General features: G+C 49.3%; 1 pseudogene; it reads right to left on the reverse strand.

Annotated features, from left to right (window-relative positions):
* Positions 1-15,987: 15,987 nt before the first annotated feature.
* Positions 15,988-76,187, reverse strand: LOC135885049 (zona pellucida sperm-binding protein 3-like; annotated as a pseudogene).
* Positions 76,188-112,099: the final 35,912 nt, after the last annotated feature.

Consider the following 112,099-nt stretch of genomic DNA (forward strand, 5'->3'; position numbering starts at 1 on the left):
CACGGCGTGTTTTGACTCGTCAGTTGGTCCCCACTGCGCCTGCCCCTATTCCTCCGCAGGGGGACTCTCTCCAGAGCGCAGAGGGGAACCTGCAGGACTCCAGATCGGAATCTCTGCAGAGGGATAAGGGGGAAATGGAAGGGCACACCTCGGGAGGAGTAATTACTAGGCAAAAGATCAAGCAAATGCAGCAGGATGCATATCCCTCCCCTGAGGATAGCCCAGAGGCTGCCTCCGCCAAACCTTTTGTGAGTAATAAAGGTGTAAGTAGAGAAATGCCTTTACAGGTGCACGACCAACCTTTTGTGGACAATAATGGCCAGTTACAACATACTAATATTGTGGAATATAAAGGATGGCTAGAATGGGACTTGAAAGAGTGGGGACGGTTGTCAGGGTCCTTTGGGGGAAATCCCCGAAAGATCACAGAACTTTTAGAAAGATTGTTTTCAAGTCATAATCCTACTTATACAGATGTAGATCAGTTGTTAAGTAGAGTTTTGACCGGAGAGGAACGTAGTAGATTGTGGATGGCAGAAAGGACATGGGGGGATAGCGATGCGGTTAATACCACTTGGATGGATAGGCGGGATCAAGCCGCTGGCTGGAATCCCCTAGACTGGAGTCAGCCAAGGCTGACTCAGCTGCGAACAGATCGAGAGCGATTGTTAGAGAGACTCAAAGAAATGGCTTGTCGCTCGCCTAATCAGGCTAAGTTCATGCAGATTCGGCAGGAATCTGATGAGCCACCCAGAAAGTTCTGGTCGAGGCTATTGGAGGGGGCCCGAATGTTCACTCAGATGGATCCTGAGAGAGAAGCAGACCACCCTACTCTTATTTCGTTTTTTGTGAATCAGTCAGTGCCCCCTGTAAGGGATTATTTCTTAAAGTTTCGCCCTGGTTGGGGAGGTGAGTCAGTCACTTCAGTGTTGGACGTAGCTGATTTTGCATGGGAGAAAGAAAGGGAAAGTAGTAAAAAGAAAGAGAAAAAGGAAGAATATAAGTTGATGGCTTTAGCTTTTCGCGGCGGTATTCGAGGCAGAGGCCGTGGCCGTGGCAGGGGATTTCAGGGTGCTCGGGGAAGAGGGTCCTGGCAACCCCAGCCACCAGGAAATTGTTTTCAGTGCGGACAGCCCGGTCACTTTAAACGTGAATGCCCCTGGGGACGCCCAGAGGGTCCGGTCGCATCCGCAGATACTTACACCAGGAACGAATACGCCCCTGCACCACCAGCCCAGCCCGTTCCTCAGGCCTGGATCAACTACGGGCAACAGCAGCAGCTGCAGCAAACTCAGCCTCCTCAATGACGGTACCCCGGGGGCGAAGGCAAACAATGTGATGGTCTTATTTCCTTAATGTCTTTAGCCGGCTCCTTCCTCACTTTCTCCCCTCCCAGCAAAGAGCCTCGTCTAACCCTTTCAGTCCAAGGACTGCCTGTCTCTTTCCTCATTGATACTGGAGCTACTTTCTCTCTTTTAAATCATGCCCCCTCTCCCTGGCTATCCTCTGAGGTTAAAACTGCAACTGGGGTGGAGGGCAACCCACAGTCTCTGGGACTCACTTTGCCTCTAAATGTTATTTATGCTGATAAATGTTTTTCTCACCGTTTTCTTTTTTCCCCAGCTTGTCCGATCCCTTTGATGGGCCGGGATTTACTCTGTAAGCTTGAGGCTACTTTAACCTGCACTCCTGAAGGGGTAGGATTATTGATGACAGTGTTAGAAGATTCGGCCCCAACTCAGGGTAATTGGGAACCCCCCCCCTCTCTCCCCTGACCTCACTGACTTGCCTTTAACCCTCTGGGGAATTTCTGACACTGATGTTGGCCTGCTCCTTTCGGCAGAGCCAGTAAGGATTCAAGTGAAGCCCTCCTTAACCCCCCCGTCAGTCCCTCAATACCCCCTGTCGCTGGAAGCCCGGAAGGGCATCCGCCCCATTATCGAGGAATTCATTGCACAAAAGCTAGTCCGCCCTCAGCGCACTCCCTGTAACACCCCTATACTGCCTGTCAAAAAGCCTCCTAAAAAGGACGAAGACCCTATTCGTTGGCGCTTTGTACAGGATCTACGGGTTGTTAATCAGTATGTGGTCCCTCTTCATGCAGTAGTTCCTGATCCAGCTACTATCATCAGCCAAATCCCCTGGGATGCTGAGTGGTTCACTGTTATTGACTTAAAATCAGCCTTTTTCAGCATTCCTGTGCACCCAGACTCTCAGTATCTCTTTGGTTTCACCTGGGAGGAACAAAGTTATGTCTGGCAACGACTTCCTCAAGGATACAGAGACAGCCCCACGATTTTCAGCCAATGCCTCCGCCACGACTTGAAAGGCTTCACCAGTCCGCAGGGATCCACGTTAGTCCTATACGTAGATAACATCCTATTAGGTAACCGCGAAAAAGCTGCCCTCCGCATCGATGGTAAGGCACTTTTATTATACCTACACACCAGAGGCCACAAGGTAGACCCTAACAAGATTCAGTGGGTCTCACAGAAGGTCCAATATCTGGGCTTCCTGTTAACCCCAGAGGGGAGACAAATGGACCCAGTCCGCATAAAGACTATCCAAAACTGCCCTCTGCCAAACACCAAGAAACAACTTCAAGGTTTCTTAGGATTAATTGGCCTCTGTCGCCCCTGGTTGCCGTCCTGCGGGAAGTTAAGCAAACCGCTCCACCGACTCACTGCTAACCTTGCTCCTGACCCTTTGCAGTGGTCCCCAGACACGATCCAAGCCTTTCAGTGTATAAGTGTATATATATCTCCTCAATATATGTTTCACTCTATATGCATCCGAAGAAGTGGGTTGTAGCCCACGAAAGCTTATGCTCTAATAAATTTGTTAGTCTCTAAGGTGCCATAAGTACTCCTGTTCTTTTTATAAAAATTAGCACAGCACGGGAAAGGGGGAGCGGGTTGCTGAGCTGTGCTCTGCTTCCAGATTGGCTTTGTAAATTTCATGGAATGTCAGAACAGATACTTTATTTACCGGCTAAAGGGGCCCTCTGCCTGTTATTTTAAGGGGAGCCAACAGCACTGTTCCCGGAGAGAATACAGCTGGGAGGAGTTCGACAGAAGCTAGGCTGGGGTTTTCAATGGAGTGAGGCACCCAACTCAATGGGATTTCAGCACCTAACCCCTATAGGCTGTTTGGAAAAACCCAGCCTGAAAGCCTCTTTTCCAGAGCCCAAGCCACACTTTAAAAACCAACAAAGAAACCCATCCCCATTCCTCAACTGTGAAAGCAGAGACAATTATTCAGTGTAAACGACAAGGGGCTTAAATTATGCATGGAGCTATTTGCATTGAAGTGCACCGTTTAGAAAAAGTCATTACAGTGGCTCCCACAATCCCGCGGCTGGCTGCATGCACACCATAGTGACGCCATGTAGCTCTCTACACACGGAGACAGATCTCTGTCGCTTCCCCCAGCTTCTATAATGAGAATGTTGACTAGCACGTCTCCTGAGACGTCCTTCCCCAAGAGGGCTCCCTCAAGCAATATCATGGTTGGGCGCTGCTCTCTCGCGCGCTCAGTGATTTTCCTTCTCCCTACAAGAAGAGTTACAGAAAGCAGCCTCAGCTACTGCCAGGTGGGCTGGCTTGTAGCCCAGTGCAGTAGATTTAACCCTTCCTTAGCTAGGTTAGTCTTGTAGATGATTGGAATCAAAATTGGATTGGGAAAACCATACCTATGGAATGCAGCTGTATGTTCTGTGCTCCCTCTACTGGCTGGTGCACATGGAGGATGACAGCCTACTACTGCCATTAGCTAATGGAGTTACTTCTTCAGCTCCCGTGATATACTGCAGTGTTGCTAATGATCTGTGGGTCAAACCCTGCTGATGACCTACAGGGGTTCCACTTGCTTCTGGAGGTGCTAGAAAGCACAGGAGAGTGGCTATCAGACTAAAGGAAACAGAGCCTGACTGAAATAGCCCATGCACTCTCCAGCCACTTCATTGTGTCCTTATTAAAGAGAGCCCCATGCCACACTTGACACTAATCGGAATGTGTGCATGGAGCAATAATAATTAAGACTGAGGGCAAGTTAGCATTGATGAGCAGCCCTGATGACTTCCTGGAATTAAAATACATTTCTGGTGCCCAAAGGGGTTTGAGGGATTCAATTTTGCAACTGGAGGGACATAGTATCACAGCTTGTAATCTAGGGACTCAGAACATAGGAAGAGTTGGAGCATCCTAGATCATTAGAAGAAATACAGCAAACTGTGTTTGATTGGAAAGGTTGTTTCCACAACATGTGCAACCACATTTCCAATCTGATCTGTGAACTTTACACTTTGATCTATGAAACAAATGAATGGTCAGACAGGATCCGACCGTGTGTCCATCTAGCCCATTATCCTGTCACTGACAATGGCCAGCAGCAGATGGCTCAGAGGACAGTGCAAGAAACCCATAGTGAAGTTATGGAGTAACCTGCCCAGGGGAAAGTTTCTTCCCACCCTATGGGAATTGGCTCCTGCTCTGAAGCAGGTGGGTTTTATGGCTATTCCATAACTCCTGAGGGTTTTGTTTTGTTTTTGTTTTTAAAAAAATTTCTTATGTAGCTCTGGAGGTTTGCTAGCCACATAAACATCCAATCTTTTTTTTTAAACTCCTGCTAAGCTCTCAGCCTCAGTGATGTCTTGTGATGAGTTCCACAGACTAATTGCAAAAAAGTATTTCCTTCTGTCAGCTGCTTTTCAGTTCCACTGAATGTCCTCTTGTTCTTGTATCAGCCTGAAAAGTTGCTCATGACAAGAATATGACATGGCTCGGGTTTGCTTTATGGTAAATGGTCAACATTTTAGTTGAATTTGCTTACTTTGGGCTGTTTTCAGCTTGTGATTTATGGTGTTCTCCAGCTGAGATGAGACAATCCAAATAACCTCACAGCTTCATCCATCTTGGGTGAGCTGTGAGTAGACTAATAATTTGGCCCTAACGCCCAGATTGACAAAAGTATTTAGGCACCTAACTCCAGAATTAGGCACCTAAATACCTTTGACTATCTGGGCCTAAGTGACTTAGCCCAGGTCATACAGTGAAGCTGTGGGATAACAAAGTAGAATCTTCCTTACTAAGGCCCTGATTCCAAAAGCCAGTCCTACTCATCAGAGCACTTAAGCTCATGCTTAAATCCCAACAACTTCAAAGAGACTAAAGAGTTTGCTTAAAGTTAAACACATGCTTAAGTGCTTTGATGAATCGGGACCTTTGACTGTAAACTCTTTCAGGCAAGGACCATTTCATAGAATCATAGAAGATTAGGGTTGGAAGAGATCTCAGGAGATCATCTAGTCCAACCCCCTGCTCAAAGCAGGACCAACCCCAACTAACTCATCCCAGCCAGGGCTTTGTCAAGCCAGGCCTTAAAAACCTCTAAGGATGGAAATTCCATCACTTCCCTAGGTAACCCGTTCTAGTGCTTCACCACCATCCTACTGAAATAGTTTTTCCTGATATCCAACCTAGACCTCCCACACTGCAACTTGAGACCATTGCTTCTTGTTCTGTCATCTGCCACCACTGAGAACAGCCGAGCTCCATCCTCTTTGGAACCCCCACTTCAGGTAGTTGAAGGTTGCTATCAAATCCCCCCCTCACTTTTCTCTTCTGCAGACTAAATAAGCCCAGTTCCCTCAGTCTCTCCTCATAAATCATTTGCCCCGGACCCTTAATAATTTTCGTTGCCCTCCACTGGACTCTCTTCAATTTGTCCACATCCTTTCTGTAGTGGGGGACCCAAAACTGGACGCAATACTCACTTCCCTCGATCTGCTGGCAATGCTCCTACTAATGCAGCCCAATATGCCATTAGCCTTCTTGACAACAAGGGCACACCGTTGACTCATATCCAGCTTCTCATCCACTGTAATCCCAGGTCCTTTTCTGCAGAACTGCTGCTTAGCCAGTCAGTCCCCAGCCTGTAGCAGTGCATGGGATTCTTCCTGTCCTTTAAATCGGCTTCGGTACCCAATGACTGGAAGTTAGCTAATGTAACGCCAATATTTAAAAAGGGCTCTAGGGGTGATCCCGGCAATTACAGACCGGTAAGTCTAACGTCGGTACCGGGCAAATTAGTTGAAACAATAGTAAAGAACAAAATTGTCAGACACATAGAAAAACATAAACTCTTGAGCAATAGTCAACATGGTTTCTGTAAAGGGAAATCGTGTCTTACTAATCTATTAGAGTTCTTTGAAGGGGTCAACAAACATGTGGACAAGGGGGATCCGGTGGACATAGTGTACTTAGATTTCCAGAAAGCCTTTGACAAGGTCCCTCACCAAAGGCTCTTACGTAAATTAAGCTGTCATGGGATAAAAGGGAAGGTCCTTTCATGGATTGAGAACTGGTTAAAGGACAGGGAACAAAGGGTAGGAATTAATGGTAAATTCTCAGAATGGAGAGGGGTAACTAGTGGTGTTCCCCAAGGGTCAGTCCTAGGACCTATCCTATTCAATTTATTCATAAATGATCTGGAGAAAGGGGTAAACAGTGAGGTGGCAAAGTTTGCAGATGATACTAAACTACTCAAGATAGTTAAGACCAAAGCAGATTGTGAAGAACTTCAAAAAGATCTCACAAAACTAAGTGATTGGGCAACAAAATGGCAAATGAAATTTAATGTGGATAAATGTAAAGTAATGCACATTGGAAAAAATAACCCCAACTATACATACAACATGATGGGGGCTAATTTAGCTACAACGAGTCAGGAAAAAGATCTTGGCGTCATCGTGGATAGTTCTCTAAAGATGTCCACGCAGTGTGCAGAGGCGGTCAAAAAAGCAAACAGGATGTTAGGAATCATTAAAAAGGGGATAGAGAATAAGACTGAGAATATATTATTGCCCTTATATAAATCCATGGTTCGCCCACATCTCGAATACTGTGTACAGATGTGGTCTCCTCACCTCAAAAAAGATATTCTAGCACTAGAAAAGGTTCAGAAAAGAGCAACTAAAATGATTAAGGGTTTAGAGAGGGTCCCATATGAGGAAAGATTAAAGAGGCTAGGACTCTTCAGTTTGGAAAAGAGAAGACTAAGGGGGGACATGATAGAGGTATATAAAATCATGAGTGATGTTGAGAAAGTGGATAAGGAAAAGTTATTTACTTATTCCCATAATACAAGAACTAGGGGTCACCAAAAGAAATTAATAGGCAGCAGGTTTAAAACAAATAAAAGGAAGTTCTTCTTCACGCAGCGCACAGTCAACTTGTGGAACTCCTTACCTGAGGAGGTTGTGAAGGCTAGGACTATAACAATGTTTAAAAGGGGACTGGATAAATTCATGGTGGCTAAGTCCATAAATGGCTATTAGCCAGGATGGGTAAGAATGGTGTCCCTAGCCTCTGTTCGTCAGAGGATGGAGATGGATGGCAGGAGAGAGATCACTTGATCATTGCCTGTTAGGTTCACTCCCTCTGGGGCACCTGGCATTGGCCACTGTCGGTAGACAGATACTGGGCTAGATGGACCTTTGGTCTGACCCAGTACGGCCTTTCTTATGTTCTTATGTTCTTATGTTAGGACTCTGCACTTGTTCTTGTTGAACCTCATCAGATTTATTTTGGCCCAATCCTCCAATTTGTCTAGGTCACTCTGGACCCTATCCCTACCCTCCAGCGTATCTACATCTCCCCCCAGCTTAGTGTCCTCCATTAACTTGCTGAGGGTGCAATTCATCCCATCATCCAGATCATTAATGAAGATGTTGAACAAAACCGGCCCCAAGACCAACCCCTGGGGCACTCCACTTGATACCAGCTGCCAACTAGACATCGAGTCATTGAGCACTACCCGTTGAGCCCGACGATCTAGCCAGCTTTCTATCCACCTTATAGTCCATTCATCCAATCCATACTTTTTTAACTTGCTGGCAAGAATACTGTGGGAGACCGTATCAAAAGCTTTGCTAACGTCAAGATATATCACGTCCACTGCTTTCCCCATATCCACAGAGCCAGTTATCTCATCATAGAAGGCAATCAGGTTAGTCAGGCATGACTTGCCCTTGGTGAATCCATGTTGACTGTTCCTGATCACCTTCCTCTCCTCCAAGTGCTTCAAAATGGATTCCTTGAGGCCCTGCTCCATGATTTTTCCAGGGACTGAGGTGAGGCTGACCGGTCTGTAGTTCCCCAGATTCTCCTTCTTCCATTTTTTTTTAAAAGATGGGCACTATATTTGCCTTTTTCCAATCGTCCGGGACCTCCTCCAATTGCCACGAGTTTTCAAACATAATGGACAATGGCTCTGCAATCACATCAGCCAACTCCCTCAGCACCCTCAGATGCATTAGATCCAAACCCATGGACTTGTGCATTTGTTCATTCTGTGTCTGTACAGCACCTAGCACGCTGGAGCCCCATCTTGGTTGCACTTCTAAATGCTGCTGCAATACAGGCTAATAAGGACAACTGATCAAAATGTGGAATTTCCATCCCACACAAAATTCCCATATATTTATGGTTTTGTCCCAGTTCAAAACATTTAATTTCATTTTTTGGGGGGCCCCAAAATGAAACATTCATCTCTGCATGTGCCCAGGTGGTGATGGGGCCTCCTGAGAGTTGTAGTTCTGGTTCCCTCATGCCCCCATTCTCCTATCTGGGCCCAGCTTCCTGACTGGACTACCGTCCACCATGTCACCTCATGCGCATTGTAGGTCTGGCTCCCTCACACTCACCCTTCCTCCGCTATGGTCCTTGCTTCTCAGCTGGACTACATCTCCTGTCACAGTGCATCACTGGCATTTGTTTCAACACTAAGAAAGGGTCTCCCACACTCGCCTCTTATTGTGGTGTATTAATTCTCACTCACGTAAGGAAATGCACACACCCAAACCAACACCAAGGAAACAAAGCACATAGAAGAGTTTGGCTTCCTGTAGGCACGGGATGGGGAGTCCCCTTATCAATGCTGTGGCAGTCTCCCCTGCTAAGCAGTTGAATCAGACTCCTTCACAGGAAGTTACTGAAGACAAGGAGGCTTTAATTCAATGGTTTTGTTGCTGCTTTGATTGGAGGGAAATAAACAAATGCAGCTGAGCCTGAAAGCCCATGCACTCCCCACTGGCTCCCATCAGGCCTTCAAGGGGGTCAGCATGGAGACATGTTGGAAGACTGCTCTTCCTCTCCCTAGCAGTGCAGATGTTACCCACTGTTAGAGGGTGTTATATCCAGCACCATGCCTTGGGCCACAGAGGATGTGGCTCATTTGCAGCCACCAGCTACAGGAACTGATGCTTTGACTCAAGCTGCAGATATGCAGCCTTTTAGGTCCCTCGTTCAATCCCCAGTGTTGCCGAAGATAGGAGATTTCACACCAGCCTCCCTCTTGCCCTTGTGTTATCTACATGGTGGGGAGGAGAGGCTGGATGCTTTTTACCATTGGGAAGCCCCCTGTCTGTCTTGCTTCCTTGGGGAGCAAGGGGAGAGCTGTTCCCCCTTCTCCAATCCTGTTGGCATCTTCTGCAGCAGGACTCTAAACCTTTCTGTGGCATCTCACCAGCCCCAGGGAGATCAGCAGACAATCACTAAGGGTATGTCTACACTACGAGAGTAGTTCGATTTCACTTAAATCGAATATGTGGAATCGATATTACAAAGTCGAACGTGTGTGTCCACACTAAGGACAGTAATTCTACTTTGTGAGTCCACACTAATGGGGCAAGCGTCGACATTGGAAGCGGTGCACTGTGGGCAGCTATCCCACAGTTCCCGCAGTCCCCGCTGCCCATTGGAATTCTGGGTCGAGCCCCAAATGCCTTCTGGGTAAAAAAATGTGTCGAGGGTGCTTTTGGGTACCTGTCGTCATCCGTCCGTCACTCCCGCCCTCCCTCCCTCCCTGAAAGCGCCGGCGGGAAATCAGTTCGCGCACTTTTCTGATCAGTGACAGCGCGGACGCCACAGCAGTGCGAGCATGGATCCCGCTGTGACCATTGCTGCAGTTGTGGCCGTTCTCAACGCCTCGCAGCTTATCATACACCTTTCCCTGAGGCAGATGCAGAGAAATCAGGAGAGGAGGCTACGGCACCGCCGTGAGGGCCTGAAGTCGGAGAGTAGCACAGAGCTGTCAGAAACCACGAGACCCAGCGCCCAGGACATCACGGTGGCAATGGGTCTTGTGGATATTGTGGAACGGCGATTCTGGGCCCTGGAAACAAGCACGGACTGGTGGGACCGCATAGTGCTTCAGGTCTGGGATGAATCCCAGTGGCTGTGAAACTTTCGCATGCGGAAGGGGACTTTCCTCGAACTTTGTGAGTTGCTGTCCCCTGCCCTGAAGCGCAAGGACACCCGGATGCGAGCAGCCCTGACTGTCCAGAAGCGAGTGGCCATAGCCCTCTGGAAGCTTGCAACGCCGGACAGCTACTGGTCAGTCGCGAACCACTTTGGTGTGGGCAAATCTACCGTGGGGGTTGTTGTCATGCAAGTAGCCAAGGCAATCGTCAAGGTACTGCTCTCAAAGGTAGTGACCCTGGGAAACGCGGAGGTCATCATAGATGGCTTCGCCGCGATGGGATTCCCAAACTGCGGTGGGGCTATAGATGGGACTCACATCCCTATCCTGGGACCGGACCACCAGGCCAGCCAGTACATTAACAGAAAGGGCTACTTTTCAATGGTGCTGCAAGCACTGGTGGACCACAGGGGACGTTTTACAAACATCAACGGATGGCCGGGCAAGGTTCATGACGCTCGCGTGTTCAGGAACTCTGGTCTGTTTAGACGGCTGCAGGAAGGTATTTACTTCCCGGACCACAAAATAAGTCTTGGGGATGTGGAGATGCCTACAGTGATCCTCGGGGACCCAGCCTACCCGCTAATGCCCTGGCTCATGAAGCCCTATACTGGCGCCCTGGACTCAGAAAAAGAACTCTTCAACTACCGGCTGAGCAAGTGCAGAATGGTGGTGGAGTGTGCTTTTGGCCGTCTCAAGGGGAGATGGAGAAGCTTACTGACTCGCTGTGATCTCAGCGAAACCAATATCCCCATTGTTATAGCAGCTTGCTGTGTGCTCCACAATCTGTGTGAGAGCAAGGGGGAGACCTTTATGGCGGGGTGGGAGGTTAAGGCAAATAGCCTGGCTGCTGATTACGCCCAGCCAGACAGCCGGGCGATTAGAAGATCCCAGCGGGACGCTGTGCATCCGGGAGGCTTTGAAAGCTAGGTTCCAGACTGAGCAGGGTAACCAGTGACTGTTAAGTTTGTGGACACAGAAGCTGAACCTGCCCCCGTTTCTTTACCCAGTTAATGTTGACTATCCTTCCAAGTTACATACCCCCTTCACCACCTTCCCAAAAAATAAAATCTGTTCTGTTTTGTTAATGAACACCGTTGTCTTTATTACTGTTTTCGCGGGAATGTTTTAAACCGGGGTCGCAGACTGTGGCGGGGGGTGGGTTTAGTGTTCTGATGCAAATGATGCTTCTAAACTCCAGGAATGACAGGCTCCGCAGTGGTGGACTGGTTGTTTCAGCGGAGCCTGCCAGCACTCCTGGGCGGGACTGCGTGTATGTGTCGGCTATGTGACTTTCTGGCAGGGGGAGGAGGGTTACAGATCCCCTGCTGCGTGGCTCTGTGATCCAGGATAAGGACCGCGGCATAAGATCTCTAACTGCCCTCCCCCGCCACAAAGTCACAGATCAACACCCCCCCCTAGAACATGAAAACCACCTCCCAGACTGACCAGGGCAACTGGTGACTGCACTGTGTATGTGTCCTGATGCTGGGCCTGCCCCCGCCTCTGTACCCTGCTAAAGGTGACTGTCCTGTCCAATTACCAAGCACCTTCCCCCCCTTCAGACAGAGTCTCCTCCAAAAGAAAAACATGGAAACAGTAATTAACAGAAACGAATACTTTATTATGAACCACACATGCAACGGGGGGAGGGGGGAAACTTGGACGGGGGCTTGTGTGAGGTGGGTAGGAAAGGACTTTTCAAATTTTGGGGAATGAGAGCCTTCTAGTGCTAGAGCTGTCTGCAGGGGTTGACTGAAAGTTTTAACGGCCCTTGCCGCCCCTCCTTCTTTGGACTTTAGGTGAGGGGGGTGTGGGACTTGTTGGCGGGGGAGGGCGGTTAGAGATAGACTGCAGCGGGGCTCTGTCCTCCTGCCTCCGGTCCTGCAGAACATCCACAAGGCGCCGGAGCGTGTCCGTTTGCTCCCTCATTAGTCCAAGCAGTGTTTGAGTCGCCTGCTGGTCTTCCTGACGCCACCTCTCCTCCCGTTCCATGATTGCTCAGTGCATTTGGGACAAGTTCTCCCTCCACTGTGTCTGCTGGGCTGCCTGGGCTCTGGAGCAGTCCATTAGTTCTGAGAACATGTCCTCACGCGTCTTCTTCTTCCTCCGCCTAGCCTCTGGGAGTGTGATGCCAGGCTGGGTTGGGAGACAGTCGCAGATGTGTCTGTGGGAATGGGAAAAAGGGAGTGAATTCCTGAGACAGATAAATGAAGTTGTGAACAAAGAACATAGTCTTTCTCTGTGAACAAGACCATGCACTGCACCTCTCACATGCGCACTCAGGACAAGGTCGAATTTTCGGCCCTCGCCTTCAGTGCCTGGGGTCTTGCAGTTGCGATCTGAGAAGCGGGGCAGGACACCTGAACTTGTGTAGCAGGCAAACATGGTAAGCCGTAGACTTGTGGCTGCTTAAAACTTTAATAGTAGCACTGGGCTCCTTTCGCATTGAAAGCAATGCCAGTCTCTGCTGGCAGCAATCAGGGAAGCATGAGCTCTGCCGCTGTCCCACCCCCTCGCGGCTGTCCCAGGGAAAGATCCCTGTATGCTGCCCCTCTCCCGCCTCCACCGCGTGGCTGTAAAGCAGTCCCAATACTAACATTCCCCTCCCTAATTCAAAGCAGGGCGTCATGAGCGACATCACCCTGATGAGGATCTCGGAGAGCGACAGGGAACGGATGCTTAGGGAGAGCATGCAGAAACCAGGGCCGTATGCCGCCATGCTCTGCCGTGCAATGATCCCAGAGTACTTGATAGAGTCCTGGCGTGGAAACGTGTCGTACCATGGTGGACCTAATAAGATCGCCCTGCCAAGGAACCTGATGCACAGGCTTGAACATTACCTCCAGGAGAGCTACGTAGAGATCTCCCATGAGGATTTCGTGTCAATTCCCGGACATATAGACCGGATTTTGGTGTAGCTGTACTGGAAGGGACTACAGAGTGGAGCGTCTTGGGCAGCAAAATCATGAAAATCCGGACATTGTTAGATTTTTTTTAAATAGTTGGGACTAAATAGTTAAGCCCCTAAGGCAAAGAAATCATGAAAAACCAATTGTTGATATTATAAATATTCCAGTTCTGTTACAAATAAAAGTTTATATGTTTAAATGACTTAATGAAAAACCCATTGTTAATTTTATAAATATTCCAGTTCTGTTAAAAATAAATGTTTATATGTTTAAAGCACTTACTGCTTGATCCTTCCCCTGATTCTGTGTCCGGGGTAACGGATGGGGACGGTTGGTAGGGGATCTCGGTAAGGGTGATGAAGAGCTCCTGGCTGTCGGGGAAATCAGCGTTGCAAGCGCTGTCGACTGCCTCGTCCTCCTCATCTCCTTCCTCATCTTCCCCGTCCGCTAACATTTCCGACGAGGAACCGGCCACGGACAATATCCCATCCTCAGAGTCCACGGTCATTGGTGGGGTAGTGGTGGCGGCCGCACCTAGGATGGAATGCAGTGCCTCGTAGAAACGGGATGTGTGGGGCTGGGATCCGGAGCGTCCATTTGCCTCTTTGGTTTTTTGGTAGCCTTGTCTCAGCTCCTTGATTTTCACGCGGCACTGCGTTGCATCCCGGCTGTATCCTCTCTCTGCCATGGCTTTCGAGATCTTCTCGTAGATCTTTGCATTCCTTCTTTTGGAGCGCAACTCGGAAAGCACGGACTCATCGCCCCACACAGCGATGAGATCCAAGACTTCCCGATCAGTCCATGCTGGGGCCCTCTTTCTATTCTGGGATTGCACGGCCATCTCAGCTGGAGAGCTCTGCATCGTTGCCAGTGCTGCTGAGCTCGCCACGATGTCCAAACAGGAAATGAGATTCAAACTGCCCAGACAGGAAAAGGAATTCAAATTTTCCCGGGGCTTTTCCTGTGTGGCTGGTCAGAGCATCCGAGCTCGGACTGCTGTCCAGAGCGTCAACAGAGTGGTGCACTGTGGGATAGCTCCCGGAGCTATTAGCGTCGATTTCCATCCACACCTAGCCTAATTCGATATGGCCATTTCGAATTTAGCACTACTCCTCTCGTTGGGGAGGAGTACAGAAGTCGAATTTAAGAGAGCTCTATGTCGAACTAAATAGCTTCGTGGTGTGGACGGGTGCAGGGTTAATTCGATGTAACGGCGCTAAATTCGACATAAAAGCCTAGTGTAGACCAGGCCTAAGGTGACTTGTCCCTCCAGCTAAGCCCCCAGTTTCATAGCATCAACCATCAGGATGACCAGACCAGCACAGAAAAAGTGCAAGGTAAAGGAGACCAGAGGGGACAGAGTAGTACTTATCAGAGGGGTATATCAGTACTCCGTTTATCATCATCCACACCCATAGCCTTTCATCCCATTTCCAAATACATTTTCTTATTTTTAGGGCAGTCCCAATGTCCAAAGGAGGCAGCCTGTGCCCCACCCTTTCCAAACTCAGTACCTTTTTTCTACAATGATTGTCTCTCCTCCTGACCCTTTTTGGAACGGTTTTCCCCCTGGCACCACAGCTCCTTGGATACCTCACCTCCTCTGCATCTGGAATGAACTGGGTCTGGCTTATACAGCCCCCCCAGGCCCCGCTCACTCCCAGCAGCCTCTGAGAGGATTGGTTCATTGAAGCCAGCTAGCTGGGTTTTTTCTTCTCACTCTCACATGGTCCCAGGTCCTTTAAAACATCCGAGAGCTGAATGCCCCAGAATGTAAATTCCCTATTCTTGGGTCTCAGCCCCAGAGCATTTTAAAGGGTGAGTAACAAAGGGGGTAAAACTCAGGGCAGAGGTGAAATCCCCCACTCTCCTGGCCAGCCCTCCCACCACCAGCAGCAGGAGAGGGTCAGAGGACTGGCCAGCTATTCCCAGAAGATGTGGAAGAGGGTCAAAAGCCAAAAAGTATCTTTATTAGCCTTGACATTAGCAGAGCCCCACCTATGCACAGGGCCCCGTTGTTAGGTGCAGCACAGACGTGTAACAAGAGCTACAAAGAGCTTCCAGTCTAAATAGACAAGACAAAGGGTGGGAGTGGAAACACTTTGCAGAGCCAGGAACAGCACGCAGGTCTCCTGAGCCCCAATCTAGTGCCAGGGCCACTGACCCAGGCTGCTACACAATGTACAGCCCGTGCCAAGGGCAAGGCTGTGAGGTTTGTGTGTGTGCAGGGGTGCACACAGGTTGGAAGGACAAAGGCTGCGTGCACAGAAGGCCAGGCTGGTCACCCAGGTTTGGGGGGAAAGGGGTCGGTGCACCAAAGGCATAGAGAGATCAATTAATGAGGGTCTCTTTACCAGATCTGAATCCAGCCTGCACTGATTCCACTCAGCACTTTCCCACCCCGCAGTCGACATGAGGGGATTCTGCTGTCTCCTTGAGTCGTTCTTCCACTCCAGCCCAGGGTGTCCTGAGCAGAATCCAGACAAGGCTGTCAGGGCGGCCTAATCGGGAAAAAACCCTTGTCACCTGCAGATAAACTCCCCCCAACCTCCCCGTCCCCCTTCATTCTGCTCTCACAAAGCAAGACTGAGGGCTGGGGGGTGGAGGCAAAAGCATCAAAGAGCGAAAGGCACGGAAGTGTGGTTCTAATCTGCAGGGCCTAGCAGAGCCCGCTGGGTCTCACCAGCCAGTGCGGGGAAAGCAGGCAAAGCAGCCTTGTGTCTTTGTAACAGAAGAGGAAATTGAAGGTTTCATGTGGAAGGGACTCAGCACTCGAGGGGAGGAAGGAGATGCTTTATGTGCTCTTGTTTATTCCTCACTCTCTGCCATCTCTCAGCACGTACCTGTTCCGTGGTGAAATGACAGCTCCAGCCAGGCAGAGGCAGGTGTACCAGGCTCCAGGCCTCTTCTCACTGGGGACGTCTTGAATCATTTCTCCGATCCAGCCACTGATATGTGTCCCCTGGGCAGAAAGAGACAAAATACCGGTGCCGTCTTTAAAAGCTTCTGTTTTATAACCACAAAAATTGGTGCAGTGCAGAAAAAATAAAAGTAGTTGAGAAATAACAAGAGTTGAGGGCAGTGCAGCTACCTGCACCATGGGGAGCAGAGATGCCAGAAGTGCAGGGGCAGTGCCGCTACCTGCACCAGGGGGAGTTGAGACGTAACGCGTCGCCCTTCAACTCCAAGGGGGAGCCAAGGCGCCAGCAGTGCAGGGGCAGTGCAGCTACCTGTACCAGAGGGAGCTAAGACGCCAGCAGTGCGCCTCTGAAATGTCACATTCCTCTGGCTGTCCATAGATCAGTGAGTTTGCTCCACCTCTAGCAACTGAGCTCTGAAAGCCATGAGTGCCCCATAGCGTCGCCCCTCCATTCCTAGGAGCCTTCCTCAAGGGGCAAGGGAATCTGCCGGGCATTGCAGAGGACCAGGGTTGATAGTGGTGGGAAGGAGGGGGTAGAGTATAACCAGAGAACTCCATGTCCAAACCCCTTGATGGCTTGAGACTGCCACAAGCCAAGCGACCCAACCGCACTTCACTCCTGCAGCTAGAGACCACAACCCAGGCTGCTGGTTGGCGATCCCCACCCCAGGCCAGCACTCACTGTGGTTTGTGCCCAGCCCAGCTTGGCTGAAGATGGGGAGGGACTGTGCCAGACCTTGCCCAAGAGTTGGGGCAGGGAGTACCCTCTTTTGAGGGTGGGATATGCCATGGAATGTGTTTGTAGTGCCTAGGGATTGGGAGGTGTCCTTTTATATAGCTTGGGAGCCCTCTCCTGAGCCTGCATGTCTTGTATGATAGAAGCCACCAGACCCAAACCCAGCAGCACTGTACGTCTCTACCCAGGCCTTGTGTGTTTGTGGTCAGCTAGTGACCACAGTCATTAAGAGCGGGGCTGTTTCCTCATGCTGAGAATGCTGTGGAAAGAGCAAAGCCACACCAGAGCTCCAGGTCCTCAGAGAAAATCAGCACAAGAAAGAGCCATTTTTGTCAAAACATTCTTGCAGAATTCTAAGAGTTTTCATTGAAAACCAATTTTGGGGGTTCTGACCAGTCACTGTCATGTTTTGACAACTGACTGGCTTTTGGTTTTTCAATGAAACCCCTCAAAATGTTAACCAAAAAAGGGCCATTTTTCAGAAAAATGAGAAAAAATATATTCTGCCAGCCACAGTATCAAGAATAAAAATGGCTCTGACTAAAAGACCTTGAAAGGGTCACCGGAGGCCAGATCCCTGCAGGGGAATATCACAAGGTCTCTCTAGGCAGTAACTTTTATCCCAGTTACAAATGGGTCTTTTTACTGTTAGACCATCAGGACAACCCTAGCAAATCCAGGCAAATGGTGCATCCAGTCCAATATCTCTAATGGTCACCAGTCCTGGATCCTTCCATCATTCGCTGATGCCTCAGGCACTAAACACACTGAAAAAAATTAAAGAGAAATTTCAAGAGTTTGTGAAGAACTCCACCCACCTACATTCCCGGCTCACATCCCCCTCACTCCCCCACATGCTAACCCCCCCGCATTATCACCGCAGCACAGAGATGCACGCTCTGCTCTGGCGCAGACATTCAAAAACAAATGTCCCCTTTTTTTACAGCTGTTCCTTTCTTTCATTTACCATTTTTAAAAACATATTTATTAGAAATGAGGCGGCAGTTCAAAGCCCGGGGTTTGATTGAATTAGGTTACTCATCTCACTCCTTTGAAAAGCCGACAGCTGATGAAATATTTATTCTGTTTCCGGTATTCTCAGACTTTTTATCCCCCCCACAACATTTCAGAAACTGCAATCTAGCAAAGAAGTGGGTTTTTTCTCTTTAAAGAGTCATAAAAGCGGGAGGGGGGAATATTCTCTCCTACATTTGATTCCCCCACCTCACCCTGTAGCTGAATCCCAGAGCCCCTAGCACCAGCACCCTCCATGGGGGCTAAAGCCCGGCGCTCCAGCATTGCAGCTGGGCTGAAGCCAGGAGTGGAGCCATGGGGCTGAAGCCCAGAACCCAGAGCCCCGGCACCCCCACGGGTCTAAAGCCCAGAGCCCCTGTGCCCTCATGCCCCCGTGGGGCTAAACCCCCAAGCTCCCCCCCAAGCCCCAGCACCCCACATGGCAGAGGCCCCAAGCCCTCCTCCCTGGCCCAGAGCCCTGAGCCCCCCAAGAGCCGGAGGCTGAAGTCCAGAGCCCCAAACCTCCCTCCCAGACCCGGAGTTTTTATAGCATGTTGGTGGGGGCTCAGAAAGAAAAAGGTTGAGAACCCTGCTCTAGGCTACCTGTTGAAACACTGTTTACACATGGCACAAGGCAGAGGGAGCCACTTGCTGTGGTAGGAGCTCGTGTATCTCCTCTGGGGTGGCGGCAGGCGGATGTTCCTTGTTGAAGTGAAGCCCCTTTTACTTGCGAGCCAGTTCCGTGAACTCGCTGACTCAGAGCCCTCGCTGGAAGGTGGAGCTGCTTGTGGGTCTAGCACCGGAGGGCATCGCAGCTTGATCGGTCCCACCCCTACATCATTGCCCTACCCAGAATCCTGAGCTTGTCTCGTGATGAAGACCAAGTAGTCCTGTCTGGGGTATGAAGAGCCACAGCCACATACCCCAGCTCCACCCTTGGGTGGGAATGCATAAAGGGGCCTTCTATATAGCTGTGAAAGTGGAGGTTACAGGCCGGCCGTACATTGGAGGTAGCGGGTCTGAAGCTGAACTCACACCAGTGTACAGTCAGGAGCAATGGCACTGAAGCCAATGGGCCTGCTCCTGGTCCCCACTGTGGCTCCTTTGCTGTGTCTGAGAGGCACAGCGGGATCACAAATCTACCCTTCCCAACCTAGCACCAGGGACTGGAAGGGGAATGCTATGGGTGGGACAGTGCATGACCAGCACGCACTGTGCTCCAGCAATCCCCACCAGTGTGATGGCCACAAGGGCCTGTCACAAGCCAGTCCAGGCTAGAGTAGCTCTAGCTTGAGTCAGGAAACAAACTGGACCCTCTCCACTCCAAGATCCAGGAATTGCTAAAGTGTCTACTGGCTTCACCACCACCACCACCCACCTCCAGAACATAGCTCTGGGGCAGCTGAGGGTCTGAGCCAATGGGGTAACATGGAGTGAGAGCTTACACAGGCCCCGGGGCTGAAATACTTCAATGGGGACACAATTCCTCTTCTCAGGGCAGTAGAAAGGAATCCCAGTCAATCTGCAGAGCACAAGTCTCCTCATACCTGTCCCTGCTTGCACAGCAGCAGCTCAGGTGGTGGCTGCACAGCAAGCCGCCCTTCAGCTGTCCTTCCCCGGAGCATTGCCAAGGCACCAGCCCTCCATCGTCCAGCCCGATAACACTCGCTGTTGTCACAGCTGATGTGGAGGAGCTGGGCTGTGCATTCACTTTCGCATAACATTACTGCAGCTCCACAGGCTCCAGTTCATTTCCGATTTCACTGCAGTGGAGCAGTATTTACTATGCCAGCTCTCTCACACACATGCACACACACACACACACACATTGGCAATGGGACTGTGACACTCTGTACCTCGGGGGAACTCCCTGCACCCCCATGTTCATCCTTATAATATGATTGTGTAGTATCCAATGGAAAGTTTGTCATGTCAGGTGTCTTCGGAAGGCTCATGATGCACTGAACATTGTTGTTATAGTAATGTTATAGGTTGTAATTTCATGTATATAGTTGTGAGGCTGAAAATGTGTCCTCATGGCTTAAAACAAGCCCAGGCAAAACTCTCCAGGAGCACAGGGGCAGTTCACACCTCATCAGGGCATGTATGGGACAAACCCAACCCAGCCCAACCCAGCCCAGCCAGGAACAAAGGACGCTGGCCTAGGCAGCAACAAAGGATCTATTCGACTCTTGAGTGAGTCACCCCCCTTCCCTTGGTCCGTTTGGGACTACGATGAGGTAATGCTCACCTGACTCTGAAGGGGGTGGCAAAGAGGGAAGAAAGAACATGATAAAAGGGAGAGACATTTGCCATGCTCGCTCTCCTCTACCTCCATCTACAGATACCACCACCAAGTGACTGAAGCACTGATCAAAGGGGAGAGCCTGTCTGAAGGGCAACCAGCCAGCCTGTGGTGAGAAGCATTTAAGTTTGTAAGGGCACTGAAAGTGCTACGCTCAGCTTAGAATACGTTTTGCTTTTATTTCATTTGACCAAATCTGATGTGCTGTGCTTTGCTTATAATCACTTAAAATCTATCTTTATAGTTAATAAATCTGTTTGTTTATTCTACCTAAAGCAGTGCGTTTGGTTTGAAGCGTGTTAGAGACACCCCTTGGGATAACAAGCCTGGTACATATCAATTTCTTTGCTAAATTGACGAACTCAGATAAGCTTGCAGCGTCCAGCGGTCATAACTGGACACTGCAAGATGGAGGATCCTAGGGTTGTGTCTGGGACCAGAGATATTGACTAGTGTCATTCGGTTGCACAATCCAAGCAGTGGCTGGCCAAAAGTGCCCACTCACCTACCTGGGAGCAGCTTACATGCTAGAGGCTGTGCGTGAACAGCCCAGGAGTGGGCGTTCTCACAGCAGAGCAGGATAAGGCTGACTCCCAGAGTTGAGGATTGGAGTGACCTAGGAGATAACCAGTCCAGATAAACCAGGGGAACATCACAGGGACGTGCGAAACAACAGGGACAAGAGCCAAGCAGAGGTAGAGGGGATGGGCTGGGTTTCCACTGGGTTCAGCAAAAGCATTGCGTGTTTCCAGGAACATTGGATTCCCGACCTTCGAGCCTCGGCCCTGAATGAGTTTTTCATGGTTTCCCCTGAAAGAAAAGCTTTCTGCGTTTTGCCCCAAAATGTCCCGAAGGCCAGGGGAGTGTAAGACATGTGCGCTGAGCTGAGCCAAGTTGGTTATTAGTGGTCTGATGTAGCACTAACCCAGACCAGGCCCCCATTGTCCTAGACACCGTATATAGTAAGAGATAGTCCCTGCCCTCCAGAGCGCACAAGATGTGGGAGACAAAGTGTCATTATTTGTATTTTATAGATGGGAACTGAGGCCCAGAGTGATCAAGTAACTCAGAAGAAACCCACAGCAGATCTAGGACTAGAACCCAAGACTCCAGAATACCAGCTTTAGCCACACAACCCTCCGTCATCCTCTGAGAGGATCAATCATGCTGGCCATCATGCCTCCATGCTTGCACCTGTTTCCTCTCACAGGGCAATGCTGTTACATCCACTCTCACATCCTGCCCTTGCTTCCTTTGCCCAATGACAGGTAAAATCCATTCTGATACAATGCAGTTACCTGAAACTCAGGCCCAAATGCAAAGCAAACTGCCTGGGATTTTGGTAACAGATTAACCCTGGGGGACATCATAGGGGAACATGAAGCCACCAGACACATTGCCTGTCACAAAACAGAAGCACTCAGTGAGGTGGGGCAGAAGCCAGAAGAGTGAGGTACATGGGACTCCAGAGAAGAGAGCCACACAACTGAGGCCTAGCACTGATGTGGAGGGAGACAGAATGGATGAGAAAAGATCAGGCTCGTACAGAGCTGATCAAGAAATGGATTTTTTTTCCACCAAAAATTTCAACAAAAGCAACGTTTTTCTTTTCATCAAAAATTTCCTCCCCATTTTGGGAGTTTGCCAGCAAACCAAATGCCTCATTCACAGGGAGATGGCCAGATTTATTCCCTTTGGGCAACCAGACCATTTTCTGAGTTTGGGATTTTTGCTGCAAATCCCCGAAACTGTCCAAAATTAGCATTTCCTGCAGAAATTTCATTTGGATGAAAAGGCCATATTTTCACCAGAAGTTTAGGCCAGCTCTGCTCTTGTATAAGGGCAGATAGGGTGTTGTGAGAGGGCTGCACTCATGGTGACTGGCAGTGATATGGTTGGATACACAGAGTAAGGTGGGAAAAAGCCATAGAACTTAAGGCCAGAGGGACCCCTGCATTATCCAGTCTGACCGCTTGTGTAGTAGAGGCCACTAACCCCACCCAGCACCATCCCGAAACACAACAGCGGAAACGAGACCAAAGTATCACAGCCTCCAGGAGACTAAACTGTTGTGTCAGAGGCAGAGAAGAAGAGAACGAAAGTGTGCCAGTGCCTGCGGCCCCAGTAATGATGAGGAATTGACTGAGTGACGTGTCCGCAGATGCTCCTGGCAAGTGCCCCATACCTGGCGCTGCAGAGGAAGGTGACTTTGCTAGTGGAGGTAGGAATGGGTGTTGGGGAGTCACTGGCAAGGATGCAAGGATGGGAAGTTGGAGAAGGGAGAATACCAGGAAGAAGGGTCCAACAATGTTCCCTCTGGTGCTACAATCTCAAAGATTATTGACCCAGCTCTACGTGACCCTAACGGTGACCCGGCTCAGTGCTCCAGAAGAAGAGGAGACACTGCAAGGGTCCTTCCAAGGCAGCCCAGGAGAAAAACCTCCCCCACTCCGAGTTTACCCCTGTGGAGTCTCTCTCCCTTTATACCCCAACATTCTGTGAGGTCCTGAGCCGAAGCCCATTGAAGTCAATGGAGCGACTCCCTCCCATTTCCCTGGGCTTTGGGTCAGGCCCTTGGGTCCATGTTTTAATTCCCTCTGGGTGAGGTGGAGTCCACCAGTTCCTCCTGCGTGAAGACCCCTGCCCCAGCTGCCATGACAGCAAGAGGTTTTTACCTTGTCCCACCCCCCTTCTGCTAAACCTGGCACCAAAGTGTCTCTGAACAGGAAGCTGTCACTCCATCCACTCCATTTATCCCACAGCCTGATTGCTGAGCCCATGCAGGGCCAACGCCGCCAACACCACTTGAAAAATCAGGCCATTGCTCATGGAGCAGAAAGCCAAGCCTTACTTCTAGGAAGCTTCTCCACAGGGCTGCACTCCGCTGGAGTGAGGCTGCACACTGGAGAGCAGGATCCAGCCGGAATCTTTCGGGCTAGCAATAAAACTTGTGTCGTGATTATTTTTATTATTACCCCTGACTTGCCTCTGCTGGGGTTTTCTATTTGTTTTTTTAGCCACGCCATTAAAATCTCTTTAGGAAAGTGGCCGAGACCTGCTGCTGGAGTGCTTTCTGGGCAAGTGCTTCAATAAATCAAGAGAAGCAGCCCTAATGGCCCAACACAATTTGTTCCATACATACAAATGCTGCCCTTGGCTTCCTGCTTCCCGTGCAGCGGCAGGAGCTTTCTCTACTCAGCATTCACTCCCTGGCCTGCAACTGCAGAATGGAGAGATATTAAAAGGATTGTGCCCACCCAGCACTAAACTGAACCAGAGAGGAGCTTTCTGCGCAGACTGTGAGGAGCCCCTGGACTTCTTTGTGAGCAGAGCGGGCTGAACTGAGCCTGGTCGGACACCAGCACAGGGTCCATTGGAGCCAGAGGGGCTCCAGACAAGGGCTTGGATCTAATGACAGGACTGGGGTCCTAGCCCCCACTCTTTTTGTAAATTGTCCATGAACCTGATTTTCATCAAGGGCCGCAGCTGTTCTTCAGAGTTCCTTCAATGGGTTTGGAGGGATACTTTTCAGCCTATGGATTATTTGCTCTCTTTGACTCCTGTTGTTATCATTAGCTATTATTCCTGTTGTGGTCCCTCCCCAGGGGCCCAGTCCTGACTCAGGACCTCATGGTGTGAGGCGCTGTACAAAGACAGAGCAAAAGGACATTTCCCTGACATGCTTACAACCTAAGTAACTCTTCTCTATTCAGGATGTGTGATTGGCTGCCTACATCCCATGGAATTGCTTCTGCTCCCTGACTGAATGGCTGAAACATTTTCATCAGGAGAATAACAACGGACAAATAATGACGAGTGACATCGCACACTTTCAACCTGCCCACAATTACTACGCTGGGTTGATGCCTGGATCATGTCTCCCTCTAGGCCAGGGGTGGCCAACCTGTGGCTCTGGAGCTGCATGAGGCTCTTCAGAAGACAATATGTGGCTCCTGCTAGGAGCCAACTCTGGGGAAAAAATGGTGGTGCTCAGCAACCATCGGCAGCCCTATCAGCCCCCGTTCCCTCTCCCGTGCCGCCTGCCCACTGCAATCAGCTGTTTCGCAGCATTCAGGAGGCTCTCGGGGGGGAAGGGCAGAGGAGTGAGGATGTGGCGTGCAGCCCCCCTCCCTCTCCTAGTGCCTCCTGCCTGCCACGATCAGCTGTTTCGCGGAATTGAGGAGGCTCTTGGGGGGAGGGCGGAGGAGAGAAGACGCAGTGCACAGCCTCACCCCTCCGTCCCCCAGCGCCTCCTCCTCCCTCCCTGTGCCTCCCACCCCCCGGGATCAGCTGTTTTGCAACGTGCAAGAGGCTCGGGGGGGGAGGAGTGAGGACACGGCTCACTCGGGGGAGGGGCGGGAAGAGGCGGGGCAGAGATGCGGGTGGGGACATGGGGAAAGGGGTTGAGTGGGGTTCAGGGCCTGGGACAGAGCCAGTGGTCCAGCACCCCCTGGCCAGCACCAGTGTCTCCTTGAATAAAGCACACGCTGACTAGCTGGTGTGGAAATTTTTAATCAAAATTTTTCTTACACCATCTAACAATGGAAGGCAAGTGCAAACAGAAAAGAAAATACACAGATGAAAATTGAGGCTTCCGACAGGAGTGGGAGAGTAAGTACTTTTTCACTGAATGTAAATGGTAAGGTGTCAAGGCTGTATCCCCACTTTGAACTTTAGGGTACAAATGTAGGGGCCTGCATGAGGACTTCTAAGCTAACTACCAGCTTAGTTCTGGTCCGCTGCCACCATTCCCTACCCTGGGAAGCTTTTAGAAAACCTTTCACCAATTCCCTGGTGAATACAGATCCAAACTCCTTGGATCTTAAACAAGGAGAAATTGACCCTTCCCCCCTCCTTCCTTTCACCAACTCCTGGTGAATACAGATCCAAACCCCCTTGGATCTTAAAACAAGGAGAAATTGACCCTTCCCCCCTCCTTCCTTTCACCAACTCCTGGTGAAAACAGATCCAAACCCCCTTGGATCTTAAAACAAGGAGAAATCAATCAGGTTCTTAAAAAGAAGGCTTTTAATTAAAGAAAAAGGTAAAAATCATCTCTGTAAAATCAGTATGGAAAATAACTTTACAGGGTAATCAAACTTAAAGAGCTCAAAGGACCCCCCTCTGTCTTAGGTTCAAAGTATAGCAAACAAAGATAAACACTCTAGTAAAAGGTACATTTACAAGTTGAGAAAACAAAGTAAATCTAAGACGCCTTGCCTGGCTTTTACTTACAATTTTGAAAATAAGAGAGACTTGTTTAGAAAGATGGGGAGAACCTGGATTGATGTCTGGTCCCTCTCAGTCCCAAGAGCGAACCACCCCTTAAAACAAAGAGCACACACAAAAGCCTTTCCCCCCCCCCAAGATTTGAAAGTATCTTGTCCCCTTATTGGCCCTTTGGGTCAGGTGTCAGCCAGGTTACCTGAGCTTCTTAACCCTTTACAGGTAAAAGGATTTTGGAGTCTCTGGCCAGGAGGGATTTTAGTACTGTACACAGGAGAGCTGTTACCCTTCCCTTTATAGTTATGACATAAGGCCATGTGTCTTCTTTGCCAGACGTGTATCTCTCAGGTCAAATCTTCAAACTTGCAGCGTCATTTCGCTTCTAGCCATGCACATATGGATCAAGAATTCCCACAAGGTTCTGAACTCTGCACTTTAAAACTGAAAACTTTGAAAAAACAAACAGAAGTAGAAGCCCAGTTCTTCACCATATTTGCCAGCCGATCGCAGACTGTAACGTTAGCCCCCTGTTATGTGGCCTGGCACATAGCCCATATGAAAAAGCCCTACTCTGAAGGAGAGCCTATAAAAACATGCCTCACTGATCTGATTTCAATCCTGTCACCAGAGAATGAGAATCTACAGAAGAAAATTTCTGGCCTGCAGCTTTCACGCCACACAATAGAACACAGAATTCTGTTCCAACTTGAACAGTGACATCGAATCAGAACTGCACTTGCAACTTCAGCAATGTGAGTATTTGAGCATCACTTTGGATGAGTCATGCCATGCACAGGATAAACCTTATTATCGGTATTTGTCCGCACTATGTCTGACGTCTGTGTTGTAAGGGAAGAACTCCTCGATATCGTGTCACTAAAGGACAGAACTCGTGGATGAGACCTTTTCTTGCAGACATGCTGCTGCATTTGGATAAACTAAATGTGGACTTACAAGGAAAATTCCGGTTGCTGTCTGATCTAGTGCAAGGCGTATTTGAGTTCATGAACAAACTGCAGTTGTTTCACAAACAAATACTTGAGGGAGAGCTGACACACTTTCCCTCAATATCACAACTTCAAGACAGATCAAAAGAAGATGCAGCAGAACCCCTAAAACGGAGCACAACTAGGTATGTGAGCCTGATTAAAGATCTTAAGGACAGTTTTGAGGAAAGATTCCAAGATTTGCAGCAGAAAAGATCTCAAATCAGATTTCTGATTGACCCTTTTAGTGCTGAAGCCAATTGTCTGAAGTCCCCTTTAGTCACTGATGAAGCAACATCCCAGATGGAAATAATAGAACTTTTGGAAGATGACAGATTGAAATCTGTTCAGAAGACAGAGGGGACCCTTACTTTCTGGAAATCTGTACCAAAGGATAAATACCCCAACATCAGAGGTGCAGCCCTAAAATTAATCTTGATGTTTGCCTCGACCTATCTTTGTGAGTCCGTTTTCTCGACACTCAAACGTGAAATCCAAGCACCGATCCGTTTTGCCAGACAGCCACTTAAGAGAACTGCTGCGTGTGAGCACAACTGAACACAAACCAACTTCAAGGGAATTGTTGAAAGCAAAGATTGCCAGAAGTCCCACTAAGTAAAAGATTAAGTTGTTATTATCGTTAACTATACATTATAAATGTATAATAAATATACATTATCAACTTATATAATGATTATGTGTGCATATATATATATATATATATAGGTAAATTCTGGCTCCTTCTCAGGCTCAGGTTGGCCACCCCTGATATAATGGATTATATTTTCTGTCTTATTATCTATCCACTTCCTAATGGTTCCTAACATTCTGCTAGCTTTATTGACAGCCACTGCAGAAAGTTTGTTCTCTGCCTTAATCTCATTAACAAGAATCAGTTCCGGGGCAGAACTGCTGCCTGGGATCTGGACATTGGTTCTTGGGCTGCAAGCCCTGAAATAGGGGTTTTCAACAAAAATGACATTTTTCTTCAAAAACAAGTTTTGATGAAAAATTTCCAAGTAGCTCTAATGCTAATTGTCTGTGTCTTTGGCCTGATCCTCGGATCTGACTGCATTGCACTCAGTGCAAGCCCAAGGGTGGGGGCAGGGGTAGGGAAGAAGTGCTAAAGTGCCTTTTGCATTCCCTTCATTGGCAGAAGGCCAGTTTGGCCACTGGCACAACCTAGAGCAACCCCAAGGGAGCTGTTCTGGTTGTGGGCAATAGCTGGAATACACTGGTGCTCTGACCAGGCCCCCTGCACTTGAACCTGAGATGCGGGTTGCAAAAAGTTGACTATGCTGACACAATGCAGGCTGAGGAGTCCCCCAGTGCTAGGGAAATTAAGGAAATTAATGCCAGTTAAGCTGACGTTCTGGTCCCATGAAGGCAGCACAAACGGGCTATAGATCCGCTCCATCCTCTCCCTGTCTTTGTCCATTACAAACACCTGCCCCATCATTTAAAGCCAGGGAAGTTTCCCCTCCCTCCCCTCCTTCCACCAACCCAGCTAATGAGATCAGCCAATTTCAATGCAGCTAATGAGATTGGCCAATTCCAATCTAGCTAACAAGATCGGCCAATTTCAGACCTAGGAGGCCAGTGGTCCCTCTTGCTTAAGTGAACCCAGGTCCTTCAACTTCACAAGCACAACCCTCTCCCCCTAACTTCATGTGCTATACGGAACCGCAGGCTGTTTGAGTGACTGGAGCAAGCCAGACACTAAGCCCTAGACCCCCGAAGTGCCTATATCCCATGAATTTCAGTGGGGTTCATTAGCTACCTAAATATCTGTGACGAACTGGGCTCAAGCCAGCATGGTACATGTGGAGCATCCAGCACAGCCACACCTACACAGATGCTCTGTAAAATCAAGCTCTGCATGATTCGGATACCAATTAATTTTGATTATTATTAAAGACATATTTATTTAGGCTCAAACTCAGTCAGGGGCACATGCCAATGTATCCCCAAAGGCAGCAGACAAGCCCCAATTCAGCAGTACATCCCTGTCGAGCAAACCATTTAAGCACATGCTTAATCTTCCTTGATTTAAAATTAAGCACGTGCTCGAGCGCTTTGCAGAACTGGGGCTGAGAGTAGGATACAAGCCGCCCTGCTCGTCTGATGAATGTGCAGAAGAGCAGAATTCAGATCCCCCAGTGAAATTTTCAACGTTCTCTAAATCTGCCGGGCTGGGTGGGTCATAGTTGGGACCCAGTTTGAAAACGAGTGGTGTGAAAGCAACACCTTCTAGCTCATCCTCCGTGGCCTCGTTTTGCCCCCATGCTGCAGTTGTGTAAGGGAGAAGAAAACATCTCCCTTCCTGACCCTGCCAGCAAAGGAAGGAAAAAATGAAGAGATGGATTGCCTTGTATGCTAATAGCGATAAATATCATTGCCCCTCTGTTTGCTTGGCAATAATCCGATTCCCTTGTTGTGATAAACTACTCTGCCTTCAGCCTTGCAATTTATCCACTCAAGAATTGGATTATAGCCTCATAAAACAGAGGGCCAATGATATTATCACTTAATTAAACCTCATGCTTCAGGCAGGCGCTTGTTGCGGGTAGGGATCAGGAATGGATGTTTCCCCCACGTACACCAGGGCATAATTGGCTGGAGGCTTCATGGGGTTTTCTGATGAAATGTAATAACCACACTGAGTACTTGGGATGTGCTTGCATGAGGTGAGGAAAGCATGGCCTGGCCATTGAGTGCACAAGTTGTTTCGATGTCTCACTTGGTCCCTGCACGGTTTGAGCACATCTGGAGAAGACATCAGAGTGGTGGGATGGGCCCATGGTTAGGTCACAAGCTGGGGGATTTGGAGACCTGTGTTCCAGGCTCTGCTTTGCCACAAACTTCCTGTGGGCCCTCAGGCCAGTCACTGAGGCTCTGTCTATGCTGCAGTCACAGGGCCGTGAGTGCAGCTTAAGCAGATGTGTCCAAGCAAGGGATGCCACCTCTGAGGTACCAGATAAAAGGCTGTGTGGGATGAGCCAAAGCCCGTCAAACTGGCCAGCTGCCAGTGTTTCCTGAGCCTCTTTCATATTCCTGGGACAGCTACCTCAAAACAGACCCATCCTGAGAATACCTGCCCAGGGGGCAACCCTACCCTGAGCTAGCTGGGTGCCAGCCGCATCATGCTGGGTGACTACACGAGGGGCTAGCTGTGCTGAAGTGACTTCGCTGCTCCAGCAGCTGTGCTAGCTAGATTAAAGCTAAGCTTGGTGTGTGCACTGGAGCTAGACATCAGCGGAGTGTCTCTATTTCTCGACTCCCTGTCTGTACAATGGGGAGGATGGCACTGCCCGGTCTCCTGGTGGAGGGAAGAATAAACACATTAAAGACGGCGAGGTGCTCCAGCATTATGGTGATGGGACAGACGTGGCTCATAGCTAGATCTGCACAGTGGTGCTTGTCGTACGGGGATGTTTTTAGTATTTCCGCACATGCCAATATCTTCAGGCGCCGCTATCCCACAGCACTCAGCAACGCTGCAGCTTGCATGGGCGCTGGGGTCATTTTATCATGCCCGAGCACTGCTTTGTGGGAGGGCCTGAGGACTGGCTGATCTGCAAAGCTCGTGGCTTCCTGCTCATAGAATCAGAGAAATGTCAGACTGGAAGGGACCTCAATAGGTCATCTAGTCCAGGCCCCTGCGCTGAGGCAGGACTAAGTATTATCTAGATCAGCCCTGACAGGTGTTTGTCTAACCTGCTTTTAAAAACCTCCAGTGATGGAGGTTACAAGCTCCCCATGTAATTTGTTCCAGTGCTTAACTGCCCCTATCTTACGAAGTTTTTCCTAATGGCCAACCTAACTCTCTCTTGCTGTAATTTAAGCCCATTGCTCCTTGTCCTGTCCTCACTGGCTACAGCTATGCTGGCAAGTTTACATCTGTCACAAGCACCAGGGTAGCAGCCACCATCATAGCCGCGACAGGTGGGCTTTAACCAGGGACCTCCAGAACAAAAAGCACACTCTACTACAATGCAGGAGACAGCGCCCTGCCCAGGGCTGTGACAGACTCATAGCCATGGTGGATTGGCTTCAGAAGAGGACCTGTAACATACAGTCACCAGTGGGTCACACTAGCACTAATGGAGCTGCCCCACTGGGGAGTACGGGTCTTAACATTGCCAGTGTAGATGCATCTTTGAAGGGCTTGGAAAAGTCATTGTAGACAATGCCAGTTCAGCTGGACCTGAGCTGAAGACCTGCTCCCGTGTGCTACAACCAGCAGCAATAACCAACACCCTGAAATACCTGAGAACAACACAAACCCCAAACAATGGCCAGCCCTGGGCTGGGACTCAGTAGACCAGCGTTCTAGTCCTGGCTTGGCCACTGGCCTGTTAAGGGATCTTAGGAAAATCACAACCCCCTCTGTGTCTCAGTTTCCCTCTCTGTAAAATGGGGGTGATGACACTCATCTTCTTTGTAAAGTGCTCTGAGATGGATTGATGACAGGCACTATGTAACAACTGGGATTAGATCGAAGGCCCATGGATGCTGTCTGAGGTGGGCAAAAGGGCCTTAGTATAAATGAGAAGCAGGCCCCTAATCCACAGAACAACACTGACGCTAAGCGAAGAGACTGAATGAGGACTCCCCCTAGAGGACAGGGTGGAGGCACATGGGCTGACTGCACCCTGCCCTGGCATTGCCCATGTTGTCCCACTCCACGGCTAGAGAGAGAGAGACCTCAGTCCTCTAGCGCTCCATCTGTCCAGCACCTTCATAGAGAGCTGGATTCAGAGCAGGGGTTTTAAAAAATGTACTTGTCTGTATTATTAACCGATCCCATGCAACCATCACAATCCTTCAGCATCCTGTGGAGGGACAGCATCGCCCTAGCCAAGAGCTCAGCAGAGATGCCAACCAAAGCTCGCTGAGAATGAAGGGCTTCACCAAAGCTGGATTTATTACATTAATATTTGCTGGTAATGAAGTTAGATAGCACTTAGAGTTCCAATCAAATTAGGAAAGCTATAATGAACAAGAAGTGGTGCATTAATTCATTAGGAGAGAATTACACTAAATTATCTCAGCAAATAAGGCAAAACTTCAATTTACTAGCACTATTTTCTAACCGCTTCCACTCCTCCATTTCCATTTACGCTGCGGCGCACTTTTTATTACAGGCGATGGAATGAGGTGAATTAACTAAACTCCTTCGGGAATTCTTGCCTCTCGGATGCAAATCACTGCACAGAGCCAGCTGGTGGCCACTTTTCTTTTTTCAAGGGCATCTTATTTTTAAGAATCATTCACCACATCAACAATCATCAGAAATAGGCCCCAGCAATAGGCCTTTGCACTTCTGCTGCAGATCAATGTTGACAGAAATTGCAACCTGGGAGTTGAACTTTTCACCAAGCTTTTTGGGTGAGTTCCAATCCTAATCCATCTCTAGGCATATCTGATGATAGGACTAAACCACAAGAGTTAGATCCAAGTCTGGAACTAGATCAGAACTTCCTCAAAGTTCAGGGAGGAGGGTTCATATCTGAGGGTCTGATCTGACCTATTTATAAAGAAAAAAAGTCAGCTGCAACATGGGTCCCATCCATCCAGCTCCAAACCTTCTCAAAGTCTGGGAGCTCTCAGCTCTGAATGGTGGGTTGGACTTTCCCTTTCTCCATTGCCTTTCACTGCAAAGAATCCCAAAGCACTTTACAGGCTATCCACCTGCCACAGAACTGCAGTGAAACAGGACAGCTATGCTATGCCAATGACTTTACATACATTTAGGACAGGAAGTGAAGAGTAACCCAACTGAAATTGGTGTGGGCGGGGTTAAGTCCTAACTCACTCTCTCTAGTTCATTTTCCAAGTGCTTTATATGATGCTTATTATTGAGAGTTCACCATCTGTCAGCAATATAACATGCTCCCTTGCCATACTGGCAGAGGCACTAAGTGACTTGCCCAAGGTCACACAGAGATTCTGTGGCAAAGCAGGGAACTGAAGCCTGGTCTCCCAAGTCCTAGCCTAGTGCCCTAACCAGTGAGCCATTCTTCCTCCATGGGCCAGCTCTGGCCAGGATTATCTCACTAACTTATAAAAGTGTGGGTATCTTCTCCTAGAGCTAGGACATCCTTTCCCACGGATGTCTGACTGGAACCACTGCAGCTTCAACAATGCTCTTGTGACTGGATTGTATATCCTTCTTGGTCACTTGTCCAGAAGGTACATGACATGCAAACAGTCACTGGGTCCCGCCCAAGCGAGGGTGGAAGCCAGGTCTCAGCAGCAATCCATAAACATCTTACATGGCACAAGCACTAGAGGGCGATAATGACTTTTTCCCAGTGTGATTTACAAATAGTGAAAACAAACAAATTTCAGCCTAGGAGGCTGTTGACAAACTGTTGTTTTCAGCTATTCATGGCATGTCATTGATCACCTAAAGGCATATGGTATTACTTATATTTCCTGATTGGATATCTGGGACTTTTAAAACAGGAGACTATTGAGTTAAAGCAATGTAAATAACAGTTCGCTGGCAATTCCAAAAACACAAAAAAGTTTTGTTTCAGGTCAAACCAAAAACAAAATTTTCAGAATTTTCAGTGAATCAAAAAGTAAAAAAAAAAAAATTAATTTCCGCCTGAACAAAGCAATCTGTTTCAATTGTGAGAAGGATTATTTTTAAGTTTTTGCTTTTTAAAAATAAGATTGAAGGAAATTCAAAAGCAAAAAGTTGTTTCAACCTGAACAGTTGAAACATTTTGTTTTGAAAATGTCAAAACAAAATGTGAGAGACATATGGTAGGTGAGGTCATATCTTTCGTTTACTCGAAAGCTTGTCTCTCACCAACAGAAGTTGGTCCAATAAAAGATATAACCTCACCCACCTTGTCTCACTCATATCCTGGGACCAACATGGCTACCAACAACACTGCAAAAAACAAAATGTTTCAATTCTGCATTCCCCCCCCCACCCCCCCCAGATGAAGGATTCAGTGAAACTGACATGAATTTGTGACCATCTTGGTGTTGCTGAATCTGGATTTCTTGCCAAAAAATAGTTTTGACTGAAAACGTTCACCCAGCTCTAATATAGGTGATGTATTCTGGGACAGGCTTTCAAGCAAAACCTTTAAGCCTCTGACTGCCAGATGCTGGGGCCAGATAACAGGGGATGGATCACTCGATAAGTGCCCTGTTCTGTTCCTTCCTTCTGAAGTACCTGGCATTGGCCACTGTCAGAAGACAGGATACTGGGCTATGGACCATTGGTCTGACCCAGTATGGCCGTTCTTATGTTCAAACAAATGCTAGTGCTAAAATGTGAGCCAGTGCACGGATTCATGGAAAATGTCAGGCATACCTGGAAGTTGCTTGAATGCTCACAAGTAGGGCGCAGTTCACCCATTGGACAGAGAGCCAACACAAGGCCTAGGAACCTAACTCTTTTGGCTCTGTGTACAGGGGTGAATTTCAGCCACAACAAATGAGATGATCTCCAGGACCCACACTCACAAACATGCTTGAGGAGATCACGTGCTGTAATAATTCCACCAGCTCCAGCCCCAGGGTTTGAAAAGAATGTTTTGCTTTGCTAATAGCCAAAAAAAACCACTGTGTAGTAATTTGCTCAAACATGTGTAGCCACCATCTTAATAATTTACAGCTGTTGGAAATTATCACTAACACAGAGCTGCCAATTGGTACATGTTTAATACATAAACATGTGCATAAAAGTTTAATGTCCTCCTAGCCCGGTGCTCACTGCTGCTGCCTCATAGCATCTATAAAGGGCACAGTTCTGTCTACACAGCACCTTCACTGCAGCATAATCCTATTGAATTCAGTGGAGTTACGCCTTATTTGCACTGGCAGGGGGAAAACCAGGGCCTTAATTTGTAAGGACAGTGTTGCCAACCCCAAGTGTTCAAAAATCATGTCAGCCCCCCTCGGCCCCCAAATCATGAGATTGGCTTTAAAAATCATAAGGTTTTACAAATCACAAATTGTCGGTTCTTTTCATTTGCCTTTGTCTTTTCAAGACTTTAGCCCTCTGTAGTGGGGTGGTCACCCCGCTCCTGCCTGGAAGGGCTTGAAATCAGCCCTGGGAGAGGGCTGGGGCAGGAAAAGCGAGGCTGATTGGGGAAGCAGCCACAGCTGGGCCACGCCCCAATCAGACCTCAGCTGGCCCTATATAAGAGACTGGAAGCCAGGAGCTCAGCAAAACCTCTGCCTTCAGAGAGAGAGAGAGGGGCCTGGCTGCTGGGAAGCTCAGGGTGCCTAGAGTGAGGCAGGGCTGGGGAAAGGCTGGAGGGGCTGGGGAGCTCCGGGCTGGTGACTCCCCAGGCTGCAGGGCCTTGTCCAAGGCCCCATAGAGGCACTGGGTTGTAGAGAGAGGCAGCAGGTCCAGACCCAACCTTGCCTATGATGCATGGCTTTTACACTGCAGTCTGCCCCAGGGAGCGGGGGCTTGATGATGACTGGCAGTAGCCCAGACTGAGGCAAGGTGGGGATTAGAGGGTTAGGGGTTCCCCAGAGAGGGGAGACCCAGAGGCAGAGTGTGGGGGTATTGCCAGGGGGCGGCACCCCAGATAAAAGGGCACCGGGGGCCGGGAGGGACACGAGGCCGGCGGCAAGTGGGATACCGGCCTGCAGAGGGTGCTCCGGAGGCTGGATGAGCTAATTCCCAAGACTACCAGTGGGAGGTGCCGTAGGGGTGAGTCCCGCACGTTTACACCCTCATATTTCCAGGCTTCCTCCACAGCCATTTATATATAAATGAAAGCCAAGATTCTCATATAGTCATGTGATTCCAGGAGCTGGGGCTTTAAGAAAAAATACCACATATCATGACACCTGTGATAAATTTGTGAGAGTTGGGGTCACACCTGGTTCTGCACATGGCTTAATTTTGGGTAGGGTCGGGGGCTGGAGGCTGAACTCACATGAGAATCACTCCAGTAAAAACTCCATTGCCTGGACTGGGGTTACTCCTGGGATCAGCAGAATCAGGCCCTTGATCCTGAACTTTTCAGCTCAGGCCCATTGCTGATTTCTTCCAGTGCTTCTCCACCGTTGGCAAGGCCCAACAGTATGGAATTCATTTACAGCTGATAGCAGCTCATTTTCACAAGAATCTAGGCACAGCCTCCCTGTTTGAGGGCCTAGTGTGCACCATATTTTTGGGCCCATGCTTGATCTTTAGGAGCCAAGGTGAGTGCACGAAGCACCTGCTTGCAAATGAAGATAAGGAATCTAGGGGCTCCACCCAGAAGGTCCTGAGTGATTTGGCTCTGATCCAGCAAAGCGCTTAACTTAAAGCACCCGAGTTAAACACATGTGAGGCTTTCATGGGATAAGTGCTTTGCTGAATCAGGGTCAAAGTGAGGACCCTATGGAATCAGGGATTTACAGCATCACAGCACCATACACACTCCTATGGAGGCCAGGGGTAGACTCATAGAGTCAGAAGGGACCACAAGGGTCATCTGGTCTAACCCCTGACAAGATGCAGGATTGGTTGTGTCTGAACCATCCAAGACAGATGGCTGCCCAGCCTCCTTTTGAAACCCTCCAGCGAAGGAGCTTCCATGACCACCCTAGGCAGTCTGTTCCACTGTCCTACTGTGCTTACAGCTAGGAAGTTTTTCCTCAGATTTAATCTACATCTGCTAGGCTGTAGTTTGAACTTGCCTCTTGTCCTGCCCTCTGTGGTGAAAGAGAACAATTTTTCTCCACCTTTTTTAAGGCAGCCTGTCAAGTATTTGAAGACTGCTATCATATCCCCTCTTAATCTCCTCTTTTCCAAACTGAACATACCCGTTCCTTCAGGCTTTGCTCATATGGCTTGTGTTCCATCCCTCTGATCATCTTTGTCACTCTCCTTTGGATCCTTTCCAGTTTCTCTGCATCCTGTCTATACATTGGTGACCAAAGTTGGACACGATACTCCAGCTGAGGCCTAACCGGAGCTGAGTAGAGTAGCAAATTGCATTCGCTTTTTTTGTAACAGCATCGCATTGCTGACTCATGTTGAGGTTGTGATCCACCACAACTCCTAGATCCTTCTCAGCAGTGCTGATGCCGAGCCAGTTTCCCCCCATTCTGTATTTGTGCATTTGATTTTTCTTCCCTAAGTGTAGCACCTTCCATTTGTCTTTGCTGAATTACATTTTGTTGTCTATAGTCCAGTTCTCCAATTTATCAAGATCCCTCTGAATTTTAGCTCTATCCTCCACAGTGTTGGCAACCCCCACCCCAGCTTTGTGTTATCTGCAAACTTGATGAGTATGCTCTCTATACCCACATCTAGGGCATTAATAAAGATGTTAAACAACACCGGGCCCAGAATAGATCCCCGTGGAACCCCACTTGAGACCTCCCTCCAATCTGACATCATTCCATTAATAGTTACTCTTTGTTTGTGGTTGTTTAACCAATTATGTATCCATCAATTAATGGTAGTTCTATCAAGCCCACATTTCTCCAGTTTACTTATCAGAATATCATATGGGACTATGTCAAAAGCCTTGCTGAAGTTCTGGTATATTATGTCCACTGCATTCCCCCATCCACCAAACCAGTTACCCTGCCAGTTAACGGTAGTCTGCAGGGAATGGCTGGGAAGGGTTCAAAAGCCGCTGAGAATGTGACCCTGTTTGGGATTAATGAGCTTAGTCCCTGAGAGACGTACACGAGTCAGGTGCTTTTATTACCACTATTTATATTACAACCGGCCGTGAGGCCTCAGCTAAAATCCAGGCCCCATTGTACTCGGTGCTGTACATACACATAAGGCTCGATTCCCAAGTCCACTGAAAGCAATGGGAGGCCTCCCAGTGACTTCAGCTCAAACCACTAGTGCCAGCCTCTGCTGAGATCTCCACCTGGCAAGCTGGCTGGTATTGTCTCATTGGTTCTTTGTGCACCGCATCTGTCTGTACCCAGCTGTTGTCTCTGATCTCACACTGAGAGTGTCAGCTCCGTGGGGCAGGAACCATCTCTGTCCTGTGTTTGTACAGCACCTAGCACAGTGGGGTCTGGTCTGTGCCTGAGCTCCTGGGGCTACCGCAGTACAACTTACCCTCTCAAGCGACAAGCCAGAAAGGAGCTGCCCCCTTACACAGATGGGGAACTGAGTCTCAGGGGGCGTGAGTGACTGGCCAGGATCTGTGGCTGCTGCTGCCAGAACAGAAGCTAGCTGTCCTGCACCTTAGTCCAGTGCCTGAGCCCCAGGATCACCCTCTTGCCCTGCTTGCGGTGGAAGTTTGTCAGGGAACTTACAGAAAACAAAGGGTCACGTGACCTGCAAACATAACAGGCACCAACAGCTGCAATTGTTAGATTAATGGGTGTACATTAAACATGGCATAGTTGTAGCTACATCATGCCCTGCTTCACCTGGTGGGGAACTGTGCTGAAGCGCTGGCAGTTGCCACCCAAAGCAGCTGGGATCAAGCTGCTAAACCCAGAGCCAATATGTCTGGCTTGTTTACACACACACACACACACACACACACACACACACACACACGGATCAACACCACCTACTGCTAGGTCATCATATAGCAATGAACAGGCTAGTCTGTGGGTGCGCTTGCATATGCCTCTGCCCTGTGTGTCATATGCCTCATATTACTAACAGCTAGCAGAGATTCTCCTTCAGCTCAAGCAGAGGGGCCTGTGCTTTGGGAACTAGAGCTCTATTTCTGATGGCCCCATGACATTCTGAGTTACCATCGTAGGTACCACGATGACAACCAAGAAGTGCCGGGCTCAGGAGTTGAGCCTGCCCTTCCTGGCGCAGGGTGATGTCTGAGTTACTAATTGCTGCAGCAGAAGGCAGCCATGACTCCACAGCGGCCCCTTCACTTGGCATCATCATCTCTTGCTGAAGCTCAGAAGAAGTGAGATCCTGCTTTGCCCAGGCTGACACAGCCCCCTGAGTTGCCTCAGTCCTGAACCACCTGCAGCCCCTGGATCACTGCACCCTCCAGAGACCAGTAACAGCCGCAGCCCGTGGGTCACTGCACCCTCCAGAGAGCTGCCAGAGCCGCAGCCCGTGGGTCACTGCACCCTCCAGAGAGCTGCCAGAGCTGCAGCCCGTGGGTCACTGCACCCTCCAGAGAGCTGCCAGAGCCGCAGCCTGTGGGTCACTGCACCCTCAAGAGAGCCGCCAGAGCCACAGCACGTGAGTCACTACACCCTCCAGATATCAACGAGAAGTGCAGCCTGTGGGTCACTGCACCCTCCAGAGAGCAGCCAGAGCCGCAGCCCGTACGTCACTGAACGCTCCAGAGACCTGCGAGAGCCGCAGCCCATGGATCACTGCACTCTCCAGAAAGTTTAGAGAGCTGCAGCGCATGAGTCACTGCACCCTCCAGAGAGCTGCCAGAGACACAGCCCGACGGACACTGCACCCTCCAGAGAGCAGCCAGAGCTGCAGCCCGTGACTCACTGCACCCTCCAGAGATCAGCGAGACCCGCAACCCGTGGATCACTGCACCCTCCAGAGATCAGCGAGAACCACAGCTTGTTGTTCACCGCACCCTCCAGAGAACTGGGGGAGGGATAGCTCAGTGGTTTGAGCATTGGCCTGCTAAACCCAGGGTTGTGAGTTCAATCCTTGAGGGGGCCATTTAGGGAACTGGGGTAAAAATCTGTCTGGGGATTGGTCCTGCTTTGAGCAGGGGATTGGACTAGATGACCTCCTGAGGTCTCTTCCAACCCTGTGATTCTGTGATCAGTGAGAGCCGCAGCCAGTGGGTAATGGCACCCTGCTGAGAGCCGCAGCCTGGAGGTCACTGCACCCTTCAGAGAACTGCGAGAGCCACAGCTCGTGGGTCATGGCACCCTCCAGAATGCTGTGAGAGCTTCAGCCCATGAGTTACAGCACCACCTGGAGATCCGCAACCTGTGGGTCACTGCACCCTCCAGAGATCAGCAAGAACTGCACCTGCCAGAGATCAGTGAGAACCACAGCCCGTGGGTCACTGCACCCTTCAGAGATCCTTCACTGCATCCTCCGGACACCTGCGAGAGCGGCAGAAGCCAAAGGGTTATTTTACATCTTTATTCCATTCCAAGGATGGGTGGCAGTAATTAGCATACTACCGAGCAGAGCACAGCCTCCCTCCCACCTAGTCTAGCATTAGAAAGCTCATTTTTCAAGCAACCCCACGGAGAAGAGCATAAATATAAATATATCGATGAACAGTCAAGTTTGGAGCAAGCCCCAGGCGTGTTTCAGAGTGAAGCGAGTAAGAGAGCCACTTGCACTTCCCCAACTCACCCTCCTTGAGGCGCTCCAGAGCCCATGCAACCCCCATCCAGCAGCAACGGGATGCGGGCAGGGAGGTCAGGGGACCTGTCCTGGAGTACCTTTGGCTTTGGGATAAGCTGTTCTGCCCTCCTACCTGGGGGATAGACTGGAACATCAGCTCACCTCTCTGTAGCTCCTCCAGCCCCAAACCCCAAATTCCAGCCCCCTTCCCCTTTCCCCCGACAGGGACCCTGTTCCAGTCCTTGCTCATCTCATCCCCCCTCCCTGCCACAGGGACACTGGCTCATGTGCTGGGGGGATAAGAGAGGGGGAGACTCCCCAGCCAAGGGTGACCCAGTGTCCCTGTGGCGGGGAGGGGGGACGAGACGAGCAAGGACTGGAACAGGGTCCCTGTCAGGGGGGAAAGGGGAAGGGGGCTGGAATTTGTCATACCACCTCCCCCCCACCCCCCCACCCCCAAGACATTGGCACCACTGAGGAGAGGAACTCATACAAAGCTGTCATGGAATCTGCACAAAAGCAATCTAGTAAGCTCTGCTCTGAACCCCCCCCCCCCCCACAAAAAAAAAAAACCACACACACACACTAGTAATTGGCATGAGACTCGATCGGCCAAAGAAGGATGAAGGGCTGAGCCAGTCCCAGCAGGGCTCAGATCCGGGCTCCCAAGGGAAATGAGGTAAATCACTAATCATCCCCTTGTAGCACTGTATTCAGAGGTGCTGTATCCTGCCGGGCAGTGTCCCTGCCCCCCACACAGGGCCTGAGCAAGCTGCTGCCTGACCATTACTCCCAAAGTCTTTCCAGCAAGAGGCCAGGTATTGAGCCTGGTCTCTTACATGGAACCCAGCCCCTGCGTGCCACCAAGTCTCATGCATCTGTGCAGGGCAGTGCTCTGCTTTCCCAGGTCCTTGCCAGCTAGGAGAGGCCACAGGAGTGCTTTGCTGAAAGACACCGCTCCAGCACTTTCAACAGCAACAGACACAAGCCTGCAGCTGACATTGAACCATGGTGCCAGAAGCATGGCATCCACAACGCATGTCACGTGATTCCCTCCGCCTCCGCGCTAGTGCTGCGAATACCCCAGCAATTCACCCACTGAAACAACAGAACCCTCATAATCCTCTCAAGGGCTTTGAATAGCAGGGAATCATATTGGTCACCGCTGCAGTGCAGCCACCTCTGCACTGAACATGAAAACTGGTCAATGCCGCACAGCAACGCTACACAACAGGTTCAAAGAGCTGAAAGGAAGGCCAGCCCCATGGTTAAGGCAGTGATGTGTATCCCACGAGAGTTCGGTTCAGTTCCTGGATTTGCTACAGGCTCCCGGTGTGACCCTGGGCAGGTCCCTTAATCTATCTGGGCCCCATCTGTAAAATGGGGATAATACTTCCTACTCTATTTACATTGTATGTGTTGCAGAACAGGGACCACCTCTTGCTGTGTGCAGTGCAGGTGCTAATCTGAGCAGGGCTGTATAAGAGGAAGTGGGCATGCTGGCCTTTGAGTTGCAGTGGGTAGAGCTTTAGGTAATGGCAGGGACAGTTTCTTATCTCTATTGACTGTAGGCATCTAATTTTGATGTGTATGTGTCTATATTACCTCCTGGATGGCCCTGAGAGAACATGCCGGGCCTAGTCCTGTATAAATCGGAGAACACAGCCATGAAATGACACCTTGCCCCCCATGACCCGGCTAGCTGAATTCCACGCTAGGAATCAGATTATTATTCTGCACAAAATCACACACATCCATCCCTCTGAACCCGCCTCTCACCGAGAGCACTTGCAGGTCAGATGCCGTTACAGCAGCAAGCCCTGGGAACGTGAAAGGAACAGAACACGGTGGTTACTTAGAGCACAACCAGCGCCCAATTACTGACAACAGTCACCCTTGCTTCACAAGTGCCCATTTCTTTACAGTATCAGACGGGTAGCCGTGTTAGTCTGGATCTGTAAAAAGCAACAGAGAGTCCTGTGGCACCTTTAAGACTAACAGATGTATTGGAGCATAAGCTTTCGTGGGTGAATGCCCACTTCGTCGGATCCATCCAGGACTCTCTGTTGCTTTCTTTACAGTGCTTTTCCTCCCCCTAAAATGCGACGTCACACAGGGGAGGGAGATTATCCATCGAGATTTGGAGTTTTAAAAGAATCTAAGGGAGTCAGGTGCCCAAACCCCATTGATTTTCAATGGAAGTTGGGTGCCTAACTTTGAAAACGCCAGCCCCAATTCTTTTATAGCCACTATTGTCTGCCAAGGTGATTTGTGAATTCTGCACAGATCTTGTCCTAAAGCTACTATCTTCTGAGACCCTGTGCGGGCGTAGATCGGCATCGAGCCGGTAAAGGTCCCTTCAGCTCATTGAGTGCAGAACTTGCAATAGCAGGCTCAGGGCTGCCTGTTTGCTAGGAAGGTCAGGGAGAGAAATTAGTCCTCTGTCTTGGAAGAGTGAAAGAAAGAAGCACATTGCCACCTTCTGGGCTAAAGTCTCTCCCTGAAGTTCCCTCTTCACTTCCAGTGGGTACATCAACTCATCTAGATCAGTGTTTCTCCACCTGGGGAGGCGTGACCCCCAGAGGGGTCGCAGGATGGGTGGGGGTGGGGTCACAAGTGCAGGGCCGGTGTTATGGGGTGGCAAGCAGAGCAATTGCCAGGGCCCCATGCCACAGGGGGTCCAAGCTGTGTCATTTGCTTCAGCCCCAAGCAGCGGGGCTCAGGTCTCAGACTCCAGATGGGTACAGCAGTTGGGAAAGGCTGAGAAAGCCCTGACCTAGTCTGTTCTGTAGGACAGTGATTATGAAATAATAGCCTGAAACCTAGATCTAGGATAAGTTTACTGAAGCCAGAGGCAGTGCTCAAGCCTAAGGAGAGTAAATGAGACTTAACTTGATGAAAGCATAATCCACAAGTGTAATTACATTTGGGTCCAGACTTCTCACGCCGTCTCCCCTTGCCAGAACTGGCAGCTGGGAAAAGTTGATGCTGCGCACCTTGGGGATAACAACTTACACCCCACCAGCTGCGGGGTGACCATCCCCCCTTTCCAGCCCCCATGCATGGAGGTCAGGGATATCCTGCGAGGGCCTGGGGAGTGGCACTAGAGGATAAAGGGAAGGCCCAATCTGTAGGAGATAACCCTTCCAATCAGTTGCACAGGTCATTACTAGAAGCAGACATGATTTCTTTCCCCTCCCTTTGATCCTCTGCTTTGCAGAACTGACATTCCTGCCCCTGGGTTCAAACTCACCTTCCAAGTCCTGTTGCTTCACCCTTGTTAACGTCTATTCACACAAACAGGCCATGGAGACTAGCCCACACAAGAAAAGAGGGCTGAGGCTTAACTCCTCCCCACCAGGCTTGGGGCCTAACAGGAGGCTGCAGAACAGAATGGAAGAGACATCTGCCCTGCAAACCCGCTTCTTCCTTTCCCATGTCTGGCACCTTAGCGCTATGCTGCTGAACAGTCTTCACGCTGCATTTATCACCCACCTTGCCTGTTGCCATCACTGCTGCATCTGGGCAGACAGCAGCACCTGGCTGTATTGTTGGGGAGCAGCACGCCTACCTGTAGACCAGGCCAAGGGGTCAATTCTCAAACCCCAGCCGGGCAGTCTTGTCTTCTGATGCTGCCTGAAGAGGATTGCCATCTGGAGATGTTAACATGAGGGAAAGAGCAGGGGGTACCTGGGGGGTGTCCTGGCCAGGGTTCTGTCTCCGCAGGAGCTGTTGCTTAGCAAACAACATTTGTTGCTTTTGCTGCATGCCTGTGGGCACAGCCACCATCTCTGATGTCTTTAGAGCCCAGCCTAGTACAGGACAATGGAGCATCTGAAATGGGGTCAGTCCTGAAGGGGCTATCCCAGAGTTTGCCCCATGTCCACCGTTATTCTAGGCTCTTGACCACCAGAGACACAGCAGCACCTAACTCATGGCTTTGGCCAGCATCCTGAGGAGCATTTGATTAAATATCTAACATTGCTGGAGCCGTATTAAAGGTCCCTGACAGCTCATGGACACCACAAACACTTCATAAGCTTTAGGGACCTGCTCCTTCTTGAGCTCCTTCCCTTTGCTGCCCTCTGGTGGCATATGGCAGGATGAAACCTGGCCCTATGTGGGTATGGAGCCGGCTTAGGGAATGGCTGCAGTGGGGCAGGCTCTGGCAATCCCCAGCTGGCAGACAGTTCAGGGGACACATGCCAGCTGGCCCCCAGGCTGCTCTAAATTCCACCAAAGCCAAGGCTGGCACAGAACCAGGCAGAGAAGCAGGGAGCCATAAGCAGCTCCCCCGTCTTCAAAGAAGGGAGCGCTGGCCCAGCAGAATCGGTGTCTGTACAGGTCTAGGCGTTCTGCGCTACATCCATGCAAGGCGCTCAGCAATGGGAAGTCCACTGCGAGGAGACTGGGGTGCAGGAAAATGACCAAAACCCACCCTCTACTAGGTGACCCACAGGAAACGGAGCAGTCCAAAATTAGCCTTGCTGGCTGGGGAGGGGAGCATAGTTCAGTGGCCACAGCACCAGTCAGTGCATCCCTTGAGGGGACTCTGACAACCCAATGCCCAAGGGAGGGTGGTAGTGGAATCGCGGGCTCTGAATCTGCCCGACAATGGGCCTCCTTGAAATGCTGTCAGCCTCTTCGGAGAGATCGGGGACTGTAGGACGACTCCATTCCCCTCTCACCCCATGGTCAGGATTGAAGCACATTGGCATGGGGACACCGTAGAAAAGGTGGCATGGCCACTGCCCATGTTGTGTGACAGAGGGCATCAGCCTTCACAGCTGTCAGCTCAGCACTCCCCGCCCGCATGCAAGAAAAACCACTAGCACCAACCGGTTATGCCAGGCTCCCATGAACAAGCAGGTTAAAGAACTGAATCACTCCCGTGCAGTCTACTAGCTGATTGGACATGGTGGCTATCACTGGAGCTGGTTGGGAATTGATTGACGGGGGGGGGGGGGTGAGAAGGAATGTGTCAGAAAATGCTGATTTGGCCAAACAGACACTGCTGGCAGGAAAGGGTCGGCTTTGACAAATCTCCCACTTCGAAAGCTTTTGGAATTTTTTCCAAAGTACACCTCTACCCCAATATAACGCGACCCGATAGAACACGAATTCGGATATAACGCGGCGAAGCAGTGCTCGGGGGGGCGGGGCTGCGCACTCCAGCGGATCAAAGCAAGTTCGATATAACGCGGTAAGGTTTTGGCTCCCAAGGACAGCGTTGTATCGGGGTAGAGGTGTATTCCAAATGTCCCATTTTCACATTTCCTAAAGGACACTTGCAACTTTTTGTGTAGAAATTTTAGTTATTTATACTAACAGGAAAAAGGTTAAAACATTTTTTTAAAAGTCGACTGAACACAAACCATCCTGACTGCTTGGAGCTGAGGGTTTTTTCAGATTACCAGCTTGGGACAATTTTCAAGCTTTCAACTTTTTGTCCCAACTGGAGATGGGGAAAATATTCCATATTTGGAAAAGTCTTGCAGGCCAGGAAGACAGTTTCCTGCCCAGCTCTTGTTAGCATGGCCAGAGCTTCAAACGCCCAGATCCTCCAAGGTACTTTGGCACCTAACTCCCATTGATTTCAATGAGAGCTGGGCACCTAAATACCTTTGAGGATCTAGGCCTAATAAACTGGCCCCACCTCCAGTGGCAATCCATTTCACCGCGGTCTCACCCCTACACTGCAAAGTAGGTCGACTTTGTGTTGGTGTCAGCTGTGTCTTTCCCACAAGTCTTGTGCATGGGGCAGTGCATGGTTGTGCTTCCCTAGAACAAACATGGAAACCCAATAACAATCGAGAGTCACACTTTGCCTCCCAGAGTCCCCCTGTCCTGAGGAGGGACGTAGCCTGCACCAGCCCTAAACCTGACACATCAGGCATCCCCAATGGACGTGCACCAGCCAATGCACTGGGAGGATGGAGTCAAGTCTCCGCCCATTCCCTGCCCTTTCCCACCTACAGGAAGCAAGACAAATAGTTATGCCCCCTTAGTCCCCTGCACAGGATGGGCTGCAACCCAGTCCCTTACATACAATCATCCAAGGGAGTTATTTATTTTTTAGGAAGTCATTCCATGATAACTTACTGACAGGTCCTTCCAATTGTGTCAAGAGTTATTTTCTTTGAATTAATAATTCACTTGAAGGCTGGCTCCAACGCATCGCAAACGGTGCTATATAATGCTCTATGTACAGCAAGCCTGAGAGTATAACGTATACTTGGAGCCATTCTGAATCCCTCCAAATTGATAATTAGGAGCCAGAATAGGCTGCCGGAACAAAGTACCTATTCAGGTGCTGTGTGTGCAGGGAAAATTAATGATAATAAAATAAAGGCACTGTAATTAGAGACAGAGAGAGTGTGTGTGTACAGGATACGATGGTGTGATGGTTCCGTTGGCATGGGGATTGGGATGGTCGCATGCACTCTTGGGCGGGGAAGCCATGACTGAGTTACACCGGCAGTCCCCACTGAGTGCAAATAAAACATCTGCCCCACTCCTCACCATTGTGTAAGAGCACAGGACTAGGTCACCAAGTCCAGCCCCCTGCTATTACAGCTAACCCCATCACACAATCCCATTCATAAACTTAGCAAGCACCTTCTTAAAACCAGGTAGGTTGTTTGCCCCCCACTGCTCCTACTGGAGGTCTGTTCCAGATCCTCCCTCCCTCCCTCTGATGGTTAGAAACCTGCTTCTAATTTCCAGCATCATATTACTCATGGCCAGTTTCGAGCCATTGGTTTGTGGATGGTCACCTAGCTCTTGTCTAGCACGGTTCATCAGCAGATCTCCAACCTAGGTCTCATAGGATAGGCTCTCCAGTCCCCTGATAATCCTACAGCCCTTCTCTGCATATGATCTGGATACGCCTCATGTGGATGGTGCAGTAACTTTTATTTTGTTTTATGGAATTGTTTTGAGACACTTTTATTCCTGCAGCTTTAAAGCCAAGCAGGTGCTTTTGTTACCATGAGTCCAACTAGATGGGGGTGGAGGGAGCCACAAAAATGACCTAAAATAGCATCTCTAGGATTAAAATGTCATGATTTTAAGATCTGATATCTCAGGCCCTTCTAGGGGCAAAAGAACCCCTGTTTTGCCTGGGGATCTCCCCTGTCCCATGGTACAACTTCCTCATTTCTAGCTGTGCTGGACAACTCCACAGCCCCAACTGATTTCACCAGCTCCTGGGCCCATCCACCTGCATCTCCTGCATGCATGGAACTAAGGAAAATTCAACCACGGAAGATGCTATTTTTGTCCCTTCACGACACAAACCTGCTGTTGCCGAAGAGACCAGCCCCTTCCCATTTGGCTCAGCTTCGTCCCCCGAGGAGACCGAGAACTCCTGACCCCAAGGAAGCATTTGAATCTTTGAGTGAGGGCAGCCCCAGACTGTCCAGCCTGTCATTGTCACAGGTCGGGTGGTTCTGGGGTGCCATCGTGGAGTAAAAAAGCCATCGCCTCCTTTCCATGGATGATATAGGATCCCCAAACTCTGGGTTGCAACAGCTCAGCATGCAATGTCTGCCATTGCCTCCCCAGGTCCGATCCATCCTGCTGTCTCTTTCCTGTGCATAGCTTTCCTGCTATCAGTCCTACGCAGCCAGAGACACAGGCTGCTAAACATGCCCTTCACATTACCTGTCTGCTAGCCTGTCCCTGCTGGCAGTGCAATACCCACTGAGCCAAAGAACCTGACTTCCTGGTTCCCTGTATTCCACACACACACCCTGGTTATTTAACAGCACGTTGCTGTTGGCAATGAAAGACTAACTGTGACAAAGACAAATGTGTTGTGATTAAATGACTTATACTTCTTCAGGTGACTGCTGCCTAGTAGCATTTTCTCAGCACCAAGGGTCCAGGCCAGCCAAAGGGTGCTTGGCATGGTCCATTTGTTTCAAGAACACCCCCATGACTGGCAAGGCCCCGTGCATTTCTACGTGCTCCCCAGTCCAACAAAAGGTTCCATCGTAATCCATGCATCTCCTCTCCCCCTGCTGGCTTGTAAATCACGCGCCTGCATTCTCAACTTCTGGCTCATTAAACGCTCTTCTAGCTTGCATCTTTCTGGGATGTTTGCGCTTTAGGAGGCTTTTCGCCATCACCTCCTGTCATAACTATAAAGGGAAGGGTAACAGCTCTCCTGTGTACCGTACTAAAATCCCTCCTGGTCAGAGACTCCAAAATCCTTTTACTTGTAAAGGGTTAAGAAGCTCGGGTAACCTGGCTGACACCTGACCCAAAGGACCAATAAGGGGACAAGATACTTTCAAATCTTGGGGGGGGGGGGAAGGCTTGTGTGTGTGCTCTTTGTTTGAAGGGGTTGTTCGCTCTTGGGACTGAGAGGGACCAGACATCAATCCAGGTTCTCCCCATCTTTCTAAACAAGTCTCTCTTATTTCAAAATTGTAAGTAAAAGCCAGGCAAGGCGTCCTAGATTTACTTTGTTTTCTCAACTTGTAAATGTACCTTTTACTAGAGTGTTTATCTTTGTTTGCTATACTTTGAACCTAAGACAGAGGGGGGTCCTTTGAGCTCTTTAAGTATGATTACCCTGTAAAGTTATTTTCCATACTGATTTTACAGAGATGATTTTTACCTTTTTCTTTAATTAAAAGCCTTCTTTTTAAGAACCTGATTGATTTCTCCTTGTCTTAAGATCCAAGGGGGTTTGGATCTGTATTCACCAGGAGTTGGTGAAAGGAAGGAGGGGGGAAGGGTCAATTTCTCCTTGTTTAAGATCCAAGGAGTTTGGATCTGTATTCACCAGGGAATTGGTGAAAAGTTTCTAAAAGCTTCCCAGGGTAAGGAATGGTGGCAGCGGACCAGAACTAAGCTGGTAGTTAAGCTTAGAAGTCCTCATGCAGGCCCCTACATTTGTACCCTAAAGTTCAAAGTGGGGATACAGCCTTGACATGGTGGCACAGCGGTGGAGATCGTTTTAAACCCAAAAGCCAGTAAGAGATTTTTTTTTCCTTCTAGCTGCTTGGAAAGCAGAGCTGAAGGTAGATGCATATCTTATCTCTCCTTGCCTGAAGGCAGAGGTGTTAAGTTTTTTTTAACGAGGGCCTTTGTTAAGAGAAGGGTTCAAAGCGAGCAAACTTTGACTGGTAAAGGCAATTTACAAGCTGAATTGTTTTTTTTTCTTTTTACATCCTCGGGAGTAGCTTGTTAAAAAGTCTCTGTTAACTCAGCAGCAGCCAGAGCTAAGTACATCCCAGTTTCAGTCAACTGCAGAGGGGTGTGACCCAGCACAAGAAAACAGGAAAATGACTACCAAAGAAGTAGCTAACAAAATAGAACTGGCCAAACTAGAAGCAGAAGAAAATGAAAGAAAACATCAGAGACTGCTTCAAATTAAAAAACTTGAAACGGAGGCCCATGAAAGAGAAGAAAAAGCCAAAGAGGAGGCCCACAAGAGAGAGATGGAGCTGGAAAAAGCCAAAGAGGAGGCCCATGAAAGAGAAGAGAAAGCCAAAGAGGAGGCCCATGAAAGAGAAGAAAAAGCCAAAGAGGAGGCCCACAAGAAAGAGATGGAGCTGGAAAAAGCCAAAGAGGAGGCGAGAGAAAAAGAAAGGAAGCATGAACTGGAAGCAGCAAGGGCTAAGCAGGATGCATCAGACCATCCTAGCAACTCCTCTCCAGGTACCACTTCCCATCCCAGAAAATTCCCCACCTACAAGGCAGGCGATGATACTGAGGCCTTCTTAGAAAATTTTGAAAGGGTCTGCCTTGGATACAGCATCGCTGCAGACCAGTACATGGTAGAGCTGAGGCCGCAGCTCAGTGGACCCTTAGCAGAGGTGGCGGCTGAAATGCCTAAGGAACACATGAACAGTTATGAACTTTTTAAAAACAAGGCCAGACTCAGAATGGGGCTAACACTCGAGCATGCCCGTCGGCGGTTCAGAGCCCTAAGGTGGAAACCAGATGTGTCATTTACCCGGCATGCCTACCACATTGACAAAAATTGTGATGCCTGGGTATCAGGAGCAAATGTTAAATCTCTGGAAGATCTGCTTTCCCTAGTAAAAATGGAGCAGTTTTTAGAGGGTGTTCCTGAGGAAATAGAAAGGTACATCCTAGATAGGAAGCCCAAAACTGTAACCGAGGCGGGGGAGATTGGAGCCAAATGGGTGGAGGTGACAGAAAAGAAAAAAGCTAGTAGCAGTTGGAGCGAATATCAGAAGGGGCAAGCCGAAACAAAACCTTATCACCGGGGACAACCCAAGGCCCCACCCACATCCCAAGGGAAACCCCAGACGCCTTCTCACCCCACCACACCAGTCTCCACCAACCAACATCGCCCCGGTGATACCTTAGCAGGGCGATGTTTTAAATGTAATGAACTGGGGCATATAAAGGCTCACTGCCCCAAGAACCCCAACCGATTACAGTTCATTACACCCCAATCACACCAAAGATCCCCAGACCCAGATGCCTCTCTCATACCCTCGGAGCGAAGGGAAACCTTGAGAGTGGGCGGAAAGAAGGTTATCGCTTGGAGGGACACTGGGGCACAAGTGTCAACTATCCACCAATCCCTAGTGGACCCCAAACTCATCAACCCGGAGGCTACAGTGACAATTCAACCCTTTGTGTCACAGTCTGTAACCTTGCCTATAGCCAAGTTGCATGTCCAGTACAAGGGCTGGTCAGGAATGTGGACTTTTGCAGTCTATGACAATTATCCCATCCCCATGCTGCTGGGGGAAGACTTGGCCAACCATGTGAAGCTAGCCAAGAGGGTGGGAATAGTCACCCACAGCCAGGCTAAGCAAGCTTCCACCCCCATCCCTGTTCCTGAGCCATCCACCAGGGCCCCGTCTGTGTTACCAGAGACCCAAACAAAGGTGGTGGAACCGGATCCCCTGCCAACGACTGCAACAGCCGTAGTGGATCCAATCCCAGAGGCCCAGCCAAAGCCAGTCCCAGAACCGGAACTGGCAACGCAACCAGCACCAGAACCATTGCCAGCACTGAGTCCAGCGCTTGCAAGCCCGTCTACAACTCCAATGCCAGAGGGCACCAGCGAGTCTGAACTGGTGGAAGCAGCAGATAACCCTACCCAAGAGGCTCAGCCAGAGCCTGAAATACCACATAGTGCACCAGCGGACAGCGGTTCACAGTCAATGGAAACAGCCCCAGCACCTGCATCGCTTCCAGAGGGACCAAGCCCTAGTCCACAGTCCAAGGAGGATCTGATGTCTCCAGCATCAAGGGAACAGTTCCAGGCCGAGCAGGAAGCAGATGACAGCCTTCAGAAAGCTTGGGCGGCGGCACGGAGCACCCCACCGCCTCTCAGCTCTTCTAACCGATCCCGGTTTGTTGTAGAAAAAGGACTTTTATACAAGGAGACTCTTTCTGGTGGGCACCAGGAAGACTGGCATCCTCAAAGACAGTTGGTAGTTCCCACTAAGTATCGGGTAAAGCTCTTGAGCTTAGCCCATGATCATCCCAGTGGCCATTCTGGGGTGAACAGAACCAAAGACCGGTTGGGGAAGTCCTTCCACTGGGAGGGAATGGGCAAGGACGTTGCTAATTATGTCCGGTCTTGTGAGGTGTGCCAACGAGTGGGAAAGCCCCAAGACCAGGTCAAAGCCCCTCTCCAGCCACTCCCCATAATTGAGGTTCCATTTCAGTGAGTAGCTGTCAATATTCTGGGTCCTTTCCCAAAAAAGACACCCAGAGGAAAGCAGTACATACTGACTTTCATGGATTTTGCCTCCCGATGGCCGGAAGCAGTAGCTCTAAGCAACACCAGGGCTAAAAGTGTGTGCCAGGCATTAACAGACATTTTTGCCAGGGTAGGTTGGCCCTCCGATATCCTTATGTATTCGGGAACTAATTTCCAGGCAGGGACCATGAAATCCTTTGGGAAGCTCATGGGGTGAACCACTTGGTTGCCACCCCTTACCACCATCAAACAAATGTCCTGGTGGAGAAGTTTAATGGAACTTTGGGGGCCATGATACATAAATTCGTAAATGAACACTCCAACGATTGGGACCTAGTGTTGCAGCAGTTGCTCTTTGCCTACAGGGCTGTACCACATCCCAGTTTGGGCTTTTCACTATTTGAACTTGTGTATGGCTGCGAGGTTAAGGGGCCATTACAGTTGGTGAAGCAGCAATGGGAGGGGTTTACACCCTCTCCAGGAACTAACTTTCTGGACTTTGTAAACAACCTACAAAACACCCTCCGACACTCTGTAGCCCTTGCTAAAGAAAACCTAAAGGATGCTCAGGAAGAGCAAAAGGCCTGGTATGATAAACATTCCAGAGAACGGTCCTTCAAAGTAGGAGACCAAGTCATGGTCTTAAAGGCGCTCCAGGCCCATAAAATGGAAGCGTCGTGGGAAGGACCATTCACGGTCCAGGAGCGTCTAGGAGCTGTTAACTATCTCATAGCCTCCCCCACCTCCAACATAAAGCCTAAGGTATACCATGTTAATTCTCTTAAGCCCTTTTATTCCAGAGAATTAAACATTTGCCAGTTTACAGCCCAGGAAACAGATGACGCGGAGTGGCCTGCAGGTGTCTACTACGAAGGAAAAAGGAATGGTGGCGTGGAAGAGGTGAACCTCTCCACGACCCTGGGACGTCTGCAGCGACAGCAGATCAAGGAGCTGTGCACAAGCTTTGCACCGATTTTCTCAGCCACTCCAGGACGGACCGAACGGGCATACCACTCCATTGACACAGGTAATGCTCACCCAATTAGAACCCCACCCTACCGGGAGTCACCTCATGCCCAAGCTGCTATACAAAGGGAGATCCAGGACATGCTACAGATGGGTATAATCCGCCCCTCTAGCAGTGCATGGGCATCTCCAGTGGTTCTAGTTCCCAAACCAGATGGGGAAATACGCTTTTGCGTGGACTACCGTAAGCTAAATGCTGTAACTCGTCCTGACAACTATCCAATGCCACGCACAGATGAGCTATTAGAGAAATTGGGACATGCCCAATTCATCTCTACTTTAGACTTAACCAAGGGGTACTGGCAAGTACCACTAGATGAACCCGCTAAGGAAAGGTCCGCCTTCGTCACCCAGGCAGGGGTGTATGAATTCAATGTACTCCCTTTCGGGTTGCGAAATGCACCTGCCACCTTCCAAAGACTTGTAGATGGTCTCCTAGCGGGATTGGGAGAATCTGCAGTTGCCTACCTCGATGATGTGGCCATTTTTTCTGATTCATGGACAGAACACCTGGAGCACCTGGAAAAAGCCTTCGAGCGCATCCGGCAGGCAGGACTAACTGTTAAGGCTAAAAAGTGTCAAATAGGCCAAAACAGAGTGACGTAGCTGGGGCACCAGGTGGGTCAAGGAACTATAAATCCCCTACAGGCCAAAGTGGATGCTATCCAAAAGTGGCCGGTTCCAAAGTCAAAGAAACAGGTCCAATCCTTCTTAGGCTTGGCCGGGTATTATAGGCAATTTGTACCACACTACAGCCAAATCGCCGCCCCGCTGACAGACCTAACCAGAAAGAAACAGCCAAATGCAGTTCAGTGGACTGATGAGTGTCAAAAGGCCTTTAACCAGCTTAAGGCAACACTCATGTCTGACCCTGTGCTAAGGGCCCCAGACTTTGACAAACCGTTCCTAGTAACCACAGATGCGTCCGAGCGGGGCGTAGGAGCAGTTATAATGCAGGAAGGACCGGATCAAGAATTCCATCCTGTCGTGTTTCTCAGCAAGAAACTGTCTGAGAGGGAAAGCCACTGGTCAATCAGCGAAAAGGAATGCTACGCCATTGTGTACACGCTGGAAAAGCTACGCCCATATGTTTGGGGACGGCGTTTCCAACTACAAACAGACCATGCTGCGCTACAGTGGCTTCATACCGCCAAGGGAAATAACAAAAAACTTCTTCGGTGGAGTTTAGCTCTCCAAGATTTTGATTTTGAAATACAACACATTTCGGGAGCTTCTAACAAAGTGGCTGATGCACTCTCCCGGGAAAGTTTCCCAGAGTTAACTGATTAACAATTGTTCTTGTAATGAAACATATTGTTAGTTTTTATATAATCAGTAGTATGTCTAAAGGTACATGTGTCTTGTTAACTCTGTTTTCTCCTAGAACTCCAGGAAGAAATCACAGCCAGTGTGGAACCGAACGTCCAACACTATCTGTGATTTGGGGGGCATGTCATAACTATAAAGGGAAGGGTAACAGCTCTCCTGTGTACCGTACTAAAATCCCTCCTGGTCAGAGACTCCAAAATCCTTTTACCTGTAAAGGGTTAAGAAGCTCGGGTAACCTGGCTGACACCTGACCCAAAGGACCAATAAGGGGACAAGATACTTTCAAATCCTGGGGGGGGGAAAGGCTTGTGTGTGTGCTCTTTGTTTGAAGGGGTTGTTCGCTCTTGGGACTGAGAGGGACCAGACATCAATCCAGGTTCTCCCCATCTTTCTAAACAAGTCTCTCTTATTTCAAAATTGTAAGTAAAAGCCAGGCAAGGCGTCCTAGATTTACTTTGTTTTCTCAACTTGTAAATGTACCTTTTACTAGAGTGTTTATCTTTGTTTGCTATACTTTGAACCTAAGACAGAGGGGGGTCCTTTGAGCTCTTTAAGTTTGATTACCCTGTAAAGTTATTTTCCATACTGATTTTACAGAGATGATTTTTACCTTTTTCTTTAATTAAAAGCCTTCTTTTTAAGAACCTGATTGATTTCTCCTTGTCTTAAGATCCAAGGGGGTTTGGATCTGTATTCACCAGGAGTTGGTGAAAGGAAGGAGGGGGGAAGGGTCAATTTCTCCTTGTTTAAGATCCAAGGAGTTTGGATCTGTATTCACCAGGGAATTGGTGAAAAGTTTCTAAAAGCTTCCCAGGGTAGGGAATGGTGGCAGCAGACCAGAACTAAGCTGGTAGTTAAGCTTAGAAGTCCTCATGCAGGCCCCTATATTTGTACCCTAAAGTTCAAAGTGGGGATACAGCCTTGACACCTCCCTTGCCCTTCTCTGCATTCTCTGGCCCATGCTATGCAGGAGGTCAGGCTAGATGAGCTAATGGTCCTTTCAGGCCTTAAACATCTCTGAATCCATTGTTTCTCTTTCCTTTTTAACTCCCGCCTCTTCCTCTTTTCTGTGGTCGTCCCCTTCCCTTTCTTTCTCCTGCTTTCAAAAGCACAAGGAGTTCCCTTTATACCTGCCTTGACATTTTTTGATTTATCTCCCACATCTGTCTAGGGTACCAAACGATCCTCTTTAACACACACAAATGTTCTCCATCCCTCTCTCCTTTGTTAAAACAAGGCAGAGGCGCTTCTGCCAGCACAATTAATCACATTAAAAACCAATCTCTGGGCCTTGCATTAATCAAGTGAAGAATATGAGGCAGTAAGTTTAGCACACTCCGGTCATTGTCAGAGCTTTGCTCAGTGGCTAGAAGGCTGTACAATCAGGGTTTACCTCTCCCCGTGCTGAAGGTCTCCATTGGGCCTGGAATGGTCTCTTCCGTCAGACTTTTGGCACAGTCAGAAGTAAACATAATCCAGCATTTTGACATAAAAAGCCCTTCAGCCAAAGGGGACAGGAGGAAAACACACTGAATATTAAAAGCAAAGCCAGTGGCTATTAAACATCACTTCATACCTTGGCTGGTAAGCTAGAGTGAATCAGAAAAAGCAGCGAGAGCTTATTAGCTGCTAGTGTAATAATCTCATCTTCTGTTGGTCACAGGCCTGGAAAGAGGATCTTAGCACTGACGGTGCTAATAGCATCTGTTCCAAGCTCTCCAAAGCCTCCAATTTCTAGTCCTGCTCAGAACCCAAAATCAGGGTTCAACTAAACCAGAAGTCCCAGGTCACTGGCAGCCAAATTGCTTAGGCTGATTGCTGACAATGTCACACCACTAGCCAACTAGAAGGCAAGTGGCCCCATCTTTCAGTGCTGGCCATCACCCAGGCTATGAATTGGAGGGTTTCCACTGGCCATGGAGGATCCACCCATCTTGTCACAGCTGTTAAAAGCTTGATTCAGGAAGCCATTTCCAATGCATAACAACAACTTCATTGAAGTTACTGATTAACGAACAAGACAACAAACCCTGCTCTTATCTGCCAATAGTTGTCACTCATTATAAGCTGTTATAGCTTGGGTTAAACCTAGCTTAACCTGTCTTTCATTAAGTGTAAAAAGTAACTGAGATCTTTTGTGGAACCGGATAGCTGATACAGTAAAAGCCACCTCCCAAAGCACAAGCCCAAATCCAGGCTTGAGTAGAAACTGAACCATGTGACCCAAACAGATTTCCTGGGGGCTAATATACCAAATGCAGGGGCCTGGGCCTGAATTGGTGGAACTGTCCATGTGTGAGAGAGAGAAGCAGAAGAAACCCAAGCATACAGCTAAGAGAAAAAGCTAAGAGAGAGCTTTTAGGCCAAGTGCTGCCTAGAAAGGGGCTTGGAACTGTGAGCAAAACTGTCTCCAGTTGTCTGATTCCTCCTGTGTTCAAGGAAACAGGGCATTGTACAGTCCTTTGTAAATAAACAGGATTGCATCAAAGATATAGCTGACTCCATCATCAATTTATCTTACTAATGGAAACAACCAGCTAGACCTTGAAAACTGGCTAACTCTTGGGTGAAAAAGGGGTCAGTTACTAACAATGTTGCTAACTGCTATACTATATTCTGTATTAACTTATGGGACCACCACCATCCTGGCTGAAACCTGGGATTGAACCTGAACCCTTTACAGCTAAACCCATCAGTTCTCAAATTGAGAGCTGTAACAGATCCATAACCTCTAGGGATCAGGGTGAAGCCTGACATGCTCTGCCCAGTGGGTCATAATAGCACAGACCCCAACTGAAGCAGCATATCTGACACTGCATAGAAAATACAGCCTTATGATTAGGGCCCTACCAAATTCATGGTCCATTTTGGTCAATTTAACGGTCATATGATTTAAAAAATTGTAAATTTCATTATTTCAGCTATTTACACCTCAGATTTCATGGTGTTGTAATTGTAGGGATCCTGACCCAAAAAGGAGTTGGGGGGGCAGGCGTTGCGGTACTGCTACCCTTACTTCTGCACTGCTGCTGGCAGCGGTGCTGCCTTTAGAGCAGGGCAGCTGGAGTGTGGAGGCTGCTGGCTGGGAGCCCAGCTCTGAAGGCAGAGCCGCCACCAGCAGCAGCGCAGAAGTAAGGATATCATGATATGGTATTGCCACCCTTACTTCTGCGCTGCTGCCTGCAGCACTGGGCCCTCTGTCAGCAGCCACCACTCTCCGGCCACCCTTTTATGGCAGCAGTGCAGAAGTAAGAGTGGCAACACCATGACCCCCCTAAAATAACCTTGTGACCCCCCTGAATCTCCTTTTTGGGTCAGGACCCCCAATTTGAGAAATGCTGGTCTCCCCCATGAAATCTGGTCTTTTGTGTGCTTTTATCCGATACTATACAGATTTCACGGGGGGAGACCAGATTTCATAGTCTGTGACGCATTTTTCATGGCTGTGAATTTGGTAGGGCCCTACTTATGATTCATGCTAACTTGTGGCAGTGACCAGCTGATGAGCAGCTAGGATTCCTCCCCTTTGGGCTGAACATAAATATCCTATTTGAAAAACAATAGTATAGATCCCTAGTGGAGTGATGTGGCTGCTTATAAGGCGCAGCCTTATGATTCACGTCAACTTGTTCCGGAGAAAGAAAAGCACATGCTTAATTTTTGTAGCTCCTTGGGGAAATCATCAGCTTGTGCATAAAACATGAACAGTCTAATCCTTGAGCTAAAAAGATTTTAGCCCAGGAAGAGCATGTGGCTTCTACATTATTTCACCTGATTTATTTTTAATTTTTAGCCCAAATGCTTATTCTAAAAGAACATAACCTAGAATTATGGTTAAATAATAAATTTATTATGCTCTAATAAATTTGTTAGTCTCTAAGGTGCCACAAGTACTCCTGTTATTTTTGCGGATACAGACTAACACAGCTGCTACTCTGAAACATAACCTAGAATTGACAGTCTTATGAGCTCAGCACTAGGCCCTTAACATCCCATCCGGTTGCGGGGGTGTGGGGAGGGAGGAGCATTCCTGCCTTTGCTGTCGTTAGAAGGTGCTTTACCAGTGCAAATGAAGGATCAGTCCCAGAACAATAGCAATGCACCAGTTTTTGTAACAATACCACCATAAAATCAGCACCAGCCACCTGCCAATGGACTATGGACTAGATTGTGAATGTATTTCAAGATCACATTCTAAGGGTTAGAACATTATGGGCTGCATGTTCTCAAGAACAAAAAGGAACATTTTCCAGCAATCCATAGACCCATTTGGGCCATGTGATTGTCATTAGCACTCTTCAGAAAGCACCAGTAAAGGCTAATGCTACAGGGATACCTCATGCCTATTTACATTGTTCTTTGGGATGGCTGCACAGCTCTGGCTGCTTTATTCCACATCTAGCACCAGGCCTGAGACCAGGGCCGGCTCCAGGCACCAGCTTAACAAGCAGGTGCTTGGGGCGGCCAAGGGAGAGGGGCGGCACCTGCGGCAATTCGGGGGCGGCAGGTCCCTCACTCCCTCTAGGAGCGAAGGACCTGCCGCTGAACTGCCGCCGCCGATCGCGGCTTTTTTTTTTTTTTGCTTGGGGCGGCAGAAATGCTGGAGCCGGCCCTGCCTGAGACCTCTCCCTGATTCACCAGGTCAAGGAAGGACCCGGCACAAGCATCATGTCTCTGCAGGCAGGAGGCAAAACCAAGTGCATGTGCTTTAAGGACACTAAGCAAAACAGAAAGCTGGAACTGAGCAAGGAGCATTGGGAATTCGCTTTGGAGTGTGTGAATATAACCAGTGCTGGTCTGGACAAAGAGTTACACTTCTGACAGATCCCCTTCCTCTTACTGCTGTCTTTGCATTTCCCATGGGCATGCTGTCCCTACAACGTGTTGAACTCTATTACTATGCTATGCATCTATAGCACCAAGCGGAGAAAGGCCCTATTTATGGGAATACAGACGGCTGGGTCAGATTATCTTTGCCATTCAAGCATCTGAAGTACACAACACACCAGTGACACCTTCACCACTAACGTGCACTGGGGTGGATCTACTATACAAAAGTATATCCTATGATGGCAAGTTTTCAACTTAGCGTCACATGGGAGAACCGTTGTATAATTATAAGAGCATATGTCCTTTTAATACAGTCAAAGAAGTGTAGTCAAGATACCTATTATGGGATCTTTGAGCTATTATGCCATCACCTTTAAGCCCACAGAGGCTGGATCAGCTTCACATTAGGCACTGTGGAGTGGTGCATCTGAAGGACATCACCGGAATTTGGGTGGTTTGGGTTAGATCATGTCACTAAAGAGGAGGCCCACGGCTTGTTTGGCAAATCAAATGGCAAGGAATCTGCTGGGGTCATGGTCCAGGAACCGATGGCATTGCCTCCCTGAGGATTTTGATAGTCCTTTCAAAGACTTGTGAGCTGTGAAGGTTGCTCAAAGTGATCAAGCATCTGTGGATAATGATCGCCCAGCCTATCGGCAGTTGTATGCACCCTCCAGTTGCCATGACCTACCTGAACACCAAGTAAGCAACAACAGAGCTCAGCTAGGTCTCATGAGTCTGAAGTTTTTCTGAAGACATGTACAGCATCAAATCTGCCCACCCCGTCCAGTCACCAAGAGCTCAGCAGAAATAGACATTCAAGCAATTAAACAAGCCTTGGGTTCGTCACAAGGAGCATTTCTTCATGAAGATCAAGATAATTTATCACCATACCAAAATGCAACTAGAACTACAGCGCCACCCCCAGCGAATCGCATAGTCAGCAGGCAGCGTAAGCCCTGTTGCAGATTGCTGACATCACCATATATGGCATATATGACCCAGGCAGGACCACAAGCAGGGTTATAAACCAGGACAAGCAGCATAAACTTATGACTTTACTGCAGGGACTAATGACTGCTCAGTACAACAAAAATAACCCTACTCACAGGATCACTGGCTTGGAACTCTCTGCTTCATTTATCTGTATCACAAGAGTATACAGGAGGGGGTAAGGCAGGATGCACAGCCTAAACAGAAAAAAGGGGTGCTGCGTGGCTCCACCCCATAATACTCTGGGCTACCCAGGTAACCCTATCATGACCACTTTACAACAGCTCCTGCTGTAGCTATTGCTAAGACACAAGCAGCAAACACACAACATAGTACACATGGTGGGGAGATGTCTGTCAGGCACTGAAAATGCCTTCAGTGGCTGAATCAGACAAAGCTTTGAGCGTTTCATGCAGAGAACAGCTTGACGAGGCACTTCTGTGCCAGATCCCTCCATTATGGAGCCATCTCAGCAGAGGCTCATCCCAGGCCAACTGCTATTTCCATGACTACTCATTTCAGCAGAGGAGACCAGGCCAACAGCTGTTTCTAGACCAGTCCCTGATTTGCCATGATGTCTATCACACCAGGCACTGATGAAGAAAATCAAGCTCCCCGTCATCTTGCTGGCATTTGGCAAAATACAGACAACCATTTCAGCCTATAATTAGGAGAGCTGACATTCATGTCTGAGGGCAGAATAATCCCTGGGCTGAGCCACCATTTGAGGTTGCCTACCCTCATTTTCTAGTCAATACAGCATTAATGCAGTGAATATTATTGGTTTAGCAGGTAGCAATTCCTATTGTTAAGACTACAGGATGCAAGTGTTTCATGGGGAGAATAGCGTTAAGAAGAAGCTTTCTCCCATTCCAAAATGGGGGGACCTCTGGGGCTGGAGCCCTTGGACCCAGTGAATATCATGTTAGATAGGCCCTATTTCCAATGAGGTGAGTTCATGCAGGACATGGCAAGTCCAGGAACAGAGAGATGGGCAAGATAATTAACTAATACCTTTCCAAAGTCCTCACCTACCCCACTCTACCCACCCCCTCAGGTGTCACCTTCAGACTTAGCCCTTCTCCCAGGGAATGGGTGTCTCCATGCATTTAACATCTGAACTTTCAAATGCTTCTTTGTCTTGCATCTTTGAAGCTCTTAGCTTCAGACCCTGGACTAAGCTGGAGTTTCAATTCCTTCATGTTTCTTTGCTGATAGTAGTGTTATACCCATAACTGAAGGAACCAGGCATTTGAGTGGCATTTCCTGCTTAGCTCCCTTCCTTTCCTAACAGGCTAACGTTACCTTGTGCTGACCCTACCCCTACAAGTTTGTCTTTGAATTTAGTGACAAAACCATAAGTTACAGAAGGTGCCTTCAGTTACCACCACCCTAGGCTAAATAACTGGGGCAGAAGGCTCCCTTTGTCACCTCACACCACTTGGGTCATCCCTAAAACCTCATTCCAAGGCTGGTTTTGGACAGAAATGAAGTAGGAGTGCTGAGCTCAGCTGAGTTCCATGAGTAGATGCAGGAGTGGTCTAATTTTCCTTGTTGTGAGGCTCATGGGCTGAGACAGGAGCCACTTGTAAGTTGCCAAGACAAAGCCCCAAATTGCTCTCAACAGCAGCAGCCTTTTGACAGTGTTACCCAGTTGGGAGCCTTAGCTCATACTTTTAGCAATGAATGGCCCCGGTGTCCCAGTCATAGCCCCAGAGAAAGCTGCTACCTTAGCAACATACTGGAAGTGACATGTAAGCGGCTCCATCAAGCCAGCTGCACATGCTACTCTCTGACATTGTGACTGCATGAGAGCAGTACGGCTTCTGAAGTAACCATGCCCCTGCAGGGCCAGGTGCTGTCAGAGCAGCTTGTGAGGATGGGCGCAGGGAAAAGGAGAGATCAGTTCAGAGTATATTTGGGGAACTCACTTTATGGGAGCTGGGCTAGTCTCCCCCTCAGGGCCAAACCCTTATGGATAATGGAAGCCAGGTTAGATCTGCCCATTTTATCAATGCCAAAAATTAGCCTTATATTCACACCCCCATGCACTGGTCTCAGCCAATGGTACAAGGGTCCCATGACTTAGAAGCCTTTCCCCAGAAAGCCTCTTCCCCTCCCTAGAGGAGCCCAAGAAGATGTAAGGACTAGCTGGAGGACTCCTCACAGGGGGGTGCATGAGGACATTGCATGTAGTTTCCATACCTGAAAAGTGAAAAGGTCTGGGGACAGACTAGGCATCATTAGCCACCCCCAAAAAGAGACACTTAATTAGATCACAGCTAGAACCAGTTGCAGCAACCCAGCAATTTCTACACCGCACTCCCCACAGGGGGAGAATCAGCAGAACCATGACTGGAAGTGCCACCTAGTGCAGCATCCTCACTTCAGGTGGTGTGGGAGAGCCAATGGATTTCTGCAGCCCCCTCATCTGACCAAAAATATTCAGTCTTGATTTTCCACTGCCCCAGCACTACAGATGGCTGGTGGTATGAACAGTGTAAGTACATGGGGCTTTTCTTCCCCGAGCAGATTACAGTTGACACCATGAAGTGTCCCGTGTGATATTAACTGTCTTAGACAGCCTGCATCCTACCTGTGAAACTGCTGTGCTATCACCCAAGAGCACCAGCATCTCTTCACACCTCATGGGGACTAGGAGTCTAGGTCAATAGACAACTAAGGCCTGGTCTACACTATGAGTTTAATTAGAATTTAGCAGTGTTAAATCGAATTAACCCTGCACCCGTCCACATAACGAAGCCATTTATTTCAAAATAAAGGGCTCTTAAAATCTATTTCTGTACTCCTCCCCGACGAGCGGAGTAGCACCAAAATCGATATTGTCATTTCAAATTAGGGTTAGTGTGGCCGCAATTCGATGGTATTGGCCTCCGGGAGCTATCCCACAGTGCACCATTGTGACCGCTCTGGACAGCAATCTGAACTCGGATGCACTGGCCAGGTAGACAGGAAAAGCCCCGTGAACATTTGAATTTCATTTCCTGTTTGCCCAGCACAGGAGAGCACAGGTGACCACAGAGAGCTCATCAGCACAGGTAACCATGCAGGCCGATAATCGAAAAAGAGCACCAGCATGGACCGTACGGGAGGTACTGGATCTGATCGCTATATGGGGAGAGGATTCAGTGCTAGCAGAACTTCGTTCGAAAAGACGAAATGCCAAAACTTTTGAAAAAATCTCCAAGGGCATGATGGAGAGAGGCCACAATAGGGACTCAGAGCAGTGCTGCGTGAAAGTCAAGGAGCTCAGACAAGCCTATCAGAAAACAAAGGAGGCAAACGGTCGCTCCAGGTCAGCGCCACAGACATGCCGCTTCTACGCTGAGCTGCATGCAATTCTAGGGGGGGCCACCACCACTACCCCACCTCTGACCGTGGATTCCGAGGTGGGAGTAATCTCATCAGCCACACCTGAGGATTCTGCGGACAGGGAAGAGGAGGAGGAGGACGACGAGCTTGCGGAGAGCACACAGCACTCCGTTCTCCCCAACAGCCAGGATCTTTTTCTCAGCCTGACTGAAGTACCCTCCCAAGCCTCCCAAGCCAGTACCCAAGACCATGACCCCATGGAAGGGACCTCAGGTGAGTTTACCTTTTAAAATATAAAACATGGTTTAAAAGCAAGCGTTTTTTAATGATTAATTTGTCCTGAGGACTTGGGATGCATTCGCGGCCAGTACAGCTACTGGAAAAGTCTGTTAACGTGTCTGGGGATGGAGCGGAAATCCTCCAGGGACATCTCCATGAAGCTCTCCTGGAGGTACTCCAAAAGCCTTTGCAGAAGGTTTCTGGGCAGTGCAGCCTTATTCCGTCCTCCATGGTAGGACACTTGACCACGCCATGCTAGTAGCAAGTAATCTGGTATCATTGCATGACAAAGCCTGGCAGCGTATGGTCCCGGTGTTTGCTGGCATTCAAGCAACATCCGTTCTTTATCTCGCTGTGTAATCCTCAGGAGAGTGATATTGCTTATGGTAACCTGGTTGAAATACGGGAATTTAATTAAGGGGACAGAGGTGGCCCTTCCTACTGGGCTGTTTGCCTGTGGCTGAAAAGAAATCCTTCCCTGTAGTAAGCCAAGCGCGGGGTAGGGGAAGGATTGGCGCTAAGCTTTTCACATGTGGCTAGCAGGGATCTTCCCTGATACCAGCCACGCGGTGGGGGGAGGGATAAAGCGATCATCCCAGAGAATTTGATGGGGGGAAGGGGTTAGTTTGTTTTCTGCTGCTGAAGGTTAACAGGAAAACCGCAGCACTCAACAGGCTTTGCTTGGTATGTGGGAAAGGAGGACGCAGAAGCTGAAAGACAATGGCTTACCATGGCCGCATGCAACCCAAATTCTGTTGCCCGGACCTGCGTCTGTGATCTCTAGCAGCAAAGCCACGGGCACTCAATATTAAGAGGCAAAATGTGACTTTGCACAGAAATCACATGTGCTATGTAATGTGAATAGTGTTGTTCACCGGGAAAGAGTATAAGCATTGTTCTGTAAAATGTATCTTTTTAAAAAATTCTCTCCTTTTTTCCCTCCCTCCAGCAGCTGCAAATTTTTCAAGCCTCCCTCCTCCGTCCCGAAGGCTATCTCAGATAAGGTGTCGGAAAAAGAGGACGTGAGACGAGATGTTCGCGGAAATCATGGAATCCACCTGCAATGAAAGAGCTTATCTGAATGAGTGGAAGGACACAGTTTCAAAGTATAGGAAAGATGCCAGTGAACATGAGGACAGGAGGGACCAACGTGAGGACATGAGGGACCAACGTGAGGACAGAAGGGACCACCGTGAGGAGAGGAGAGACGCTCGAGATGAGAGATGGCGGCAGGAAGATCAGAGGAGGCAGGATGCAACGCTGGGGCTGCTGCGTGAGCAAACAGACATGCTCCAGCGTCTGGTGGAGCTTCAGGAACGGCAGCAGGTTCACAGACTGGCGCTACAGCCCCTGTATAACCCCCCTCCACCCTCACCATGTTCCATAGCCTCCTCACCCAGACGTGTAAGAACACGGGGGGGGGAGGCTCCGTGCATCCTCCCATTCCACCCCAGTGGACAGCCCAAGCAAAAGGCTGTCATTATTTTAACCTTTTTTTAGTGGCCTTTTCCTTCCCTCCGATCCTCCTCCCAAACCCCACCCGGGTTACCTTGTCAGTTCTCTCCCTCTTTTTATAATCAATTAATTAAGCATACATGATTTTTAAACGATAGTGACTTTATTTCCTTTGAAAGCAAGCTGTGATCGAAGGGGGAGGGTGGGTTGCCTACAGAGAATGAGTCAATAAAGGGGGTGGGTTTTCATCAAGGAGAAACAAACAGAACTTTCACACGGTAGCCTGGCCAGTCATGAAACTGGTTTTCAAAGCTTCTCTGATGCGCCACACTTCCTGGTGTGCTCCTCTAATCGCCCTGGTGTCTGGGTGCGCGTAATCAGCAGCCAGGCGATTTGCCTCAGCCTCCCACCCCGCCATAAACATCTCCCCCTTACTCTCACAGAGATTGTGGAGCACACAGCAAGCAGCAATAACAATGGGAATATTGGTTTGGCTGAGGTCTGAGCGAGTCAGTAAAGTGCACCAGCGACCTTTTAAATGGCCAAATGCACATTCCACCACCATTCTGCACTTGCTCAGCCTGTAGTTGAACAGCTCCTGACTCCTGTCCAGGCTGCCTGTGTATGGCTTCATGAGCCATGGCATTAAGGGGTAGGCTGGGTCCCCAAGGATAACTATAGGCATTTCAACATCCCCGACGGTTATTTTCTGGTCCGGGAAGTAAGTCCCTTGCTGCAGCCGTTTAAACAGAGTAGTGTTCCTGAAGACGCGAGCGTCATGAACCCTTCCCGACCAGCCCACGTTGATGTTGGTGAAACGTCCCCAGTGATCCACCAGTGCTTGCAGCACCATTGAAAAGTAACCCTTGCGGTTTATGTACTGGGTACCCTGGTGCTCCGGTGCCAAGATAGGGATATGGGTTCCATCTATCGCTCCACCACAGTTAGGGAATCGCATTGCAGCAAAGCCATCCACTATGGCCTGCACATTTCCCAGAGTCACTACCTTTCGTAGCAGCAGCTCAATGATTGCTTTGGCTACTTGCATGACAGCAGCCCCCACAGTAGATTTGCCCACTCCAAATTGATTCCCGACTGACCGGTAGCTGTCTGGTGTTGCAAGCTTCCACAGGGCTATCGCCACTCGATTCTCAACTGTGAGGGCTGCTCTCATCCTGGTATTCTGGCGCTTCAGGGCAGGGGAAAGCAAGTCACAAAGTTCCATGAAAGTGCCCTTACGCATGTGAAAGTTTCGCAGCCACTGGGAATCATCCCACACCTGCAACACTATGCGGTCCCACCAGTCTGTGCTTGTTTCCCGGGCCCAGAATCGGCGTTCCACGGATAAAACCTGCCCCATCAACAACATGATCTCCAAAGCACCGGGACCCGCGGTTTGAGAGAATTCTGTGTCCATGTCCATGTCCATGTCCTCATCGCTCTCGTCGCTGTGCTGCCGTTGCCGCCTCCTCCTCGCCTCATTTTTCTGGTCCTGGTTCAGCATAAACTGCACAATAATGCGCGAGATGTTTACAATGTTCATGACTGCTGTCTTGAGCTGAGCGGGCTCCATGCTTGCTGTGGTATGGCGTCTGCTGTGTTCACCCAGGAAAAAAGGCATGAAATGGTTGTCTGCCTTTTCTTTCATGGAGGGAGGGGTGAGGCTGTACCCAGAACCACCTGCGACAATGTTTTTTGCCCCATCAGGCACTGGGATCTCAACCCAGAATTCCAATGGGCGGGGGAGACTGCGGGAACTATGGGATAGCTATGGGATAACTACCCACAGTGCAATGCTCCGGAAATCGATGCTAGCCCCGGTACATGGACGCACACCGCCGAATTAATGTGCTTAGTGTGGCCGCATACATACGACTTTATACAATCTGTTTCCAAAATTCGAATTCTGTAAATTCGGATTAATCCCGTAGTGTAGACATACCCTGAGATTAAGATGGTATCACTGTCTGGAACCAGAACAGATATTAGCCATAGTAGGGAACAACAGTTGCAAACAGATGCAGCAATTCATTAACAGTATCCACGCTTCAGTTGTTTGCTTTCATTTGTAAGTACAAGCCATCCCTTCATTAGAATTTACTCTAAAGGGTGTGGCCTCTGTATTTAGGAAGGCTTGCATCAGAGAGTGTTGTACATGGCTGCCTGCAATACACACCTGCAGTGAGCCACCTGAACAACTGGATGCATAGGGAGCGGTTCTTGAGGCAATGGTGCTGCTAATAGTGCTGCTAATGGTGAGGAGAGCAGAGGGAACCCACATTGGGTCTTGAGGGCTGCTTTTGCTAGAGCAGAGCACAGCAGGGTGATCAGATGTCCCGATTTTATAGGGACAGTCCCGATTTTTGGGTCTTGTTCTTACATAGGCTCCTATTACCCCCCATCCCGTCCCGATTTTTCACACTTGCTGTCTGGTCACCCTAGAGCACAGCGCTGTTTCAGAAGAAGCTATGAGAGCAGGTAGCTTTTACGGGGGAACAGCAGGTGGCAGCAGGACTGCAAGCCTGAGTGCTCCAACAGGGCCACCTAGGGAGCCCCAGTCAGTGAGTGCTATTTCAGCCTCAGGTCACTGACCAGAAGGTCCCATTGCCCTGGCCATAGCTGTCTGGCAGGCACTGGTTTAGAACAGGGGTGGGCAAACTTTTTGGCCCGAGGGCCACATCTGGGTATGGAAATTGTATGGCGGGCCATGATTGCTCACGAAATTGGGGTTGGGGGTGCAGGACGGGGCGAGGGCTCTGGCTGGGGGTGCAGGCTCTGGGATGGGGCCAGAAATTAGGAGTTCAGAGTGCAGGAGGGGGCTCTGGGCTGGGGCAGAGGGTTGGGAGGGGGTGAGGGCTCCGGCTGGGGGTGCGGGCTCTGGGGTGGGGCAGGGGTTTGGAGTGCAGGGAGGCTGAGATTGATGGTTTTGGAGGGCGGGAGGGGGATCAGGACTGGGGCAGTGGGTTGGGGCCTGGGAGGGGGTCAGGGGTGTAGGCTCCAGGTGGCGTTTACCTCAAGCAGCATGTCCCCCCTCCAGCTCCGACGCAGAGGTGTGGACAGGCGACTCTGCATGCTGCCCCATCCGCAGGCGCTGCCCCTGCAGCTCCCCAATGGGAGCTGCGGGGGCAACGCTTGGGGTGGGGGCAGCATGCAGAGGTCCCTGGCTGCCCCTACGCGTAGGAGCCGGAAGGGGGACATGCCACTGCTTCTGGGAGCTGCGCGGAGCACCTCCCAACCCTGCTCTCCGGCTGGAGCATGGGAGCGGGGCAAGCCCCAGATCCCTTTCCCCAGCGGGAGCTCGAAGGCAAGATAAAATTGGCTGGTGGGCCGGATGTGGCCCACGAACCATAGTTTGCCCACCCCTGGTTTAGAATGAGGAGTTAGATAAGCACCCACCACAAAATAGCTTCGAAGGAGTGCTCGGAGGGACAGAATGGCTGCATGACAATAGCACCTGTGCACAAGCAGAGCTAGTTCTGTTGCGGGGAGAAAGTAAGAGGGACCCAACCATGTCTTTTGGAAGTTACTGTATACATTTAACTGTCATCTGGACATCCCAGCGAGACAGAAAGGACTAGTGTATTCACAGGGGGGAGGGATAGCTCAGTGATTTGAGCATTGGCCTGGGTTGTGAGTTCAATCCTTGAGGAGGCCATTTAGGGATCTGGGGCAAAAATCTGTCTGGGGATTGGTCCTGCTTTGAGCAGGGGGTTGGACTAGATGACCTCCTGAGGTCCCTTCCAACCCTGATATTCTATGATTCTATGTGCCCTGGTGCACAGCCAGAACCTTTCAGCCTTCAATCCCAGCAGCAGTTGTTTGCCTTGCAGCCAAGTTGCATTCACCAATTCTGTCCCTCCCTGACCCAGTGTCTGCAGTAAGGAGAGACACATTAGCCAGACTACAGTTGAGTTCTCTTTATTACAGAGCTGCTGTTACAGGACAGCTCAGGAAGTAGGACTGCTGCATTTTTTTTTTTTTACACAAGACAGAATCCCAGGGCAACTGAGGCCACAGCCAAGGCTGCTGCCACCACTGCTAGCCCTACCATCATGCTGGGCCCCTCTGCTGCACCTGTAGAGGAAAGAAGTTAGTTTAGAGCATGAGCCAGGAGCTTTCCACCCACTTCTCCTATCAGTTAATGGCCTCCATACCCTACAATGACATCTTCAGTGCTACCACTTGGCCTTCTGAGGGACCCCATGAGCCTTGAGCTGGGTCAAGGATGAACAATGGTCCGACTGCAACATCAGCCTCAGATCCTGTTACTGAAGAGCCATCTGGATACAGATGAGATGTGAATGAAGTTTAGTAAAACACTCAGGTCTGAGTGGAATCGTTTTATGGTTCGCATTTTCTTTAGGCCACTAGTCCTCAGCTCCTGGGAGATCAGGGTTAATAAGAGTTTCTTTTATAGATGGGGGGAAGGAGGTATGACTGCATGACTCACTCAGGGTCAGATGGGGGCCTGATCCTGACTTCTAGCCTCTCCCCAAGTCCCAGTCCTTCCTCTCAACCCTGGATTTGGGATGACAGCCCTTGACAATCTGAATGGTACCATCTCAACTGGAAGACATGGCCACCCCATTCAGTAAGCACAGTGCATTAGACAACTCACCATTCCTAGAAGGCATGTCTCTCTGGAAGCACCTTCCTGGCCAGCTGTCCAGAGAGTTCATGCTCCTGGTCTGTGCAAGTGGTCCACAGTTCCCAGTCTCACAGAAGCTTCAGATGTTTCTGGTGCCTTCCACTGGAGACCAGCTGGAACAGAGCATGAGCTACAGTGAGACTTGTTCTCTGGGTCCATTTCCCCCTTCTTTATGTTTTACCCCAGCTACTCACACATTGCCGGCTTTATTGAAGAAACAAGCCTTGTTCAAGGGATCTGGAGCTTGGTCAGCTGAGGTGACCTTCAAATGGCAGGTGATGTAGATCTGAAGAGGGAGTGAAAGCATGGGGATCATCCCAGAGGGTAGTTATAATAACCCTGTTTAGCCAGCATTACAGCTGTGCTAGTTGGTTTGGCCAGTGAACCAAAAACCTAAGTAAAAAAAAAAATTGGATTGGGTCAAACAAAGCATTTCACTTGACCCAGAGTGAGTTTCATTTGAAGTTTTTACTTTATAAAAACACGAAGATTTAAACAAAGTTGTTTTGAATAAAAGTTATTTTGAAAGTGTCAGAACCAAATGTTTTTATTTTATAGTTTTTGTTCACTGAATTGTTTGTCAATTTGCTGAATTGTTTGTTAGCCCAAGTTCTCGTTTTCAGCAAAGTAGTCTTGGCTGAAAAAAGTTTTGCCCTGCTCTGAGCAGATTAGCAGACTCAGGAGAGGGATAAAAGGCATCTCACCAAGTTGTTGGTGTCTCCTGCAAACCTGAACGCATCCACCTGAAATTCAGCGTGTCCTGCCTGGGCCTGGGGGATATGAAGGTTGAGATGGTGTCATCTGATCTCCCATCCAACAGGCAGCTAGACACAAGAGTCATGGTCAATGACGTGCTAACCAAGCATAGTCCCTTACCAGCTACGTCAGTAAATATCCTCTAGAATGGACACCCCAGCTCTTACCCATTGAAGTCAATGACAGCATAGCGGGGAGAGGAGTCCCTGTCTGGGCCCAGGGTGGCCACACAGCTGTCCACAAAGAGCCTCAAAGCCAAATGGTTCCCAGTGCTGACATCAGCTTGGATATGCATGACCTCTCCCAGCTGGAATCCATTGGAGGGTCTCTCCGCGCTCCAGTCATCTGCAAGGCAAGTTCACCATGAAGAGTTTCAAAGGTATTGGGTGCTTTATGATGCCCTGACTGTCCAAGGGACGGTGTAAATCAGCTAGGGAAGGGCCTAAACACTAAGACTGTGGGAAAGGAATTACTCTTCTTGGGAGAGAAGTACTTGCTGCAAGCACATCATTATCCTGCCATTCAGAAATACCCAAATCTTAGGAGATTTAGAGGGTGGCAGCTGCCGCAGCAGTCCATCCCTAGTGGAAGTGGTTGTGTATCCATGCTAGGCTGGGTACAGAAGTGGACAGCTAGCAGGACTAGCTATCAAAGTGAATAGAGCTTCCTTTTTTTAAGTAAATTTGCACCTATCATTCATCAGGTGCAAGGAGAAATCCAGCCTTTCCTTCGCAGACAGGGTAGAGCTGAAGGGAACCCATGTCGGCTTGATGGCTCTGCTACTCACATTGTCCTTCCTGGGAGAGAAGGAAATCTCAGATGCTGAACCTGCTCCCAGGACAGGGACTGGGCATGAACAATAGGGACAGAGCATCTCAGGCACTCACCTGGGATAGTGACACTCAATAGGGATCACAGCTGGACCGGTTCTTAGGATCGTTGGGTTGCTGGCAGGGGTGGGGCTGTAGGACAGGCTTGGGCTGTAGACCAGGTAATCTGGGGTCATCTGGGGAGAGGCAGACCGTGGTGAGATTAATACCATGTTAACAGGATGAAGCTGGCAAGACTGTAGAAGCCTTGCCATGTAGTTCAATAGAAGCAACATTCTTCTCCCTGCACCCACCCTCCCCATGGGCAGCACAGGAGACAGCCAAAGCTTGGCTCCATCACTGATTATTAGACTGTAGAGCTGGGTATTGGCCCTTCCCCTGTCAGCAGCACCAAGGCACAGAAGAAAGCTCTGTACTACAGGGACAGGGCAACTGCATTCTGGTCCACAAAAGCAGCGCCAGGAGAAGCCCCTTCTCAACCGTGCAGCCAAGCCCACCCCTTGGCAAAGGTTACTAGCTCCCAGCAGTGTGCAGATTAGGCATTGCAGCGCATGGGTTTCTCTCAGGGTGGCTTCACCCTTGGAGAGAGATTTCTTGTTAAATCTATTCAGCCAAATATGCCTTTGGCTATCAGCAGTGGCCTTTAATAAGATCAAGGCCCATCAAATTAAATATGGTTTATAAGCTGTCTCCAACCCCTAGAGCTGGCAGCAGGGCCTAGCCTCTTATCTGTCACAAGGCAGAGCACCCCAGGCCCCAAAGATACAGTCAGAATGGTACCTCCAGTTCTTGAAGGCTAAAGCCCTACACCATGCCTCACAGGGCTACAAGCACCAGACAGCAGCTGTGCTCTCAGCTCTGGAAGGACACTGGACACCCTAGCTGTAATGGGAGACAAGCTCTGGGTGCCACAGCTTCCCTACCATGTCTTGGAGTTACTTGACTAGCTCTTGAGAGTGACAGCTGTGAGAGAGGCAATTCAGTTGACTAAGGGGCCCTATTGGCCTCTCAGTGAGGTTTAGCAATCAAGCTTATCTACAGCCAAGGCAAGGCATGAAGCTATTTCCCTGCTGTATAGTTTGAAGAGTTACTCTATTGTAGAGTGTATAGATCAATACACCGTCTGGCTTCTGTGGGTGTTTCCTCCACCCAAACTTCTTTTGAACTAAGCAGGATTTGAAGCCAAGGGACTATAGGCAGGGCCGGCTCCAGGCACCAGCCGAGCAAGCTAGTGCTTGGGGCGGCAGCTTGTAGGAGGCGGCATTCCGCCCAATCCTAGGGCGGCACGGCCGCTTTTTTGTTGTTGTTGTTGTTGTTGTTCCGCTCCGGCCGCCCTGTAGGGGGCAGCGGGGTGGAGGACGGGAGCGCCCTGCAGCAAGCCCGGCAGGGCAGCCCGCGTCCTTCCCTCCCAGCCGACCGGAGTGGTGTGGAGCCCTCCCGGCAGGGGGCACGGCGGGAGGGGCCGCGTGGCAGCGCCCCGCTGAAGCCCTGGCCACCCCCCTTCTCTCTCTCCCCCCGCTCCCTCCCCCTCCCCCCGCTAGCCGGGGCACATCTGCAGGGCAGGGAATCCCCCTGCACCCTGGCTCCGGCGGCGCCACAGGTTTTTTTTTTTTTTTTTTTTTGCTTGGGGCAGCCAGAAAGCCAGAGTCAGCCCTGACTATAGGTGATCCCCAGGGCCAGCTGGAGAGTAGAGGTCTTAATTTTCACAGGATGGCTGGAGATGAAGGTGTCATTTTACAACCACTAATAGCATTCAAGGAGGCCTTGAGAACCACATTTGCAAGAACTCCGGGCCCATCAGTCCAGTTTGACCCAGGTGATGATACTTAAGAGCTGGTTGGGGGGAAAAAACTGACAGAACAGTTTTCCATCAAAACATGCAGTTTCACTGAAATCTTTTCATGGGAATGATTTAAACAAGAAGTTGGAGTGTTTTGTTTTGATTAATATTTTAATGCTGTGGAGTCAAAGTACATTGATGCAATAGGATAGAAATGAGGCATTTTGTTGGTTCCAGAGAAAGACATTTTCTGGAATTCTCGTTGTGGGAAATTTCCTTGAGTTCCAGCTTAGAACAGAGGTTGGAAGTTTCAGAGTTCCCCACAGAGTGGAAGTTGCAGTTCCTGACCACCTCCAGTGATACTTCCCAGGCACCACCCACTCTTCCATGTCCCAGGACTGTGGCAGTGGACAGATGCCATCATGACCTGTGTCTGAACACCTTGACAGAGCAGTTTAACACCAAGATGCATCACTAAAATGACTGCACTGGGAGTGCACTGGGATGTGTTGGGGCCCCATACTGCACGGGAGTCCCTCACTAAGCTGTACTCTTCCTGGGCAGAGGGTACCTCCCAGGTGTAGCCAGACAGATGTTCCTTGGAGCTGCTCCTTCAGCAGGCAAGGGACTCTTGGCAGCAGCTCTTGCCACTCTCCACCCCCGCTTATCCCCAGCTGGTTCCCACAGGTGGAGCAGCAGCTGCCTCTGCTGAGGCTCTTAGGCCAGTCTCAGACACCTAGACTTTTGAATTTTTGCACCACTGGACAGGGGCACTGGAACAATTTGTATAGTGTGGGGAGGAGGGGCTGAGAGCCATTGAACCAGCTAAACCCCCGCACCTCTAGTTCCAGCACCTATGGCCCTGGCCACAATTGGCCAGTGACACTAACAGAGACCAGACAAAATGGCAGCAGCTCAGAGGGACTAGCACAGCATCTACCAGCTGTTTGAGCCTCAGTAAGGCCAGACTTTGTGCAGAGCTCATCTCCTGTTCAGGTACCTAGAGGAAGGCCAGGTCCTCAGGAGCACTTAGCACCCAACATGCTACACTCGTGTGCAAGGTCTGGCCTGGTTAGGGGCATTGCTGTCTCTTGAGATCCTCAGCCCTGATTAGATGTAGGTAGAGCCTAGAAAACAAGACACATTTATCCATCTAACAAGTTTGCTATTGGGGGGACAAGTCTCAGCCTGTACTTCACTTGGGAGCGGAGATAATATACCTGCTTTAATACCGGAGCTGTGCCCCTGGTCACTTAAGCCACATGGTAATGGGTCCAATACCCCATTGCATAATTTAATTTACATGCAGGACTTCCAGCCAAGACAGGGTTGGCTCCATCACAGAGTGACAACTCAGGCTGAAGTGTGCTTTCCATGATAATTTGTATGACTAAGACTGTTTGCAGAGAGAGAATAACCAGCATTGTAAACAGTCCAAATGAAACACTACTGGGGGCTAGTTAATGTACTTGCAAATAATCTCTCCATTTGACCAGCTCTAATCGAAACCAAATTTAGGATGCTCCATTCCAGACGTACATCTCTGAGCTCTTGTCTGATGCTAAGAGGGGAAAGAGATTCTGTACCCATTTGGGGCATCTTACCTGCAAGGTTCTGCCACATTCATGGAGCCCAGCTGCAAAGGTCACCATGTTTTTGACAGTATTAAGGGATGTGTACCAGCAGGCAGCTGGGCCAAGGCTTAGGGCAGCAGCTTTAATCAGTTGCCCCATCCCAGATAGATCCCTGTGCACAGTTATCACCATCTGAGCTTCCTCACACTGCACTGTGACAGGCTGCAGCAGGGACACAGCCTTGAGCTGGGACACATCAACCCAAGACCAAGGGTAGGGCTAGGCAAGAGAGGGCACATGGGTTTGTCTGCGAGGGGGCTCAGCCCTGGGGGTGGGTCTCCAGATGGCTGAGTCACTCCTAGAGAAATCCCAGGGATTGTAACAGGCCACTCTACTGACCAGCCAGCACAAGAAAGCAAAGCCCAGGCTATTCCCCCATCCTGCCTGCCTGCAGCAAACCCAGCCTGAAGAGAAACTGCTACTTTGGGGCCCTTTATACCCTGACCTAAAGCCAGCTCCCAGCTGCCCGAGGTAAACCCTCCCCTAGACTGCAGGCAGCCGGGGCCCAATCACAGCCACTGCCCTGACCCTGGGGCAGGGAAATAATGAATGGGGATCCATGCCTCCTGGCAGTCAGGTCTAGAAGAGCTGCAGGTCTCCCCAGGGCTGGCCTTACCATGAGACGAACTGAGGCGGCCGCCTCAGGTGCCAGACTGTGGGGGGGTGCCACTAGGACCCAGAGTGTAGAAAATTGTGTCTGCTGCTGGTGCATATGTAGTCTCTCTGCTCTAGATGCACAGAGATGGTGGAGTGCTGTGCTGGAGGAAGGAGGGCACAAGAGACATAACAGGCAGGCAGGAGAAAAGGTGAGAGGGAATAACAGAAAGCAGCAGGAGCTGCAGGGAGAGAGAGGAGGAGGAGCCTCTTATGTACCTCTCTAGCACCCCCAGGAGCCTGGACTGATTAACACCTCCTCAGGCCAGGAGACGCTCTCTGTCTTTGAAACAGGTACCTGATTATAGAAGCCATAGATTGACTCAGTCAGTGCAGTGAGGGAGCATAGGCAGAGAGGAGTTATTAGAGGTGCCCAAAGACCGGTGCCACTGAACATCATCAGCATCAATTTATAAGGTGGCCGATTTAAAGGGGATGTTCTCACATGTCCTATCCTCATATCTGCTTGAAAATATCCTCCAGATTCTAAGGCTAAGGGTCTCAAAGCTGCCTAAGGGATTTGGACACTGCTGAATTAATGGTCTCAATGGCTAAGCAGGGTTAGTACATGAATGGGATTCCACCTACAGTAGGGGATATAGGAAGTAGTATAGATGAGTCAGCAGGAGGTACCTGTCACTTACTCAATGCTGAAACATGCCCCTGCCTGGTGCTAGGGGTGCCAGGCTGCTTGAGTCCCTGATCCTGCAACTAGTTCCGAGTGAGTGGATCCTAGGTGAGCATAGGAGTTTATCTGAATGGAGTTTGCTGCAGGATTGGGTCCAGGTCTGGTCACTAATAGAACATTCCAGTGACTATTAAGCAAGACCAATTAACCATTGGAAGAGAGTAAACAATTTCCCTTCACCTGGAGTCTTTACATTGGGACTGGATGTCTGTCTAAATGATAGACTGTAATTCAGCCACAAGTTGTTGGATATGATGCAAATCATTGGGTGAGATTTCATAGCCTGTTTTAAGCAGGGAGCCAGACTAGACAGAGGATCATCAAATAATTATTTAAGTGGAATGATGATCCAGTGGTTAAAGAAATAGTCTGAAACTTGACTGACCTAGGTTCAATTCCTAGCTCTGCTGCAGACTCTCTGCATAACATTTGGCAAGTCATTCACCTGCCCTGTGCCTCAGTTTCCCCATCTGTACAATGGGGATGATAGCACTGCCAGGCCTCACGGGGGCGTAGTGAGCATCTTTCTTGCCTCCATCATGTCCCACCAATCGGGGTCAGCAGCTCTTGTTCTTCGTCTCCAAGAGTTCTTGTCAAGAGCGTCTTCCCAACTGACACCAACCTTCTTCATGTCCTCCTACAGAGTCTCAAACACCTTCCTCATGGCCTTTGTTCCATGACTACTAGCATTTATATTCTCTGGCCAGCATGGCCCCCATCTCAGCATCTCACATGACACAGCCAACGCAGGTGATACTCCCTCAGCCTTTCCATGATGGAGGCTACTCTCAGCTTACCCAGTATCCACCTGGGCATTTTCACTTCAGCAGCGTACAGCGGGGTGCTGGAACAATTTGTATAGTGGGGGTGCGGAAAGCTATTGAACCAAACTGTGAACCCTGTCTATGAGGGAAACCACTTCAAGCCAGGGGGTGTAGCAGCACCCCCAGCACCCCTGTGTGCAATGGTTGTTCTTCGCTCTTCCTCATTGACCAGCATTCCAACCCGTATGCCATGGCTGATCTAATCATGATTTAGATACTTTGCTCTTTAGCTTATTTGGCATATTCTTATCACAGAGAATTCCCATCAACTCCCCTCCATGTACACCAAGAGCTCTTCATGCAACTCTCAACATTCACATCCACATTCCCACCATGACTCAAGTTGAAAGGATAAATACACTGAAGATTGTGAGGTGCTCAGATCCTATGGTAATAGGGGCTGTATAAGTACCTAGGATGGTACAATATTTCTTCTGGCCATCAATTCTATGAGCACTTATGCACCTGCTTATCATCAGTGATGATATTTTTAAGGCCAACACAAAAGCAATGTAGCATGTTCTCACGCTTCTTTTCCTGGCTAGCCTCCAGCCACAGTTAGGTTACAAATGCTGTACCCATTCCTGTACCCAGCGCTCCCACTGCATTCCAGGAAGACAGAACTGGGCCCATTATTCCCTGAGCTGTAGCAACCGGGATGGTGGCAAACAAAGACGTGAACAACAGGGGAGATCAGTGAGTGCTGGAGCCATGAGAAAGGCAGGAGAGGAAATGTCAGCAGGTCTGAGGGTATGTCTACACTGCAATTAAACACCTGTGGCTGGCCCGTGCCAGCTAACTCAGGCTTGCAGGGCTCAGGCTAACAATCTGTTTAATTGTGATGTAAACATTCAAGCCCAAGCTCTAAGACCCTGTGAGGTGGGAGAGTCCCAGAGCTCAGCCAGCAGCCCAAGCCCAAACGTCTACACTGCAATTAAACAGCCCCTTGGCCCAAGCCCCGCAAGCCCGAGTCAGCTGGCACAGGCTAACCGCAGGTGTCTAATTGCAGTGTAGACACACCAAGAGTCACCATTGATGATGCAGGCAAAAAAAAACCTTATTACACCTCCCTTCACCAGCGAGGGCCCCTAAGGCCTGGATGGTTTTGTACCTCCCATAGGATCTCTGCCAGCTAGAGGAGCAGCAGTACTTTAGAGCCGGGGAACCAGAGGAGACTGCTGAGGAGATGTGCCTCATGAATCCATTTCCCCATTGGCCCTGGCTCTGTCCCTTCCCATGCTGTGCCAGCTGCTTGGTGCAGTAGCTGGATCGCCACATCCCCATGGTGGTAGGGCAGCTTCCCCCATTGAAGCTTCACTCCCTAGTGGTCTTTCTGCCTTGGGTGCCTCTGTGATCCAGCAGAGACTGGTGTAAATCCAGGCCAAATCCAGCCCAGGGGAACATGGCAGGATCTGTATGGAGACCTAAGTGCCATTTTCTAGCATGACACAGGGCACCGCAGTCCAGCATGTCCTACATGCCCAACCTTTAACCACGCAATCCATTTGGCTCCACACGCTGGTAATCTGTCCGCATTAGATTTCATGGGTATCAGCTCCGGGTAATTGTATATTGGTAATGAAGGCATCATAACTTAGTTATTTGCATAGCAAGCAGAGGTACAAAAGCTGATCTTACCATAATAGCTTCAGATAAGTGAATGGCAGGCATAATCAAGAGATTAATTGGCCTTTGTGTGCTAATTTTATGTTAATTGGTACAGCTGCTTCTACATACAGTACAAAGAAAAATGGCTTTTCGGCACCGGGCTTGTAGAAAAAGGTTGTGGTCATGAGAAAACATTTGCTGAAGTGGCACACGCTGTACTCGTGTTGTCACTGTCATGTTTCCCTGTGCACAAAGAGCAAACTGATAACCCCTGTTCTACACACACAGTGGGTACAGGTAGGGGTATGATTTGTTACTGATATAGTTAGACCAGTACAACCCCTAGTGTGGCTGCAGTTACACTGGTATAAAGCAGGCTTATACTGGTGTAGCTGTGATGTTATTGAGATGAACTATGACCGTATAGATCATTGTTGCACCCAAGGTCCTATAGTGGCACCAAATCTTGTACAAAGGAGGTCACGTAAGGTGTCCATAAAAAGGTTATAATTTGCTGGTTATGATTATGCTGTCTGTAAGTGTGTATCATTTTTGTATTTGAAGTTATGAATATTGGCTATGTACTTGTTGTGACGGGTTGGATCACAGAAACCTCCTTGGGAGCTGCCACCCAATGTGCAAAGACTACCCCTGCTTCTGTTTTCCCTGCCAGCTCAGGACTCCAGCACCCTGTCTTGCTGAGCCAGACACTCCAGTCTGCTCTAACAAAGACTCAGGGTCTGAATCACTTGCCCCAAAGCTGCAAGTTTACCTGAAAACAGCGTACAGTAGTGTGCTTGTCTTTAGCACTCAGATGCCCAACTCCCAATGGGGTCTAAACCCAGATAAATCCGTTTTACCCTGCATAAAGCTTATGCAGAGTAAACTCATAAATTGTTCGCCCTCTATAACACTGATAAAGAGATATGCACAGTTGTTTGCTCCCCCAGGTATTAATACATACTCTGAGTAAATTACTAAATAAAAAGTGATTTTATTAAATACAGACCGTAGGATTTAAGTGGTTCAAAGTAGTAACAGACAGAACAAAGTAAGTCACAAGCAAAATAAAATAAAATGCGCAAATCTATGCCTAATCAAACTAAATACAGATAAGTTCCTCACCAGTTCCAGAATGCTCCCTTTTACAGGCTAATCTTCCTTTAGCCTGGGTCCAGCAATCTCTCACAACCCCTGTAGTCTCTGTCTTTTGTTTCAGTTTCTTTCAAGTATCCTGGGGGGGTGGAGAGGCTCCTTCTTTAGCCAGCTGAAGACAAAATGGAGGGGCCTGCCCCAGGTTTAAATAGACTCTCTCTTGTGGGTGGAGACCTCCCTCCTCCCTCCTATGCAAAGTCCAGCTCCAAGATGGAGTTCTGGAGTCACCTGGGCAAGTCACATGTCCCTGCATGACTCAGTCTTTACAGGCTGAAGCCATTGTCCACATGGTATCTTGCATGTCTCCAGGAAGACTTCTTATGTGGATTGGAGCATTCCAAGATGCATTGTTCCCCAAGTGTTTCCTGATCAGGTACTTAACCTGGCGAATTCCTTCCTAAAGAAGCTGACCAAACGCCTCCCAAAGCTTACTCAGAAACCAAGCAAGCATACAGCCCATATTCTTAACCTCAAGTAGAAAATGATATATATATGTACAAATAGGATGAATAGATATAGTAGACCATAACCTTTACGGAGATATGTTACCTGGCACAGGCAGCACAAAACATATTCCAGTTATGTCATACATACATTTATAAGCACCCCCTCCCCATAAAGCCTTATGGGGTACACCGTCACACTTGTATCTCAATGTGTTTGATTCTAAGTAGCATCAGTGACGCATTTCGTCAGCTTCTTGAGAAAGGACTATTCTGAGTAGGGCCCCATCAAGAAACTCTTAACTGACAACGGACATTGGGAGACTCCAATCCATACCTGAGGAGCCTTCCTGGGACGTTCAAGGTAGCATGTTAGCAATGGCTGCCGCCTGCAAACTGAGTCATGCATGGACATGTGACTTGCCCATGTGACTCCAAACTCCATCTTGCTGCTGTGATTTTCCACAGTAAGAATAAAGGGGTCCTTCCACATGGCAGAGGATATAAAGGGTCATGGAAACCCCTCCATTTTGTCTTCAATCCTGCTTCTTACCTCTGGAGGAACTTTGCTACAAACTGAAGCTCTGAAGAAAGGACTGAATGATGCATCCAAGCTGTGGATGTACTCCAGAGTCTTGATTTGAACTTGCAGTTTATTCCATCACTGCTACAAGCCTGAACCAAGAACTTTGCCATTCCTGTATGTAATTGATTCCATTTAACCAATTTTAGCTCTCATCTATATTTCTTTCTTTTTATGAATAAACCTTTAGATTTTAGATCAGGGTTTCTCAAACAGGGGTCGCCGCCAGGGCCGTCTCTAGTGTTTTTGCTGCCCCAAACAACAACAAAAAAAAAAAAAAAAAAAAAAAAAAAGCCGCAATTGGCGGTAGCTCTACCGCCGCAGCTTCATTCTACGGCGGCAATTCGGTGGCAGGTCCTTCGCTCTGAGAGGAAGTGACGGCCCCGCTGCTGAATTGCCGCCGAACAGTCGGACGTGCCGCCCCCCTCTTCATTGGCCGCCCCAGGCACCTGCTTGCTACGCTGGTGCCTGGAGCCGGCCCTGGTCGCTGCTTGTGTAGGGCAAGCCCCTGGCGGGCCGGGCCGGTTTGTTTACCAGCCCCGTCCGCAGCCAGGGGCTTTCCCTACACAAGCGGCAACCCCTGTTTGAGAAACCCTGTTTTAGATTTAAAGGATTGGCAACAGCGTGATTTGTGGGTAAGTTCTTCTGACTTGTATATTGACCTGAGTCTGGGGCTTGGTCCTTTGTGATCGGAAGAACCTCTTTTTCTTTTACTGGGGTAGTGATTTTCTTAACCATTTATCCCCATAAGGAGCAGTGCTGGTGGTGATACTGGGAAACTGGAGTGTCTAAAGAAATTGCTTGTATGACTTCTGGTTAGCCAGTGGGGTAAAACCGAAGTCCTCTCTGTTTGGCTGATTTGGTGTGCCTTAGTAATAAAGGACACCCAGCTTTAGGCTGTGATTGCCCTGCTCTAAGCAATTTGTCCTGAATTGATTCTCTCAGTAGTGTCCCCCCAAGAGCATGCTTTGTTACAGTAGCTCATTCCCCATCTCAGACAGGAATAAACTAGACTGATATAGGCATCTTTCTACCACTAAGGGAGGCTGTATAGCTTTAGAGTTAATTGGGTACAACTTTTGTGTGTACACAAGGCCTAAGAAACCAGCAAAACAAGGAAGAGAGCCCAGAGTGTGTGTAACTTGGTGTTCTGCCCTGAACTGACCACAAAATGGCCGCCTGGCTCTGCAGAGCACAGACTCCTTAGAGATTGGACACATGGGTATAATGGGTACATACTAGGCTAAAATAAAAGGCTCAATATACCATAGTTATCATCGTTACTGGCTGGAAGTGTGCATGCGACAAGGAAACTTGAAAACACAGAGACTCCAAACAACAATCTTCAAGGCAACAGGAATTAACTAGAGCCAGGTCTCAAGGATTCCAAAGAGCAAAGACATTGAGAAGGTCCATATCCTCTAGATAGTTGGGTGCCTACCTCTCATTGATTTCAATGGGAGTTAAATGCCTAAATACCTCTGATGATCTGGGCCAAGTAACTAACCCATGCAGGGTGGGATGTTTCACTGGCAAATGGGAGATGTGGCTGAAGCCTTTACTGCTTGGTGCCCAATACTTCCAGGTGCTGACTGCCTGCTGTGAAATGCTGAGTGCCCTTAGTTCCTGTGAACTTCAGAGGGAGTCAAGGCTGCTCAGCCCCTGGAAGGATTGGGCCCTTAGCTAGGAAAGAAGCTGGCAAATGCTCATCAATGAGCAAGACCTCTTCTGATGAAGGAAACCAACTACTTGTGAGTTAGGAATTCTATGTTTTGCTACAACTATCATGGCTGGCTACAAAGATGGACAGTACAGCATCGGGCAATAGTGTAGAAACAAGTAAGTTGCCAATAAACTTCCTGCACCGTTGCAAGTTCTTCCAGGTCTCATGCTCTTGTGTTCAAACGCATGGTAAATTCTGATACCGTGCACAACTGTGCTCGTATGATGTGCTTTCTTACAGAGGGCTTTGCCACCTGTGTTTGAGCTGTGTTCAGGACAGCCAGCTGGCAGATATTGCAATAACTTTTCTGTCTGCTCGCTGGATGTCCTGGATACAATTCAAACCATAGGGCGTCACAGCCACATTTAAGAAGATGCATCCAGTCCTTTTTATTGGCCAAGTTGTTGGTATCACCAATCCAGGAAGTCACCCCTAGGTTTGTTGAATTGGTTGAATCCATGTGGGAAGCAACTGAAAATACACCCCATCCTGTTTAGAGTGAAATGAGTTGGTAGGTCTCAGTCCAGTTCCCAATGTCCAGATCCTCAGCTGGGGTACATCAATACAGCTTCACTGAGGTCAATGCAGCCACGCTGATTTACTCCAGCTGAGGATCTGGCCCCAGATGTCCATGTCATGTTAAATTGCCATGATAATAGGCACTCATTGGCGATTGCTAGAGAGCCCCAGGACTAGACGGGCCTGGAGACTGAACTAACCTAGCACTTCTGGAAGAGTTCCTTCAAGGTCAGAGTTGACGCTTTATGAACCAGGAACACTGGGCTAGGTGGAAGGGAGGAGGAATGCACTGCTACTACCTGTCTGCACCTGATCGGTGAAAACATAAACGATGTCAGCCTCCAGGGCTGCGAGGCCCGCACCTTTCATTATTGATGTTACACTGGCACCCACATTGTACTAGGTGATGGCCAAACGCTCAGTGAGAGAGAGTCCCTGCCCCCAAATGCTTACAGTCTAGTGAGAGGGGGACGTAACTTTCCCAAGGTCACCCAGCGGGTCAGTAGCAATCAGACGCAGAACCCAGGGTTCTCAAGCTCCCATTAGCACTGTGCGGCAGCCAGCATTTCTGTTTGGCAGGAAATTCCACTCTTTTGACCTTTGTAGTCATGCCAAATTTGAATGAAAAGAAAGAATGTCAAAAAGTACTGCAAAGCAAAACATAAAAAAATGAGTCGTGGGTCAATCCAAATGTTTTGTTTTGATCAAATTGAACCGATTCGTTTCAATTTTGACTTCTTAAATTGTATGTAAGCAGAGTCAGGATGAGCTCTACCCTGACATCTGGTGGTGAATTATGGCGAGTGTGGAAAAGAACTCCAGGGGCTGATCTTGTTTGCATAGGCACACCCACTCGCCTGGCATGAAACAACAGCAACTGAAAGTGGTTACTTTGGCTGGTGTGGGATCCCCAGTTTCTCTGTTATTGGGGCAGGAAGAATAAAGTTTTGTTACCCTGATTCTGTGAATCAAGGCCAGTGGAACTGTTGTATGACAGAAGGACTGAGTGAGTCCTTCACCATTACCTAAGTAGCACTTGCTTGACAAGGGGCATGGGTTACAAAACCCAGTGAATTGAGAGAGGATGGGGATGGGGATGGGGATGGGGATGGGGATGGGGATTTGTACTTGATGGGATGGGATGGGCCCTGCCCTGCCCTGCCCCGCCCCGCCCCGCCACGCCACTTTTGAGGGTGTGAAACATCGATTGCACCACCTCCTCTCGCCACTGTTGCATGTTAGAGCTAACTTTGACTCCATTAGGAGTCTAGTTACAGGCTGCTGAGCTGCCTTTACTTTGGGCCAATGGTGCACCAGCACTGGGGCTCCCCTACTATGAGCTGAAATTACTAAGCACTGAAATCACAAAAGAGCTAAAGTTATTAGGAGCTGAAATCACAGAGTGCTGTGTTAAATAGTGGGGGAGCCTGAAGCTATATTGCTAAGTGGCTGGTGGAGCAAGTTTGTGGGGATGGCTGGAGGAGCAGAAAGCGGCGCAGAGCCTTGAGGGGATGGTTGGAGCAGCCCAAGGAACGGCGAGCGGAGCTGTTTGCGGGGATGGCTGAAGCGGCTCACAGGTCGGTGAGCAGAGTGGAGCAGCTCGTAGAGCAGAGCAGTTTGTGGGATGGCAGAAAGTGGACTGGCTCGTGGTGAAGGCTGCGGCAGAACCCCATGGAGAGACGGCCGGCAGGCCTCAGATCATGTAAGGTGCCCCTTAACACCCTGCATGCCCCCCTTTTACTCTGGGGCTGCACTGACCAGGGACAGAGACTTTGGGGGTTGTTGGACTTTTGGGACTTTGGGTGGTTGCTGGACCCAAGAGACTTTGGGGAGTGTTGGTGTTGGTGATTTTTGGGTTGCTGGATTCAAGAACCAAAGGGAAAGGACACAGCCCAATTTGCTGGGGTGGGTCTTTTGCTCTTGGTTTGTCTTATGAATCCTGTTTGTGGTGTTTTTTCCAATTTAATGCTGATGTCGTTTACCTCATGTTATTAAACATTTTCTGCTACACTCAGACTCCGTGCTTGCGAGAGGGGAAGTATTGCCTCTTAGAGGTGCCCAGGCGGTGGTATGTAATTGTCCCAGGTCACTGGGTGGGGGCTCGAGCCGGTTTTGCATTGCGTTATTGAAATGGAACCCCTAGATACAGAACCCGGCCCTTGTTGCTGCCAACTTAGATGGGCAGAAGGGTTACATGTATATTATAATTTGAAATAAAATAAGTTACAAATTGAAAAGTCATTTCACAATGAAAAATCAAAATGTTCTGTTCTGATTGGGCCAAAACAACCTTCTCAAAATGCTTCATTTTTTATTTGTTTTCCCAAAGCTGAATTTTGTCGAAATTGTCACATTCCCACACCGTTTTGATTTTGATGAATCACCATTTTCAGACGGGAAAACGTTCTGCTGGGAAATTTTCAACCAGCGCTAGTCCCATTCTGGTTCCGGATCCACTCAGCCATCCTGCCTCTCTAGGTAGCCCTGCTCACCAGCACTCATCTAAAACTGACTTCATACCATCGACTCAACTAATCTAAGCAGGAAACATGCCTGCTGCAGCAGAAAGCCCCATTCTTTAGAAGGAAAATCTGTCACATAAAATCACATCTTGGAGTTTCTTTTTGCTCCCCTCATTTCTGTCTCAGAACAGGGCACATCTTCAGAGCTCTCTGGGCCCTTCATGCATAATAAATATGCAGTACGAGAACTTCTCTTAAGTGCTTATCAGTCCACTGCTTCCCTGCCACACTGTAGCCTCAGCTACAGAGTGCAGTGTAAGCTCATCTCGGACAAATGAGGGCCACATCAAGGCAGTGTTAACAGAATGGAAAAACAGGGTGTAAAGAGCACAAGTTTGCTCACAGGGGTTTCTGAGTGCATGATAACACAACCAGTGGCATGTATCCCCAGCCAAGAGAGGCAATGGTGACTGTGTTTGCAATCCCTAGAGACACCACTGCCCCATGCCTTATCCTTTCTCTATGGTCTCTTTGTGCCCAGAAAGCCATCAGTAAAACATGAAAACTTCCCACACAGACTGTCCTGCTCCGAGTTAGATCTACATGTCCTGGAGTTGCTCCCTGACATTTTTAGTAACGATGAATAAGTTATGCAACAAGAAAAATCTTTTTGGTGGTGTGGCTTCTCTTTATTAATTCAGGGAGGGATATAGACATTCTAGGCACCCCAGCACATTGGCACAGCCTGCCTGGGGTAGCTCTGCCAGGTTACCCGGCTAAGACCTATGCTGAGTGAAAGATCTCGATGCATCCCATTTAGTTGTACTGATCAAACTCACAACAGTTAGATTGCAAAACTGGACACATTAGAGTCACGCAGACTCTCTTGTCCTCTAGACTGCATGCAGCTGAGTGCAAGGAGAGACATGGTGCTGCATTAGATCCTAGCACAGAACTTCATCATTAAAGCAAGGAGGGTGACCTCAGAGTACTGGTCATTGAAACCTGAAGTACCATTGTTGATACATATACTGGTTGTTGGGAACCACCAGGTTAGAGTGCGTAGGAGAATGTGTACTAGGAGTACAAACCTCATCACTGCTGTATATATTTTATAATGCTTATTAGTGAGCAAAGCCTCATACCTCAGTGCTAGAATGCAGGCAAGCATCTTTCCAGTCATTTTGCAAATAAGTTAACTAGGAGGCAGCAAACATCAATTTCTGGCAGTGCTGGGACTAGACCCCTGCTTTTTAATAGGGCAAATTAAGTCTCACCCACTTTGTCATATTGCTTTTCAGAATTAATGTACCAAATCTATATACTTGACTCTCCTGCCTGTAACCACTGCTCTAAGCACCTTCCCCTCCCATTGACAGGAACAGAATCAGGATTCTTTAGTTCCTAATTTTTTTATAGCTGCCTCGCAAATGGTTGTATAACTCACTGGCAAAGTCTATGCCAAGTCCCCTCTAGTGGCTGCTGCACATAAAAGAAAAAGGTTATGCAATTAAGAGGCAGAGATCTGTACTGGGGATCCGAAAACCTAGTGTTGAAACCCTGCTGATGTCTCATGTGACAAGTCCTTAGGGTTGTTTTTCCACTTTCTTATTAAAAGCCTGGTGTATTGACTTGGTACAGTGAGAAAAGACTCTTAACAAATGGTTTTATAGTTAAACGCTACAAACTGTCAATTATGACACAACTCATAGCAAACTCCAGGTGCTCTCTATGTCAGTGCACTGTCAAACACACATTTCTCTTGTTCCTAACACGCACTGGCAGGGTTGAAGCTTGAGAAGCATGATGGATATTTTTATCAATATTAAGTTGTGGGAGAGAAGGTTCCTGGGTGTAAGTGCTGCTGGGTCTTGACAGGGCTGAAGAGGATGAAATTTTGTGGGGAGGGGAGTGTGAAATCCCACACTGGTGCATTAGCAGCTTGTGATCAATAAGCAGCAAACCCCACTCACCATTTCACAGCTCTCTCATTGCTGCTAATGCAGGATTCATCACTGTAATTGCTGGTGTTTAATAGCAATAGAGGACCAGCCCTTTCTGTTTGTGAAGTGCTCTCATTATGTATCTCCTCTGGGGATGAATGAGAGCTGAGGGCAGCTCCCTTCTCCTTCCCGGCTGTGATCTGTCTTTTTCGGGGCTGACAGGAACTCAGACGTGGGCTGCACATGTGCTGGCGTCCCCAGCTGCCATCCACCAGGTCACTCTGTAGGACAGGGATGGAGGGAGCCATGGACCATGCTGTGTGGATGGTGGAAGAGCACCGCCTCTTCAGGCCTGGCACAAAGTCCACTGGGGGCTGGCAGTTCTCCCATCAGAGCCAGTTTCTCATGAGCCGCAGTCTGATGGGGCAATGGCCCCTTGGATGACTCCAGGTGAGTGATGGAGCACGGTGGGCAGGAGTGAGGTGTGTCCCAACAATCTGTGCCTTATTCTGCACTTTACCAAACAAAGTTCTGTGTCTCACTGGGAGCTTCACCGAAGGATATTGCAAAGGGGAAGGTCCCATCCCATGCTGAGTTGCAGCTAATGCTATCATTCAGTGGTCAGGAGAGACCTTGCACTGGACACCCGGTGGGGCTGCAGGTCATGACAGGGGTGCACTGTACTGTCAATATGGTATGAGGTCTAGGACTGGAGTAGAAGGTACGGCAGAGTTTGGAGGCAACAATTTTTCCTGCCTCTTCTCTGGCATCTTTGCCTGGTCTTTTCATCTGGCCTGAACATCCCCTAGGGTCCTGCTCCCCGCTGCGCTCTGCTGACATGTTCCCTGCATTGATGTCATAGCCCTCTCACCTGCATATGACAGAGACATGCACTGACATCTCTGAAGAGACTCCTAGTTCCCTCTCTGCAGCAGATCCATAGTTCCACTGCTCCTACCACTCAGCCAGAAAATTCTCAGTGAGCATGGCCCAAAAGAGTGCATCTCTGCTCATCACACAGTCCTTAAAGGCCCTGTTCTAAGGGGCACGTTCACCACCAGAGCCCCCCCTGGAGCCACGATGTCGCACTTCAGAGGTTCTCCCACTCTAGCACCATTTGTTGTCGGCCAGTTTGGTTCTTCAGCAGGCTGTATCTGTCATGTCCCAATCCTTCAGCCAACTCACCTTTCCAATTCAGTTCCCTTCTGGGAAAAGCCAAAAACCATCCGAACAAAACAGTTCTTCTGCCCCTCTTAGGCTACATTGACATTCCTGGACCTACACCTCCACTCCTGGGCCCTGCAGAGGCTGAGCATGGCCTCCCAGGGCTTTCCCATGGAGGTGCTTTTCCTCCTAGCTGGTTCCCACTGCCTCCCGTTGCCAGGAACTCTGGCAGCTTCTTCTAGGGACCTTCCTCCTTCCTACAGAGCCTATCTCAGGGCCCCCCACAGATGCCCACCTGCTGCCCAGGCTTCCCTTTCCCTGCAGGAGTGTCCCCCTCTCTGCAGCCCCCGCCATGACTTTCTCCTCCCAGCTCTGTTCTCTCAGGCCTTTTTCTGAGCCCCATACTGAGTCCAGAAGTCCCACCTAATTGTGGCAAAGATAGGGATAATTGATCAGGACTGGCTGGCCCAAGATCCTGTCAGGGTTCCCTCCCCACTCTGAATTCTGGGGTACAGATGTGGAAAAACGCACGAAAAACCCTCTAAGCTTATATTTTACCAGCTTAGGTTAAAAACTTCCCCAAGGCACAAATTCCTTTCCTTGTCCCTGGACGGTATTGCTGCCACCACCAAGTGATTCACACAAAATTCAGGAAAGGGTCACCTGGAGTCCCTATTCCCCCAAAATATCCCCCTAAACCCCTTCACCCCCTTTCCTGGGGAGGCTTGAGAATAATATACTAACCAATTGGTAACAATGAGAGCACAGAGCAAACCCTTTGGTTTTTAGGACACTGAAAATCAATCAGGTTCTTAAAAGAAGAATTTTATTTATAAAAAAAAAAGAGAGAGAGAGAATCACACCTGCAAAATCAGGATGGAAGGTAACTTTACAGGGAAATAAAAAGATTTAAAACACAGAGGATTCCCCTCTGACTCTGCTTCCCAGTTACAAAACAGGAATGAAACTATCTCTTAGCATAGGGAAAATTCACAAGCTAAAACAAAACATAATCTAATGCATTTCCTTGCCCTTACTTACAATTTTTGTAATCTTAACTGGATCATTTCAGGTATGTTTTCAGGAGATGTTTTACCTGCCTGGTCTCTTTGTTGTTCCCAGAGAGGGAACAACAAAGAGAGCACAAACAAAACCTCCCCGCCCCGCCCCGAGATTTGAAAGTATCTTCTTTCGTTATTGGTCCTTTTGGTCAGGTGCCAACCAGGTTTATTTGAGCTTCTTAACCACTTACAGGTAAAGAGATTCAGTACCTCTGGCAGGGAGGGATTTTATGTTACTGCATACATAAAGGTTGTTACCCTTCCCTTTATATTTATGACACACCCCGCCCCCAAATCACAGACAGTGCTGGACAGCCTGTTCCACACTGGCTGTGATTTCTTCCTGGAGCTTTAGGAGAAAACAGAGTTAATAAGACACATGCACCTCTAGACATACTACTGATTATATAAAAACTAACAATATTTTTCACAGTTTAAGGATGATTTTAACAAGTTGATTCTGGGAAACTTTCACGGGAGAGTGCATCAGCCACTTTGTTAGAAGCTCCCTAAATGTGTTGTATTTCAAAATCAAAATCTTGGAGAGCTAAACTCCACCAAAGAAGTTTTTTGTTATTTTCCTTAACGGTATGAAGCCACTTCAGTGCAGCATGGTCGATCTGCAGGTGGAAATGCCGTCCCCAAACGTATGGGCATAGCTTCTCCAGAGTGTACACAAGGAAAGGTTTGTCAACGTCTGGGGCCCTTAGCACAGGGTCAGACATGAGTGTCACTTTAAGCTGGTTAAAGGCCTTCTGACACTCTTCAATTCACTGAACTGCATTTGGCTGTTTTTTGGGGTTTTTTTTTGTCAGGTCTGTTAGTGGGACAGCGATTTGGCTGTAGTGCAGTGCAAATCACCTGTAATAACCGGCCAAGCCTGTAATACAAGCCTGTAATAACGGGTCACATGTTCCTTTTCCCCATCAGTAGATAGAAGAAAATGGGTGATCCAGACTCTCTGAGCTAATGCCACACCTCTCTCCCCCCACTCCTCCGGGTTTGGGTCAGATCAGCTGGGCATGCAGTGGAGCCCCTGAATCAGACAGGAAGCCAATGAAGAACTGTTTGGACCCTGGCCTTTCCCTGCAGAAGGCCATCCCCTCTGGCCATGTTTCTGGGCTCCTCTCTATAGCAGCATGGGTCCCTTTGGATCTGTTATTGCCCCTGCACCACCCACCTCCAAGTCTACTGTACCCCATCCTTCCTTGTGAAAAGCGATACTGGGAGCAGAGAGGAATCTGCCTCTGAATTCGCTGAGTGTGCAAACCTGGGCGGGAATCTCTGGAGAGCAGCTTTCTGACTCTCCCAGGCCAGGGTGGGCTCAGGAAGGGCAGATGTTCACTAGAAAGAAATAATGGTGAAAAATTATCCCAAAAATGCTGAAAGATGGAGAAAAGTTGTTCTCTTGTGCCACAGAGGGCAGGACAAGAGGCAATGGGTTCAAACTACAGCACAGCAGATTTAGATTAAATCTCAAGAAAAGCTTCCTAGCTGTAAGCACAGTAGGACAATGGAACAGATGCCAAGGGAGGTCGCAGAAGCTCCTTCACTGGAGGTTTTCAAAAGAAGACTGGGCAGCCATCTGTCTTGGAAGGTTTGGACACAACAAATCCTGCATCTTGGCAGGGGTTAGACTAGATAACCCTTGCGGTCCCTTCTGTCCCTATGGGTCTATAATACGTTTCCTCAAACAGTTTGTGTTTTGGCAAATGGGCGTTTTTCAATGAAAGAATGTTTCGTCTAAAAATTCGCAACCAGCTCCTCTTATTTCTTCTGCACCTGCTATTAATGGCTGAAAGAAAGAACATTCAGCATTGTATATTTATAGGTCACCTTTCCATCCCCTATTATGTCACAGACACAGAGATCACGTCACCTGCCAGTGACAGACAGCCACCTCTGGGGTGGGGGAAAGGCAGCAGATGTTTAGCAGTGTGCAATAATGTTAAACAAGTGAGGAGGAAGACTATGTCCAATCAAAACTGCAGGGGGACGTCAGGGATACTGGATGGTGTTACCCAATGCTGAATTTGCTGTGACAGTGGGCCTAATGCCCATAGTTCTGGTGGAAACTGTCAGGGGATCTTTAATGATGAATTCCCGAGACTGTATCTCAGCCAGCAGTCCAGGGATCATAGTCACACGAGCATTAATCCATAACAACTGAGAGCAGGATGTGCACAAACCCAACCCCGCCCTACACAGAGCTGGGTTATCAGTCTGAGAGGCTGGGAGAAGAGCGCCCCCTGTTGAACCACTTCCTACATCCCGCTAGGTTTTTTCCGCTGGGCTCCCATCATGGTACTGGCCAGGCCCACCCCCCTGCTTGCTTAGCTGGTGGGATCACTGGCTGGCTGTACATGAGGCATCGGTGATGCCCAGATCAGAGGGGCCAGCGTTTGCAAGGAGTGTCACACAATCCCTGACCTCTGGAGACACTTGGGACACTGGAGACACTCTGTTTTCTTGCCCTGACTGAAAGAGATAGCGTCCCTTCCTGGCTTATTTCCAGCAGAGTCCCTGCCCACAGCCACTGCAGCTGCGCCGTTGAGAGCAATGAAACCGGCTGCACCTGGGCAAGTGCTCCACCTGACAAAGAGATCTGGGAGGCACAGAGGAGAGGGGAGGCCCCTTGAAGGGCAGGGCAGGATGAGGTTCCTGGTGCCCATGATAGCCGGGAAGTGGGGATAGGGATGGGTGAGTTGGGGTGAAGCTGGTGGGTCCATGGCTACCATTCACTTCTCTCAAGAGGGGTGTGGGGGAAGTGGCTCTACTGCCACTCCCTGCCCTGAGGCCAAGGGTTCCTTCCCACCCCATGACCCCTGCAGCTCTCCCCAGCCTGCTGCGCAGGCCCTGGTTCTACTGGAGCTTTTACCTTTCTGTCACTCAGGCAGTACTGGAAGCAGAACTGTGCCCATGGGAATGGGCATCTTTCTGGGAAGGGGATAGCTGTCCCAGCAGCTGTGGGCTCTCTCTGTCCCCAGCCCAATCTACCCACTAGTTTGAATCCAGGCCCTTATTCCAGAGCAGGGGTGGGCAAACTACGGCCCACGGGCTGGATCCAGCCCCTCAGGCCTTTGAATCCAGCCCGCGGGATTGCCCCCTTGGCGCCGCTCTCAGAAGCAGCCCCCGGGCGGGGGGGCAGAGGGCTCCGTGTGTTGCCCTTGCCTCCAGGCACCGCCCCCCGCAGCTCCCATTGGCCGGGAATGGGGAACCGCAGCCAATGGGAGCTTCAGGGGAGGTACCTGGAGGCACGGCAAGGGCAGCGCACGCAGAGCCTTCTGCCCCCCCTCCCCCAGGGGCCGCAGCGCTTCCGGGAGCGGCGCGGGGCCAGGGATAGGGCAGGCAGGCAGGGAGGTAAGCGGCACCGGACCGGAGCCCGAACCCCTCCTGCACCCCACCCCCCAACTCCCTGCCCTAAGCCCCCTCGTACACCCTGCACCACAACCCCCTGCCCTGAGCTCCCTGCTGCACCCTGCATCCCTGTGCACCCCAACCCCTGCCCACAGTCCACACCCCTGCCCTGAGCCCCCTCCTGCACTCTGCACCCCTCCTGCACCCAAACCCCCTTCCCTGAGCCCCCCATACACCCTGCACCCTTCCTCTGTCCCAAGCCCTTGCCCTGAGCCCCTTCCTGCACACCGTACCCCCTCCCAGACCCCACACTCCCTCTCACCCCCCAACCCCCTGCCCTGGCCCTGCATACAATTTCCCCACCCAGATGTGGCCCTTGGCCCAAAAAGTTTGCCCACCCCTGTTCCAGAGGCTAATCAGCAGCCAGACTGATTGTCAACCTGTGATGGCAGCACACACCTGGCTAGCAGGCGCTAGGCCATGCCTCACTCCATCCCAGAGCTGGGGACAGCCTGGTGCAATTATGCCAAGATCTCCTGTCCCCAGGGACTTGCGGGAAAGAGATGGGAACTGATCTGGGCTCATTACCCTACATCTCCTGCCTTGACCAGGCCTTTAAAAGAGGGAATGCTGTGGAAACTCCAGGGAAAGGTGTCCTGTTGGAGGCAAGCACAAGCAGCATGGGTGCCAGCAAACCTCGCTTTTCCTGCCTCTCTGAGCCTGACAATTCATGCTAATTGGTGGCTCTGGGCTGTGGATGCCTGATTTGGTAACCAATAAAGTCATACCAAGGCAGTCTGTTCAAACCCGCTGCTTGGAACTGGACTAACCCCACCACATCTGGACTATTAAACAGCTATCAGATATTAATAACTTTGGGTTGCTACCAGCCAGGGTGGACTTAAGCCAGTGACCTGCATGTACAAAGATCCTGGAGGCCCCCTTTATTCCATTTCCTGAGTCCCCCCCATTCTCCCTTTACCCCAGCCCCCCATCCATTGTGATCCCCTGCACTGCACAACTAGAATTATTCACAAAGCAACAGGAAGCAGAGCAGACAATCATAGTCTCACACAGAAGCTGCCCACCTGTCTGCCTCACCCCCTGAGCCAAGGGCGGGGAACAGCAGTGAGGGCGTTCTGCTGGCTCGATTCCCTCGCCCGTGGAATTGCACCTGGGTGGTAAATTATATTAATGGCACTTCAGGGCCCTCTTTAAAAATGGGGGAGGTGCACCACAGCTTGAGTCAGGCCGTATATCAAGCCCCACAAATGAAATAACCATCCATTCCCTCTTTAATATGACTTTGATACCTGCAGGCTTTAACTTGTCTCACTTTCAGAAATATTTTTCTATTAAAATGCAGCCTGGCTTTGTGCCCAGGAAGGATGGCTAAAAATAATACTCTCCCAGCCACAGTATCGGCAGGTAATTGAGAATTGTCCCGTCTCTCCAATGGCTGTCCTACCGCAGTCCCCGCCCCCCTTCCTTTCCTCACTCTCCCCACCTTGACAAGTCAGAGCGCCAGTCTGAGCTCACGGGTGAAGTGTGCCTGGCTCTGCAGTCTCCTGAGCTGGGATTTACAAGCCTCTGTCTCGCGGCTGGCTGTGTCAGACAGATTCTCCAACGGGGCACACACATAGGTCACGCTGCCGTTATGTTTATGTCAATAATGTCGGGACATGGTTTTGCTGCAGCAGCATGTCATAACACAGCTTAGCACACTGTCACTGTGCAGTATGTTACGTTGGTTACACAGGCTCTGCAGTAATGTCAGGGCAAGGGGTGCTGGCAGGACTCGGGCTGGCCTCTTCAAAATCAGGGTGTTCTACTCAGGATCTTACACTGCTCCCATCTCCATGGTATCTGAGCACCTCCAGAATAACCAAGTGGCTAGTCTGGGACTACTAGGACAGGTGGCATTGCTAGGAAATCAGCCTGGGGAGTTTGCCTCATGCCCTAGCGCTGGATGAATAACTGATTTTTCAGCTCAGAGGCAGATTTAAAAAAATGAGTCAGCTCAAACCAAATTTGGAATTTTTGGTAACTTGAAAGAAGACCATTGCTGGGTCTGTTCCAGAGCAGGGATTTGAACCACTATCGCTTCTGCCTCCAAACTAAGTGCCTTAACCACTCAGCTAAAGGTTATTTTTTAGGGAAAACACTGGGGTCAGCAGTGGCAGCAGCTCCATCTCCTCCTCCAGCTGTTTCATGAATGGACAAAATTATTCATGTAAAATTCACCCATAGTTTCAACGGAAACTGCTTTTTGTTGTTGTTGTTGAATAAACTATTTGTCCACAAATTTCCCCCCAGCTCTGCTCATGACATGTTAGATGTTTCAACCAGTAGGTGATTTTCTTTTCACTGCTGTACAGTGTTGTTCTGGTTCTTGTGCCCTCCACTGTTTGTGATATCTACAGCAAATGAGCTATTTTTCCCTTGGGGGATGTTCATGGATTGAGAAATGCTGCATTCGTTAGGACTCGGATATTCAATAGAGCTGTCTAAACAGCAAAATTGTGCCAGGCTCTGACTCAAACTGAGAAAATATCCAACAGCCCCAGTGTATCAGCTCCACAAATCTCCACCATTTGGTAATGTGCAAGGACTTTGTTCCCCGCCCTCTATATGGCCATGAATTCCATGAGCTGGAATTCCATGATAGCACAATGGAGAAGCCTTTGTCAATTAAACACTGGCAAAGCCACAATATCTCCTTGCACTGGCTCTCCATGGTGAGGTGCTAGCGAGCCCAGTGGCTAGGGCCCAAGGCAGGGACTCAGGGGACCTGGATTCTACTCCCAGCTCTGCCACTGACCTGCTGTGTAACCTGGGCCAGGTCACGCCACCAAAGCAGAGAATCACATTAAGTCACGTGATGAGTTTCCTCCAGTCTCAGAAAGGGGATGAAAGCCCAGCAGTGGGAGCAACCACTCTGGCAATCAGCACTTAGCAGAGCTGAGAGAGACTTTGGTTCCCAGGGAGAGGGCAGATCCTCATTGACTTGCAGAGAGGTCCTAGCTAAAACAGAAACAGGAGGAGGTAGCAAGAGTCTCCTAGAGCGCAGTGACTGGGAGAGAGGCTGGGTGTGATTGGAGTAGAGAGCCCAGCCTGAGCTGCCTGTAATAAAATCTCCCTTAGGCATGAAAATACAACCTCCCTTTGGGAACTGGGTCTAGATGATGCTGGTCTAGTTATTAAAATAAAGAGATGTTACCAGGCCAGGATCTTGTGCCTGCCTTGGCCACAGGGATTTTCTCTCTGTACCTGATGCTGGCTGATGGATGAGCGATGGAAGGCAAGCAAGAGGCTTATCTGGAAGGTGGGTTGAGGATGATCCTCCTCACGGTCCTTATCTGCAGACTCAGCATGTGCTAAGGAGCATGGTGCTGGAGTTACAGGATGTGTGCGCTGAGCCTGAAATGCTCCCTGGGCTCAGCTGCCCTTGGGAAGCTGGAGCACAGGAGCACTCAAGGCTTCCTGCAGAATCAATATACACATTTTCCTGTCCTCCCACGCATGAATCCATATCTCCCCATTCACATCCAGAGCCGGGAACTAACCACTTGCCAGTGTCAGCCTTGCCATAGGCTGGAGCTGAGCAAACTTCCAACCCAGAGCTCAGCCATTGCACCTTGATCCTGATCTTCAACATGCCCTGCTGGGCCAGACCTGACCAATGACAAAACTTGTTCAAAGCATCTTAGACCTGACCCACAGTCTGCGGTTCTAGTCTAAAATCGCCACCGGGGGCCTGCAGCACCCTCTTGTCATCTAGCACTGACATTCCCCCTCCCGGATCTAGATCTGCAGCCCTCCTGTTCTTCTGGTCCTGGGACCTGCAAAGCTCTCTGAATGCCCCTCAGTCCAGATCTGCAGCCCCCTCCCATCCCGTTCCCTACTATTCTTGTCCTGAACCCCTATCTGGCTCTGTCAATGCCTCTTGCATTGCCCCTGCTGGTCTAATCCTGGAGCCACCTGAGCAATGCTTGCCAATGCCCCTGTTCATAAAATGCTGTATGCTGGCATCACTCTACAGATAATTTTCATTATTAGTAGCTAACATAATATTAATAAGAATTCATCATGGTGGTGGTTTGGGGATATGGACAAATATCCATAGGATGAGACTGACCAAGGTCACTACATTGGTGGCCAAACTTTCCTGTTTTAAGTCAGCTCCCAAAAGTGCTAGTAAGTCACTGTGACACATTGGACCTCAAAGTAGCACCCTGTAACCCCCGTATTCATCATTTGTATATGGTTGTGATATTTCATACAAAGCATGCCTTGTAAGGTACCATATGAAAGGCCACCATCTGCTGAAACTCATTGTTCTGTCAATATATATATATATTGTTAGTGCGGATGAAGTTATGAGATTTGCTGTATGGCTGTTATTGAAATATGTTGTGAGTTTGGGAGATGCCCACAGCTAGCTCTCCAGTGACTAAAAGGAAGGTGACCGAGGTAGGTGTTAAATTATCATTGATCAGCAGGGGAATTGTAAAAAAAGGGATTTACAATTTTGTAAGAGACAGTTGCACAAACACCACACAATGGGGATTGCTCAACTCTGACTCAGCAAGGCCCACCAGAACATGTCTGGGTCAGTATCTTCCCTGGGACATGGATTGAGAGTATAAAATAAAGAACAGTGGCATCATGAGACCACCTCTCCCCTTCCCCACATACACTGAAGGCAACAAGAATGCTGGGAAGACAAAGACTTTGAACTAGGAAAATTAGTCCCAGGTTGAGAAGGAAATTCAGCCTGTGTATTAAGAATTATAACCTACCTGTAACATCCAGTAGGGTGAGAAAAGCTGTTTGATTCCAATCTTGCTTAGTCTGATAAAGTTCAGACTTTAGACTGTGATTTTACTTTTATTTCTTTTGTAACCATCTTTGTCCTGTATGCCCACCACTTACAATCAAAAATCTATCTTTCTGCGGTTAATCAATTTATGTTAATGTTTTATCTTAACCAAGTCAGCTTGTCTAAAGTGCTTGGGGAATCTGCTCAGATTACAAAGGCTGATGCAGGTCCACTATCCTTTGATGAAGTGGAGAACTAATTAATGCTCCTGCATTGTTCAAGAGGAGGTCTTGAGCAATGTAAGACGGTACATGTCTAGGGTGCAAGGCTGGGGGCTCAGGTGGATTTGCTGGTGTTTCCCATTTCCTGTTCACAAGTGTCTTGGAGAGCATTCGTTCAATATAGCTGGGTGTGTCTCTCCATACTGGTGGCTGAGTGATGATAGTTCCCAGAGGGGGTTGCTGCTTGTCACTAGCAAAGCATCGTGAGAGACAACCCAGGCTGGAGAACTAAGTGGGCACAGCCGTTCCCCAGTTTCAGGTTGTACCCCGGAGATCTCATCACAGTCACATCTCTCCAACCCCCTGCACCATGGCCCAGAGACTCCTGTGTTAGAACACATTCACATAGCACTTACTGAGAAGTGGCCTAGCAATGATACAACCTGCCCCACATCTGATTCCTTTGGGTAGATAAATTATGGTCTAATATAAACACCCTTTCCTACTAATGATATTTGGGACCTCCTCCCATCCTGAGGCCAGATTAATGGAGCGCTATATTTACGCCTTTGATAAAGGCTCCAATGCCCTTTGATATATGGACAGATCAATAGAACGCATACAGGTGTTTGGAGGGGGTGAGGTTTCTATTTCATTCTGCCCCATCCACCACAGTTAAATGCTGTCTCATGAACTCAACTCAGAAATTCCCAGGGGCTATCTAGGAGCTCCTTAGAAGGAACCTCATTTATTGGAAGACCCCAAATATATCTTGTGCCACACACACACACACACACACACACACACACACACACACTCACCTGCCATTGTCCGGCTGCTTATTACTGTGATGGATTGTGCAAATACCGAGCCAGAATGTAACAGGGATTAGAAGACACTTAATACATGATAAAAAATAGGACTCACAGTTCATTCCCAGCAACCATTCCACCCTCCTCCTCCCTCCACTATTCCTTGTCCTTCAGGAGCAATCTGTGTCACACATTTTAAAAGGCGATAACTCCCATCTTTGGTAACCTCTGGATACAGGGAGCAGAGCTGGTTGGGTGAAAATGGGTTTTGTTTCCATGACAAATTTTGACAAAAATGTTTTCACTTTTTTCTTCAAAGTTTTCAGAACCCCCCAAATTTCAGTCCAAACCAACATTTTCAATTTTCAGCAGAATTCTTTCAATTTTATAATAATATATGGAGATATACCTATCTCATAGAACTGGAAGGAACCTTGAAAAGTCATGGAGTCCAGCCCCCTGCCTTCACTAGCAGGACCAAGTACTGATTTTGCTCCAGATCCCTAAGTGGCCCTCTCAAGGATTGAACTCACAACCCTGGGTTTAGCAGGCCAATGCTCAAACCACTGAGCTATCCCTCCCCTCTTTCAGCCAATATTTTTCAGCTTTTGATTGCCAACATGTGAAATTCCCCCCCCCCCCGTTTTTTGATAAAACCCCCAATTATCATCAAAAATGGACATTGTCATTTTGACAAAAAAAGCCATTCTTAGTGAAAAAATGTTTTGAATGAACTATTTCAGCCAGCTCTCGTAAGGGGAGATGCTTACACCCACCATGCCAAATTCTGATCTCACTTACACTGCTAATCTGGTGTAACCCTATTGATTTCAGTGGCATCTCGTTACAGTGGTGTAGATCTGGAGCAACCCCATTGACTTAACTAGTGGGTGAACCTTGTAAACTCCAGAACTGGGGAAGCAGTGGAGATGGACTTTCTGCATGGATCCATACCCCAGTGCTTTTAGCAAGTGCACCAAAGCTCCCATGCTGCTTCATGGGCATTGCATGTCAGATATCCTTAAACCACACACTCTCCCCTACCCCCCATGACCTCAGCACTTGAAAAGTTGGCTTCATGGCCAGAGTACAAACCCTTCAGTGACACAGCATGAATTCCAGCACCTTCCCAGGGGCAAGACATCATTGCAGGAGAACCCGAGAAAGCCATTGCAGTCCGGGTACCCAGGGCCTGATTAGCACTTGGGTGTGCTGCCCCTGAGTACCGCTTGTATGCTGGGACAATAACTGGGGAGAGTGGCTTGAGGTTGAAAGCAGGATGGAAACAACCCCACATGGCTACAGCCTTGAGTACTGACAGAGAACTGTGCAATGCAGTAACGCCTAAGACCTCTCTCTACACCCAGCTCCAGAAAGCAGGAAGTGCTTCTCTGACCTGGCTCCCTCCTTTGCAGGAGCCCCTGCCTCTAATATGGGAACCCCTCACAGCGGGTTTGAACTGAAGTAGTTTTAGCCTGTCCAATACCCACCGGAACTGGAGAGCTGGAGTGCCCCCAACAGCTGGGATGGGGCAGCTGAGGATCCCTGACAGTGGATGTGGGTGGAGGGTGCATCTAAAGGGCTGAGAAGTCTGCATTCCGTTCACATCTGCCAATGAGTCCTGCCATGGGATGAGGGCATTGGGGACTCCTCTTGGTCTGGCCAGAGACCTAGACCTGCACCCCTCTCCCTAACATAGGGCTGACAGAGGAGGACCAGGTTCTCCAGGGTGGGGAAGTCCACAGGTTCTGACAGGGCCCTAGCAGGCAGACAGGTTCTCCTAGAACCCCCAGTAGATCATAGGAAAATACATCTCCTCCAGCTACTGAGTCACAACTCAGGCCTTTCTACGGCTGATGATGTTCTCTCCTCATGCCAATGAGGACTGCTGGGCCTGCACGCCAAATCATACTACAAACTACACCAGGCCCCAGGAACTTTGTCAAAAAGAACCAAGCGTTTATTTTCCCCAAAATGTAAGTGTCAAGGCACAAAATACTCCAGATTCTGGAATTTAAATAATTAAAAAAATACCAAACCAGACCTTGATTCTAGCCCAATGGTATCTCCCTGCCTGAGTGGGGCCAGAGACGAGTGCTGAGGATGTCTGAATGCAGCACAGTGGGGCTTGAGTATGAGAAGCAGGGATGGAGGGTGAAGAAGGCAGCCAGGGATCAGAAACTGTGCATAAGGCAGGCTGGCCGGACAATGCTGGCACCTCCCTGACTTTGGTCTGCCCCTTTATGTTTCCACTGGTGCTGTGAGCACAGCTTAAATGGCTCTGCTCCTTTTATGGCACGGAACATTCTGTCTTGGGCCCCTTAACTCACAAACATTTAGTGGCCTGCACAGGTCTTTGTTACACACAAAAGCTACATTAAAAGGAAGCTATTTAGATTGCAAAGTCAAGCCATCAAAAGTTAGGAAATGCCAAAATTAAGGCTGCCTTGGCAATCTAAATTTGGTCCCTGGTGCATATGCATTATGACACAGTCTTTAATTACACAATCTCATACTGTTTTTTCCATCACGGCACAGGGTGGACGGTGTTCCCTTAATGAGCAGCTAGTCAATATTTTGTTTTGGCCTCATTGTTCCGTACCCTGCTCTGAGACAGAATTATTCATTTCCCCATGGGCTTTTCTCCTGCACTCATCATTAGAGTAGAGAAGTGCTTCACCAAAATTAATGAATCCCCCATCCCCAGCACCCCGGAGAGATGAAGAGGTATTATCCACATTTTACAGGTGGACAGCTGAGGCACAGAAAGATTAAGGTCAAAAGTATCTACTAATTTTGGTGCCCAATACGAGGCACCTAGGGCCTGATAAGCATTATATAGCACTTTCTATATTTAATCACAGCTCTCAGCAGGGCGTGCTCAGCACTTCCGCCCAGGGTCTCCAGTCAGGCATCCCCAAAATGAGGAACACACAGTCAGTTGCCACCTGTTAACAATTGGTTTGACTTGCCCAGCATCGCACAGGAACTCGGCCTCAAGAGGCAGGAATAGAATCTACTTGTCTAGGGCAGCATTCAACGGCCTTTCCCATGAGACCCATGCCTTTCTCTTCTTGAAGCCCCCTTCCTCATTCACTAGACATCTTCCAACCTCTGCAACAAAAGAGACAGGGTCCTGCTAATTCCAGCCTCCTTCACTGCACAACCCTGATTCATTCCTAGAACAGGTCCAGCCAGTGCACTGAACCAGGAAGGGATCCTGTGCAAACAACAGTATGTGACCATGTCATTAAACACTGTACCATAATACACATGCACAAGGGGATCACATATTTGCCGAGGTTTAAAAAAAAAAAAAACCTGAAAAAAATCAGGAATTCCTCTGTGTGGCATATTGACACCTACATGCATTATCAGCAGGGCTGGAACTGTTAGATTCACCGCACAGACCTCTGCCATGGGAGCTCATGGAATAACTGGCAGCAGTAGTGGGTTGTCATCCTCTATATGGCTCAGAGGGGGATGAGGCCCACACTTTGCCAGATGCTTGCTGACGGTAGAGGAATGAGCCTCAGTAATCTTGGGTTCCAATCCAGGCTCAAGAGGGGCGTGTGCTCTAGTGGCCACAGACTCTTCCCATCATTGCTCCCAAGCTTGACCCCTTCTCCCCTACCACCACCAAGCTATTCCTGTCTCTGTCGCTTCCCCAGCCCTGGCTCCTTGTTCCAGTCCCATTCTCCTGGCTACCCAGGCGCCTCTACTGCTCAGGCTTCTCATCCCAGCCCATCTCCTTGCCCAGCCTGCACTAGCATCCCCCCCCGCCCCCGCTCTCCAAATCCCAAACTCTCCCCCGACTCCCAGTCTCACTCACACCCAGTCACAATTCTCCCCATCTTGCTCCAACTCCTCTCCCAGCCAGTTCCCTCTCCCAGCTCCACATCTGAGCTCCCTCTGCTTCCCATCCCCATAGGCTTCCACTCCTAATCTCCCTCCTGGGGCTGCTCATTTAAATTCAGTCTCCTCTTCCCACCCTTCTTGCCCCAATCTCCCCCCTCTCTGGCTCCTTGCCCCTCTCTTTGCCCAAGCAGTCCCAATTCTCCACATACCAGCTCCTTTTCAGCTGTCCCCCTCCCCCTGCTCCCTTTGCCCTTCCCTCACTGGTCCCTAATCCCAGCCTCATTGTCCAGCCAGTGCCAGTCTCCCCCCTCCCCGCCAACTGGCTCCCAGTCCTGTCCCATTTCTCTCCCTGGTTCCCAGTCCTGTCCCCCAGCTGGTCCCAGCATCCCTTCCTCCTGCAGACCCAGGTTCGCTAGATTCCATGTCACCAATTTACTCCTTCCCCTGCCCCGATCCAGCTTTTGTCCCCTCTGCACCACATCAGACAGCTTCCTCTGCCAAAGTGCCTGGATCCTGAGAGCACAAGAGAGACAGCCTCTCTGCCCAGCCACACCTGGACTAGAGCAGCAATCACAGGGCAAGTCCAGCTTTGTCCCAGCAGCCCTAGTCTAGCAGCAGCATGCACAGCTGCTCTTTGGGGATGGCACACGCACAGTCTGGTCAGCACTAGGAGCTGAGAGAGCCTCGAGCATGCTCAGTGAGGATGGAATCATCAGAGATTTTAGCTGGCAAAACTGAAGTCTCTAGGTACATGCAAACTGCAATTTTAAAAAGAAACTTGACCAAATGTGGGAAGATTTTCACGGGGGTAGCAACAGGCACATCCCTGACACAGAGGCCATGCCCCCACCAAATTTCAAGTCCCCCTTCCCAAGCACGGGGGCGCTAAAGCTGCTCAAAGAAAAGGGCGCCCAAATTGTTTTTAACGTGGACTAAACAATATACTTTCCCTTAGCCTCGTTCTCAGAAACAGCCAAGCCATTCTGGCTGAAATTTGCCAAACGCAATCAGCCTGAGGCAGACCTCTGGCATGGAAAATCTCCACCCAAACGGCTAAAGCTTGGCAAAGTTATAAAGCAACTGAAAGCAGGGTATTATATAGGGAGGTGTCAGCAAATCTTAATGATAGGAGGTGCTCCCCCACCACCTATAATAGCCCCTCAGCTCTTCAGCCGGGATACATGAGGGCATCCCCAGTGAAGTTAATCACACACACACACACCCCACTGACATAGCTGAGAAGCCCAGTGATTTAGATGAACCATGGGTGGGGCTGAGAAGGCAGGTGGGCCTCCATGGCCCATTAGATTCTCGCAGCCTAGTTTCCCCTTGCCTCTAGCTTTCTGGCAGGAAAAGCTTAGGGTCACAGGCAGGTTCCATGCTGCTCAGTCAGGTATTTTCCATTCACCTCAGAGTTGCTGACCCCAAACACATACTTTAGAGGCATCAGCTCATGGGAAACCTTGGCTTCAAAATGGCCACCAGATGCCCAGGAACAGACCGGCCAGTGTGTGAGAGCTACAACCATGGGGGGGGGGGGGGGAACGACACTCCCATTTAACTTCACAGTGCTCCTCACAGGCAGCTGAGGTGGCGCCCTTGGCCTCACTGGCCCTGGAACCAGGCTGCAGGGGAGACTTTCTGATGGATAGAGCAGGAAATGGGGATAGCTTTGCTGCAGAAAACTGTGGATCATCCTTCCCAACCAGGGATGCAAAAACGACGGGAGAATCCATCTCTGCCTCCGCTCATGCCCATACCCTTCTCCAGCAAGGACACAAGCTGCTTGGGAGTTAGTAGCTGAGTATCTGACCTGCAAATTTCCCTCCTCACCCTTGGCCCAAGCAGGCGCAACATCCAGTTACAGATACTTCCTGACTCCTTTGATAAAGCAAGGCCAGGGCAGGGGGGTGAGATCTATGAAGTTTCCTCTCCCTCTCCTGCCTCAACAAAATCTTCTGGGCCAAACCCACCCCTGGGGTAACTCCACCAACCTCAATGGAATTAAGCCAGGGACAGATCTGGCTCCAGGGGCTTATGGCAAAAGACATGCTGGTGACAGTGGTACAATGTTAAAGATAACAACAATATGCCCTCTGGAGCTGTGCCTCTGCCATAACCAGGACCAAGACCATGGACTACTTCCACTCAAGTCTATGAGCTCCATCCCCACGGAGCCTCTATAACCGCACTAGGCCATTCTCCATCTCTACAGCCACCTGGACCCACTGTCCTTCTCCAAGGAGCTTCAAAGACCTTCTTGGGCCCATTGTCCACCTCCACAGGCCTGCTGCTTGGAGGTTGTTGAACCTTGTCCATGAAGGCATCTTGGGGGGAGGATAGTCCAACGATCAGCAGGCTCCCCTGAAGAACGGTTGTGGTTGGGTCTCAGGCACCAGGTGCAGGAGAGGAAAGGCAGACAGGAGGGCACAAGGCTTCTGCCTTTGGATCTTCTGAAAGACACAGACACCTGGTCCCATCCCCTCCCCTGCCCGCCCCCTTTAGAAGCTGAATTTGGGGTCTGGGAATAAGCTGGAGCCTGATCTGTGGTGAGAGCGGGGGAAGGATGGCTGGGAGTTGGGAGGAGGGACATCCATGGAGCCGTAGGGCCGGCTCTAGTGTTAGTCACATGCTATAAGGGCCAAGACACCAAGAGCTGGTGCTGTAATGGGGCACTGATAACCAAACATCCCCTTAACCATCGATAAAATTGCGGGAGGGTGGGGGAGTTCACCACCCACCTCACCTGACCACACACTTGTTTGGCAAGCGTCCCCATTGCATCCCTCCTGGCTGCTCAGATCCTGCTGGCTGCACCTCCTGTGCAGGGAGGGTTCAATCTCACAAGGGACCGAGCCCTCCAACCCATCCAGCAGAGCACGTTAGCACCTGCTTAACTTTAAGCGCAGGAGTAACCCCATTGATCTCTAAGTTAATCACCTTACAGGAAAGAGCCCTTCACATCCTGGGCCCAACTCTCCACTGCCCTGCATCTTGTGCAGTCATTTCCATTGGGGCAGTGTGAGTGCAAATGGTCACCATTGGGAGCACTATGCACCCACTTTGCATTGGTGGAAATGAGCACCCAAGGTGCAGGACAATGGAGAATCAGGCCCCTTTGGGCTGCATGGGCCAGGAAGACAAGAACTCCTGGGAATAAAGTGTATCCAGCCCCGTGAGGAAGCAAGCCCTACATAGCGACACAATCGCATCTACCCTGTGGGGGGGGGGGGGGAGGGGAGGGGAGGGGGCAGATGGTTACGGTGAAGCAAACAGAGCAAACAGGCTGAAGCTGCTGTCCTTCATGGCCAGGGTATGCAGCAATGGTGACACAGGGGATGGGATGTTCAGTGTCTCCTATAGGACATCCCCCAGGAGGCTACAATGGTCCTAGAGGACAGTCTGCTAGTCTGTGGCACGGGGCATCGTTTGTGCGTCTCCTCCACTTCCTGTCAGTCAATTTCTTGTTCGTTGCCTGAAAGTGAAAGAAAAGTGGTGAATAATCAATCCACTGACCTTATGCGGGGGGGAGGGATAAGGTGAGAGAAACAGAGAATACAGAGAAACCAAGAATGGCTCCCAGGTGGGTCAAAGGGCACAATCCACACTAGGGGCCTATTGGGTGAATGTTAGGTGATGTTTTATGTTGAAACTTTTTTGATGCAAAATTGGGATTTCGACGTAGTGAAAGTTTTCACATAAAGTGTCTATTTTCCATAAAAAAATTCAAATTTTCATTTAAAAAAAATGAACGCCAGAAAACCAAAATATTTTAATTGTGAAATGCCATCATACTGCTTCATGGGAGTGGTAGTTTGGATGCCTTGTGTTCCCATTCTCTTCTATGGACCAGGTTCCCCAGCTGGACTTCATCTCCCATGATGCCCCGCGACTACGCTACTGCCATGATGGATCACCTCCCCTCCCCTCATCAGGTAGTTCAACCAGGGATTCCAACCTACAGAGGAGAATGGGGACATGAGGTACCTGAACTACAATTCCCATGTGCCACTACGTCAGCATTTCAGAATCCCAGTATTTCAGCTTTTGGACAAAACACTTTGGATATTGATTTTTTCCACCAAAAACTCAACAACAACAAAAACAGTCCTGTGCGCCAGCCACTAGCCCACACTCCTGCCCCCATCCCAGTTAACAAAAATTGTCAAGAAAACCTCGACAGACCAATACAGCAAAATGGCTGATGTTTAAAGTAAAAGATAAATAAATCCATCAATTCACCCATGTCAATAAATGACCATTCAAATGTACAGCAGCTCAACCGGTGCCTTGGGGTTCATGCTTATATCACTCATGTTCTGCTAAGATTGGTACCGGATGAATGTTTTGTGGAGAAAATGCTTTACGAGTCTCCATGAGGATACAGACAACTCACTTAGCATTCCCAGCCAGGAGCTGGGCCCCGCGGGCATGGGAAGGGACTGAGGTAGGTTTTAGTTACTGTAAGGCGCACGCATTGAAGGGCATGGAACTGTTGCATTAAGCATAAAACGGGGAGTGAAGTGGGATCTAGTGCAGTGGTATGCATCCTATCCCATCCACGGCCCCTGTTCCGTAGCAGGAGCCCCTTAGGAGCTCCCTCCCATCCCTATGGGACTCTCTTCCATTGAGCAATCTCAAAAGGATCAGGTGGCTTGCTGCGTTGTGACCCCCAGTGAGAGAAGATCCCAGAGTCTAGCGGATAGAGCAGGGGACTCACAAGAGATATTCTAGGCTCCTTCACTGCTGTGTTGGGAGACCCTGTAACTTCACCCATCTGAAAAATGGGGATATTCACACTTTCCTTCCATGTGTGTAAGGAGACTTCCTCGATTCCCCTTTCCAACGCTCTCCGGGATCCTCAGGAGAGAAGAGTTCAGGGAGTGCAGAGTATTGCTATCATACCTTGGCACACTGTGGATCCAGAGCTCATGCTGCAGGGCCATAAAGCTTTTCCTCCAGCACTCTCATCAAGCCAGGTGATGTGCCACGGGGCTTGTCTGACCAGCATTTTTACTGCATCAAAATCCACACATCTCCTGCCATAGAGGGACCGCCGGGAGGCCAGCGCAGAGAGCAGGGTTGTGCGCCTCCTGCGAAATGCCAGGCATTTCCAAGTGCTTTATGGAGCATTAGACGCTGGCACTGCAGTGACTGCACTGGCAAAGGCAGCAACTATTGTGTGGCCAGTCCACTGTGAGGGCCTGTTTACACTGCAGGCATGGACAGTACTCCTGAATGTGAACAACCCCCACCTGGGAGCAAGTGCCTCATGCATAGGAGATGCAGCCTTTCGTAATGAAGCTGTGGGTTCAAACCCCACGTGGGCCAGCAGCGCCCACAAGCTGTTCTCCTGTGGCAGCTTTGCAGTGGCCTGCATGAAACGTGTTGGTGTCTCAGGACAGTTCTCAGTAACCTGGTTCCTACATCACAACTGGTGCCAGTGATTCCCCACTGGCAGCCTGGGCTGGGGGCATCATGGAGGCCAAGTTCCTCTCTTCACGCTAGAGGTGAACCTGCCTGGGCAGGTGAGCATGGAGCAGCCTGCACCACTGCTGTCCAGCCTGGGCCTGCTGCTGCCTTCCGACTTCAGGCCTGATCTCCCTCCTCACCACCGGATTCACTTACAAAGTGAAAATTCTTAATCTCAAAGTGGTCATGGGCCTGCTCCTGGGAGATGCTCTGCTCCTGGCACACCCCTCGATGTCAATGTGGGTTCCAGATGCTCAGCATCTCTCCGGATCAGGCCCCACAGGCCTGAAATGTGGATAATCTGGAGGCTGTTGTGCAGAGCTTCAGTTTTACATGGTCATTTTAGATTCCCTCCATTCTATAACCCCAGACCAGTATGCCCAGGCTAGCACGGGGTGGGTCTTTGTCCCTCTCTAGTGGCTAGTCCCCACACACAGGCCGATGAGCCTTTTACTGCTGGCCCTGACAGCTCTGCTCCTTTTGTTCAGGCAGTAGCAGCACGTGCTTTTTCAATCCAGCCACCCAGAGTCCGATCCCTGTGGACAGCCCCAGCAGGGTGGTGTTACGCTATGCTACACTACATTCTGCAGTCCCTGCCCACAACCTTCCCCTCCATACACTGGAATCTCATGCTTGGAAGCAGCAGATGCTTCCAGAGACACAAAACCAGGAAGCAATGAAATGATGGCCCAGTTCTGCTCATACTGGTGAGTGCAGCTCCAGAGACTTCAGTTCATTGAGTAAGTGAGAGCAGAATCAGACCCAGTATTTACAACCTCTGATGAAGGCTGGGGTTTCTTAATACAGGACAGAGACACAAACCTCAGAGCTCCACTCTGGAAGTGGACACATTGACATCCATGGGATTAACAGTGTGGGGACCTTTCTGGCGTGACCGTAACACCCAAGGTTATCTCTGCTCTGCAGGGGCTTGCAGAAGCCCAGGGTGATCTTCCCCAGGTCTCTGGCCAGCCCACAAGTTTCACGGTTTGCATGGGATGCAGGGCTCCTAGGCAGGCCCTTGCTTTGCCTGAGCTGATGAGGGGCGGTTGGCATGTATCAGCTGACTTCCCACGCAGCTGGAGAGCAATCCCCATCACTGCTCTCGGCTAGCAGCAAATTCTGCCCAACTGTGACGCTAGTCTGCATCCGAGCAAAGCACTTTGCTCTAATGATTGGCTGTTTGTTGGAATGATTTACAACCTCCAGCAGCTTAAAAATATGGCTTTGGCACAAGGTGGCTTGTGCCCAGTGTCCTGGGTGAGCAGCTTTCTGCCCTAGCTCAGCCAGCAGGCTGGCACCGGCAGGCTGCCAGCTGTGACAGCAGCCCTGCAGCACCCAGACACTGCTCAGAAGGTAGGACAGACTCTTCTCTTCTTGTCATGGCTGTTAGTGGGTTTGCGACTGGGTTTGTTGGGGGATTTTCATCCCTTGTGCTCATGCTGGAATCCCCTAATTAGCTGTCTCTGTACGGCGAGCAAGCACAGTCCCTAAACAAGCACAGACACACGTCCATGGACTCACTGCTGTGCCCAGCTAACAAAGGCTGGACTCCTAATAACTGTGCATGGCACGTGCTCGTAGGCCCACCAGGTCTGAGGATGGGAAGGCTGGTCACCAGCTCCCACACCTTCTCGGTTAGAGCTGGTTTTCTGGACTATAACAATATTGCATTCTCCCATTGCTGCTGCAGGCCATGGAACTTAAAGGGATTTACAAACCTAGATGAATATAGCCCCATGGGAGGTGCTATCACTGTCTAATTACATATGGGGAAACCAAGGCACAATGCTGGTAAATGACTTGTCCTCGTTCACACAGTGATTGAGGCTGGAATAGACCCCAGGAGCCCAGATCCCTGGTGTGGGCCATAAGCACCTGGCCATCCTTCCTCCTCCCATACAACACTGGAACAACTCCAAGACGTTTACAACAAAGTGACATCTTTAATTTGGAAGGTAGTGCCACAGTTGGAACACTTCCCCCTGCGAATCCAGATGCAAGGTACTGAAGAGCGCACCCAGGACGCAGGGAAAACGAGAACACAGGTAGGAATAGAGCTCCAGCCAGCCGTGCAGAGGACCCCATCCCTCCTGCAAGCTTCCCGCAGGCCTAATCTTTATGATGCACCCAGTGATGGAGGGCACCAATCTCTATGCTTGTTGGAGACCCCAGCTTCCCTTAAAGTCATATACACCTAAAGGGAATAATAATTACAATACAAAGTGCCCTATTTATGGTGCGTTGAGCCAGCACTATCTTTCACTTTAACCAACATTCTGTGATCCGGTGTCTGCAGGCTGTGTCGACGGGTTTCCCTAAGCATTGGTTTGTCCGGCAATGTAACGGTTAAAAAGCCAGTCTCATTCAGCCATATTCCAGAGGAACTTCTCCTTATCACACACTAAGGCATAGAGACAGGGAAGCAGGAGCGGGTGGCGTAGTTTGTCAGACAAAGCCAATGTTGCAAAAGGTCTGGGCTGCCAAAGTGCAGAGAGTCAGTGCTGAGAGATTTCCCCCCTCATTCCCAGAGGCTGAGCCTGCCCACACAACAAGGGCTAGCCAGAGAGCCTGTGTGCATGTTGAGAAAGAGAGTGTGTATTTTCAAAGCTCATTGTACAGCACTGAAAAATCCTCATCAGCTGGAGAATCCTAGGAGATGCCATTATTCATACTACATTTCTGCTGAAAAAAAGCAGCCAGAGAGGATGCAAAGGGACTCCTCAAAGCTGAGGGGTTAAGCAAACAATCTCGCTTGGAGATGAAAAGTGAAGAGGCAATGAAAACAAGCACAGACTGTTTAGGCTTGCAGGGGAAAGATAAGGGCAGCAAGGGGGGGGGGAGAGGGGGAGAGAAAGCAGAGTGAGATAATGCTCCAGCTAACGGTGTGAAGGAGAGAAAGAAAAGATTTTTATAAATCCATAAGGACAAAATGCAGCACTAGAGAGAAAGCAGGGCCATTAATAATGGAGGAGAGGGGTGAAATTAACCATGACTTAACAATAGCTGAGACCCCGAACTGCTTTAGGAAAATCTGTCGTTAACATCAAAAGAAATAAATTTTGACGACTGAGAAGAAAATCTGCATGTGCAACCCAAGATAGCTGGACCCTAGGATATTAAAGCAACCTGCTAATTAATCAGGGGAAGATGGGAGGAGAAATTTCAAAGGCACAAATGGGAGTTAGGTGCCCAACTCCCATAGATTTTCACTGAGAGTTGGGCATCTGGCTGCCTTTTGGCCATCTCCTCCAGTGCACCTGGGAAATGATTGCCTGTATCACAGAGAACTTGGGAAGCCAGGATATTCTCAGCAAAAAGGAATGAATGAATGAATGAATCATTCTGGCAATTACTGTCTCATTAGCCCAGCTTCTAGCACTAGTGAAATGATGGAAATTAAAAGAAAAAGTCAATAAATAGCTAGAGCATAATGGATGCATGAGCAATAAACTGTGCTGGATGTTGGGAAAGAATAAATCTTGGCAAACCTGATTGCTCTTTTTGGGGGAATTACAAAATCAATGGACGAGGGGAATGCAGTAGATATAAATAAAATACACTTGGATTTTAGTAATGCGGTTAATATTGTATCTAGCAAAAAACTGATTGGCTTGGGATAAAATCATTGATGTGAACTGAAAAGTGGCCAAGAAACCACAAACAAAGGGTAGAATTAAATAGCAACTTATCTGTTCTGGAGGATGTGTTTATGGCCTCCGAATCTAATCTGGTCTAATTTAACACCTTCATTGCCGATCTGGCAGTGAGAGCCAACAGGGTGCTAATGAAATACACAGCTGACACCAAACTGGGAGAAGTTGCAAACACCATGGAGATGAGCAAATATAGAAATCAGAAGAGTGGGCAGAAAACAATCATCCAAATCCCAGATACACAAAGCATCCAACAGATGGTTGTGGTTCTGCATTAGGCTTTAGGTTGCTGTTTTTAAGATAACCTACAGCTCAGATCTCCAAGTGTCCCTGTTGGGCTAAACAGCCAGTTGGCTGTAACAGCAGGTTGGTTTCAGAGGTTTAAGGGTACAGACGCCAGTGGGTCTGCCAGCCTGTGTAGTTGTTGCAAGAGACCCTGTATGCGAGTGCAAAAGGAGAGAAGAAATGCTCTTTACCTTCTTTGTTCTCTGTGCTCTTCAGAGGCTGCAAAGCTGTTGGTGAGAAGAGAGAGAATTCTGTCATATTTGGGCCTGGGACCATAGCATGCAGCAAACAGAGCATTCGAGCAGCAGAGCGGTCAGCCACACTGGGCCCAGATCCACCAACTCGTCAGGGCACCCTGGACACGCTCTTCCTCCCAGCCCTCCTCCAACCCAAATGGATCCTTCTCTTCCTCCCCAGTGATGCAGCTCTGCCCAGCCGGTTCTGCACTGCCCCTGGCTGCCCTGCCCAGGACTCACTGCCGCATTTGAGCTGCCTCTGATCAAGGAGCCAAGCAACCTGATTTAAACTGTCTTTGCCTGCTCCCCCCCGTTTGTGATCCTGCCTGTTTGAATCCC

This window comes from Emys orbicularis, chromosome 10 (assembly GCF_028017835.1).
Source record: "Emys orbicularis isolate rEmyOrb1 chromosome 10, rEmyOrb1.hap1, whole genome shotgun sequence".
Lineage (NCBI taxonomy): Eukaryota > Metazoa > Chordata > Testudines > Emydidae > Emys > Emys orbicularis.